The sequence below is a fragment of the Anas platyrhynchos genome, chromosome 15, assembly GCF_047663525.1.
Source record: "Anas platyrhynchos isolate ZD024472 breed Pekin duck chromosome 15, IASCAAS_PekinDuck_T2T, whole genome shotgun sequence".
Taxonomy (NCBI): Eukaryota; Metazoa; Chordata; class Aves; order Anseriformes; family Anatidae; genus Anas; species Anas platyrhynchos.
In genome coordinates this window covers 7,231,344-7,368,320 of record NC_092601.1, presented here as the reverse complement: position 1 = coordinate 7,368,320, position 136,977 = coordinate 7,231,344, and the positions used below count along the sequence as shown (strand labels likewise).

Below are 136,977 nucleotides of genomic sequence, written 5' to 3'. Positions count from 1 at the left end.
GAAAGCTGGTTCTGAATGCCATCAAAATGAACATTTGTACCAGAAACCCAAGAGCTGAGCTCATCCCACCTGAGGTATGTGTAACCCAAACTACCGCAGCTCATATTTCAAACACACTCCACAGCCTTATGGCCAAGGACTGACCACAGCATTTATTGGATGTTATGCATGACTGTAACCAACCTAATCACATCGTGGTCACAGACAGCTTAAAAAAAAAAAAAGACCAAAGAAACCTTCCCCTGCTCCAATTAAAAAACACACCACCACTATAACCAGTAAAAGTTGAGTAACTATTTCTGCTTATTTCATCAACTCTACACAAAACAGTATGCTGTAAGTGAGAACAAACTGGAGGAGGACAGAAACTGCTGCTGTATGAGGGAGATGCTCGGTGTACCTGCCCCTGGCTATTAGCAATGTGGGCTGGAAGGTTTGGACATGTTTATCCTTGAAAATCATCTCTAGGCAGTGATGATGCTGAGTGGTAACACTTGCCTACTGAGAAGTAACAGGAAATTTAAGCCCAGTGCAACAGGTATTTCTGTCTCTCCTATGATAAATGGAAACAACCAAAACAAAAGCAAATGGTTATTAGTGAAGTGGCAATATGAGGTCCTTTTATGCAATTATTGCAGTTCAAATTTATATTATATCCTTATATTAATTTATATTATATCCTGATATAATGTGCTCCCCTTGTTTCATAATTCTTCCCTTTTCCTTTCCTCTTTTGCTTAACCCTTTTCAAAGCAACGGCTGTGAAAGATGACATTTCTGGCAGCAGATATACAGATGAATTAAACACGTCGTGTCTTCTCGCTGGGCTATCAGTCAGCTGAGCCACGCTGCCAGAAATATTTCTTCTTGTGTACCAAAATGAGTGATTTTAAACACTAAAGAAAATACTGAACTACGTAAGAACTCCTGGAGAAATTAAGTAGCATTTGGGATGGAAATGTCATCCCCTACCCTCTGCCTGCCTGTGCCTGGACTTTGCATTCCAGCCACACTACCTTAAAAGTCAAAATAATCCCCTGGCTGAACCACAAGCTGAACGTGAATGCTCAAAACCAGCATTATTGATTTCTAATCCATTACCAGTGCCCCAGAGGGCAGCTGTGAATGTATCAGTCACCTATAGCTTAAATCATTTGGGGCACAGTTACATGCATAAGACCCTACTGCCATCACGCATGCTTCTACAGGGCCACCATACGGGGAGGGGACAAAGCCACGGTGCAATGTATAGAAAGGAGCATCAGCATGTACCATACATAAGAATCCTAGCATGTCACTTAAAAATAGGCTTTTTAGATTTTTCTCTCAAAAGACCTATCATAAAGTGGTATATTCAGCAGAATTTCTGACATAAGCTCATTTTTCATTTCCACCAGCACAAAGAGAACAAAAAAAGTGCCTTTACTGATGCTGTGCTCATTATTATTTGAACAGAAGGCCAAAAGAGACATCCACTAAAGCACTTCCACATCTTGAAATGATGACTTGTGCTATATTCTAGATAGCAAAAGGATCTTTCTGCAGTGGTCCAAGGAAAATTCATCATATTCATATGACTCACTGCCTCTGCTCTCTATCTAAGGCCTGATATTTTTCCTCTGGAGAAGCCATCTACCTTGGCTCACAAACACACTGGTGCCAAACTGTCTGCTCAGCTGCTCCTATGCCTCACCACTGGTGTCCACAGTTTCCTTTTTACGGACTCCTCTGGGCATGGAGAATGATAGATTCTGGTTCGTACACCACTGTCCTACTGGAACTAAGGAAGTGGGAAGACAGAATGCTTTGAAAATGCTGCTTTCACCCCAGAAGACATCTGCTGAAGGGATTCCCTTTTGAATCACTGCTAGATGATGTGCCAGTTCTGTGCAGATCTGACCTATGCTGAAACAGGGCGAGGACTGGACCGCTGATGGAAAAAGCAAAAGAACTGGGAAGCCATGGTTAATTCGGTTAATTCCTTCCCACACATTCTACCAGTGTGCAAATGGTTTTTATAAATTCTATACGCTGCCTCTCAGACTTTCCTCCTAGGATGCAAAGAGCAAGAAAAGTCATGTTGTGATACAGCAGTAGTCCTGCAAAGTCAAGAAATAGGAGTTTCACAATCACTCATGAAAGTATAATGACAACTCCAATGCTACCATCACATCATTTCTTTTCAGAAAAAATTTGCTTTATTATATCTGGCGACAGAGCGTGGAAATGCAGTGTTACAAAAGTGCAGGTAACCTTTTCCTACACACCTTGCCAGAGTCAACTCAGGAGAATAACAGGAGGCCCTTCCCTCTCTTCTCTCACCCATGCACTCATCCTGACTGCATCACAGAACAGCTATGACTTTTCAACACATCTGGAAAGGAAAATCTTTTCCCTGCCCTTCACTGTCTTTCAATCTGAATGGTTTTACTCACCTGCATCAGGAGTCGAAGAGGTTTTCCATCCTGCTGTTCCAGGACTCTGAACTTCACACCAGCTGAAAAGAAGCAGAACAAAGAAACCAAGCTAGAGAAAAGCCCATGCTATTTGCTGTTCAGCTCTGTTGGCTGAGCACTGATTTCCCAGAAACAGAGTTTTGCACCTTTCTTGATTTGTGAACCCTTACCCATTTTCAACAGGAAACACAGATTCTCTCTAAAATGGTTTTACGTGTAATGACAAAGGATGTTTCTCTTAGCTCCACTAAAATCAGCCCTCTGATTTCCAGGTTTAAAATGCAGTCCTGAAGAAAGCACAAAGCCCAGAATCAGCCAGCCAGCACTGATGATGACAGGGTCTGCAGTAATCAGCCTCTGTTCCCAAACTTCCATCAGGATGGGAACTTCATGGGAACAGGAGGCAGAGATCACCATTAATTTTCACTCATGGGGGATACGGCGTGTCTGCAAATCTTTCAGACTAAGGGAGGAAAGTGGCTGGCCTACAGGCATTATAAACATTTCAAAGCTCCCAGTACCTATTAAAACCAGAATTCGTATGTTTTTAACACACTACTAAGCCCATCAAACCTGCCACTTTTATATTCCCTTTTGGACTTGCTAGAGTCCCAATACTTTAAAGATAAATAAACATTTCAGATTCCAGTGGTGACATACTGCACATGAACACTGAATGAAATCCTTCAAAGAAAGGTAACCATTACGTCTGAAGAGGCGTTTTTCTTTGAAAGATGACAAATCACAGAAATAAAACCAATCCATCTTCAGCATAGCTGCACCAGCCAAGTGTGCCCCTGTCATTCCTTTCTACAGGTGGGAAGATGAGGCAGAGCAATGCAGCGAACTGCCACAGATCAAACAGTGACTCGGGAGCACAAACAGAAATAAAGCTCTTCATCTGCGTAGGCACTGTCACTACAGTATCTGTATGACCCTTGCACATTAAAAAAAATAAATTCTTTCTTCCTTTCAGCTTTGAATTAACTGAAATTATATGGTTTTATTTGTCCTTTGGGGAGCGAATGCTCTTGTCTAGCAGAGAGCTCTTCCCAAATCACAATGTACAGGGCAGAGAGGAATAATCTCTGTTTTGCTGGGTTATACTGAAACACGGGCTTCAAAAAGATGTTGGAGTACCCTGGGTCTCAACAAGTAAATGTGCTGGAAGAGAAAAAGTGTTCAAAGTGATTCATTGAGTTCTGGCTAAGAGGAGGTGTCTGAGGCATTCCAGGAACTTGTCTTCAGGCAGGCAATTTGTGAGAAAGGGAAACAAGCGGGCACTGAAGTTTCAGGTGGGTGGCCTAGCACTCTGCAGGCCTGTTCCAAGACCAGGCCATTAAACCAGCAAATGCCATTTCTGTAAGTCATGGCCACACACACCCCTTCTACAGATCTTAGTCTGGAGAAGAGAAGGCTCAGGGGAGACCTCATTGCTCTCTGCGACTCCCTGAAAGGGAGGTGTGGGGAGCTGGGGGTCGGCCTCTGCTCACAGGTAACCAGTGACAGGACCAGAGGGAATGGGCTCAAGTTGCACCAGGGGAGGTTCGGGTTGGAAACGAGGAGACATTTCTGCTCAGAAAGAGCAGTCAGGCACTGGGACGGGTTGCCCAGGGAGGTGGGGGAGTCACTGTCCCTGGGGGTGTTCAAGGAAAGGCTGGATGTGGTGCTTGGGGACATATGGGTGATATTGATGGTTGGGGGATGGTTGGACCAGATGATCTTGGAGGGCTTCTCCAACCTTAATGATTCTGTGCAAACTAACAGTCTCTTGATTTAAGCACAAGAAGGTATGTCTGAATATGAGGGGGCACTTCCTTACTGGGCAGGTGACAGAGCACTGGGACAGGCTGCCCAGAGAGGCTGTGCAGTCTTCTTTTCTTGAGATATTCAAAACCTGCCTGGATGCCGTCCTGCGCAAGGTGCTCTAGGGGATCCTGCTCTGCAGGGGGCTTCGACTGGGTGATCTTCAGAGGTCCCTTCCAACCTCAGCCATTCTGTGATTCTGTGATTATTTAATCGATCAAAGAGTCCTAAACTTTATATAAGAAAATACAAATTTATTTTAGAATAACCTATAAGCTATAATGCTCAGAAGCCACTGAGCAATTAATTTCACAGACAGAGCAGGAAGATCTTACTCCAGATCTTCTCCAGCAGAGAAGAACCCTCAGCTATCCTCTGAAATTGCTAGCTAGTTCCAGAGCTCACAGTTCAGCATTTTTTGCACACAGGCATCACTAATAGCACAAGAGAGGTAAGGACATGACCCCATTTGTTTTGTTTCACATGACAGTGCAGTAGAGCAAGCTCAGTGCTTGTTTGTGTTCCTGTTATTATGGAGGCAGCACTAAGACAGGACCTACAGAACCATCCTGAGAGTGCCCCAAAGTTTGTGATGTGAATCGACACTGGGCGAGAGTGAATGAGAAGTACTGAAATGACCTGTTCACAGTCAAACAGTGCATTGCTAACTTGGGTGTGGGGCAGCCTGGGAAGCCTGGACCTCATTGCTAAGCCTCACTTCACACTCTAAATCGGCATCACACTGTATCCATCCCAACCATGGTGTCATCCCTCGAGCTGACACTGGCAGTCAGAACTCCTGCACAGAGGACATCAGCTTTGATGTAGCTACAATAATTTTTTCAAATCCAAAGAATTTCACATCATGAGGGGAAAGAAAATATGGATTTAATTTCTGGTGCGTGGATTTAGATTGTACATCTACCTTGGCCCAGGCTTCATCAATATCAGATTTTGTTAATTCAGAGGCTGAGTCAAGGAACTTAAGAGTCCAGATGCCAGCACTGAACTGAGATGAACTTAAACAATGTGCCAAACCCTTGCTGGTAGGAAAAGCTATTCATTTGTTTTGGTAGAACCATGTTGATGGTGCTTGTAAAATCAGCAGCCGTAACATACACCAGAAGACTTCTAATCTGAGTCTGAAAAGGGAGGCAAAATCTAAGCAGTGGGGACATCAAGTGATGTATACTCTCTAAAGTCCTTTGAATTTGATTCAACTGCTCCATCTGTCACCATTCCAGTTCTGTTTTATATTCTGGTACAGGCTGCAGAAATTCTCAGAGATGCCTCTTCATCTAGCAGACAGCATGGTATTGCAGTGTTCTCTTTCTTAAAGTGTTTAAGAGAAACAAACAAATAGCCAGCGGCAAAAGTTTGGTAACAAAAAACTGAGCAGACAATCCTCTACCTGGGCGGAGGCTTATCACCCTGCAAAGGGTGGCTGGCTTACCAAAACTGAGAAGTAACCCCAGACTGATGAGAATATAGGGGCTTACAACTCTCAGAGGCATCAAGATCTCCTTCTAACCTAGGACCTGCTGTCTACCGGATCAGTTTTCTTCAGCAGCATTTCCTGTTCTCCAAAGGCAGCTCTGAAAGGCTAAGAAGCTTCTAGCAGGAAATTCATAGGAACATGCAGAAAGCACGCATGGAAAAACAACAGCCTTGGTAACATCACTCAGCTCTACCTTCCCAAAATCAAACCTGGCACCACTACAACATACAGAGCTGTTACCAGTTCCCTTAGGCTTCCTTTACTTTTGATGACTAGCTTTCTTTTGATGATGATAAAGCTTTTACTTGTTTTAAAAATTCCCACTGCATGCTCTTTAAATGGATGGAAGATAATGATTTAGACTGGCCTGGTTTTAACCGGATCAACTCTATCTACTGACAGTGAAATCCATTTCAAAATGATCCCTTACTCTGATATTAATCATGGCTTGTTGTCAAAAGGTGAGAAATGATAAATAGTTTAAAAATGGTGATAGGTTAATCTCAAAAAGGGAATGATTGTCTGAAACCTCCCCAGACCTCTGAAGTTGAACCAAACATCTCAATTCAGTACTTCAACTTGTAAAGTCAGCTGAGAACTGGAGCTCCAGTGATTCACGTTCTCTGTCAATCCAGCCCACTGAAAGAGCAGACTTCCCAAGTATTTTTGCCATTTGTTTCATAACCAAAACACACCGGGTTAACAGCTTGTTTACCTCTCAGATGTTTTACCTGGCCTAATACACTAGAACTGAAATTAAAAAAAAAAAAAAGAACTGATTTGAATGGTGTTTGCTTGGGTGTCACTTTTTGTTATCACAGGCTTTGTAAAAGTGCTCGTGACTCTGATTCAGCATCAAATGTTTTTCCACTGACATTCTCATCTTGCTCTTGCAGGAGCTATTTAACAGTATGGACAACAGAATGACTTATGCCTTGGGTTCTTTCCCAGCCCTCTGCATCTTTCTATTTAGAAGCTATCCATTCCATCAAAATGAAATGCATAATGCAAAATCCATGACCTTTTGCATATCTAGTGCTGAAGGACTTACCTGCAAGTCTGTAGGATCTGCAGAGCCGAAGGATGATCGAATAAAGAGGCAGAGAGTCAACCAGATCAACTAGTAAGTGTATCAGGCCTTGCACGATCACCACCAGCAAACGGAGCTACAGAAAAACAGTTTAATAAGCAAATCTCAGAGAAACAGGAGATGTAACCCTTGAAAACCCATGAGTTAATCTGCAGTCTGACATTGTGTGTAAGCTAAAGCATCCCAAGGTGGGTCTGATGTCTAGACAGGCCCTGCATGATGTTCTTTGACCATCTCAACTTTCAACTGTCAGAGCCTAAGAGGGAGAATTCAGGCTTCCATTTCTAGTGAACTCCATCAGTGAATGCAAATTTCCCACTCTCCAGCAATGAGCTGAAGTAGCTAATTTCTGCTTGAAGAAACCCCGTGTAGAGCGTTTAAGCAAAAGCAAAGCAGTCAAAAATGAGCTTTCTGCTTAGTGCTTTATGTCCCCTGACTAAAGCACCTCCTTTTGTCAGACAGCATTTATTTTTGCTGTCAAGCTCATCTGAGAAGAGAGAGCTCATAAAAGATGTTGAAATCATGTGAAGGCCTCTGTGGAAAATTTTGCTTCAGGCAGGCTGCAGATAGGACTGGTTGTATTGGGGGAAGAGAGGAAAAATAAGGAAGTCCAATCCTCCAAGCAAAGCCTGGCTGACAGCATTTAACACAGAAGGCTAACTTCTTGAAGAAGTTATTCTGGATCAAACTAGAGGAGTCGTCACCCCAGACATGGCACGGAAAGATTAAAAATAACTTCTGGGTGAAAGAAGGCGGGGGAACAGCATGTCCTGCTGACCTGGATTTGCTGGGAATTCCCTTTGGAGAAACACAGACACGTATCCTGAATTCCACTTGCGTGGCCTACATGGGTTGTGTGAGAACCCTTCCTGAACACTCAGATAAATCTTGGATTCTCTTTGTGGATGACAGTAAATGACAAGGAAGCATTAAAAAAAAAAAAAAAGACCTCAGAAGACATAATACCATTAGCTTCAGGGATGAAATCTTACCAGGGTAAACACCAAATAATACAGTGCAGTTGTAGGCAGGAGGAACAGCAGGATTGTAAATAGCAATGTGCCAATAAATAACTGGGGGAAAAAGAAACACAAACAACCATTAGTAAAGCAATGGCAAAATAAAATAAAAATAGGAAATGGTGAAACAATGACAGATTGCAGGATTCTTAACTTATTTGTATTCCCTATTTGAATAACTCTGTTACTTTGAATATTTTCAGTATTACTTCTCTTTTGGGGCCTTTTTTGAGGCTGTCTTCTCTGTGACTACGTTTGGAAAGACAAACAAGCTGGATCCTGACAGCACTTTTCCTTTATAGACAATGCCCAATATTTCCTATTTTAGTCTGGCTTCCTTAGGAAACAGGGCTTATGTGACCATGCTGTTTGTCCGTCCTCTACCCCTTTAAGTTTTAAAGCCACCAGTCAGTTTTTACCAGAAAAAGGTGGAAGGGTAGGGAATGTTATAGACGTTTGAGAAGTATTTTTGTTCCTCCTTGTTTTAGGGGAGCTGGGTAGATAACCATTCCCACAGGCAGCAGCTGGCTGCCCAGTCTGCGTGTTTGCAGCTCCACAGCAGCCACAGGACTTCAGTATCCTGCTCAGTGGGAAATAAGTTAGAGTTACTGAGTGGGGGGTGCAATATTTAGATTATACAAAGGAGAAAAATCCATAGGAAAGCAGGTGTCATTAGCTTTGCTGCCCACAGAACAAGTTATTTCCATTTTGGGCTGGCCCAGCTGGCTGAAGTGTAATTAATTCCAGCTAGAATCAGTGGAGAAATACGGATTTATGACAAATAAAGATCTGACTCTTCAGTTCTTAGTCACAGCTTCCAGAACAGAGAGGCCACAGGAACACAGGGCACTGCCATTTCTGCAGGAAGAGAACATGGCCACAGCATGTTATGAAAGCAAATAACCCAGACACTCCTGTCACAGAGGTGGATCAACATCCCAGCTTTATGCATGTAACCAGAAATAGATCGCAGTCCAACCCATCCTCTTCACAGCAGTTGCTTCTCGCCTCCTCTGTCACTGCACTGCAGTTGCTTAGCATCTCCAGAAGTCTTTTAAGGTCAGCTTTGAGTGCCTCGTCCCACTCAGGCCAATGACAGAATTCCCACTGGCCTCCGGAGCAGCAGGATGAAGCCTGCAGTGCCAAACCAATTCTCCTCAAAGCACACAGGGCAGAACCCTGGCATAAACAGGCAGCCTGACACAGAGGCTCTTGCTTTTCTTGCACCAAAGAAAAGAAAATTAGCTCCCCCACTGCAGTGCCAGAAGCTCAAGCCTATCTGTTGCAACAGAGAGGCACTGGCCCTGGAAGTTACCAAATATTATTTTATTATTTTAGCGATGTTTGCAACAGCAGGTGTGGTGCAGACAGGCTCTGCTGAACTTTCATATGGCATTTCAGAATTTCAATAGAGATTACAGTGTTTGACAAAAAAAAAACTGCCTCTGCTGTTTGAGCGAGAACGTGTGGGCCAGGATCCAGCACAGTGTGAATGAAACGGGGCCTTTTAATAGAAACGCTGGCGAGTCTGTTCCTACGGCAACACTGCTGGGCACCACTTCTTAACTTGCCTCCTTCCCCGTACCCAATCCTGGGCTCCAAGAGCCACGAGAATCCGCAGCACCCAGCGAAGCTCAGCAGGGCAAACCTGAGCGTGCAGAGTGCAGGGGTGCTGCAGTGCCCAGGGTATGTTTGAAGAGGATGCAGCGCTGCACAATGTGCTCGTTTTTGGGCACCACGGAGCCTCCTGTGGCCTCCCTCTCAATATTACCCAAAGCAGAGCAGAACCGTGCTGCCTGCAGGCAGTGCCCTGCAGTGAGCCCCCGGTGCTGTAGCACTACCTGGTCCAAGTCATAGGAGCAGGAATCCACCCGCTGCCGGAGGACGTTCCACTTCTTCCCACGGAACAAGCGCCAGAGAGATGACAGGCCGTAAATCTTCAGGCAGTAGAGCCTGGGCGAAGAGAAGACGTCGCAGGTTAGAGCCTCAGAAAACAGCCATCATCACTGCACCCCTGCGCCCACTCACTCACTGCACCACGCAGCTCAGGGTGGCAGGAGAAATCCACCTGGGGAGGACTCAGATAAAATGCTAACTGCTCGCTCGGCTGTCCTGGGGCCAGCTGCACCACTGGAGGGCAACCCCCTCGCCATGCCCGCTGCCTATGGCAAATCTCTTGATTTCTGCTCCTGGGGAAGAGGTTGCATACGTGCAGTGGTGAGTGCTGCAGGGTTCAGACCTCCCCTTGCCACGGCTGGAGTGGCCAAGGCCCTGTCCTTCACACTTGCATCAGTACAATTCAATTTTGCCTCTGCAGCAGAGAGGCAAGGGAGGGGACTGGAGCCCTTGCACCTTCATCCACAAGAGTGGGAAGAAATCTACTGAACAACTGGTGGCACCCCTACCGCGTCCTTTCAGGCTGTTTCACTCGGTGCTGTGACACTCAGAGCTCTCCAAGGAGAGCGGCAATGGTGAGAGATGCTTGGGGTGGTAAGAGGTGGGAAACAGAGTCATCTACAGAACAACACAGAGAAAGAAAGAGCCCCTGGAAGGGAGAAGAGTCACCAAGAACCCTGGGCAGCAGGGTCTGACATTCAGGGCTGTGAGGAACGGGGACAGAACCAACCCGTGGGGCAGAGCAGAGCCTGAGCTCCAGCAGCCAGACCGGTCACCCAGCCTACTTCAAGTGCGGAGGCTGCTGAGCCTTCAAGACAGTGTTGTGAAAGCAGCGGCGAGGAGTCTTCCCCCAGCGAGGAATCTGGTTTGAGGAACACCAACTGCTTCAAGGAACTGGCAGGGTGCCTGGGCTGGCAGGCACAGCTCAGCGCTCTCATCTCGGGGCCAGAGGGTGCCGGGAGCACTCCTCCAGCTTGCTGGCGCACACCTGACAGGGCTGGGATGCAGGCTGCCCATCACCTGCATGCCCCAGCACGACACCAGGCGTGTGGACCTGATGGACCTGCTCTACCTTCACCGCTGCCTGCACACACATGCCCGCTCTCGTCTCACTGCATGGGTTGTTTCAGAGGTGGAGCTCAGACCTCAGCAGCACCTGAGCCAGCATTTGTTCCGCCAGCTGCACGAAGGTGCTGCGGTGGCTGTGCTGGTGTGGGCGACTGGTACCCGCTCCTGACTCTCTGTGGGGACACCAAGCACAGCAGGGACAGTTTGGTGCCAGCAGCAAGGTAACATACAGCTGCTCTACGCTTCTAACACACAGCCCAGGCTGGTAGACGGGCTCCCTGCAGCTCACAACGGGAAAACAATCAGCAGAGAAAATGCTTTTCCTGTTTCCACTCACAATTGGAAAGGACCAAGGGCATTTTTCACAGCCCAAAACAGAAATTCTAGTGAACTAGAGGTGTTGGGAAGAAATTCTGCTTTACTGACATGACTGATTTCGGGTGTAAGCCCTACGCTCACAACAGAACCAATTCATATCCCTAAGCTGCCTGTAACTGAAGTGCTTCTATTTCTGCTGTTTGCAATGCGGAGCCCTCTGCTCAGAGCCTGGGGAGGAACAACAGCAGTTCTGTACTTTATAAGCCAAAGGTTCCATTATTCATTACCTTCTATCTCGTCTCCTTGGCAAGAGCAGCTATTCTCCAGCGGTCTGTGTGATGCCTTGCTGCAGCACTTGTTAACGGAGGGCAGGAACAGAGCTCGTCAGCAGGCACTGCTTGCACAGTAACCCCAGCGTGCCCAGCACAGGAGGTGCCCCAAAGCCACACGCTCCCCCAGAGCCTTGGCCTAGCTCCCTAGTGAGGCCCTCCAGTAGGCCCAGACAATGCCACCAGGATGGTGGCACAGTCCTGCCATAACCCCAAAGCTGCCACCTGGGCTCCACAGTCCAGACAAGAATCCCTGAAGCCAGGCAGAGACAGGGACTTATGGGTTTCTCTGGAAGAAAAAGAGCTTCCCTTTCTTCCTCATCTCCTCTAGTTCTCTGAAAAACCACTGAGTAGGGTGCCACGGAAGAGTATTAGGAGAGGTTGAATCAAAGGGATAGGGTGAACTTGCCCTCTACCTGTCACGTAGTTTTATTTTTCCAGGTCACTACCACAATTAGTAAATATTTAAGAATAAAACGAGAACTGAAAGATAGATTGTTTGCACTGCTGTGACTATCATTTCTACATGCATAAAAGAAAGCAATAGATTAATTTCTGGCTTAAGCTGTGAATTCAAGAGAACTACAACAGGACTGAATGTACCTAGTATCAGAGCTGGGCCTGGGATCAGATGATTCATTATCTCATAGATTTGATATATCAAGGTTTAGGTTTTGTGGATTCTTTAGTGAGGAATCAAGCCACAGTGGCCCCAGGTATCCCCAGTCCCTGTTTTTTGCTAATGCTTTCTGTACGTTGAGTGTCCATCTGGTTTTAGCAAGAGGCTTTGACTCCATCGGTAATCAATAGCTGCCGCAGCAGACAGCTGTTAGGTGCAGCGCTCCACAAAATAACGATAGGCCCTGAATGTCCATCAGATTTTCTCCACAAACATACCCAACACACAGCCAAGTGAGATAACTCACCTTGCTCCGTAGACATAGAAGCAGTAGATGTGGAAGGTCAGAAGGGCAACGATGTCAGAGAGGATGCAGAGAGCCACGGTCAGGCCCAGACAAGCCGACAGACCGACATACCAGAGGATCATCTCAATGAATGGGGACATCAGGTGAATGTAGCCTAGTGGACATTGCAGGGTCAGTGTTTGACCAATACATTTTATGATGACAGTCTCAAAGGACTGATTTTCTCCCCGTCTGGTTTCTCCCCTCTGTTCAAACATTGCTCCAGAAATCATAGCCACAAAAATATAGAAGTGAAAGTGGAAAGTTCCTTTAGATGGCCATCTTCTGCTTAGGAGGACAAAAAACAGCTCTCTTTTCCCCTGGGTTTGTGTTCAGGTGTGGCAGCTCTGTGAGGAAGGCAAGGATGTGCTCAACTTGAGCAGAGCAGTCACCTTGCTCCACACAGAGCCTATTTTTTTAGATTTGTGTCCAGGTTCCTGATTACATTTTTAACCGCACATGTCAAGCTTTACTGAAGTGATCTCTCTTTTCTTCTTATTCCCACAGAAACCATCCCAAATGACATTTTGTAAAATAAAACAGTCTAGAGACACACAGCAGCTTTCATCACTGAAGTGGAGTAAAGTCTCTTACTTGAATGTCAAGTAGACTACGTCAGTGTAATAACTAAGGAGCTTGTTCCCATCGTGACTATTTTCCTTTATCAAGACACTTACTCAGGATAACAGCGGTGTGGTGTTTCAAGGAGGGAATACACATAGAAAAGCTCTAAAAAACTAAATTGAAGTCAGTGGCAGGGCAGGGTTTGTGTTTGCATCCCAAAAACACATTTCTATTCCCTGTCCTATCACCTGCCTCTTACAGGGCAATGTCTACGTAAGACCTAAAACCTTCCCTTGGACACTCACCACCTATGGCACCAAGAAAACAAGATCCATAGTGACTTGCACTTCTTGCAAAGCACCACGACAAGCACTTTGTTTAATATGCATGACTTCCTTGTGTGGGAATCCAGCTTTGGCTTGAGTTCCCACAGCAGGAAGACTCACAGACGAGTCTGTACTTGCAGGAGTGCATTTTGATTCATTCACCTCTAGGCAAACATTAAGCACTTGGGAGGGAAGAGATGAAAAGGGAGGCTGAAAAGTTAAACAACTGCACTTACTAATCCAAAGATGGATGTGGTAGAGGAAGAAACGGCCCAACACCTGATCCAAAGCTCGGTTCATTTTCAGTCCAGCTGGTGCTCCCATTAGCCACTGGAGCAGGTCCTGGAGCTCTTCAGCTACATGCTACAAACACATGGAAGCAAACACGTAAGCAGCCCGAGATAAATTCCTACCACATCAAACAAGCCCAGTGTACTGAACATGTTACCCCACAAAAAACTATTTCACCACACCCTTCAAAGCAATGGAGAAAAAAAATCAAACAACTATAGAAAACTAGTTAACTCAGAAACACAACTTCATCGGAAAATGACTCTTTACTGAACCTAAATGTAACAGCAGAGAGAGCTGAACTGCTTAAATGGTTTCTGCTGGGAACATGAGCCTAGGGTTTGTTCATGGATGTGTTTGGTAGACTTGTAGTCTGATTTCTTGGTGTAATAAGTATTCTTGAAATAGATGGCAAATGCTGGAGTACAAATGAATTTAATTGGACGGAAAACTGAAAAGTCAGAACTGAAAGAGCAATCTCAGTATGGGGAAAGCAGCCAGGATCTGTAAGGGGGCAGGATGGCTGTGTGCTCATGGACAAAACAGGAAAATTTTACAATGAAATAACCTGTAGGAGTTTACAGCAGGCAAGAAAACACAATTATGTAAACGTGCTTCATATACAAACTAGTTTGCTTTCTACTCTGTGGTAAACCACTGTCTTGTCTCACTTGCAGGCTTCAGAGAGATACCCATGGCATCCCAGTAAAAAAGAAGCCTTCTGAATCACTGAGAACAACTCTGATGGAGTTTGTTCCCAAATCACAGAGGGCTTTGACTCTCGATTTCTGGTGATTTAATCCCAAATTATTTACTGATTTTCTCTCTGCATCACACTGCTTTGACTGCAGTAGGCAGGGCAGAAGATGGTGGGGCTCTGCTCCTCAGGGAGTGCTGCAGGCAGCAAAGAGGTGGGGAACATACCTGGAAGAAGTGGCCTCACCCACTGTCCCACATGAGCAGAGACTGTGAGTAAATAAGTGTGCATAAGAGTCAAGACTTGCTATCTGGAGCTGATGTGCTATAGCCTCATTTCCCCATCATTTGTAGGGAAAGTTTCCCTAAGACGAAATGTTTTCCAATAAATGATTACATTTCATTGACCATCTGGATCATCGCAAAGTGGATTTGTAAGCATTTACTTTTAGTGTAGTGGCAAAACTCAGAGCTCCATCTTCACTTTATCCCAAAATCCCCTGAACAAGATTGCCTCTTTATTTCCTTAATTTACCCTCTGCCTCAACGTCCCTTAAAATATCTTGCAGTAAGTCAGAACTGATTTGAACCCACAGATCTTACCTCCATCACTGAGAACTTTTAGCTACTGTATAAATAGACTGGTTTTAATATTTAAACTGTTGGATTTGTAACTTGGAAAAAGCATTTGGGGATTTTAATGAAATATTTAAATGCTTGAAAGCAGTCCTTCAGCAAGGCTGTTTTCCAGCTCTGACTACTTCTGAAGGCTTCCAGTTCCAGCGGTACCACTAAATTTTGACAGGGGCACGTAACCCTGGGAAGGTGCCCTAGCTTGCTGCTATTTAGCTGGGCAAAGCATTTCAAAACACAGGCCTCAAGCATAACCTTGCAAGCTATTTTGCAGCCAGATATTTTAGGACTGATCAATAGCAAGCAGAATCATAAAAGGTGACTGGGAGTCTAATCCTCTTGTTGCAGTCATGCATACGGAATGTGATCAGTGTTACTAAATCAGACACAGGGAATTACATGGAAGTGCTTTCATAAAGGGGTGTAAGGACATCACCAAACCGGAGACTAAAGCTAACATGGCTGGCAATATTTTAGACTGGAAATCTTCACAGCCATGTTCTTCTTGCTTGTCTCCATGTGTCTCGTGGTGCTGTGACAACCACGGCAAACTGAGTGAAGCATCTTGCACAAGGCACTGAAGGCAGAGCCAAAGCACTCCCTGCCAGGCACCTACCTGCGATTTTATAAAGTAACACCTAAGAATATTTTCCAGGCACCGTCCTCTCTACTAGCTTTGTTTATATATTAGAAAACGTAACTGAATAGGAACTTGCATGCAATTATCTCTAAGCTCCAGTCACATTTTTGGAGGCATGATCTATGATAAATATTTGTTTCAAAGAGATTACAGCCTAAGGAAAAGAGAACACAGCCAGGATGCAAGAGGTGAAAAAGGAAAAAATAAAAAAGAGGGTTTGTAAGCAGTTCTTCATCTCAAAACAGAAAAAAATGTAGCACTTTGAATTGGATATTTTTGTGGAAGGCAAAAACAAGGACTGCTGTTGGGAAGCCTGGTGGGAGCAGGAGGAAGGAGGAGGGTAGGAGCTGTAAGGGCACCTACAGAGAGCAGATTATTCACATTTTCCATTCTTGTTTTTTAAAACCTGCTCCAAAATCAGTCCTTCGTGTTGCATACAGCTACTCCCCAGTCACTCCCTAGGTGTCTGAATCACATCTGCTTCATTTACTGACAAAGGCAACTTGTTATTACAGTCAGCACAGCACAGCTCATCAAGCTGTGAAAGTGGGAGCTGCAGTCAATGATGTCTTGTGCATCATCAACAATTGCTAGCTAAGTGCTGATTTGAGAACCATTATATCAGGGGATGACGAATGACAGCTAGGGAACACGGCTTGATCCTCACGTCAGCAGGCTGAGCTTGTGACCCTGGCAATTGTTGAGAGTCAAAATAATCTACCTGCACCTGCTTTCTTCCAGAAGGATGTTTACTAGGAAAAAAAGAAAGAAAAAAAAAAAGCTTTGCTTCCAGCCCCCAGACAGCTAAAAAATTGCCAATGTTAAAATCAGTCAAATCCATAAGGTTACAATGAGGTTGTACATATATACATATTATGATAAGATTATTAAAATATATATAATGTTCTGTTTACTAGCAGGTACAGAGATGTAAGAAGGTCAATGCCATCATCAGATGTAGGGCACATCAAAAGCAGAGTAGCAAGGAGCTTTAGGGAAGGAGTAGTAACTCGTTCTGCACAGGGGAAAGTTTGCATTACTGAATTTGGCAGCACAAGCACTTGAGAAAGCCCAAGTGATGGGAATAATGTGTACCAGATGGACACTCAGCAGCAAAGTGGAAACCTACTGTTGAATGGCTAAGGGGAGATTTTGCTGTCATACCGGAAAAGAAGTGGTGCTGGCTTGCACACCACACGCTGAAGTCATTGGTATATTTTGGGATCACTCAAAACTGCATTTTTTAAGGCCTGCACATAATGTACATAAATCGATGCCTACCAAAGGCAGTAAAAGGACTCCAAACAATTATACGTCCACAATCTAATAAGCTTGAAAGAAGAAAGTACAGCTGGAAAGTCAGAGGAGTTTTAAGTGGCCTGAATTGATAAGCTTGGAGATACTGTGGAGAAGAAAGGCACAAACCATACAGGGCCACCCATACAAGGGGAAGTTCTCACTTGCAGAAAAGTAAGCAAACAGCTCCTGGTGACACCGAGGTAATGAAGTCAGCACACGTAGGAGACGTGATGAAAATAACCAGTGCTACGATATGAAAGTGGAGTGACAGATGAGCTAATTTTTTGAAAGAGGAATGAATGAGCAACTCTCACAAGCGAGGCTGTCCAGGACAGGTGCTGGGATCAGATACACCTTGAGCACAGAGAGCGTCCATCTGCCAAAGACACCGGGCAGATGGAACCCCTCCTGGAGCCACCTGCACAAACGGGAACACAGCCAAAAGCCACTTCTTTACAGACTTGTTAAGAAATCAGATTTTTGAGAGTTGGACACTTGGAATAATCCCACGGGGTGAGTTTTAGAGAACTTAAACTTTTCCAGCTGAAATATCTGCAAGGGTGAAGACTTAGGAATAAGACTTTCAAAATGATTCTTAGCTTTTAGCTCAAATACTACAGGAGTAAGTGTATTGCAGAAGAAATGTAGTCCTTCCTATCCCAACGTTGCTTCTGAATAACGTCTGCAGCACTCCTTAAAACATGCAGTCCTTAAGCTTGACTATGAAAAACAACAAAAATAGCAATAATAATGATTCACAGCTACGCTGGATCTCCATACACACTCCATACACATTTTCTGAAAGCACAGCGTGTACAAGAATGATCAGAGACATATGGCTTGTGACAATGAAAATGTTAGACATGGACCAAGCAGATCATTGTCAAGGAAATTATGATCTCTTCCCAAGAAAGACAGGATTAGTAAAAAACAAATTGCTGCTGGAATTCTCTAATCAGAATAAAATTCCTCCCAACCATGAAACCAAAAAAGAGCGATGAGAGGATGTCTTCCAGCTCCCAGAAAGAAACCAATGGAAAGATTCATTTTCTGTCCCAGAAATGAAAGAAAAGTGAGCAGAGAAAGGATTAGGTTGTGCAGCTGCATGACAATGCTCAACGTTGGCTGCACATGTATTCCCAAGACACAGAAGCTCTAAAACCAGAGCTAACCTTAGATTAATGGTCTGGCCTCCAGCCTCCGAAGTGCATTATATGTTCCTTTCTGCCACTACGCAGATATATTGGAGTGAAGCACTTAAAATGAGCCACCAGAAAAGCAGGGCAGTATGAGTCATACTTGTTCTTCATGAATTTATGCTGATGCTGAGGGATCTCAGTGGGCAAGAGGAGTTGTTTGAGAAAAGCACAGGACACAGCAAGTTCTCCTTGTTTACCATCTGCACACCAGAGTTCTTAGGATTTCAGGTGTTTGCATCCTGACTAGCGAATACCTTTGGATTTCCCCATGAACTTCCTCTTCACAAGCACAGCTGCATGCTTATCAGGTTTGACTTTTCAGCAGTTTATCAGATTCAACCCAAGTTACAGCTTTCTTTTCCCAAATGCCCCATAAAGCAACTTGACGATACTTCTGTGAACTTGATAACCACTCCAACCTGCAGCTGCACGGCTCTGCCCAAGCCATAATTGTTACTTTGGGAGCTGGAACAATCCTCGAGTAAGTATCTAATTACTATTTACTGCACACTCAAGCCAGAGCTGTGTTCCTTTTGAACAGCCCCAGGAGGCCTGATTTGAAGATTTCACTGTTCTTGCGGAGACCTAATTTGCATGACTTCAGACAGGACTCTCTCTGAAATCCTTGTGTTTAAGGCATTGCCTCCTTACAGGCACTTCAGGCATCAAGAGCTGGTCAGTACCCACAGAAGCTGAAAGAGGAATGGCTCTGAGCAGACTTACATCAGCCACAGGGATGAGGGTGTCAGCAAGGTGACCGATCCGGTTCTTTCTGTACAGCCAGGACATGAGCAGTATTCCCAGAGCCACATCAATCAGCAGGGAGACAAAGATGTTGGCTTTCCTGCATGCACGATAAAAAGAAACAACGTTAGAGCAAAAGAAAGGACTTCAAGTTTCAATGACAATCGTTGGCTTCACTTACATAGCATCTTTCATGTCCCAGGAACACCGGGACAATTTACTAAAGAAATGTGGTGCAGAGTGCTTTTGACTTTCACTGATGTGCTGCTACTTCTGGGGCCAAACACCAAGTGACTCCGAGCCTGCCACACCATGAAACCTTTTTTAAGTGGAGCGAAACGCGGGGTTAAAGCTACAAAGAAAAATAATGTTAATCAAAGTGTATGTGCACACCCAGCGGGAATTTAACAGTACTAAGGGCACCACCACTTGGAGCATCCACGCTGAGATTAGCTTTCTAAGAAGTACCACCTCTAGTGGTAGGTGAACCACTAGGCAATGTAATAAACTGTGTTTCTGGGTTCATAAACATCCAGAAGGGCTACCAAGCTGCCCCTCACTGCTAGAGTTTCTGAATGAAATGCCATGACATGAGTTATTCTGGAAACCAGATTGAACAATCACAGTTACTTTTGGCCTTCAAATCTATTAATCCATTTTAAGCATTCCCTGGGAGTCTATTCCTGCAGGATCAGGGAACTACACGGCACAAGGCTCGCTGTGTAATGGCCATAGGACATTCAGTATGACCTGTCTCAGATCCCTGCCTCTCCCAGTTCCACTCACTGTGCTGCACATTTGCTTGTTCTGTTACACTGACTTTGTTACTGCTGCTGGAGTCTCTGGTCTCCAGTAACTGTATGTAAGGAGTGGGTGAAAGAGGGCAGCATTTAAACCTTTCTGCTCTTTTGGAAAGTGCCGCTGAATACTGATTGCAGGATTTGGTTAACCTTGGCAACATATGTGAAAGCAGTGAGCTTGTGGGAGTATTGCTAGCAACACCCTGCATGTGGGTGTGGTACAAACTTTTTGGGGGCAATATCCCAGGCTAGGGAAGAAGGCATACATCTGGCAAAAGGTGTAAGTGGTATAAAACAGAGCACAAGGCAGAAATCTGCAAACTAGCAGAGAGTAGACCAAGCAAGGCAACGCAGTGTGGTGCAACGAGGACCCCACAGTGTTGTCGTGTCAGCCAGGCCAGCTGCAGATCCCTGCAGCAGGCAAAGGATCCATGGTTTGGGTTCCCCAGAGGAGACAGGGCTAGAGCAAAGACGTGCATGCCTTTATGGGTACTCCATACCTCATTAGCTGGGTCTGGTTTTGAGCCTTCTTGTTGCTGCTGATGACCTGGAGGTGCTGCAGGCGATGTGCCAGCTGCTCACAAGTTGAGAGTTTGCTCCACAGGAAAGACAAAGGCCAAAACTTCAGCATCCTGCAGAAACACAACAGGAACCTCCTCTTTTGCTTCTGCCGTATAGCAGGCTGCATGTTGTTTGTACAAACTCCATGCAAAACATTCAGTGTAAAGGTCAGGTTATGTAACCAGAAACAGCATCAACATATTACCATTAAAGAATATTACATATTCACCACTCTCTTAAAGGTTAACAGAATTAAAGCAACCTTTCCCAGACCAAGACATTTAAAGCAGACAACCCGACCTCTCATTTCCATTCTGCAGAACCAAGTGCCTTGCTCTTCCTTGGACGGCAGAAGGTGTTACTGATCCCACCCTGGGCTCTGGGATACAGCACTAGGGTTGCACGCTGCTCCAGGTTTTCAGGAGACTGGAATCGAGGCAGTTCTGTACATACTGCAACAACACAGCACAGCACAACTGCTTCACAGACCCCAACGTGATTAGTAAAATCACCAGTGAGCTTGGTATAAAGGACAGCTGCATTCTCCCTACACTTTGTTCCTTTTCCCCCCTCTTTTCTTTTTCTTTATTACTTTTAAACGCCCTTCTCAGGGTCTTCACTCCTATCTTCTCTCCACCCCCTTGGCAAGGTTGACCAGCACTATGCAGATAACAAACTTTGGAATCCTAATTAAATACTGAATGTCAGCACCCACTTTAAGCTTGTAGGGGAGGGAACAGTCACATGTTTCATTTTTTAATGACTCAGAAGGAAAGTATTAAATGATGCTCAATTATCTTTGGGAGTTACTTTTATTACCACACAACATACAAAAGAAGGAACAAGTGTGATTTGTGTAGTCCAAAATGACACCACTGGATGCAGGTTTGTCAGCGTGCTTAATAGCAGTGCAGTGACACAGAGTACCGGGGTTGTTGTGGGGAATAAATTCTGATGTTCACATAATTGGGATGGCTTCTTTCCTGTCCACAACGGTTGGTTCACTCATTAAAGGTCCAGAAATCAATATTCACTCTTAGTTATTTCTTTCACCTACTCGTTTTATTGCTTTGGCATGTTCCTTCAGTTTACATTCATTCCAAATGCTAAAATTATTCCCGGTAGCCTGCTTTGCTCTTGAAATTGTACAGCTGTTTGGATTGCTCGTGAGCACAGCCTGGAGACGTCCATGAAAGTGCACATGCCTGCCCCAGACCTCATCAGGAGGAATTTAGCCTGTAGTTTAGCAGCAGAGTGTCATCAGGACAGGCAGACCAAGGCTCTGGCTGCTGTTTATGCCTTCTACACAAACCACGGGAGTACGGCTGGTTCAAAACCCTGCTTGGTTCACTGGGGCTGCTATCCCCTTGCTCCCCCCACCCTTCTGAGCCCTTTCAACCAGACTTCAGGCACGGTTTCTCAGTTTAACACAGTCCTGAAGTCCCCTTCCCCCCAGATTTCAGATAGCTGGGTCCTGAAATACACACAGTGTGCCGTGAATCATTCTTCTCAACTCGAGGCCTCCGAGTTACTCAGCTCTGCCTCGCAGCCTCCCACCTTGGAGACGGCAGTGCGCTGCTTCTCAGCTGCCTTGCCAGGAGGTGACACCCGACGTGTGCCGGGGAGGTGGGCACTGCCCCCCCACCTCACAGACCTTTTTTGCAGATTTGCCAAGGCACAGGTGCAGGCGAGGCTTCTCCTCCCATTATATCCCAGCCCGGCAGCTCCAAGTTCTCTCCTGGAAAACCTTTGCAAAAGCAGAGGGTCGCACTTGAAATGCGAAGCAGGGGGAAGGGGGACGTGCTGTGCCCGTGCCGTTATGCCCAGGAGGCTGACGGTGAAAAACCACTGGTCAAAACAGCAGCTGCCAGAGCACCCTGAGCCAGGTGGCACGCGATGGCTCATGGCCCCGTGTTGCTCCACGGCTCCCCAGCTTGCAGCAGCTCCCAGCTGTGCCACCTCTGGTGTCCTCTGCCAAAGGGAAGGGCACGCTGCTGCTCTCCTACCTGGGGAACATGGGTGAGACAGATCCCCACGAGCACCCCATGGCTGTTCGAACAGGCCAGGCCAAGATGCTGCCATGTGTTGGAAGGGATGCACCAGGGCTCTCCGCTTCTCCGTACCATGGCTGACTCTCTGACTCCTTCCACTTGAGTGAGCCAACCTCTATTCCACTTAACATACTTTCTTTGGCAAGTATGTACACGTTTCTTTAAATCAAAATACAAACACACTGCAAAAAGCTTGATATAATAGCTGCAAGATGTGCTCTGGAAACTCCCATCTGTAAGGGGACTGATGAAGAAAGCCAAAAATATTTCTTGTGGCGTCTCCTACCCAGCACGTACCGACTCTGCATCGCCATAGATGCTGCCACCTGTTCATCACACAGTATACAGAATGATTTTTACAAGTGTGATGGAAAACCAATCAAACTCATAAAAAAAACAAGAATGACGTATCTCTGTGTTATTTAAACAGCAGGAGATCTTTGGGATACTTCCACATATAAGGAGTTTTAGCAATAAATTAACATAGCCTGCATGAGTAAAACTCAATTTTCCAATTCATTTTTTTTTTCTCCAAGGATTTTTTTTTCAGATATCAGATGAAAAACAATCTTTCTGGACCTGGATCACATGCAAATGCTACAGCTCCAGAACCTGCAGCTGCCTTTTGCTCTCTGCTAGAAGCTGCAGGAACAACGCCTCCCTTCTGGGTGAGGAACCAGAGGTCCCAGTGTCAGTGAGAGGCAAGTAAATGGACTTTTAAAAACAAACAAACAAGCCAGAGCACAGAGAATTTATTGCCCCGGTACTAAATCACCCTGACCTTCCGAACAGCCCACTGGGGACTGTCAGTGCCAATGGGAATTCTGCACCCTCTGAAGATGGAGTTGCAGTGGCCACCCCGGAGCACGAGGTGGTGCTGAAGAAGTGCCTTACCGTGAGATGAGAGAACATTTGGTGAGCGTGGATCAGGGCTGCTGCTCGCTTTCTGAGGCTTGGAACCCCATTGCCCCGCTTCCCCAGCACAAATATGCAACAGTGGCACAGCCAAACAAGCCCCAAGCCCCTGCAGCCTGCGTGGACATCACAGATCTTTTCCTGTAGCTCTTCCAAGCTGATCATCCTTTAACATCCCAAAGATCTGGGAAAGAAATCCTGTAGTAAGCCCCAGAAGGGAGAACACGTCGAGCAAAGGAAGAAGGGAACTTCTTAAGTGAGAATCTTTCACTGTTTGTCTGTGCAGGACCTTCTCCTTGCACCAGGGAACCGTTAGCCTTGCGCCTCTGTGACTTCTCCAAAAGGCACCATTATTATACATCGAATAACTAATTGCTATAAATTAGTTAAAGCCTAAGTCACACAAAACGTTTCGAGTGAAAGCAGGCACCCAGGAAATCTCCTCGGGCAATAGCTCCACTGTCACCTGCTCTGATTTCGGTAGACCCCATTTTACGCTGGGTATGGGCTGGCCCAGCACAGGAGAGGACGGGAAGGACACGTGCATTTGACATCCTTGAACCCTCTCTGCATCGCGGATGTTGGCACAACGAGGCTGTACCATACAGCACGTGGTAAACGGAACCAAATTGTGCTAAATGGCTTCAAAGGTCAAGCAGGAGGTTTGTCAGAAAGTCGGGTGCTAACCTATTTCCTCCAAAAATGACGTTTTAAAACATCAGTAAAATAAGCAAATATCAGGCTGATACTATGGGTGAATAAAACAAAGAAGAAAGAAACCTACACCTGTGTCCCAAGGTTAAGAACAAGCTCAACCTAGGTTTAGGCACAGCAAACCTTGCGTTCTGCCTGCTGCTATGCACAGCTGGCTGCTAGCCCGGCCGCTGCTCTGCCTCCAAATATCTGCCCTGGGCTTAGGAAAAGCTAAAAAATCAAAATAGCTGCTGATAAACTGGGCAGCAGTATCTGTGCCCAGCCTGTCAGACTGCAAGGAATGGGATAGAGCTCCCAAGTTATGCTTGGCCTATGGCCTTCTGGAGACCTGTGAGGCTTGGGCTGGACCTGGCTGATCAAGGTGAGCAAGGCTGGCTTGTGAGGGTGAGGGCCTGCGTTGGAAAGGATCATCCTGCTTGTTGGTTGTCAAACGTAATCCACGCAGGGCAAAGGACCTTCAGAGCTGACTCCCAATCTTCTACCCAGCCACAAAACTCTGCCTTCATTTCCACTAACAGCCAAATACATGCTCAGCATCCACAGAGCCATCCCTGGAGGTGGTCCCTGATCACATCACGTCTGAGATTGACCCGAAGTGTCTTCCAGCAGAGCAGTCTAACAATGGGCACTTCTTCCTTCATACCAAAGCACGGAACCCAGCTGCTCAGCAAACCCTTGCATATGAAGAGTTCCACTGTAATTTTTCACGACAGCATCATACAATTGGAAACCTGTTAAAAGACCGTTCCCCACACCCTTAGGCTGCACTTGAGAAGATTTATCCATGAATACAGTAGTAGCTGTTATCCAAATCTGATCAATCAAAGTGTCCCCTTGCAGCACGGGATCTGACCTGCAGTCCCTGCTTGGGCACAGCCTCACCGGGCTGGCTGACCAGACGTGTTATCTGACAGTCTGCTCAGAAGCCCTCTGTAGCACACACATTTGCCACGCATCCTATTCTGTTTCATCATTTCGACAAAGGGATTTCACCAAGGCTTCCCGTAGACCAGCACTGCCTGTAACCTGCTGTAAGGTCCCAGAGCCACACCAGTGTCTCCTAGAGGGATGACGGATTCAGACACCCCATTAACTGATGTTTCACAGCTATGGAGGTGTTCATAGCAAATAGGGAGCAGGAAGTCGTGGCTATTGAGCTGTAAAGAAAACCCTCACATCATCCTGCCAGCCATGCAATAGTTGGAAAACCAACATTTCAGCTGTGACAAAACTGAAGTAGGGCTGAGCTACCCCCAGGGGAATTGGGAAGAGCTCAGTGCCTCCCCAGAAAGCCCCCCCACCCATCCAAGAGCTCCACCATGATTGAGGGTACCTTGAACTCCTTGTTTTCAGTGGAGCTCCCCATGCTTTAATACCAGCTTTGCAGCAGCCTGTTTCCACCAGCAGGTTCATTCGGGAGCTTCACTGCATGCTGCTGCCCACAGAACCTGACACACCACTGGTTTATACTGGGTTGGTCTGTGGATGTGGTGTGACTGGCACAAGGAGCAGCCCTTCCCTTCACACTTCTCACACCTGAGACTCGGATCAGCGGGTTCCCCTCCTGGCAGCCAGCTCTGCACTTTGGCTGGTCCCTGCCAGCAGCGTGAGGTCCGTCAGCCCCATCCCCAGCCCCTGCACCGTGCCTGCCGGGGTGAAGGCACAGGAGAGGGGCTGTGATGCAGCTGGGACTGAGGAGCCCCACAGGAGGCACATCCACCTGTCAAATTAGAGCCAAGCTCTGCAGTCCATACCTATTATATCACCTGCTGTACCACCTAAGGGTAATTTTACAGGCTGCTGACCTCAGATCAGAAAAGGAGATGTCTTGGAGGCACACGAGGTCCGTAGAACGAAAAACAGTACCGGAGATACAACACAAATGGTGCTGATGAATAAACTGATTTTTATATAAAGTGCTCCTATTGGGGTTGAGCAGGAACCCTACACTGTGGTATCAATGTGGTATGAACCACATTTCCTCACAAACTCAAGCTAACCCATGCCACGCCACCTACCTGCTCTTGCAGGCTCCAGAGATCAGCAAAAGCAGGAATGTCAGCAGCATGCAGGCGGGCACAGAGGCCTGCTTCATCAGCTCCACGATGATACTGGCTTCAACGCCATCCGACTGCCAGTGGGTCAGCTTGATGGGCCCATCATCGTATTTGTCTGTCATGAAGAGCACCTTGCTCTTTGCCACGGTGTCGAAGATGGCAGAGAGCCTCGAAGCATCCTCCGCCTCCTGGGCGGTGGTGGCAGCCGTGTCCAAAGGGGGGTGCAGACAGGACAGCATAACTTTGCGCTGGTCATAATACACCAAGATGATTTCTTCCTCCCTGTGGTTATTTGATCGTTTCTGAAGGGTGGAACAGCTCCAGAATTTGCTGTCTCCCTCTTTGCTTATCTGAATCCAGGGCTCGTGGGAGAATATTGTCCCAAGGTCTTCCAAGAACTCGCTCAGGCTCTCTTCTTTCTCCTGCTTGCTGTTGTTCCATGAGCCAAGCACGGAAACATTGACCTTAGTCACCCGTTGGAGTTCACTGAGATACTGCTTCACCTGAACGGGAATGAAAGGGAAATGGACCACAGCAAGGATAACTGCAGAGTTCTGCTCCGAGATCCAGCGCCCGATCAAAATGCCGCTCTCTGCTGAGGAGCAGCACGAAGGGAAGAACACCTTCAGTACCATGTCAGCGATCCCTGAAGAACAGCACACCTGCCAAGAGACACAGAAACGAAACTTGGGGCTGGCAATTAAATGCAAGGCAAACCTCAGCTGGCTAAAGCCGCCAGTAAGGGGGCCCAGCCGAATTTTAAAACACTAAGTCCAACTACTTGTCTCTGCACTGGAACAAGTCAATGACATTAGTGACAGCCACCAGGCCTTTCGATCAGAGAAGCATCTAGGGGGTCCCTGATAATCTGCAGTCTTTGCAGTGAAGTTTTCAAAGCCCTCTCCCAGCCCCGGAGCAGCCTTCCACGATGGCACACTGGCCTCTTGGACCACCGAGACCAGGAATCCATCCAGCTTTGGAGCTCGGTTCTGACACTGTTCCTGAGCACTTCCCACACTTGCCTAGGCAGTAGCACACTGCAGTGCCTCTGGGGAATATTTCCTCCTATTACTGACAATGAAGTATTGCTTTATGCTATAAAGGAGGACGATTTCAGAGCCTCCTTCATCAGCTGGGAACCCAGAGCCGTGTTCTGTAACAAACCCACTGATCACTCACCTTCTGTAGTCTCACTCCCCTCATCTGGAAACCAAGACAATAATCTTGCTGTGGATGGACTACCTCAATTAACTCATTACAGTTTACATAGCAGTGTCGATGCATTAGATCCCAAACCAGCAGAGGCATATCTGTTTTATCAATGTCCCTTTTCTAAAGTATTTTTCTTCAGGTCATTAAGAAAACATCTCAATGGCTTTATAGGTCTTTTGTAAAAAGGAGCTTCGAGGCGGCTGACAACGTCTCTTTAAATAAGGTGGAGGTTTCGAACAGAAATATAATTGCTGTAAGGAGGGCGCTGGCACAGAACAATCAGCACCCGGCGCCCGCTGTCCTTTTCTGTCCTTCAGTGCTTTGTTAGAGATGTGAAAACTCCACAGGCCCCCAGGCTGGCTCCTCTGCGAGGGACCCAGTCAGTTGGAAAGAGAAACACAGAGCGTGTTTATAACATGGAGAGAGGGTGCACGACACAGCGGTCCCTGGTGTTTTTGTTTTTTCCTCTCTTTTTAATGCGGGACAATTGATCTCGTAAATCCCAGCATCTGGCAATCTGCTAGGGCACGGAGTAGGCAATGGGGAAGCGGCAAAGGGAAGTGATTAACCTGCTGCCAGACCCACAGCCCTGCCAAATACAGTGGTAGGAAATCTGCTCACGGATGAGCTGTCAGCCCCTTGAGGCAAAGGTGAAGTTTCCTCGGCGCACAGCTCACTCCTCCGAGCGGAGAAGCCCCGCAGTTGCTGTGCTTGCAAGGAGCAAGGTTTCTCTGGGACTGAATGCTCCCTTTTAGTGCAAAGCTCACCCCAGCGTTTCCCCTCAAACAGGTGTAAAGGTGCTCGTGGGGGATTTTGTTAGCAGCGTGCTGCTGAATTGTGTTTGCAGGCACTGAGGGCCCTCCTGCCCATGGCAAGAGCAGCATTTGGAGGCCACAGAGGACTGACATCTCCTCCTACTTGACCAGAGGGATAACTGCAGAGATGTGGAGCCTGCAAGGATGCAGGATCTCACGAGAACCTTAAATAATACATATTTTTTCCAAAGGGTTTCAAGCCTCCAGCAGAAGAGGAAGCGAAGTGGAAAAATGTACCAAAAGAAGGGGAGAGAAATGGCAGATGTGACATCCTGAGACCGTGAAGGTGCAGGACAGCAGGTGTGATAAAGACAAAAGACCTGCAGTCCAACTGAAAAATGCAGTCTTTCAACAATATTTAATGACTCTTAGACCCCAAACAGACTAAAACCAAGACATCCAAGCTTACCTTTCACTTCTATTGAAACAGCTAAGGTCAGGGTGGCTTTTTTTTTTTTTTTTTTTGGAGAAAATAAGCTAACATACACAAACAGACTGGCTCTAAAAAAGTGAAGTAAAACCTGTCCCCTGCATTTCATATTTCTTTCTTTTACAAACACTCTGACGTTAGATTTAGGTTTGAAAATGCATTTTCTTTTTGCTGTCTCATATGTACTCCCAGGTAAAATAAAATAAAAGATACAAATATAAATACAGGGGCTCAAAACCAACAAACCAACCAATAAATCAACAGACTGAACACGCTGGGAATGTGCCTACATAAATAAGCTCACAGATTATTTAAAATGATACAGGTTTAGCTAGAGTGAGTGCATCCTAACTGCACTGCAGTACCAAAAAAATTTACAACTAAAGTTTACCAATAACTGAGTATTTTAAAATCCTGAAATTGAGCTGGATAATTTAAAGAGCCCTGAGAAAACTGATGAAAATAAGACCTTGAGTGTTTTTTTTTTTTTTTTTTTTTTTTTTTCCCAGCATGTTTTAGTTACCACTGGACAGATATCTTTTTAAAAGTTACATTTTTATTCTTTTTCCTCAAGAGATGTCAGAGTTCAGCGTATCGCCACGAGCCTGCCCACGTTGCTGCACAACTCCCCGCCTTACAGGCTTGGCCATGCAGTGAGGAGAGTTATCAGCCGGCTCTTTTCATTCAAACACTTATTTTCCACTGTTTTGTTTTCTTTTGGTAAAAAGCGACGGCCACACTCACCCAGGAAAAACTCTCACGGAGGAGAAACACTTCTTATCCTTCCTATTTTGCTTTTCCCCTTACCTTCCCCAGCTTTTAAAGCCAGCCCACGGTCAGCCAGCCAAACACCTCGGCTGCAGCTCGGGTTAGGGAGCACTGCCCGGGGGCTGCTGCAGGGCCGGCAGGGAAGGTCCTGCCCAGGGGCCGTTTGGGATCTGTGCCCCCCCGGGGACTATTTGGGATCTGTGCCCCCCCCCAGGGGCCGTTTGGGATCCGTGCAGACAGCCCCGATGCACCCAGAGCCTCCCATTCCTGCTGCCCCCCCGGCACCGACCCCAAACCCCCCCCGGGGCGATGCAGGGACGGAGGCCCCCGTGCAGCACCGCGACCCTCCGCCCCTCAGCCCGGGCCTCCCGGGAGCCGTGAGCGGGCCGCTGGGGGCCGGCAGGCCCGGTCCAGGCCCGCTCCATCCCCTCCCGTCCCCTCCCGGCCCGGCCGCCCCGCACCCCGTGCCCGCCGCCTACCGCTCCGCCGCCCGCCCTCTTCCGGCAGCCCGGAGCCTCCTGCGCTCCGCAGCCGGCCCGGGTAGGGCCGAGGCCCGGCCCCGCCGCGTTCCGCTCCCCGGCGTCGTTCCCCCGGCTTCCCCCAGCCCCGCTCCCCGCTTTGTGTTTTAAGGCCCGGCCTCACGGAGCCGCCGCCGCAGCCCCTGGTGGCTCCGCTCCCCCTGCGGCGCTGCCCCCGAGGCTCTCCCCGGGCTGGGCGCGCTGCTGCCGGCTGAGCCCGCTGATAAGCAGCCCTGGGAGCCGATAGCGCTCCGGGGAGGGCAGGGCAGGGCCTAGGCGTTGCTGCTGGCACCCCCTTCCCCCTCCCTGCACCCTGCCCCCGTGAATGCCCTGGCCGGCAGCCAGCGGTGCTGAGCTCCCCTGCAGGCACGCTCCTGGGTTGTGGGGTCAGCAAGGGGAAGAGCCCTTCACTGGGGGTGCGGGATGAGGGTTTGGGTGCCCTGTGTGGGTTCGGAGCCCTGCAGCAGAGCCGCTGCCTTCAGCACATCCACAGAGGCCTCGGTGCTGGTGGTGCACCCTGCCCCAGCAATGCCTGGAGCAGGAGAGGAAAACGCCCTTCCCTCCGCCACCGCGCCCTGCCAGCTCTCTGCTGATAGCAGCAGGGCTGTGGCACCCCAAAACCCCCAGCCCGGGGGTCAGCACAGTCCCAGGGCTGTGTAAACATTGCACATGCACACAGGCGGCCTACGCCGTGCAGTAGTCGCTGCTTCCCTGTAGAGGTCAGGAATGCAGCATGGAGTGGTTGCCTTCCATTTCCCCTTCTGAAGGCCTGGCCTTACCCCTTCAGCCCAGCTCTGCCGCTGGCCTCAGGAAGGTGGAACTGTGGCCACAGAAAATGTGTGTGTGTGGAAGAGAAATTATTGTTTTATCTTTGAAGAGGCACGCAATGGGGGTGGTGATAACGAGTTTCCCAGACACCAGCACACAACCATTTTTAATAGAATCAAGTCCTGAGTTGGAAGGGACTCGTAAGGATCATTGAGTCCAACTCCTGGGTCCATAAAAAACTACCTAGAAATTAAAACATGTCTGAGAGCACTGTCCAAACACTTCTTGAACTCCAGCAGGCTCGGTGACATGACCGTAGCCATGGGGAGCCTGTCCCACTTCACGACCACCCTCTCGGTTTTGAGTAACTCAGTCCTTCTTTAGGTGCTCTGCTGGACCCAGGAGGCACAGAGATGATCCTTCGCTGCTCCAGTCCTTGCTTCTGCCACCTGGAGAAGCTGGAGAGCAACAAAGTTAAGTGTGGGGACGATGCCTGGCTGTGGGAGCAGCATCATTTGCAGACCCAAAGCTCCTCAGGGTTGCGGTGGCACCAGCCTCACTCCCTGCCCGGGCGCTAGGCTGGGGTTGTCACAAAGTCCCCAAGGGCTGACGGGGCCTCACGTGGTATTTAAAGACCTTGACACAATTCTCCCCTGTGTCTGCCACAAAGAGGTGCCCAAAGGAGGAGCAGGCCACGCCGGCAGGTCTCCTCAGCCCCGTGGACACCAAGCAGACAGGAGCCCCGCTCTCCGGGAACAAGTGGACCGTGCGGCGCTGCTCGTCTGCCACCACAATGCTGCCTTCCACGTCAACACACACCCCCGCCGGGTTGCCAAACTGGTGTCCGTATTTGCTGCCGAGGGAGCAGACGAGCTGATGGCTGCTCGTGAACACCTTGACGTCCCCGCACTCCTCGCTTATCACAAAGCCTCCTTTGGGCGCGGGGCTGACGTAGCGAGGTCCCTGCAGGTTGGGGACCGAGCGGACATTCGATGTCTTGAAGGCACGGTCCAGCGCGAAGCTGTGGACTTGGCCTTGGGCATAGTCTGCTACCAAGATCTTGCCCGTGGAGTCTACTCCAATGCCCCTGGGGGAACCGACCTTTCTGATCTTTATCCATTCCCCCTTGGAGGGGCTGGTGTGAGGGTTGAAGACCCAGACAGCTCCGTTGATCATATCGGCTACAGCCACCATTCCTGTCCGAGTCACAGTCACATCCTCTGGCAGGAAAGTGCCACTTTCCATCCCCGTTTGCCGGCAGGGCAGCGACTGCAGTGTTTTGCCTGTGCTGCTGAGGACGTGGACCCAGGGAGCAGCCTCGGCTGTCACGTAGATGGAGCCCTCCAGGGAGCAGTGGATTCCGCTTACTCCCCCATAGCGGCTGCTGGTGGGGTTGGGGATCTGCCGAACCAGGTTGTCCCGGCAGTAGTGGAGGAGGTTCTTGATGTTGTCCAGGTCTCTACACAAGCTTTTGGTCTTGTCTGCCAGCTGGTGGACGTGGTGGTGTGTCACCATGCCCATGCCCTGCTGGCTGCTCAGCAGAGGGCTGGCTGTCTGAAACGTGGCGATTGACTTCAGCTGGAGGGTGTAGATGGCCTTCAGAAGCTTCTCCTTCTGCTGGCTGGTCTCCAGAGTGTAGTCCATGACAAGTCTCGTGTCCCTGTTTGGAGGAAGTGATAGGAAAGTTACTGGCCCTGCCTGCTGCCGTCTCTGGGAACATGCTCTGAGCCCAGGTGTTTGCTGTCCGCCCAGGGCCAAGGTGTCAGTGCTGGGCTGCATTCACCCCCATGCAACAGAGACAAGATTTCAGCCCGTCCCATTAATTAGGTGCTCAGAATATACAGATAAACAGGGACAGTGGCACAAAAATTGAAGAGATGGAAAGCTGGATCTGCAACCAAAAAGGCCCATGGGCTTTGGTGGGAGTTTGGCTGCTGACAGATCTGCCCCGAGGAGTTATGCGTAAGGGAGAGCCCTGCATGTGAGTGTGCTGGATGTGATCTGCACCTCTCCAGCTCATGAGATTAGTGGCTTCTCTCAGCCCTTAACACTTCTTGACCCTGTTTTCTGTAAGCCACATCTCCCCAAAGCATTCTCAGTCCACTCTAGCACCTCAGAAACTGAGGCTAACTCTTCCTCCACTCCCATGTGGTACAATTTCACACTTGGCCAGTGCATGCCTTTGCTAAAGGCAGCCCCTCCCTGCCTAAATAAATTAAGTTGTTCCTGAAACAGCTAATGCCTTGACAGGAAGAAAAAGGGAGGTATTGATCTGGTAGCCAGTTTCAGCCTACGCAACCAATTCAGAAACAGGTTAAGCTTTCTGGCAGATGTAAGAGCCACCAGGAGAACCGCAATTTCTTTTTTTTGCCCACTCTCCCTCTGTTTTAAGAACACAAGTACCAAGGAATGAGCCATCCAAAAAAAACAGAGACCACAGCCCTGCTCTGCTATCTGCTCTCCAGGGGCAGGATATCGTATGGCTTCTAACACACAGCCAGGAGCTGGTAAGAAAAACGTGCCCTTATTAAAGTTCCTGAAGAGACAGAAGTTAATTTTGCTTTAAATGAGATCATCATTATTATTATAAATGGATGTGCTCAGCTGGTCTGAGTTGTTTGCAAGCCACTGCTTCACTTTGATTACCCTGGGTCCCGTGAGTGTCTGGTAGCATGTGGGCTTTGCTGCCTGCAAAAGTAAAGCTTCCCCAAACCACAGCTAAAGAGTTGTACTGGGCTAAGGCATCCTGGAGGCAAATTGCTCTTCCCAGGTGCAAATATTGCAATTGTCTGAAAATTCATTCCTCAAACACTTGCAGAGATACCAAATGCAACTATGCAACAGAGGGAATGAGTGTGAATATGGAGGGAATCCAATTTCTTCTGGATCTGGGGCTTGGGGACAGCTTTCCCACCTTGTTCCCTGAAGTGCAGGTACAGTGGTTGTGCTTCAGGCCCCCAGCAGCAGGGACCTGTTGGAGGAAGCAAGCCCTCCACCAGCCCTCCACCAGCCCTCAACCAGCCCTCCACCTCTGCTGCAGCCAGGACGTGTTGGGGTCTTCCTTTGGCACCGAGCAAGGTTCAAAATCCAAGAAATTGAATTTTACACTGGGGGAAACTGAGTCACCAGCTGGGCAGTCACGAGGTGGACTTGCCGCAGCACACCCAATGCCAGAAGTGTCCACCTCGCTCCCCTGACGCTGGGCACCCAAAGGTGCCATCACACCCCGGTGGCATGTCCTGAGCTGCTCGTTCATGGTCCTAAGCCTGTCCCTGGCACAGCTCAGTGACTGCACGCATGGCCAGCTCATACCTCCTGTCCCGACGTCCCAGGGCTGCCCGTCCTTGCCCGGTGGCACTGCCCTCCTGCTGGCTCTGTCCTGCTCCCTCGCCAGGCTTGGGGCAGCGGGGCTGAGGGTGCTGCGCTGCCTTGTGTTGTTAGTGACGGACGATTGCCCTTGAGTCTGGATAAACACGACAGCTCCTCGTGCTGACAACCAGAAGCAGCAAGACGAGGGCTGATACACACAGCTTTTATTCCCTGCTGGTCTCGTGCCCGGAAAGAAGGTGCCTTTCCTCCAGCATCCAGGGAGGAGTGACCCCAAGGTACCCAGGTGTTGTGGCAATTTGGGGCTTTTATGCAGAGGTCTCTGTGACGGGAGCGATATGCTGCACCTGAGTGAGACAGCTTCAGGAGGTGGTTCAGGGACAGTCCCACAGGATCAGGACTCCTGGCTTGTCTCACTGCTTCTCCATGCTCCTCTGTGTGCTCCCAGCCTGTGCCATGTGTGGTTGGGTGCCTCAGTGCCACTGTTCACAGAAGCAGACGGGGGAATTTTGCAGCGCCAGGGTTTGAGGTCCAGTGGAGGATCTCTCAGGAAAGAGCCCAGCTCCATGTGGCTCAGCCCTGGCTCCCCTCTGCTGGGGAGGGTCATGTTCAGGGTTGAAGGTGGCATTTATGGGTTCTGCCCAAGCAAAGGGAGTGGGGAGTAAAAGCAGAATCAGCTGGGCCCCACCTGCAAGGTGCTGGTCAGAGCCTGCCCTCCCTCCCCAGCAGCGCTGCCTTTGCACAGTGCTTGGTCCACTCTGGCTGGGGCTGAGCTCAAAGCATCTGCCTTAAATGTGGCCCTGGGCTTGAAGAAGTTTGTGTCTGTCCAGTACTCAGATGGGCCAAAGATAATGAAGTTTGGATCAGGCTCCCCCCACCTTTTGGGGTGCTTGGAGGTGGAGGTGGTTGGGTTTGGCTGGCTGTGGGAGCTGTGGGACGGGGAGCTGCCTCCAAAGCCCAGGGCTGGGAGCTCCTGGCTCGGTGCCTGGGGCCCTTCTGGTGCTATAGGTGTGCTCCCGAAGCTCACAGGGTCTGGGGGCTGCTTCAGACAAGCCAAAATTACAAAAATAACCTGACATGACAAGTACCGGGGCCACTCCATCTGAGGACAGCAGGCAAGCTTCAAAAACCATCTCCCAGGGCAACAGGGCCTGACCTTTTGTTTCGCCGTGGTGTGCTCCATCACCAGGATAAACAAACACAGCCTGGCCCTGGGGCTCCCGTTCACCTTTGCAGGACCGTGCCTCTGTCACAACCCGTCTCAAAGCCACCCCCGGACCTCAGGAGACGCCTGTGTCACGGCACAGCCCCTGCCCACGCCAGCACTGGGAGCTGCAGGGTTCAAAGCGAGGGGCATGGTCTGGCTGCCAGCTCTGGAGATGGAGCAGGGGGAAGAGAATTTAGGAGCGATTCAGGCTTTCCTGGAGCATGGCACTGGCAGGCATTAGCAGAGAACTTCTCCCCTTGGGGTTTTTCCTCCCCTGACTTGGGGCTATCGGCTTGCCTCAGTGTCCACAAGTGAAGCACAGAGACCGGGGAGCTCAAGCCCTGGATCTCTGCCAGTCCCCGTGCCCAGGGGACGGGCACAGCACCCACCGGGCACCGTGGACACGTGCCAGGAGGTTGGTGCTGTGGGATTGCTACCTAGATGTGGAGCTGTGGAAAAATAAAACAACCACAAACCCATCTAGAAGACATCTGCGAGGCTGGGGAGAGGGACAGGGGCACAGATGGGCACGGTGTCCATGGAGGGCTCGTTGTCCCTGTGGGGAGATTTTGGCTGAGACTGTTCACGGACAGACCCAAAGCAGGGCAGTGGGCAGGAGTCTGGCTGCCCGTGGTGCCAGAGCTGGCCACGAGCTTGTTGTGGCTTTGCACAGACACCAGGCGGCTCCGTCTGTCCGGACACCCAGGGTGCTGAGCCACATTAATTTATCAGAAGATCAAACGCACCGTGCCTGTGCCTCTCTGCAACAGCCAGCGGGGTCCCGGCACTGCTGTGAGAGCGTTGGGTGGGAAGTCCTAAAACTGCCGTGCCCCCAGCCCCGGGACAATGTGTCCACCTGTGAGACCCTCAGGTCCCTGCTGGCAGTCAGCGGGCCCACCGAGGAGATTCTCTCGTGTCTGATAGCGGCTGAGCTCCCTTGTCAGAGTGATAAGAAAGCCCTGTGCCTCCTGCACAGCCTCCTGCTCTCACGGGGCTCACCGGAGGATTAGGCAGTTAATCTTCAGGACACCGAGCTCCCTGCTGAGTCTGACCCCAAAAAAGCTGTGTGGAGCAGCTGGGTGCTGGCACAAACCCCTTTCTTCCCTGCGGGAGCTGCCCCATGGGTGAGCCTGGCTGCCTGGGACGCAGCCCCCCCATGGCACCCCTTCCTCATCTGTCCCCGGGCTGGGGGAGCCCGGTGCTGGGCCATGGGTGGCTTTGGGGTGGCACCTGGCCCTGGTGCCCAGCATCTCCTGCATCTCCTGTGTGCTCTTATTCCTCCCACCGAGGAGGTGGGCTGGCTCCCCCTGCCTGCTTGCCCACTCTGACAGCACGTGGAGGGGGATGGAGAGTCCAACTCTTATCCCAGCAGCTCGAGTTGTGGTCCCAGCAGAGCCCTGGGACAGTCACCAGGACACAGCAAGAGGGCTGGAGGCAACGGTGCCACCGAGGCAATTGTGATGCCAGGAGCTGCAGCAAAGGGCTGCGAGCAGCAGGGTCAGGGCGAGCGGGGAGCACTGTGCATGGTGCCTGCACGGCTTTGCAGATCAGCCACACATCTCAGCACATCTGTGCTGCTTGCAGGTCGCTCCCTGATGTGCCACCAGCCCTGGGGACGTTTCTGCCTGGGGTGGTGGAGGTGGGGAGGGCTGCGTCCTGCCCTGCTCGCTCCTGGCATGCAGGTCCTTCCAGGCAGGACAGGGACTGAGAAGACCTAAGAGGGGGCACAGAGGATTTTGGTCCCTCCTGGCCCTGCTGATACCTTCTAGGACACTTTCAAAACACCACTTCTCCTCACTTAAGGTCCTGGAGAAGCTCCACAGCATGCACTCCTCTGGCAGAAAGAAAACCTTGCGTGCTTTTCCCTGTCCCCTTTCCCCAGGTGGGAAGCACCGGGCAGGCAGGGGCAGGACCCTTTGGGGCGATTCGTGGTGTGTTGTCCCAGCTCCAAGCCCTGCCTGCCCTCAGCTCACAGTTCAAGGCCAGCTCGTTGCCCCCTCCTGCCCAAGACGGAGCAGCTCCGCTCCAAGTCGTCTCTGCAGCTTCACACGTCTGCTCAGAAATCTCCTTGCCGACCTTGGCCCTTCTTTAGTCCACGTTCGGTAACTTTCCACTGCTCCGAGCTCCGGCCTGCCCGCGCTGAGGTAGGAGAGAACTGGTTGTGCTGGGCAGGAACCACTTCTCGTGCCCAGCTGGTTCCACCTGGGAGCCCACCGCCACGAGTGAGCGCCCAGCACCCTGACCACGCCACGCATGGCTCCAACCTCACCGTCACATCCCCCCGGCTGCCCACTGCTGTGTGCCTCGATGTGCAACATGCTCCGGGCCCTGGGAGGCACAGCGAGCATGCTGCCAGCATGGCTTTCCGTGGCAGCACCCTCGTCCCCTGGGCGCAGGGCTGTGCCTCCATCTGCTTCTTGCTGCTGGCCCTGCTGGGCGCAGCCAAGCCACCATGGCTGGGAAAGGGGTTTTGGGGTGCAGCAAACCCACCCCCAGGGGCCCAGCTCTGCTCCCGGCTTCCCTGGGGCCACGTCCCTGTGCCAGTGGGATGGGGAGGGTGACAACTTCTTATTGCACAAGGAACCTTGACGTCTTGTTCCTCGTACTGCCTTGCCCAAGATAAGCCTTCCCTGGAGGGTTGTTTATTAGGAAACTTACCCCCCCCCCAATCCCCAAGCCGTCCTTTGCTCTTGAACCCGGAGGAGAAGGAATACCTGAGAAGGAGCAGCTGTACCCACCTGGGGTAAGAAACCCATAAAAGTCGTGCAGCTCCATTGACCAGGAGCTGCTGGGCTCCGCACAGTGCTGGGGACCTGCTGTGACCCCGTGGCCCCCCACCCCACAGAGGGGGGCTGCTGGCCTCGCTGGGCATGGGCGAGAATTCGGCCTCAGCGGGGTCCCCCAGTGGGTGACGGGGACCGGCCTTGGTGCTGCAGGAAACTGGGGGGGGGACGTGTGAGCTGGGGGACTTTGGTCAACCGTGACCGAGGAAGATGGCTATCAGGTGGGCTGGCCCTAAAGGGCGGGTGATGGTCAGCTATCAGATGCCTTTAGGGTGAGCAAATAGCCGTGTAATGGGCCCCGAGCTGGAGTGGGCTGAGAGCCCCCAGGGTGCAGATTGCAGCCTGGATAAGGCACCCCGGTAGTTCAACTCCCATCCATTATATAAATGCAAAGGGAAATGCTTCCACCTTTGGGGCTGGAAGGGTGCCACGGGCTGGCTGCCTCCTGGAGGCACCCGGGGCCATGCAGCAGGAGCATGGGGCAGAGACAGCCCCAAGTGGCCATGGAAGGGGAATCGTCCTCTCCAGTGGGTGCTGCACCACTGGGATGGGGGCGAGGTAGGGGGCCACTGGGGGTGCAGGATTCGACCCCGTGTTCTTGTCTCTGCTCCTTCCCGTGCTAGCACTGGGGAGGAAGAGATGTCGGTGCCATGCTGCCAGCTCTGAGGACGGGGACAGCCATGCTCACCGTCCCCACAGCCAGACACTGCGTGGCATTTCTGCTGACAGCTGGCTTCAGACAAGGCGGTGGGATAAGCAGGTGGGGGTCTTAGTGCTGATCCAGCAGAAGAAAGCTACACACACAGAAATACTGATTGCCTGCAGCCAGTGCCAGCAGCTGGCCCCACCCGGCGAGAGGCTGACCCTGAGCCCCCGAAATCTGGAGGTGGGATGGAGAGCTGCAGTGCCCAGCACCAACAAATAGGACGGCAGCAGCCCCCGCTTGGAGGTTTTTCCCTTTAATGGTTTGGTTTTTGTTTTGTACATTCGTAGAACTGTGAACAATAAATAGTGTGATTGCCCTCTGCTTCCCACCTGCCCTCCAGCTTTCTGCGGAGGCGGGAGAGGCCGTGAGCAATGCAGCCAGGGCTGCAGGCACCGGCTGCCACCCCGGCACCGCTGAGCAGGGTGGGTCCCAGCTTGGGGTGCTGGGATGGAGGGGAGGGGAGACGACCTGTGTTCAAGCGATACAGCAGCTGAAAAGGGGGAAAGGTGGCACTGTCTGGTGGTCTGGGCACTGACCTCCTGCTGAAGTCCATGGCTGATGGTCACAGAGCCCAGCTCCCCCACCCGTGTCTCTTGGGCACTGCCAGGTGCCCAAGATTTGCTGGGAGACACAGCACGATGCTCGGGGCTGGAAGGAGATGGGGCTCCAGGGCGGGCAGAGGGACCCAAAAGTCCTGATGTTTCTCAGGGGAGGTAAGGGCCAAGTGGGCAGGAATGGATATCACAGGAAAACAGAGCTCCAGCTTCTGTGCTTCTCCCTGGGCCAGGGACAAGGGGTCTGGCATGGAAAATGCACAGAGAAGCTGGTGTGGGGGAGAGAGCAGGGAGCCCTGAGATGGGATGGGGAGATGCTGGTGCAGGGGAAAACTGTGGGATGAAGGACATGGGAAGGGGTGGGGTGGCAGGATGGGCACGGGGTGACAGCGGCACAGGGTGGCAGAAGAGGCTGGAGAGAGATGGATAGGCTTTTGGGGAGTGGGTAGTGTGAGCAAGGGGCTTGGTATGGAGAGGGCTGCAGTGCTGGTGATGTTATGGCACCCAAAGATCACAGCACTGTTCAAACCCAGAAAGAAGGACCCAACTCCACCTCTCCTGGGCTCCAGGATCGAGCATCCTGCACTGAAGCCCTGGGATTTCTTATGGTCAGGTCTCCTGGTCTGCAATAGCCTTATGGAGCCAGGGCCATGCTGGGAAGCAGCAGGACATGACCCACCAGGAAGGTGTGGAGCTGGCCATGGTGAGTGAGAAATAAACCCCACAGACAAGTTACAAGCTTTGTTTAGAGAGCAATCTGGTGAGGAGAGTCAGCTTTTTCTGTTGCTTGGGTCCATCAAAGCACCTGGGAGCCCCAGGCTGCATGTGGGCCTTGCCTTCTTCAGCCACCCATGGTAGCATTGTCCTCGTTGTGCCCAGAGAAGAGACAGTGCCTACAGCTCCCATGCTGGGCTGTATGGGTCCCCTGTTTGTGGCATTGCTTTCTGTCCCCTTTGGCTCTCCTCCTGCCCCCATCTGGGTTCTTCTCATTGTGGTAAGGAGCAGCCAGGTCAAGTCAGTGGAGGCCCTGGCTGCTGGCAGGAGAACTCGCCATCTCTTGAACAGAGTGTGGAGGGAAAGAAAAAGGGCCAAGGAGAGCATGCTATACCCACCGTGCTAGTAAGAAGCCCAGGAAAGCCTGGCCCAGGCATGGGGACCTCCTGGCCAGAGCAGATGCTGCCCAGCGTGGTGGCAGGGGACAGGGCGCTTGGCTCCCCACCTGGCTGGGGAGCAGCTGCTCGGGGTCATTCCAGCATGAGACAGGCCAGGTAGCCCCCTATCCCAAAGTCCCCTTGCAGCTGTTTTTCAGGTGTTTGTCCCTTGAGCAGTGGGGTTCATGGCAGCATCGCCTCACCCATTTTGCTGTCCCATTTAACAACATTTTTGGGAATTAGGAGCAGTGGGCAGGAGCTTGTGGGAGTGGTACCCTGCAGGGGCATGGGTCGTTTTGAGGAACGTGCATCGTGTCTGCATGGGGAGAGGCCGAGGGGACAGAGGGAGGGAAGTTCATTTCTGTGGAAAAGGCAAGAGAAGGAGCCAGACACGGGAAGAGCTGTGGGCAGGAACGTGTCCCCACAGCCCAGCAGTCCCATGCATGGCAAGTCCTCGTGGAGCCTCTCGGCAGAGGGCTCAGCACCCAAGTGTGGAGCTGTGGTTTGAGGCGAGGTGTCTCTCACCTCTTCGTGTCATCGTGGCTGGGAGGATGTTCTTGTGTCTACAGCGTGGAAATAATTTGTCCTCTGGGTGGGTCCATCTGGGCAACCGATTGCCTGCTGTGACCCTGAAGCCACCAGGAGACGAAGCAGCCACGGCTTTGCTCTGTACAAGGGTGACAACCAGAACCTGTTTGAGCACAACCACATCTGGACTCAGGCTTGGCCTTGCAGACACCCGTTTGTGGTCCTGCCCCTGTCTGCAAGCCACGGGAGCTGGGCTGCACAAGTCCCTGAGTGTCTCTGATGAGAAGGGTGGACGAGCCTCCTGCTGAAAGCCCGGTGCTTTTAGCAGCTTTCTTTTCTTGCCTGCTAGTGACTTCCCGTTCAAAGCGAGCTCCAGGACGGGGGAGCTGAGGCTGTTGAGCATGCAGAGTCCACGAGGACGGTGGGGAGAGGGGCACAAGGCCTTGGGCCTTGTGGGGCACAAGGCTTTTCTTGGGCCTTGTGGGGTTGGGCAGTGGCGAAGCTTTCAGCTGTGGGGAAGAGGGGGAGCGGAGAGGCGGGACAGGAGGAAGGTCAAGCATGAGGTGGCTAGTGAGATCCAGGAGCTTTCAAGCAAGGTGGGCTTAGGGGTCGGCATGCAGAGGGCTGTGGACGCACACGGCGTCTGTCTCGCTGGGCAGGCCGCAGGACAGGGAGCGCTGCATGGCCCGGCAGCCCAGGGGCCCGTCCTCGGCGGCCACCGGGAGCTGCGGGCCCTGGGTGGCGCCGGACCTGCCGTCAGAGCAGAGCAGGACACTGGAGTCTGCCTCGCACTTGGTGGTGCGGCTGTAGTAGGGCTCCATGACGTGCCGGAGCTCCAGCGGCACGCTTAGCGGGAGCACCTCGGCCTTGATCACTGCGCCCAGGTGGTCCTCGGAAGAGGACGCCCGGAGGCTCTCGGAGCGGCTCATCTTGATCAGCAAGTCGATGGTTTTGTTCTCGGCCTCCAGGAGGCAGCTCGGCAGCCCCTCCTCATCTCCAGCGTCCCCCGTGGCCGTGCATTTGGTGAGGGTGCCCTGGTCTTTGCCGTGGAGCTTCTCGCTGGCCAGGCCCATGTTGCATGGCTCCTTCTTGGCCTGCTGGCCCTTCTCCGGACCCTCGGAGGATCTCTTCACCGAGAGGTCCAGAGGCCCCTCGTGGGGTTTGGTGGCTTTCTCCAGTGCCTGGTGGATGTGGTAGAGCTCCCTTCGGATTTTGACTAGCTGGTCCCTCAGCTCTTTTTGCCCGGGAGTGTCCTCCTTCGCCAGATCAGACAGTTTCTTCTCCACCTCTTGGTACTCCTCTAAGGTTTTGGACAGGTCCCCAATAAGCACGGTCGTAGCCTCAGAGTCTGTCACGGTGGCAGAAGTCTCTTGTGGTCTGCTCTGCTTGCAGGGGCTGGGGTCTGGGCCAGCACCCCCCAAGGGCAGGACTTCGGAGTCGTTGCCCCTCTCCGGTTCCTCAGGCCAGCCTGCAAGGACATCCGTGTGCCAGTGATCCAGGACCTTGGGGATGTGGCCGGTGTTGGCCCTTGAACCACTGCAGGGGAGAAATGGATACAGTCACTAGGGAGGGCACTTGGAGGGGGATCTCTGCAGCCAGCCTGAGAACAGGGAAGAGGCAGGTGGAGACAGAAAAGCATAGAGAGCTTCTCCAGGGAAGGTTCCTCTGGGTGCCAAAAGCTGTGGTTTTGACCGTGACATTTTTCTTGGAGCCACAGCTGGACGTGCACAATCAGGGGAGGAACTGAAATTTTGTTAAAAGGAGCTGTGCACATTTCTAGCCCCGGGTAAAAGGAAATGTTTGGAAGCGTGACCCTCCCTCTGGGCTTTGAAACCAGAAGGCAAATCAAAGGAATGCAAATGTGGATGTTTAAAAATAGTCAACAATTGTTCCAGCAACCGTGGGACACTCAGGGACCCCAGAGGAGATTCCCTGGTGCCTGGGGAGTGCAGGTCCATGCTGCACAGACCCCACATAGCTTCTGGCTCCGTATGAGATGGGGGAAAGCAAGGGGCAGCAAGAGGTGACACAGCCCAGGTGCCTGGACACACCTGAAGGCTGTTCAGGTCCTGGAGGGCAGAAAGCCCTGCCGTGGGTGGGAGCTGGCTGTCTGGTGGCTGGACCACCAGCATGGAGTGTGCTGAGCCCTTGGAGACTCACTGCATGGTCTAGAGGCAAGGGGTGGATTGGGGATACAGCAGGGTACGGAGATGGTGCTTAGAGCCAGCCAGATGTAAGGAAGAGGCAGAAATCAGACACCTTACCTGCTCTGGTAGCTGAGTTTTCCAGGCATCAGCATTTCAGGTCCTATCAAATCCAGATCACTGGAGGTAAGCTTCCTCTTCAGGTTGTTGCCCGCGGGGCTGCTGGTCTCCAGACAGGTCACTGCCGGCAGCTCTGCCTTCCGGACGGCGCTGGAGACAAAAGTGCCATCCTTCATCCCTGCCAGATTTTGGTAGATGTCAGTGGCCGGCTTTTTGCGTAGGTTGTTGAGGCCCAAGTCTGGGTTGCCTTCCTTCTCTTGGGACAGCCACTTCTCCTCTTCTTCCTGCCCCAGCATGGCTCCGTGGCTGAGCTCGGAGGCGGCCTCCTCCCTGCCGCTTTTGGGCCAAGGAAAAGTCGTTTTCAGAACCGGGACCTTCAGCAGCCCCGCTTTGGTCGGCTCACTGGGAGGTTTGGGCTGGGGAGGCGTGGGCAGGACGGAGCCCACCAGCTGCTGGGCCTCCGGCTTGCTGGAGGACATTTTGCCTTCGGTGGAGCTGAAGGTGTGCTCAAAGAGCAGGGGGTAGTAGAAGCGGGGCAGGAAGGCTGAGCGCTCGGGGCTCTGCAGGGGCTGGAAGTGGGAGGTGTGCGGGTGCATCAGCTGGGCCGTGGAGGCCAGGAAGGGCAGCTGAGCCAGGTGCGGGTGAGTGGTCGCGCTGTTGGACACCGTGGGGCTCAGGTAGGAGAAGAGACTGGGGTTCAGCGGGTAGTTAATACCCAGAAGCGAGAGGTTGAGGCCCTGAGGTTCGTGGTAGTCACTGTACGCTGGAGGGGGGTAGCAAGGGATGATGTTGCTGTCAGTACAAGGTGGGGAGACCTCAGGCGTGTTCCTTCTTTGCCCATTTGCCACCAGTTTCCACTGCTCCATGAGGATCCCACTGCTTGCCAGGCATTTCTTTGGCACTTTGCAATGCTTTGGCTTAGCTTCTAGGTCTGGGGAGGCCATTTCCCTGCTTTTCATGACATGGTTCTTGAGGGAGAAGACATCCGTGATGATGAAGTCGGGCTCCACCTCCTTGCAAGGTTTGTCTCGCTTGTTCTTGAAACCAAAGACCAAAGTGTTCACTTCTGGTTCAGCTGGGTCACCTTGGCAACCCGCCTCTTCGTTTTTCTCCTTCTTCTCCCCCGCATCCATCTGCCTCAAGAGGCCAGCCACATCCTCCTCCTCCTCCTGGAACGGGCCGCCTTCTTCACCAGCCCCTTCAGCAGGCAGGATCTCCACGCCTGGCATCTGCTTCTCCTCGTGGCCATCCCTGCCAGGGGGCTGCTTGCTCCTCCCCGACCCTCCCAATGTGGCCGAGGAGTCGCAGGTCTCCGGCTCGTCCCGGCGCCCACGCAGCCGGGTGGCCTCGGTGGCGTGCAGGAGCCGCAGCTCGGGGTGGAGCAGGTTGCCCTTCTTGTAGGGCCAGTCGGACTCGATGAGGAGGGAGAGGGAGTTCTTGCACAGGCTGTACTTCATGTGGTTGTAGAGGTGGGACTTCTCCATGCAGGTGAAGGGGCACTGGAAACACTTGTAGTTGTACGGCTTGCCCCATGGCCTCGGGATGTAGTGGGGCTTTTTTGGCTTCCTTTCCTTGTGCTTGTAGACAGAGGTCAGCTTGCAGCCCACGTCATCCTTGGACATGGTAGTGGGTACCTGGAGGCAGCTCCTGGTGAGAATGGAGGGGCTCGGCGCCTGAATCTCCCTGCACCTCCCTGGAGACTGCTGTGTGCCCTGGAAGGAGACAACGCAGGATCTGGTGAGCTGTGCAGCCTTGCCAAGCCCTTCTCGTGCACAGATGTTGTCAGAGAGGATGGTCAGACAGACAGACCTGCTGGGGAGAGGCAGACGGACTGACTTTAACCTGACATTGCTGCTGGATATGGGCAGCCCCATCTCCAGATTGCCGAAGGCACCCGGGGCCATGCAGAGAAACAAGCTGGGACACTGGGGACAGCGTGGTCTGAGCCCAAGGGAGGCCCAAGGCAGGGCAGCCAGGACCAGAGCGGCCAGGGCAGGTTCAGGCGGCCTCTCCAAGCTGCCATGGGCACTTGTCCCCACCGGACCGGTGTGCACCCAGCCCAGCCCAGCCATAGCCTGGCTGCAGCACCCGAGGGCTGATTCAAGGTTGCAGAGTCCCGGCTATCCTTAGCGTCCACAGGCACCCTCTGCTCATGGGCCCTCCTCATGCCCTGTGCCCCCAGGGACAGTGCCACCAGCCCCGCACTCAGGTGGTGGCTGTGCTGGGCTGGAGGATGCTCTCATGTGCTGGGGGCTCCTCCACGTTCTGCTCACCACCAGGACCAGGTGGCATCACCACCCACCTCTTCTGTGGAGCACAGCAAGAGCATTTGCAGGCCAGGACAGGGAGGACCCTTTCCACTCTCTTACTGAGATCTGTCATCAGGCATCCTGCCTGCAGTGGGGACAGGGGGCAGGGAATGGGACTTGGGGACAGAGCAGTGTGCCCACGTGCCAGTTGAACTGGAAGCTGACCCTGCCACTGAGAAAAAAAATCCCTGTGCCATGAACCCATGTCCCCTACTTTGATTGGAACCTGTTGAAGCTCCCAGGGGAGCAGCGGGTACAGAACTGGCCCATCTCAGCGGGATGTGCAGGCAGCGCTCAGGGCCTCCTGCCTGGGGGTGTCACCACCACGGGCAGTGGCCCCCCAGCATGCCCAGAGCCCGCGGCTTGTCCTTGAGACCTCGGCCACCTGCGTGCGTCACGGCTGGGAGCTGTGGTAGCCAGGCGAGCAGAAGGGATGTGGAGGTGGCTGTGCAGGATGGGTGCCCTCCGCACAGCCACAGCACCTGGCCACATCCTGCCCGTTCTCCCCAGCATCACTCCTGGTTCCAGCCACCAAGCTCCGTGCAGCCTCGCGGGCCCTGGACTGGGCTGTACCCTGTCCCCCCTCCTCATCTGAGGGTGAAAAACACGGAGCAGCCGAGTGGGAGCCGTGCCTCGTGCCGCACGTTTGCAGGTCAGTTGAACAAACACTTGCTGTTTATACACCAGAGGCAGATTAAATCTTTCCTGGGAGACTGGAACTGCTTGTTCCGTTCCTGTACACTTGGTCCTTCTCCTCCAACCCTGCTGCGGGAGCCGTTCCCCCTGTACCTGGTGCTGTGGGGACAGCACGGAGCATGGGGACAGGCAGACGTGGCCACCCCCACCTCCCAGCACAGTGGAGAGGAACGGAAAGGGGGGAGCAGAGGAAAAGACAGGGATGGGGTGGGAAAATGCCCCGCTTGAGAGCCAGGGGTCGGGGAGGAAGGCTTGGGTGCAGTGCAGGCATCTCCAGAGCTGGATCAGGCCCTGCGGAGCCGGGAGCCAGGCGTTGTGGCTCCTGGTTGCTGAGCAGTTCCCGCACCAGCAGATCTTCGTGGTCTGCTGAGTCTCGCTCTGCCACAACGCATTATTTCCAGTGGGCTGTCAGCTGCGGCCGTGCGGGGCCGTGCCTGGGGGCAGCGCGCGGCAGGGACTGTGCACCTGTGCCTGGGAATTGCAGCATCCCTGCTCTCCTCCCCAGGATGCGGGGAGGGGGGCACGGTCAGATGGAAGGAGTGGAGGGGCAAGGGGAAAAGAAAGAGATGGAGAAACAAAGGGAGCGAAGAAGGGAGAGATGCTCAGGAAAGAGCTACGCAGTCTCTGGTGCTCCACCGCTTTAAAAAATCCCAGACCCAGCCTGAGCTGCAGGGTTATAAGCGATCCATGCAACATTAAGGACAGCTGGACTGGATCGCATCAGCAGCCCACCCGGCTCATGCCTCTAAAAACAACCGAAACAGATGCCCAGGATGTAGGGCAAGCATCTACGGTACTGCTCCAATTTTCCCCAAACCTCAGCCACCGCAGCTCATCCCCAGGGCAGACACGGTGCTTCTGGGGCACCCACTCCACGAAACTACAGGGGCTTCTCTTGGAGCCTCGGGAATGTTGAGCCCCCAAAACATCCTGCAGCAGGGAGTTCCCTGCACACCGTGCTGCTTCCTGAGCCAGTTCCTCCCCCAAGTTCCCTTCGATGCCCCCCAATATTTCGGCTGCAGAAGGCAGCGACCACAGTCCCTGACCTCGTGGGGGGAGTCTGAGGCTCGCCATCACACCCCTGCTTCACCACCTTCTTTCCAGGCTGAAGCTGGACACGGGGCCAGCCGTTGCAGCCCTCTCCCCCCTTACATAGCCATATCCGAGCACCCTGCTCAGGGAAGGGAGAGAGAAAAGCACTGCTGAAGTGGAGGGGGCTGCTTCAAAGAGGTCTTCACAGCACGTCCATCGGAGAAGCCCTGCCACTGAGAACCTGCCCTGACGCCTGTCTTTGCAGACACCTCAGAGCTTTTCTGGCTGGAGCAAGGAGCCCATTCTCAAACTGCTGTCCTCCCTTTGCCCTCAAAGTCCTCCAACGCAGTTGGCTGCCAGGGAGCCACAGCACCATGGAAATCGGTAGCCATCAGCCTTTCCCACAGGACATGGCAAGGGAGAAGGGCCGTGGGGGAAGCGCTGAGGGTCCCGTGGTCTCGTGAGCTGGTTCCACCCTGCACAGCTGTCACCCTGTGTGTCAGGGACAACCACAGGGGCAAGAGACATCCCCACACGCTGGTGTCCAAACCGCTCGTGCTCCAGGGTCTGGGCATCGCCACCACCTCTGTGGTCCCTGCAGGGCAATTTGCCAGCAGCATTTCCTGCAGCAGGGGATGTGGGATGTGCCACTTACCCTGATCCAGCCCCACAAACCCTCCCTTTCCTGCCATTACCCAGAACCCCCCAATTTGGCGCTTCCTGGGGGGTTTTATCCCATTTTCAGCAGTGCCGAGCCTGCAGCTGGCAGAGAGGCTTTGCAGGGAGCGGGTGGCAGCGGGGAGCCGCCGATCAATGCAAACCACTTTCCCTACACTACATGCTTTTGCTGCAGGGGCTACTTGGCTATTAGTGGCTATCGGGTCCTTTTTTTGTTTTCATAGCCTGAGGTTGTGTGATTTGAGCTTTTAAGCGTTTATCAGAGGCTGGGGTGAGGGCAATTGGCCATGGCAAAGCAGCAGGCACTGGGACGAGGGGGGAAGCCTCGTGGGGCCCGGGAGCTCCCAACCACCCCGAACCTCAACCCGTGTGGGGGCTGAGAGCTGAACTGCTCTCATGTGCCATAAAACAACGGCGTGAGGCCATCCTTTGGGGTCCCTGTGTCAACAGATCTGGGACAATGTCCACCTGGATGTTTGCCTTACTCCTGCTTGGCCTCCGCTGACAGCACTCATCTCTACCTAGATTTTTCACCTTTAGGCAGCCCAAACGGCTTTACAGGCAAAATGTCCAAACCCAATTGCCTAAAAATCTGGTCGCATTTGGATTCCCAACCTTTGGATTTCCAGCATTTTGGAGGATCCGGAGTTTCTGCTTTGGAAAGCTCGTGTCTACGGAGAGCTTTTGGTGAGGGCCGCCTGCAGCCCCAAAGCCAGTCTGACCCCAAACACCAACCCATGACATGAGGAGTCTCGGTGAGCACTGCTACCTTCTGGAGCGAGTCCTGCAAGCTCCACGATGAACCCGCTCCCTGCTGCGTGCACGAGCCACAGCACCTTTGTGCACACAAGCCTTCCCTACTCCTGGGTCCGAATTTTCTCCTCCCTCTTGTGCCCTTGTTCAAGAAGCGTTTCCACATCTCTCACCTCTCCTGAGCTCTCTGCCTCCAGCCTGTCCCCAAAAAGCAGCCGTCTCTCCCTGAGCCTCGCTTAGCCTGAAGTCCCCCCGAGGCAACCCTGTGGTGGCGAGCGTTCAACCAAGCGCCGGTGGGTCGGAGCCTTGTCTGCTGCCCTCCACCCGTGCCACGCAGCTCACAGGCTCCAGGAGAAATGAGACGAGGCCGCGAGAGCCTCCAGGCTACTCCCCATAGAGGCGAGCATTCTCCACTGCAAAAGGCTTTCCTCCCGCAGCCCTCCGTGCCGCAGCCCCCCAGGGCAGGAGGCAGGTCCTGCTGAGGAGATGTGAGTCTGTCTCTCCACATCACGTCAGCCACCCGCACGAGCTCGTGTCTGGGCCCCACCGCAGGGTTTCCCTGCTTCTTACACCTGCTCGTGGAGCCCCAGGAGAGCACGGGCACCCCGCCGTGGATTTCGTGGCTCAGTTGCACACAGAGCTGGAGATGTGAAGACGACATCAGTCTCCAGATGAAAATGTGTGGCTGGGTAGAGGGGAAAGTGGCTGTGTGCAAGCCACTATGGTCAGCAGTGTGGCTGGCACCCAAAGGCGTGCAGAGAAGGTGGTGTCCCTGGCTGGCATGGTGGGCAGGGGACAAGGACAACCATCTGGAGAGGGCTGGGGGGGGGTTGAGAAGCTCATGCGTCTGGAGAGGAAGGCACTGGCCAGCTCTCCTGTGTCATGCCTGTGATGTGCAGGGCTCCTGGAGGTCAAAACGGCCCCACAGAGTCACCCTGCCTGTTCCCAAGGGGCTGGAAGGCTGCTTTGATGCAACCTTCGTGCTTGATGTGATCCGTGGAAGGTTTCCATAACTTCTTTCACTTTCTGTGACCTCTGAGGTTTCTTTCTCTGCTTACAGGTTTCTTCTTCTCTCGCTGGCCTGATGTGAGGTCTGACAGCCCCATGGTGGTGTCCCACAGCCTGGGACCACCTGCCCTGGGGATGTCCTCGCAGCCTTCCCCCTGGCCCACCTCTGGGGCTGGTGGTCCATCTCTATACCCTTTATGAGCCTGGGTCCCCACAAGGCTGGGGACACAATGCACCCCACCACCTCCCCTGCAGAGCAGTGAGCTCTGTCCTACAACGGGGTGCATTTCATCACCCCTGGACCCTCCAGAAGGCCCCACAACCTTCTGAAACTTCTGTGCTCAGGTCCCTGAGCACCAATACTAAAAAATTTTCTCCTCCTTTCCATTTTCCACGTACCCTTGCTCATTTCACGCTCTTTAAATGCACTGGGAATGGGAGGGTAGGAAATGGAGGAGATCTCCTCCTTCCTTCGTTTTTCCTGGGCTGGCAGAGGGCAGCTCTCGCAGTGTCACCTAAGGCACCCCAGAGGTGTCCCCTTGTCGATACAACCCTGCTCTCACCCCGTGCTTCAGCCAGCTCTCTCCCACGAAGAACCCGCTGTGCTTGTATGATCTGCTCATGCGTCCTGCTCCCCCGAATCAGTCTCCATTTAACAACCAGAAAATTCACCGTATTCCAGCTCAGATCCGTGCAATCTCCTTTGAGAACTGGGGCACGAAACCTTCACCCCTCCTCTCCCAGCCCACCTTCTGCCTCGCAGCCCAACTTCCTTCTGCTCCTGCACGCGTCCATTGCTGCAGCCTCACCTCCTTTCCCTCTGCTCCAGGAGAGGCTCTCCACGCATGGACATCGCAAGCACTGCCCTCAGCTTTCCCCATCCCTGCCTTTCTGTCCCCATTTGATGCTTCCTGCTCCCTTCAGGATCTTTCCCAATCTCGTGCCATGCACCTGGCTCCACGGCTGCCTCGTGCCCAGACGTGCTCCTTGCCTGCCTTATGGAGACCACAGCCAAAGACCCTGCTAAATCCCATAAGCATCGCATCTCTCCCCTATGCAGACAGCCCCTTTTCTCCTCGCAGCAGGTAAATCCACCCTGGCTGTGCCTGGGCTGGCAATATTCAAGGCAGAAGGTGAGGGGATGTGGGAGGTGCTGCTCCAGCTCTGCAGCACGCAGCAGGGACTGCAGCACCAGCCTCAGGGGCAGGGTCTGGTGCAATTTGGAGACCACATCCCAAAAAATCCAGCCCAATCTCCTCCAGCTGCTGAATAAATAACGGAATGGCAAGTGGTGCTCTGCTGTCTGAAGGGGCAGTGGGAGCAGCGAGGGAAGGTGTGGGCTGGGAGGGACCGACCCCGCTGGAGGTGCAGGAGATGAAGCAGCCAGGAGCATGGGATCACCCTGACTCTGAGTAAGCGAGGGGGTGCACCCCAAAGAACTTTCTACAGAATTAAAATGAGTCTTTTTCCCGGGTGAAAATGTGCTGGAAGTGCTGGCTGTCAGCAGAGAGCACCAGGGGACATGGTGCCAGCAGGGAATACCTGCGCAGGAGAGGTGGCACCGCTCCCCGCAGCCGCTTTGCGGGCGGCTCTCCCCCAAAACGCACATTTAGTGCCGGGCAGGAACATTTGCAGCGCTGCAGGCCACTCACTCCCCTGGAGGCAGCAGCAGCCGCTCTGCTCCTTGGTGAGGACGTTGGGTCTGTGTCAGCGTGGATGAAGGCAGCTCCCTGCTCCCTCAGGGCCACCCCGCTCCCAGCTCCCAGCTCTCAGCCCGGACCCTGTGCCCTCGGCATCGCTGGGGCCCAGAGGTGACCCTGCCTCCAACAGCGCCCCAGCCGGGTCTGTATGGCCAAGTAATGACCGGGAAGGCTAACGGCCTGAGGCAGAGCCACTGGGGCTGGATGCTGGGTGTTATTAACCGGTGTAAAGCTGGGAAGGCAGCTTTTTAACCTCTTCTGTGCTGTAGGACCACGGAAAACGGCCGTGGAGCCTCATTTTTGTGTGTCCGGCACCGCATGTCGGCTCCGGAGGGGCCATTTTGTGCCTCCCTCCTCCAAACCAGGGTTGCACCACAGCACTGCTGGGCTCTGAAACACCAGAAGGGGTGAGAAAACCCAGGGACAGTGCCCCAAGCCTGCCCTGTGTCGGTCCTGGGCTTTTCCACTGCTGATACACATTTGGGACCTACCCACCTCATTTCTTTACTCCCTTTTTTTTTTTTTTTTTAAGAGCCTGAGAACGCTGTGTGCTGTGAAATGCTCTTCATTACATGATCCATTGATTTAATTGTCAAAATTATTGCAAACATTCATTCTCTGGTATGAATTCTCTGGTATATCTCTATCCGGCACCATTAAACATCGCAGTAACTAACCTTCAAAATTCAGCACCTCAGCCTACATTTAGTTTTTGCTCCCGTTAGGAAGAATTTAGAGGGAAAAAGATGGGTAATATGGATAATATTGTCTTACTTCTAAGTCTCATACCTTCCCTCCGTTTGTGTTTGTCTTTCGCAATTACAAACATTTATCACATCTCCAAGCCTAAAAAAAAAAGTTGCTCTTCTTGATTTTTCTGTGATCACGGAGAGGAAAATGCAGTCCTTGGGAAAGAGCACGCCAAATGAATCCGTGCCCCGTGCGTGCCCAGCCTGATCACCGACACGTTGCTTCGCTTCCCAGTCAGGAGCAAAGTCAGCCCTCCGCAGCACGCCACACGGCAGCGGGGAAAGCGTCCAAAATCCGCCACAAACTTTCTATTGTCAAAGACTCGCGTGAGCAAATTCCCGGCAAAGGCAATTGGACATGTCATTAGGAGAGCAATCCAAGCAGAAAGGCCCCATATGACCTCCCGGTGCCGAGCGCCTTTGATAAGATGGAGCGGCGACACTTTGCAAAAATTTCGGTGGCTGGATCAAAGAGCAGCGCTGTGAAATGATTTAAGCCCCGTGCCGAGCGGTGTCTTTCCCCGCAGTGCCCCCGTTCCTACAGTTTGCTCAGCCCTTTCCCAGCGCCCACACATCCCTCTGGCACCTGAGCCCCGGCTCATGCTGCCGGACTCCCCGTTTTCACTGGGCTGATTTCTGGGGGCAATGCAAACCAGGGGGATACGGCAGCCTTCGCCTCGGGACAGCTTCCCCCTCCGGGTCCTCGGTGAGGTGCTGTCCTCGGGGTCACCCCTGCCCCTCGGTCCCCTTGTCCACCAACCCCTTCCCGCCCCGACGGGCCCCGAATTGGCAGGACTTACAGCTCAGCCCGCTCCCCGCCTGCGCTGAGCGTCCGGCCGGGCCCCTGCTCTGCTCTGGGACGGAGAGGAGCGGGGCAGGTGCCTGCGGATGCTGCTCCCGAGCATTTACAGGGCTGTTTGCAGACAACATCAAACTCGGGAACAGAAGCGCGAACCCAGGAGTCATTCCCCCCTCCCTCACCGTCCCTCCCCACCCTCTTGCTCGGTCTCATTTGTACCGATTTGCCCCGCAGGCTTCTTTCTGATTTGCCATGGCCCTGGCAGAGCTGCGGCCAGGGAGGGGGAGCGGCCGGGGGCTGGCGTGGGGCTGCGTGCCGGGGCTGGGGAGGGCGGTGGGGAGAGGGACAGGCCAAGAGGAGCCTGGCTTGCCAAAAGCAGTTCAGACCTAGAAACAGCTTTAATGCGCGCAGACGGAGCAGGCTGGGAGCAAAACCAGCTGGGCTGGAGGAGAACGTGCTCGGGAGGCAGCGCGGCACACGGGTTTGGGGCTGGGTGCGTGAGCAGCTCGGGGCCGGCTCCTCGCACCAGCCCTCGCCCCCGTGGGGTGGCGTGGGCAGCCCTGGGTGCAAAAATTCCCCTCCCGGCGTCACCTTCTCCCATCAGCACACGATGGGCAGGGTGCCAGGCTGGCTCTCTGCGGCATTAATCATTTACCTGCTGCAGCCCGTGCCCTGATGCCTCGTGCACCGTGCCTCCAGCGGTGCGGGATGACCCCTCTGCGCAGCCCCTCGTACTGGGACAGCCCTGCCATCATCCTAGAGCTTGTGCCCTGGGACCCCTGTGCATAGGTTAATGCAATTTCTGGAAATCCGACCCTCCCCAAATCGTCTACTGCTCTGGCCTGGCTTGTCTCTTTAGGGCCGAGCAAGGGGACCCTGCATCCCCTCTCGCTGCTGACCCACAGGCTCCCCATCACCGGGCTGTGTCCTCGGCTCAGTATTTTACAGCTCAGCAGGGCTCTGGTGCCAGTACCGGGTCTGGCACCGTGCACGGCGGGCACAGCAGCGCGGGGACCTGCAGCTGTCCCTGCTGCCCCCTCAGCTCCCCGCTCCCTGCCTTCGCTCTTGTCCCCGAGCCGTGGCGGGGACGCAGCCCTTCCCGGGCGCGTAGCAGGCAGCCGGCCCCAATCTGCCGCGGCACAGGGCCACCTGTGCTGGCTGCCCATGCCATCTGCGCGCGGGAAGGTCGGGGACAGCCGGCTGCCACCCCCTACCCCGGGCCAGTGAGCAGAGGGACAGCTTGGGGCGGCTCTGGGGCACGGCTGCCTCCCCGCACCCCAGGGTGCCGGCACCTGGTGAGGGGAACGGCGACAGCCCCCATGCGAGCTTCTCCGTGGGTCTGCAGCCATGGGAGCGGTTTGATGGGGTCTGAGCCCCCTGGGGGTGCTGGGTGCCAGCCAGCAGAGGGGACAGGGACGGCTGTGGTCTGTCCTCTTGCCTGTCCCAGCTCGGCATCCCAGGAGCTCCTGGCCAAGCCGGGCACCGGTGAGTTAATTCCCAGCCCCACGGCGCTGCGGCAGTGGCCGCCCGCTGCTGGCCGGCACACTGGCCTTTGATGAGATGATAACAGAGCCCGCCCGGTGCCTTGCTACAGGTCGCCGGAAACTTTTCTTCGTCACCAGCTGCTGGAAAGGTCAAGGTGTCCTCCTCCCCGTGCTAATCCTGGCCCCTGCCCTTTCGCTGCCGTACGCCGGACCTGGTCGAGATGTCTCAGTGCAGCCACATCCCCGGGGTGCGTTGGGAGGGCTGGGGAATGCCAGCTCAGGGCTGGGAGCAATGTGGGGTGATGTGGCTGGGGTTCCCTGCTCGTCCCAAGGGGTTTGAGCCCATGGGGTGCCCGGTGCTGGGGACACAAAGAGGAGCACAGGTCGGGGGGGTCCCTGGGAGCCCTGCACCAGATCCCACCCAGGGCCCTGTCCTTCAGCACAGCTGTGTGGCAGCCTCCCTGCAGCGGCCAGGCCAGCACCGGTACCAGCAGGGAGAGTCAGGGGGTGCTGGCAATGATGCACAAACCATCCCACATCTTCCTGCTGCCACCCAAAACCAGGGAGCAGAAAGGGACCCCTCCCCTCCCCATGGACAACAGGGCAGGAAAAGGGGATTCTCCCTGAACATTGCTCTTTGCCCAAACACAGCGTTGTTTTTTTTTTCCCCTAATTCTGGAAAATGCCCAAACCTTCATCTCCATTCTCTCCCAGGGGATGCTCATGCAGCTGCGGGGAGCAGTCGGTGTGTCGGAGATGCTGATGGCCGGGCAGGGACCCGCAGGTTTGCTGCTGCCCTGGGAGCTGTCGGAGCCCAGCTCAGCACACGCAGCTCCAACGGGGCCCCAGAGGCGCTCAGGGCCGCAGCTCGGGGTGGCTCTGCCCCATCCCAGCCAGCTCAGCCTGGCACGGGGCAGCAGGGCCGTGGGGCTGGCAGGAGGTGCCCAGGAGGAGCCCAGCCTCAGCCTCCCCTTCCCTGCCTTGCCTGAGAGGCCTGGGCTGGCTGTACAAAGCCCGGCCTTCCACAGCTCTGGGCCAACCTGAAGAGGCTGAAGAGAAGCCCTGGGGAGCTTTCTCATGCCTCTTTGTTCGTGGAGCAAAGATATTCCCAGCCCCGAACCTATATAGATTGGCCCTTAAACTAAAACAACCTCCGGGGACCAAAGAAACAAAAGTGGGTTTGGGTTGTGTTTTGTTTTGTTTCGCGGTGTTTTGTTTCCTGCGCAGACAGCCTTTGCCCAGGAGGGGTTAGCATGAAAAATGCATGTGGGGATTGGGGGAATGGGGGAGCGCGAGGAAGCAGCTATCGATCAAGCAGCTCTGAAAGCCACACAGCTGTGCCAGCCCCGCTGCCGCCGCTCGCTGCTGTGCCGGGGCTGGGGGCCGAGAGGTGCCGGCACCCAGGGGCAGCCGAGTGCCTCCGCAGCCCCTGCCCGCCCCCCTGGTGGGCTCCTTTGGGGTGGCTTCTCTCCTCCTGTCACTCGCTGCTGCCCCCGGGTCAGATCTGCAAGGCTGGGGGGGGGGCTTGGAGGGGGACATCCCCTGGGGGACCCCAGCTGTGCCTGCCTCTCCCCATGGAGAAATCTGCACACGTCAGAAGGGGGCTCGGGCCCTTTTCCCAGCTTGGCAGTGGGATTTGGGGGCTGTGTCCCCAAGCAGTGCCAGCACCATAAGGACCTAATACCCAGCGAGTGCTTTGCCTCCTGTGCCGACCAAGACCCGTCCGCCAGCCCCGCTGCAGCACATCAGCGGCTCCTCGCACGTAGCAGGCCCCCAGACCCAGGCTGGAGCTGGGTCTGTGCCACGGGTCCCCTCGGTCACAGCATCAGTCCTGTGGGATCGGTGGCAGGGAGCGGCGAGGGGCAGGGAGGGGAAAAAAATCCCCGCTGATGTCCGTGCTTCTCCCTCTTGGTGGACAGCGAAGAATCAGCACTGCGGGTTGGGGTTTTTAACCCCTCTGAGGGCAAGCAGAGCTTTTGCCAAAGCCTGAATTCTCCCACAGCAGGGCAGGCTGGATATGGGAATTGCAGATTGTCAAAGGGTGTAACAGGGTTCAGGGCCCCGAAATCTCTGCTGTGGCACCCTGTGCGGCATGTGCTTGTCACCCAAGCTTGGCTGACTTTGCAGAGGGGAAGGTGCTGCTGCTGGCAGGGCGCAGAGTGAAGCCAGAATGGCAGAAGAAAGGGAGGCTGAGCGGGGGGCAAGGGGCTCCCCAGGACTTCCCGGTGGTGCTGAGCTGTGGAAGGGAATTGGATTTCCACCTATGGCCAGGAAAAGTTCCCGGCAGCAGGGAGATGATAGAGAGTTTGGCCCAAATTGATGGCACCGCAGGACACCCCGCGTGGACTGCTGAGGTCCCACGAGCCCCCAGCACCCCGCAGGCGCCATCTCCTGCAGTGTCCGGCTGTCCCTGTCCAGCAGGGTCCTCCGAGTCCCCTCTCGACAGTGCAGTTTTAATTATGATCTAATTTCTGATTGCCCAACAAAGAACGAGAAATGCCATCCCTGCCCGGGCAGGCACAGGGCTGCGCAGCACAGGCTGGCATCGCGCGGTGAAGTGAGCAGGGGGGGAAACTGAGGCACAGGAGCATCCCCTTGGGTTCAACTTAGCCCCCTCTCCTTTTTTCCACTCACACAAATTTCAGCACGTATAAACAGAAATCCACAAATGTGTTCAATTTAACCTTTTTGCCCCTCTTTAACCAGTTCACAATGACAGCCGCCTGCCTGGGACCGCGGCAGCTTGCTCAAGTTCCTGGAAGTTCACCGAGGTTTCCCAGCCCCGAATGCAGCCCGGGCTCCTCAGCCCCCACCCCGCGGTCAGACACAGCCCAAACCCCAATGAATGGCAGAAAAAGAAAAAAAGAAAAGAAAAAAAAAGCAACAAGAACTCTGCACGAGCATCGAGAGCGTGGAGCTGTTGCTAGGAATATCTGCCATTCAGCAGGGCACAAACTATCCCAGGCACGAAGTCTGTGCCCCCCATGTGAGAACAGCCACACGGCACAAGGAAAGCCCCAGCAGGTGCTCTGCAGGGACCCCCCCCGCGCCCAGACAGACAGACGGACAGACACTGGGTGCTTTGTTTGCTTCGCCGTTTAACCGCGTTATCTCCAGCCCACATCCCCCATTCAGCCCCAGCTGGGAACAGTTTCCTTTGCAAAGGAAATTCCAGCGCAGGAAGGTGAAGGCATCCAGGCAGGCGCTGAAGGATTCAGGCTTAGGAAAAAAAAAAGGAAAAAAAAAAGGAAAAAAAAAAAAAAAGTGCTTTTTAAAGTTGTTTGCTCTTGTTCTGCTCTGTTGGAAAAGGCAGGGTGCAGGCAGCCCCGATGCCTGGAGATGTCCCAGAGCAGCGCGGGTGTCCCAGGCACAAGGAATGGGAGCGAGCGGAGCTGCTCGGGATGCTCGGGATGCTCCGCAGCTGACGGCATCTGCAGGGAGCGGGGCTGAGCTGGGCTCTGCCGCACACCCGCTCCTCACCTCCTCGGCTGACTCGCACGGGCACGGAAAAGGATTAAACATTAACCCCCCCCAGAATCACCCCCCGACCCCAGAAGTGCTGCTGCTGGCTCGAGTCCCTCGCACCTTCCCCTTCCCGAGCCGGGCTGCAGGCGAGGAGCCGCGGGGACTCACCTGCACGAGGGCTGCTCTCCCGGCCGCCGCTCTGCTCCGCCTGATGTTCGCTCTGTGGAAGTGGGAAGCGTTTTAGATCGTGCAGTAGGTTATATATTGTCTGCAAGTCTGGCCCTAGGGCGTCCATCCGTTGGTCCTGCTCTGCTCCTGCCCCTAGATGGGAGGCAGCATCACATGCTGCACGGCTCCCAGCTATCTGCCTGGCCGAAGGGGAGACGGCGAGGAGAAAGGGGGAAGGAAATTAAAAGGATCTTCATCAGCACGAAAGAGACAGAGAGAATTTCTCAGTGCAAAACCCACCAGCCAGAAATCCCTGCCTGACCCGAACTTTCCCCGCTCTCCGTTTGTGATCGTGGCTCCCAGCGGCCCCCTTTCATGTGCTCTTCAAGGCCTCCAGATGTGAAGGCGAGCTCGCCTTGATCCCGCGCCTGCCTCGCCGCCGGAGCAGGTGAGGGGCCGCAGACTCACTTTCAGGCGCTCCGACTGCAAAATATTTGCGTTGCCCCTGCCTGCTGCACAGCTGGGGCCGCCGGGCTGCACCCGGAGCTTTCCAACCATCCTTCCCCAGCCCCGGGTCCTGTGGCTTCAGGGCCACCAAGTTCCTGGGTGGACCTCCTGGGACCGAGGCAGCCGCCTCCACCCACCCAAGGTGGGGGGCACCTCGGGGAGGACTGAGGACAGCAGGAGGCAGCTGCACCCAGTGGGTGCCAGGGGGTCCTGGAGGGTCGAGGACGTTTCTCCTCGAGGGCAAAGTGCCCTCTTCCATCCCCTGCAGCCAGGGGCCACACCAGGTGGTGCTGAGGATGGTTTCTCACAGGCACAAAACCCTGTTTTACATTATTCTCCACCAAGTTTCACCTGGTGGCTTCTCTGCCCTTGAATCATTTCTCTGTCCATAATTACCAAATCCTGTTTTTCTTATGAATGTGGTATTTCTTTTTTTTTTCTTCTTTTTTTTTTTTTTTTCTTTTACCTTGTTAAGGCTCAAAACCTAAGCATTTTTCATGAAATATAAAGTTTGATTTGCTTCCTTCTCTTTCACTGTCTCCCCTTTCCCCAGTAGCCCAGCCGGGACGGGCTGCTCTGCCATTCCTCTGCACACAGGGGCCGGTGAGCTGATGGTGTGCTCACCAGGTCTGAGATCCTGCCCACAAACCTGTACCTTCTTCTCACCTGCAATTCCACTTCCTTGAAAAATACCCGGGGAAAAAAAAACAGCTTTGTGCTGCTGTGAGAGGAGCACAGACCTTTCTCGAGCCACCTTCTTGTGGCTGCTGCTGGTAGCATTTGACTGGGAAGGTCCCATCTCAGGTCAGACAGCACCGTTAGGGACAGCTTGATGAAATGGTTCAGGTGAATTTTTCTGTATGCGATGTGGGGAGTTCTCCTCATGAGGGAAATGCTTTTTTCTCCTTAGTTTCAATGACATTTGGGTCCATTTCAACCTCTTCATGCTTCCGATGACTCTTCCAGCAATCCTGAACGTGCAGTTCTTGTGCTGCAGTTCCTTGCTGCCTCCTTACTTCTCCTGATACTTTGCCGTGGTGGGAGCTGTTGTGCCAGCTCTCTCACTAGGTGAATGCTCCAACCTTCCTCCAGGAGGACCAGCAGGAGCCTCCATCCTGTGCGGATGCTGGCTTGGCACGAGCTCCCACTGAGCCCAAAGTGTCCTTGCCCAGACAACAGAGCTGCATTCGGCCTTAAAACTCAAAGCCAACGTACCTGGGATGCACCAGGTCCTTCTGGCTGTCTTCCTGGGCGTGCTCCTACACAACCGTGTCCCTGCAGCTGTGTCCACCCTCACTGCTGTTTGCTTATAGAGACTTGGGAACGGGATGCTTGTGCAGACCTAGCCAGGCACTGCTGGGATGAGAACTTCACCAAGAGTCACTGAATACAGAGAAATCATGTCTGGTTCAGAGAGTCTCAGGGTATGCCTAGTTGGATGCTTGAAAGGTGAAGTCTAGTACACGTTTACTCTGCTTTTCTGCTCTTCTCTGTGTTTCTGTTGCTGAACACCACCCAGGAATCACATCAGAAGGGCTTTTGGCATGACCCTGTGCAGTTACTGGCTTCAATAAGGCTCAGATGCTGAACACGAGGGAGACGTCTCAGGTCAGTTTCAGTTCCAGAAGACCCTAGACAATACTCTCCAGCTGTACTTCAAGCTTTCTGTTTCCGTTTGGGAAAACCAATTCCCTTGACCACAACCTCCCTCAAGTTGGCTGGGCAGTGGTCAGCTGTTTGTATCCATTCTTCAGGAGGAAGGTTTTTCTCTGTTTGAGGACTAAAGGCAGGACCAGTTCCCACTCCCATTGAGTCAAGCATCTGGAAGATTTTGTCCTTCTGCCTGGAGCTGAAGACTGTTTCCACTGCTTCTCTTTGTCCAACTGAATGTCCCTCTAAAAGGGCTTTGCTGCAGGCTCTGCAACGTGTTGCAAAATCTGGCTTCTATGTTTCAGTGCTTAGGACAGGTATGGGTGGCCTAAACCTAGAGCCATGAACCTCAGCCTGGCTAAGGGCAGGGGGCTGAGTTCCCAAAGGAACCAGCCTTGCCTAAACCTTGCGTTTCAGCTGGCTTCAAGCTGGTGAGATGAACCTGCAAAGGAGAGCTGGGAGGAAACCCTCTGCTTTGGGAGGGATTTTCCATGTCTCTGAGACCCCATCCTGGGGGGGTCATACGTGATGGAGCCCATCATCGGTGGTGGAGACCATCTTCAGAGATGGAAATCACCATGAGTGATGGAGAAGACAGAGGCCTGGAGGGGCTGGTGCTGTGAAATCCGTCAGCTTTTGCTGCGAGAGGGGAGCTCCGGAGGCTGGAGGCAGCTGCTCCGGCAGAATGAAACCCCACGTCCCTCCCTCCTGCCATTAAAAAGGAGGCAAAAGGGAACAGAGCAGCTCTGCTGGTGACCTTTCCCTCTTGCAAATCTCAGCCCGCCTGACTTCATACGCCGGCACCAGGAGCAAACAGCCGGGCTGGGACCTGGCAGGCCAGTGGTGGCACACAACCACCCGAGGAGCCTGGCCATGTGTGTGTGTGTGTGTGCGCACACCGGCGTGCGTCTTTCTTCCAGCCTGCAGGCTGCTTCGGGGAGGGGGGGAGCGGGACGGGTGAGCTTGCCAGCTTCTCCCGAGGTCCACTGAGAGGTGTCTGTAGGGCTCATCTCGAAGAATGTCAGAGTGCATGTGCTCCGCGAGACGGCCTTTCAGAAGGCATCAGTCCCGCTGTCACGCAGCAGACCACAAATCGGGAGTGACAGCTGTCTCCGTGTGCACCATCCATCTGTGGCAAATGTGTCAGCTAGCTGAACACTCCCGAGGAAACTGCTACGGAGCCGGGGAGAGGAGGAGGAGAGAGAGAAAGGGGGAGTGAGAGCGAGGGAGAGGGGAAGAAAGCGGCAGCAACAGGGGTGAAGACCGGCAACCTGCAGCTCAGCAAGGCCGAGGGTCCCAAGCGGTCTTGGAAGACAGAGGCAAGGGGCTGCTGTGCAGTAAATACCAGCCCTTTGCCCTCCCAATCCAAGAACCTCAAAGCTCTCCACAGACATGAACGAGGCCATGAAGCTGTCTCAGCAGGTGGTAGCAGCGATGACGGTGTCACAGTGACAATGGACTTGCTGAGACCGTGCTGAAGGTGCAGGTTTGGGAGGAGGAGGCAGGCATCCCCAGCCAAGGGACGGGGCAGGCACTGAGAACACGGTGAGACAGCAACTCTGTGCCCTCTTCTCCTTCCACACATAGCAGCTTCCCCTTTTCTCTTCTCTTCCCTTCTTGTCCATTCTGTCCAGCCAAATTTTTCATCCTGGGTGAACTTGGCAAATCACAGGCAAGGGAAGTGCTGCAGTTTCAGAGTCCCTCTGGAGCAGGAGCAGTACGGTTGGCAGAAAGAAGTCACAGCTTCTCTTTACTTTCTCCACTCATCCAGTTCAGTCTTTCTTGGAGAGGTAATTTCTTGAAATGGAAGAAACTTGGTACCTACGGACCCTTCACTCTTTAGGTAAAACCCATTGAGATCCCCTAACGCTAATTTACCATGGGCACAAACCAACCTTGGGATTGTTGTACCAACTCTGGAGAGCTACCAACTAAATCCTGTCTTCCTTCCAGCAAGCTCCTTGGGACATGATGCGTGTGATCCCAGAAACCAAGGAACTGGAAATCCCGGTCTACTGGTCACAGCCCCCCCAGCAGAAACCTGTCTTGTCACCATCCTGCCTTGCAAATTAGCAACAAAATGAGCTGCCCTGTAGCTTAAAGGCCAGTCTTCATTTCTGGACAAAAACTAGGTGTAGGGGGGCAGAAGACACCTCTTTCTGGTGGAGGTAGGAGGACAGAATTAGAAGGGTGTGTAGGAGATCGAGCTCTGTGTCTGCTGCTGTAGTGGTACCAGTTTCTCATCCCAGGTCCCAGACTTGGCACAGACTCCTTCTGGAAATCCAGGGAGACGTCCTGTGCTCCGAGTGTTGTCCCGGTGACCACAAGGCACTTCCTATGCTCTCCAGCACTTTCAAACATTCAACATCAGGAACCAGGAACTGCAGCAAGCAGAAGCTCATTTTTCCTTTAAATTCACTGGAGTTTCAAGGAATACTTTCCATCTAAAGAGGCGTGAAATCTCTGGCACCAGTTAGAAGGAGCTGGACATCTCCCTTACATCTCGGCACTGGAGAGAAAGTCCCAAGGTGCAGGCAGTGACACCTCCCACTCGGCAGGTGCCGCTGGGTGAGCTCAGAGGGCTGCACAAAGTCACACGAGATGCTGAAAACTGCAGCTCACAGCAGCTCGTTAGGTGTTGATTGAAATAGTGGGATAAGCGAAGTAACATTCCTGATGGATCTGAGCAGTAACCCCTGTGGTCTTGTTATTTAAAACATCGCTCAACACCAAAGCAAGCAATCGGCGTAGCTGTAATCACCTGTCGAGGACTCAAGAGCTTGTCAGCCAACAAAGGCAGAGGAACGTGTTTCTGTAGGGGAAGCACAGCAAAGGTGCTTGGATAATTCCCAGCTGGTTTCCCACACGTGGGCTGGTGGGAAGGAGAAGTGCACTAAGAGGTGCCGGGGTCAGGTCAGTGACTGAATGACAGAACAGGGAGGGGGTTCCCAGCAGTGCTGAACGGAGGGGACACATGAATTGAAAAGGCAAAACAAGCTACAGGAAGGCTAATGCTGTATTTCTTATTTAGCAGTCAGCTAGGGACAGTTGGAAATCGGGGCAGATGAGTTAAAGAAAGCTGTGAATTAAAAATTATCCAAGGAAATGTGGGAAGGTGAGAGCAGGACCAAATATAGTCCTAGAGTAAGATGTCACAAGTAAACACAGCACCGCGAATCAACCCTTAAACAAACGGCTTCCTCCTGAGGTGGTAAAATTAATAATATTCAAGAACTGAGAGGTCTGGTGAGAAGTTTATCCTGACTAAAAGACTGTTGCTTTCAACTAAAAGCACTCTGTGACTGTTTCCAGCTGCTCACTTCTGAGCTCAGATAACAGCGGGTGCCCCACTGCTCCCGGCTCCACCATGGCCATCTCCGTGTCATCACCTGGCCTCGATAACATGTACAGGGTAGTTGGGAAGTTTGGAGTCCATCCCTCCTGGGGATGGATGCCTAGCTTCATTAACGTTGGATTTTTTTATTATTTTTATGTATTTTGCTGTTGTTGCTGTTCTGAAGCAGCACGGGCTGGGTCTCTGCAATCCCTGAGCAGAGAACAGGGCAGCAGAGGGGAGATGCTGCCTGAAAGCTCTTGCAATTAATAAAGCTCCTGTCTGACATGTGCTGAATTTACTTGGGGTGCCCAGCTCTCCTACAAGCCATCCCGCTCAGACTGCAGCTTCTCTGACTGCTGGGCCCACGTTCAGTGGCAGGAGTGCCTCATCCTCACCCCGCATTCATTTTGAACAAGTACAAATGATCGCGTTAGGGGCAAGACACGGGAGAGTTGGGCTGGACCGAATCAGCGGGATGCTGCTCCCAAAGGTGGCTCCCAAAGGTGTTTCACAGAATACTCATGCAGATTTTCAAGGGGCTCCCAAACCAGCAGTGGACGGCACCGTAACCTGAAGAACAGAGCGGAAGGATGAGGCCAGGGCAGCAGCGCTGAAGAGGAAGGGTGCCCCTCAAATCAATGAAGTGAGAGCTGCTCTAATCAAAGATCTCTGGGACACCAAAATTGAGTAAAGGTGTTGCTCATGATCTGGGTAGTGTAAAACTGAAAGCTGAAATCTTCACTCTGATTGCCTGAAGCTGCTCTACCTTGTACCTACCTCCAATACAAGTGGCCAGAGTTATTTCCTTGCCAAATCTGGGCCACAAAGAACAGGCACCTGCCTGGCAGGCACATCAGCAGCGTGGCTGCAGGCGTGCCCAGTGACTCGGAGAGAGGAACGGCCGGGTTTGTGGTTTTGTTCAGGGGCTGGGGTCCGGGAGCCCACCAGGAGCGGGGGAGCTGTGAGAGGTGCTGCTTGCAGCCACCCTGCGCCTTCCCAGCCCGGCTCACCTGGCTGCCTGGCTGCTCGCACCACATCTTCCAAAAGATGGGGCTGGGTAGGGAGATCTGAAGCGTTTTTGCCTACATAATCTTCTGGTTCATCATTGTTAAACCCTTTCACAGATGTCCTGGTTGCCACAGGTCTTTCACTGGCAGAGTTTCACAGGGGCACGTGACTGGCATATAAATAACGCTCCTCTTGGCAGGTCTTTTAACTGTTTGTTCTGCCTTTCTCCCTAAAACTCTCCCAGGACTGAGCTTTGATCTATGCTGGGTGGCTTGGCTATTTCTTGGCAGCCAGGAGAGATGGAGCCTCAGCCTGCAGGACACCGCGGGGCTGACCCTGTGTGCAGGACAGGGACACCGCTGGCACCACAGTGCCTGGAAGGGGCAGGGGCTGGAGCTCAACACAAGAGCCAGGGTCAAGCAGGAGGCAGGGTGGGCCAGCCTCACTCTCCTGCCCCTTCCTTCCTTCCTTCCTTCCTTCCTTCCTTCCTTCCTTCCTTCCTTCCTTCCTTCCTTCCTTCCTTCCTTCCTTCCTTCCTTCCTTCCTTCCTTCCTTCCTTCCTTCCTTCCTTCCTTCCTTCCTTCCTTCCTTCCTTCCCTCCCTTCCTCCCTCCCTCCCTGTTTCCCTCTTTCTCTCTCTATTTTTTTTCCTATATCTTCAAAGATGGCAATTGCCCAATTTCATTTTTGGGGGGTGGGAGTCAGATTCCTTCCAGCCCGTGCAGACGCTGTCCCTGCACGCTGGCCATGCTGGTTGTCATGGCCAGGACCAGCCATGGGGACACCGCACTTGGTCACACTGCCTGGCTCTGAACCCATGGGTGCGAGCACCGTGCCCATGGATGCACTTTTGGGAAAGATGCTTTTCCTCAGTGCTGGGGGTGAACACCCAGGCTTCAACCAGAACTGAGCCTCCTTTTGCTCTCGTTCCCACACTGGGGGTGTTGATCTCACACAGCTCAGCTTCCTAAAGAGGTACTCAGCTGGGGTCTCGCCGCTCTTCTTTTCAAAGTGCCCTTCCTAGGGGACAAGCTGGCTGGATCCTAGAGCCACACACAAGTGCACTGCTCCAAGTGTTCATTTCCAACCCCTTCTTCCAGGGATCTCCTCTCCAGCCCCAAACCTGACGGAGCAGAAGGGGAACTTCCCCTTCCAGAGCTGGAGGGAGATGTCCCAGCCTGATCAGGATGCTCTGCCACATCTCCTTTCACCTTCCGCTTGCGTGTGCTCCTCTTGCTCCTAATTTTTTTCCCCCACACTCAGTTTCCTGGGGCTGACCAGCACACACCGGCTGGGCACCCCCAACCCAAGGAAAGGCACAGCAGGTGGGCAGCCAGGCGGGAGGAAAGCCCCAGCCCAGAGCCCTGCATGCCCTCAGCAGATCCCGTCCTCCCCAGCTCACCTGGCGGAGGGCTGACGCTGCCACCAGCAGCCTGTGTCACCGGGCCAGCCCCTTGCGCTGCCTCGCAGTGACAGCAGCAGCGCCGCCGCCGCACGCACGCGGGTGCTGCCCGGGGGCGAGAGTGTCCGCTCGATGCACAGGTTACTCTGCGCTGCCTTATGGGCTCGGGCTGCCTTCAAGAGCCATTAACACCGAGGCAGGGAGAAAGCCAGAAGAAAAAGGCGCAGGAGCAGACCCTTTCACTTCTGGGGAAGTCCTGGGGGGGTTGGGGGGGCCAAGCCAGCAGGGAAAAAACAAATGAGAAGCAGAGAAATGGGAAGAGCCCCTACAAACTGCATGGGAGGTTTTACCATGGGGGTAGGGAGAAGCAGCCAGGCTTGGAGGCTGGTGGAGGTGGCTGTAATGAAGGGAAAAAGCTACAGCACAAGCTCCTGGGTTGCTCCCTGGGTGCGTGTCCTACCCCACCTTGCTTTCCCTCTGTGCCCCCAGGATGTTCCATCCCATTTCCTCCAGCCCCATCCATCCCACTGGCCCCAGCTCTCAGTGGGACCTCCCTGTCCCTGTCACCAGCCCTTGCTGTGGGCTGGCAGTCCCTTGGCACACCGGTACAGCATTCCCTGGGGAACGCAGGGCAGCTCTTTGGGTCTGTCCCTCTGGTTAAGCCAAGAAGCTTCACAAAACCTGCTCCCGCTTTTGAGACGACTATTTTGTCCAAATTGGTTGAAATGTGACCAAGAACGTGGGAAGCTGGAGGACTTGGCTCTCGCCCCTTTACAGCAGCCAGCTGGTAACACGGAGCCGGGTTAGAGCTGGAAGAGGGGCCGGGAGGCAAGCAGGAGCCGGGAGCTGCTGGGTTGCTCCTCTGGCACCAAAACCTGGCGGAGTCGAGGGCTGCTGGAGCTGGGCAGCAAGGAACTGAAGATGAGTCCAGGCCTGTTGACACGATCTGGGGAGAACAGACTTCCTTCGGCTAACCTGACACATTTTTGGAGAGGACTGAAGGTTTGGCTGCTGATAGGAGTAGCGCTGTGGCAGGCTGCTTGGGAAGTGCCCGACCTGGTACCAGGCAACAAATTGGTTCAGAAAAGAGGGAAAGAGGAGAATAACCTGTTGCACATCGAACCAGCCAAATCCCAGCTTGGGAACATCTCCCAGGCAGGGAATCATCTTCCTGGCATGTCTTCTCCTGGTCCACCACTCACTTTCCTTTTAAACTGGTCACAGAAACCAACCCCAAGACATCTGGGAAGGGTGCAGGGAGCGGAGAGAAGCGCTCTCCTCCTTCTCTGTGACCCACCAGAGGGGACAATGCTCCTGTTCAGCCCTCCCACATCCTCTCAGGCCTTGGCAGGGTCTGGGGGCAGCTGGGGGGCACCGGAGCAGTGACCCACCCCTGGGGGCACCCAACCCTTTCACTGGACCACAGGAGGGGAGCTCTGGCTGTGTCCTGGGGCTGGGTCCCCGGCTCCAACTCTGCTCTTGGTGTTTTTTTCCCCATGACCATGCAGAGAGTTCAGCTTGAGCACTGGAGGCAGCGAGCCGGCCTTCAAAGTAGAGAGCTCGTGCAAGATAGCTGCGAGAGCTACAGCCCAGAAAGGTGCCGAGGAGTGAACATCCCTTCCAAGCAGCCGGGGAAGAACAAAAATAATCAAAAAACCCACACTGGCTAGAAGGTGCTTTACAAAGTATTTATGAGGCTCGCTCTTTAAAAATGGATAAGGAGAGCTGAGCACCGGCCTTCCCTCGCAGTGAGGGACTGGAAGCGCTGCTGCCGAAGGAAGGCACCGAGAACGAGGGGGCCAAGCGGCTTGAGCGGGCCCTGCACCGCTGGCCCCATCTCCTCCTGCTGAGGACCTGGCCGGGAAGGGAAGCCCTGGGAAGGGAAGCCCTGGGAAGGGAAACCTTCCTGCGGCTCCATCCTGCAGCAGCAGGGCAGCTCCGCCGCGCTGCACCCGCTGCCAGCTCCGCGAGGCGCGCCGCGATGTGATGGGGAACAGCTGCTCCGTGCGGTGCCGCTCCCGCGGGCGGCCGGCCGCCGGTGCGAAAACGAGCAGCGCTGTCAGGGCCCATCAGCACGGCCGGGGCTGACGGCGGCGGCGGCGCCCGTGCCAGCGGGGACGTGGGGACGGGGTGGCACGGGGAGCGGGCAGGATGCTCCTGGGGCAGGGATGCATGAGGACAAGGCTCAGGCACCTGATGGGTGCAAAGCGTGGGGCAGCAGTGGGGAAGGCAGCAGAGCACTGGGATGGGAGCTGCTGAAAAGGAATGGGAATGGTGCAGGGGGCACCTCGTTGGGTTGTCCTCTGCAATGGTCCGGGTGCAGCTTGGAGAGGCCAGCGGGACTTTCTGGAGGCGGCCATCAGACCGACCTTTTGTCCCAAGAGCCAGGGGCTGGGCTCTGATTGTGTTTGGCTGAGTTTTGCCCCGAGGGCTCTCCCTTGGCTGGGTGTTCCCATGCTGTTGCCAACCACAGGACCACGTATCCTGCCTGGGTCTCTGCTGGAAAGCTGGGCTCCTTGAAGCCTTTGAGGCAAAACCCTCCACTGTGAGGCACACGCACACCATTTCTCTTGCTTCTCACCCAAAACTGCTGTGCACAGGCCAAGTGCTCCAGAAGAGAAGACGCTTCCAGCTGTATCAAGACAATCATGCTGCCAAACTCATTAGTTAAAGGCAAGGCTCAGACTGCTGGCAATCCACACAAAGCAAAGACAAAGAAACCAAACACAGGGGGTTGAGACCTTGCCCTCAGCTCCGTAACAATGTGGAGTTTCTTTCAGTAGCTGCTGTAGCAAATGTGTGGAGAAAGCACCAGATGGGAGGCGCTGCAAGCTGGAGCTGGGTTTGGACAGGAGATGTCGGGGGGAACCCTTGCACTGGGCCCTGCCTTGCCCAGGGAGGAGGTGCCAGGGCTCAGTGGGGCAGATGGGGAGGCTGCAGGTCAGGGCTGTCCATGGCCAAGACACCCCAGTGTGGCACATTGCAGCTCTGGGTGGTGGCACCGGCACTGTGGGGCTGCCAGGGTCACCCCCAGCCTCCTTGCAGCGTGACCTTCCTACTGGCAAAAGCCACAGGAAAAATGCTTGGAGGATCCAGCAGAGCAAAACTGCAGCCACGAAGCACAAATGCTCTTGGATTTGGTTGCTGAGGTATTGGGCAGGGAGTGCCCTGTAGAGCCTTTTCTGATGGGATTTGGTGGAGAGGAACAAGAGCTGCTGCTCCAGGAGGGGTTGAGTCGATGGGAGGACAGTGCCCAAATCCCTCCTCCGCACAAGCCCCTGCTCCCCCCAGGAAGAAGTGCCTCTCCTGAGGTCTGCCCTCAGCCTCACACAGGGACAATTCCCTGGCAGCTTAGGCCGAAATCTCAGGTCACACACATATCAGACAGCCCCCAGGAAGACTTCCAAATGTTTTCTGAGGATCCTAGGGTCTTTGTTGTGTCTTCACTCAGGCAAATGTTCAACCCTCGCCAGCCCCAGAGCAGGGGACACCAGCCTGGCACAGAAACATCCTCATTATTTGGGTGAATCGCTTTGGTTGCTGGCTGGGCTGTGGTTTCTGGCTGTGCCTGGCCCAGCCTGGACGAAAATTGCTTGTAGCATCCCTGCAGCCCACGAACATCCTTTGTAATCTCACTTAGGACCGCGATGTCCATGGAAACTTTGGAGGCTTCTCCGTACCACTGTCCACCTGCCCCATCTTCATCACAAATCATTTTGCTGGCTTAAAGGGTGGAACCCCGTTGAGCTGGCCCATAGCAGCCCAACCCATAGAGATGGGTTTGGTGATCCATAGACCTGACGACACAGAGACCCTGGCCCTTTTCCTGTAGGCTACTGAAATGCCTTCAGGCGAGGAAGGATTTTCACCCATTAGAAAGGCTGGATTGAAACTAATTGCCCAAAATGAGAAAAGCTTGACGTCCCATTCCCAGACCCCCAGGCCTTCAGCATTTCTGTGGGCAGCATGAAATTAGTAAATTGCTATTTGTGTGATTTCCTAGATCCTTGCCCATAGGACATTTTTGTCCTGTCGTATAATGTAAACTCCAGGCTTTGGCTGCTCAGACAATCGTAAGTCACTGGAGGGAGAAAAGCAAAGTGTCACCTGGTCCCTCGGTGAGCTGCAGGCTCTGCGCTGCTCTCCCCAGAGCATCTCCAGGAGCACGGGGCTCACACAGAGCTGGGACAGCCCCGTGTGCCAGCGGTGACCCTCCATTATCTGCTGCTCCCGAGTGCACCATTTTTACCCCACTTGCTTACTGCCAGGAAAAAAAAAAAAAAAAAAAGGTTAAAAACCAAAATTGATTTTTATTTTTTATTAATTATAAACCAATGGACTGATCTATGGCAGATCAGGTCTCTGCAGCTTGTGGTGCCCTGCAGTGCATTGCCTACCGTGACTGCTCTGAGCATCCCAGCACTGCGCAACACCCCCATGGGATGACCCAGCTGCAGAGCCCATGAGCTGGGCATTTCGAGCACCTTGACCTGGCCAGCACTGAATCTAATGGCTCCTCCTCTCCACCCTGCCATGGGTTCAAACGACAATTCAGGCCAGAAAGCCATCGCTGGAAACAGTTCTTGGAAGCAGCGCTGAGTGCCAGGATGCTCCTCATGCTGGCTGAAAACAGGGGAAATGCTGGCACGCAGGCTCAGCCCCTGCTGAGGCAGGGCAAGGCTGACAGCAAAGCCCCTCCTTCCCACCTCTGGGCACCGAGCTGTCTTGTCACCCAAGGAGCTCACCAGGTACTTTTGTTCCAGGCAGACAGCACCCGTGATAACAACAGGCACCACCTCACCTACTGCCACATCCAGCCTCTGCCCAAATGAGACCCGAAGTGCTCAGTTTAGGTGATCAGAGCAGGGATGACCCACTCCTGCCCTCGTCACCCTGGATGTCTCTGCAGAACCATCCGGGGACAGATCCAGAAGCACCTCTTGACTGTGAGATGCCACTGGAGAAACCTTCTCAGAAGGTTTAAACCCATCACGTTGGAGGCAGTGCGTTAACGAGGGCCAGCAGGGTGGGCACACAGAGGCTGAATAATGGCAGGGGTGAGGTGTTCCAGGGAGGGGAAGAAGGTGGTGTCCTCTCCTGAACAGTTCTCCCAGCCCAGCCCTGTGTATGTGTGTACTAAGCACACACCTCCTGCCCTGGGCTGTGGCTTCTGAAGGCAGAGCAGCCTCCCAGGCCAGGCAGCTGGCAACGGGACAGGTCCCCAGCCAAACCAGAAAGGTGCTGCCGTGTTTTCCTAGCAGGCATGAAACGGGCTGGTAAGGGACTCATCTCCTGGCCTCCACGCTGCAGCCTCCATCCCCAGCGCCCTCCCGTTCCCACCCCCACCCTCCATCACTTTTAGCCTGGAGGTGCCTGGAAAAAGGTGAGGAGCAGGGATGAAGCTCTCTGGTTCATTGATTCCAACTCTCCAAGGCGCAGTAGGAGGCTCAGCACCGCTAGAGTGGCTGGTTGTTATTGTCGTTGCTGATTTCTGTATTCTTCTGCCTCTTTCTCCCTGACTGGTTTGGTGGCCCTGTCATTACCAGGTTTCCCCAGCTGCCTGTCAGGGTCCTGTTGGCCTCAGTGTTGCCTCAGGCTCTCAGATAACAAACAAGGCACAGAAGAGTTCTTGGGCTTCCACGGCCTTAATTAGCTGGTGTCATTTTAGGGACGTGTGTCCTGCTGGCCGCAAGGAGACAAAGACAGCTCGGGAGGCATCTTTAAATGCATCCAATTAGAGGGGGCTTTAGAGACGGACAGTCAGCTCCTGACCACGCGGGGCCCTGCCAAAAAACCTCATGTCCGAGCTGAAGACCGGTGGTGCCTTGTTGTTCCTCTGGTGAGCACGACCCTCCCTTCAGCGCGATGCTGGGCTGCTCTGCCTGGTGTCACCGCCTGGCACCGGCACAAGCGGTGGCAGAACCAAGAAACCAGCACCTGAGCGCTCAGGGGTAGCCTGAGACGTGGCTGGGGAGATGTGCTCACCCTGAGGGGCATCACAAGTGGGTGTCCTCTGCAGGCTGGGCGCTGTGGGGAGGCCACCACAAGCCCCCTCTCACCACTGCAACAAGCCCCTTCCCAATGGGACCGGTGACCAGAAGGGACACTGATGTCCCCCTGGCACTGGTGGCTGGCTGACTGCACATGGGCTGCTCCGTTGGTATTGTCAGAGATTCAGAGAATTGCAGAGTGGTTTGGGTTGAAAGGGACCTTAAAAGTCATTTAATTCCAACCCCATGCCATGGGCAAGGACACCTCCCCCAGCCCAGGTTGCCCAAACCACACCCAGCCTGGCCTTGGGCACTGCCAGGGATAGGACACCCCCAGCTCCCTCAGCCTGGCTGCACAACTGAGGAGCTCCAGCCCCCTGAGCATCTCCATGGCTTCTTCTGAACTTGCTCTAACAGGTCTGTGTCCATCTTGTGTTGGAGGGAGACAACACAGGCTCCAGGTGGGGTCTCATAAGAGCAGAAGGGGACAATCCCCTCCCTGCCCTGCTGCCCACACTGCTCTCAGTGCATCGAAGTGTCCCAAGCTATGTGACACAGATGAGATGGCATCAGTGGAGCCAAGGAAGGACAAAAATGGTTGTCACAGGAGGGACTCTGAGGTCCCAAAGCTGTCATGGGGATCCCTGCCTCCCAGCCAACCACAGACTCCATGAACATGCTCAGGCTTCCTGGCTGGTGTCTCTGGGGGGGTCCCTTCCTCCCCCATTGCCCCAGCCCTTGTCTCACTGCTGCAGCCTCCACTTGCCCTGCAGCCTCCAGCTCCCTGCTTGCTGGCCTCCTCAGCAGGAGGCAGCTGGGTCAGCAGCCTCCCTCCAGGTGGAAAATTGGCAATTAAACCTCCCGGAGACGCGGCCACCAGCCCTGCCCCTGGCGTGGTGCTGGGGACACCCAGCTCCATCACGGCTGAGTGGTGCAGCCCTGCTGTGGCCTCTGGCTGGACTTAAAGAGTTAACTCCGAGCGCCAGCCATTAATATTCTCAGTGATAACCCCAAATACCAGCCCTGCACGGCTGTCGCTTTCATTAGCGCCGAGGAAATGAGCCCTTCAAAATAGGACAGGCGGCCGGGGGGGAGGAAGAGGAGGGCTCTGGGGCCAAACACGCGATTTTCCGTGCGATCGGCGGCCATGAAACCGCCTTCCCCTGACGTCAGGGGTCACTCGGGTGCTCGTGGAGGATTCCCCAACCCCCCCGGCCCCACGGGTGGGTGCCCCCCACACACTCGCCGGCACCGGTGAGGCACTGGGCCCGGCCCCGAGCGGCCATGGCTGGGGAGGTGCGCGGGGCGGCCGTCACATCGCATCAGCGTCGGGCCCACACCGCGGCTGGGTGAAGGCCCCTGCGCTGCACAAGGCTTCGAGGAGCCGGTGATTCACCGGGGAGGCTGCACCGAGACGTGGCCCTGCGGTCACCGCCGGGTGCTGGCACCCCCAGGCACGGTGGAGGAGGAGGAGGAGGTGTGGGTGAGGGTTGTTGTCCCTTTGGAGGTGCTGAAGGGGAGGCGAGGACCTTGCTCGGCGTGTGGGATGTTCTCCTTCCTTGAGTTGTGGCTCCTGAGGGGCTGCAGATCTCCTACGTGTGGCTTTGCTGTGAAGGGTGGTCCACCTGCCCCTCCGCATCCCAGCTTCTGAGAACATCCCGGGAAATTTGCCCAAATCTGGCTAATTCCTCAGCTGCTGCTTCTTCCAGCAGCTCAGCTGCAGCTGTCCCCTCCGCATTGCACCTCCCCAGGCTGGTGGGATCACAGAGTCACTGAATCGCAGAATCAACTAGGTTGGAAGAGATCTCCAACACCACCGAGTCCAACCTCGGACCTAACACGACCAAGTCCTCCGCTAAACCATATCACGTGCCACTGAGGCCATGGGAGCAATTAGATGTGATGGGGAAACTGAGGCAGGGGCTGGATGCTCGGGCAGCACAGGCAGAGAGGTGCGTGCAGGGAGACCGCAGGTCCCTCAGTGCTCCTGCATCCACACGAGCTGCCTCCTGGCAGAGCTGAGGGTGCCCCAAACCTGGCAGTGCCCAAGGCTGGATGGGGATTTGGGCAGCCCAGGCTGGGGGCAGGGGTTGTGCCCACAGCAGGGATCCGAACCAGGTGGGCACCAAGGTTCCCTTTGACCCAAACCCTGCGATTCCCTGATTCCCGGGCTGTGGGGGCAGAGGTGTTGCCATCCAGCAGGAGACGAAGCAGCAGCACCCACACCAAAGTGAGCAGCAGGGTGGCAGCGGCCCTTGGGAGATGCCGCTGGGGGAAGCGGGGCCTGCAGCTTGCTGCCAGCCCTCCTGCCTCCAGGCTGATGCCCGCCACGTGCCGGGAATGACCAAAATTGGGTCCGAGCACCCAAATCCCACTCCCCAGCATGAGCGGGGCCAGGGCGGGCTCTGCAGGGGGCCGCGGAGGCAGGCTGAGCGCTGGCTGCGTGCGGAGCAGGCGGCAGGCTGTGTGACAAGGCAGACCAGCATGGTGGATGGCAGTAATTACCGTGCCGCCCACAGCTGAAGGGGAGCATATGGTAAGGAAAAGGAAACTAACTTGTATTTTTCCGCACCCCCGGGCTCAGCCTTTCTGGGGCTGTCACAGTCGATTTGTGCTGCCTGAGCTGCTTCGCCCCGGCCGCTTCTGACTGCGGTGGCTCCCTCCCAGGCAGCGGCGAGGCTGCTGCTCCGCGCTCGCTGCTCCTGCGGCCCCGAGCCGGGGTGGCCAGCGGGGACCCGGTGCCACCAGCCCCGGTCCTGCTCCTGGCACCCGGTGCCACCAGCTCTGTTCCTGCTCCTGTCCCTGCTGCGAGCCCCAGGAGCCCCAGGGCTGCATGCAGAGGTGGTGGGCACGGAGCTGGACTATGCCGGGGGATGAGGCCACCGGGCAGTGCTGGGCCCCGGGTGGTGTGAGGGGTGCATTCGCAGCCACAGCCTTGAAAGTGCACCTTGGGGTGCCCAGGACCTTGGGACTCCTCACAGCCATCCATATGGAAGGGTTGGGGTTGGGGAGATCTGCCTTTCAACCACATCAGGCCCTCCTGGAGGTGGGCTTGCTCCACATCTTCAGGGTGCTGAGCCCTGTCGGGCCCCTAAAAAACACTGCAAAACCTCCAGAGAGCCCCGCTGAGCCTTTGCACTGTGCTGGGGACAGCAAGTCGCCATGGGCTCTCCGTCACTCCCACCCTGCCATGGTGCAGCATCTCAGAGAGGCCTGGGTCCGGCCGAGAAGCAAAGCTGCTGCCTTAATCCTGAGCTTTCTCCCATTCATCTGTCCAGCCCAAATACTCCTGCTAACAGCAAGCTACGAAGTGGCAGATGGAGCAAGCAACTTTGCTTCTTTTAAGCAGGGTCCTTTTCCCATCAGCTGCCTCAGCGGGGACTTTGCAGGTGCTGGGTGATGCACGACACCGCTGTGGACCAGCCAACAAGGGTTAGGGTGGCTGCCCTTGCCATCGGGTGGCCGTGCTGGAGACCACGAGCTGGGCTGAGCTGCTGCTTCCACGCAGCATGAAGTAAAACTGGTGGCCTCAACTGTTGCATTGAGTTTTTGGGTTAAGGACACTATGTCTGAAACTGGAGTGGAATTTCAGGAGAGGCAAGGACCACACAGCTTGGCTGGTGTGAGGCCTTTGAAGGATGCAGCCATTCAAAACTCTCCAGGCTGCTGCCCTCATGCTGCAAAACAACAGCCAGGTACCCATCTGACCCCAAAGGGGAGGATTTCGCAGGGGTCTGGTACACGCAGGATGCAGACACACAGGGTGCAACTCCAGCACCCGGGGGATTTGGTGTTTTTAGGAGTAAACTGGGTGAGCTGGGAGAGCTCAGCTGCCGGGAAACATCAACAGAAAGAGGGGAAATGGGGAAGCCCTGGGCTGCAGCAGCGTGCCCTGGAGCTGCACGAACCGTGGTGGCAGTCACCTTCCTGGGCTCGTCTCCAGCCCCTGCCAGCCAGGACCCCTCGGTGCACGGCCCCACAGCTGGGGTTAGGGGCAGGGATGGAGCAGCCTTCAGCCATGGGCTGGGCAAGAAAGGTTCCCCAGCTCCCAGTTGGTGCTTGATCCTGCCCCCTCACAAACCCCAGAGATAAACCCCAGAGATAAAAGGGCCAGCACGACCCACCCGTAACTCTGTGCAGAGGGGATGTGTGCCCAGATGAACTCATTTCTCCCCAAAAAGCAGGAGGAGCAAGGGGGCTGCTCCTGTAAACGCAGAGCCGCGTCCCCAGGGGCAGCTTGGCCCAGGAGGGACGAGGGAGGAGGCCGTGCCCGTGTCCCCAGGACCCCAAAGGCATAGCCCCCACCCCAGGCTCCCTCCCCAGCCCCTCACCTAGCACAGGAGCCTTCTGTGGGGAATTTATTTTAATTTTATTCTTTTTCTGGGGACAAAACTCCTCCATCTGGGGCTGTGTAGCAGGGGGCGGTGGGCAGGAGGAGAGGCGCAGGGAGGCCGCTCGGTGCCTCCCCGACCTGCGGGTCCCTGCCCGGCAGCCGCCAGCCCTGACCTCCCATTTGCCTGTCAAGAGCGAGCTCCGGCACCGCAACACCCCCTGTCAAATTAGTGAGTCAGAAGACGTAAGAGAGACCACCGCTGCTAATTTGTACATTAACTGGTTCTGACAGAAATATTTCACAAGTGAAAAAACAGAAAATGTGCCTCAAGACAATGTTCAACTTCCGTACCAGCAAACTTCTGCTTAACTGTTCAGCACTGGGGGGGGGGGGGAACCCATCGCACCCCTGCGCTGGGGGTGCCAGGGAGCGGCTGGGGGGGCTCGGTGCCAGCCCTGCCCTTTGGGAGCCTCCCCCAGGCCCCCAGGGCTGCCCCCACCTCCCCTCCTGTCCCACCACCTGGGGGGTGTTCCCCAGCAGCTGGGGGTCCTGGGGAGAGACTGAAGGAAGCCGAGCCCCCTCCCAGCACCCCAGGAGCACCCACCCCGCTGCCACCCCCTCGGCACACCGAGCCCTGCAGCGAGAGCGTGGCTGAACCTGGCGGAGAGGCCCCCGTGCCTGTTGGTGGCAGGAGCTGGGTGGCGTTGGGAGGGCAGCGCAGTGCCACGTCCCCACTGGGTTGGGAGCTTGGTGGGGACCCGAGCAGCTCCGTCCCGGGGCCAGACACCCGCTGGGTGCTCACCGGGGTGGCCGATGCTGGTGCTTTGCAGGGTGCTGCCCCACGGCGCGGGCGCGGGTGGGAGCAGGCGCGGGCTGAGCCGGGTCCTCGGGCCAGCAGCATCAAGCGCATGATCTGTTGTGGCAGCTTCCCTGCAGCCTGGAGCCAGCCCCGAGCTAGCACTGATGATGGCTTTAATTGCTTTCAGATTCGATAGCCCAGCCCGTGACAGCCCCGGCGATGCGGCGGCCGCAGCCGCAGCTGTGCCAGCCGGCCCCGTCCCAGCGCGTCCCCACGCCGAGCGGGGCAGGAGGTGCTGAGGGGCTGCCCGGCCACCCCACCAGGCTGGGGCTTTTCCTTCCCAACCTGGCAAAGTTCCCCCAGCCTGGCCATGCTGCTGTGCTTGCCTGGGCATTGCTTGTGGTCCTGAAACCCAACTGGGATGCTGACAGGGAGAGCACAGCCGCCAGGATGCCACTGTGGCCATGCGGTGAAGCCACCCAGCCTTGTGGCACTGCCAGCACGCTCAGGGTGCTGTGGCAGGGGTCAGAGGGAGATGCTGGCGGGCTTCACGCTGCCATCGGTGATGGGGACAAGGCAGGGCTGGGCACAGGGCACAGGCTGTGCTGTGGGGCTGGGGACTACCCCCAAGGCAGTTGGGGGTGCCCAGGGCAGGCAAAGCCGGGCTCCAGAGCACTCAGGTCCCCCCATCTGAGGGTCCGGCTGCCCCCAGCATCGGGTCCTCACCGTGCTTGGGGAGCCAGGGGTCACAGGGGTGTTCAGCACCTGCAGGGCCTCACAGTCCTCAACCTCCCTGCTGCCATGCTCCGAGATGCCTCCTGCACACCGCTGAGACCGCCTTGGTGCGGGCAGCTGCCAGCGATGTCCCTAATGGCTCCTGCCTGCTGGACAGCCCGTGGGCTCCAGGGCAGCAGGGCTGGGTGCCCGGCACAGTGCTCAGCCCTACAAATATGTGGCTACAGGGTGGGAGCTCTGGCCTGAGTGGCTGGCCTGGAGCACGGAGCCCCTGCGGTGCTGGTGCCAGCAGGGCCACGCGTCCCCGTGCCCTCCTGCCAGCTCTGTGGGGGCTCAGCCCCCAAACCCACCACCCAGCTCCAGCGCTGGGGCTGAGCTGCCCTGCAGCGGGCTTCATATTTAATTTGAGAGGAGTTTGCTGCCCACCTGGGGACTCCAGGGGAAGCAGAGACGTGGGATTTCTCCTGGCACCCTGCTACCGGCACTCAGAAGCCCTGGTTCCCATGCCGCCCCCAGTCCATGACCCTATTAGCCCAGATGTGTGGTGTTTGCTGCTTGGACCAGACCCGAGCTGTGCTCCCGGCAGCACCCACTCCCTCCAAACCCCGCCGTGCGGCTCAGAGCCCGCAGCGATGCTCTGGGCAGAGCACCGGCCTCAGCCGAGGATGAGGAGGGGGCCGGGGGTGCTGGGCTGAGCCGGGGCGATGGCTCCCATCCCCGATCCATTATTGCGGGCAAGGCCTGCATTATTGACGAAGGGGAAGGCAGGCCGCGGTGCAGGCAGCGTGGGCAGCGGCCCCTCCTGCAGCACGCAGCCGCGGGCAAAGCACTTTGCCTGCGCCGCAGAGCCGCAGAGCAGCCCGGCCAGCCCGGGGCAGGCAGAGCCGCAGCGACCGCAGAGAGCAGCAGCAGCAAGGAGATCCTGCGGCGGCACAGCACCAGCCTGGCCCGGCACAGGGATGGGGACGGGGACGGGGACGGGCAGCTGCAGGCCCCGAGAGGATGCCCGGCGATGCCCTTGCAGCGGCACCAGCCCCGTTCCCACACAGCCGCTGCAGCTCTGCCCCCTCCATCCCAGCACAGCGCTGGCGATGTTCTTTTCAAGCCTCCCTCTTGTCTCTAGGCGGAGATTTGTGGCGTAAAATGCACAATATGTTCTATCTGCCCTGTGGGAGCCATAAAATATTCACCAGCAGCTCCCATTATAGTCAGAGTGAATCACGGAGAGCGCTCGAGCCCGCGCTCCCCGGTGAGCCCCCTCCCTGCACAGACCCCGCGAGCCCCAGCACGGCCGCAGGAGCCGCGGTGGTGGCGGTGCCAGGTCCTGACGAGCGGCCAGGACCTCGTGGTGCACGTGGGGATGCAGAAGGACCCTCGCTTCCACCTGGAAGACCCCCCCCGGGCTCGGCAGGTGGAGGGAGGATGGGCTCGGCCGCCCTTGCCGAGGGGGAGCGCAGCGATGGGATGGCAAATGCCAGAGCAGCGCGGGGCCTGGGGCTGCCGTGAGCCTGGAGAGGACGGGGCTGGCATCGGGGCGATGGGCAGGCAGCGTGGGGGGACAGTGTGCCCTTTGCAGCTTCCCTGGTGCTCTCTGTCCCACGAAGCACGATCTGGTGTCCCCAGCACTCAACATTTCGTAGCCCCAGCGCCCACCTCCCCCTCGGACCTCAGGCTGCAGACGTGGCTGATTTAAGGCCTGGCAGTGCTTGCTGATAAAGCAACCCCGCTGCTACACAAACAGCAATTCAGATACAATGATATCTTTTTCACATGCGGTTATGCACAATGATTGATATCTTGATATGTAATAATGATATCGTTTTGGCAGGCAATTATAAAACGGGTGATTCTGTCTCTTAACTACTCCAAGTGTTGCCTCCCCCCCTGCCATGGCTGCTGGCCTCCATCCCGCACCTCTCGGCCACTCCGCGTGCGTCCTGCTGCCTGGGGACCTCCGGCAGCATCACCGGTGTCACCTGCTCCTGGTGACACATCCACACCCGTACCCAGACCCACACCCACCCCATATCCAGCTGCAGCTGGATGCTGGAGGCTGTCACTGGGGCAGGGGGAGCCACCCACACCCCCCGGCAGGGACGAGGCTCCTGGGCCACCGTGTGCCACCGCCGAGGCCTGGGGCTGTCCCCGCTGTGTGGGTGCCCCCATCTCCCGGGGCAGGACCGTGGCAAAGGGCAGGACTCGTCCAGGATTTGCTCAGCGGGCTGGGGAAGGCCAGGAGGGCTGGGAGGGACGCGAGGGTTAAACCCTTTCCCCGTCACGTCTCCCTTCCCCGAACAGACCGAGGCAGTGCCCTCCCCACCAAAATTAACTCTCCATCTGTTTCTCCCCGGCTGAGGCTGATGGCTTGTGACAGGGCCTCCTGAATGCAAAGATGTTTCGCCCGGAAAAAAATAAAATAAAATAAAATAAAATCTATTACGAGGCGCTCGGAGAGAGGCAGCAACCCTCGCCTTCTGTCTCTCCCCGCTGCTCTCCCGAGGTGCCCACCCCAGGCCAGGGGGCGCAGCCGGGACCCCGAGGGGGGCCGGGGGTCGGGGCAGGACCCGGCGGCCTCGGGGGTGTCCGGGGGGCTCCGAGGGACCCGGGGGGCTCCGAGGCTGTGGGGCCGGGGCACGGGGACCGAGCGGAGCCTCCGCGGGCAGCGGCTGCCCCCTCCCGGCCGCCGCCGGCCCCGGCTTCGCCCTCCCCGATCCCCCCCCGGCATCACCCCGAAAGCGGCTCCGAAACTCGCTGGACCCCCAAAATCTCAACCCCGGCGGCCGCAGAGAACCAGGCAGCTTCAGTAAAAAACAAAACTTTATTTGGTCCGTCAGAACCTGAGTTTGAAAACCACCCATGGATAATTCGTTATCGTACAGGGAGTACTGATCCGCTTTACAATTGATAAAATAGCCTATGTTTCTGAGGAGCTGGACAGTATTTACAGGGTTAAAAATATTCACAGCTCACAAAGACGGAGAGAAAAAAGTGAAGGACAAATCATCCCGAGGAGGAAGGCGCGGGGAAGAGAGAAAACAGAGCGATGAACAAGAATAACCACGGCCGGGGCCTGGCGCAGCGTCCCCCGGCCCCTGCCCCAGCCCCTCAGGGCCAGGGGGGGACAGACGGAGCGGGCGGACAGACCCACAGCCCCTGCTGCCCCCAGAGCTGGGGGGCCTGGGGAAGGGCTGGGGGCCCCCAGCAGACGTACAGACAGACACACAGCCCTGCCAAGCCCCACGGACACCAGGCCAGCCTCGCCACGAAGCCCCCGCGGGGACGCAGCAGCGCCCAAGGTTCCTACAAACCTCGGCCTTGTGCTGCCCCTCTGAAGGATGGGGACACTGCTTCCTCCTCCCAAAAATCACTCCCTGGGGCAGGGCCACCCGCTGGGTGCTGCTCTCCGGCCCCCCGCTCTGTCCCTGCTGCCCGGTGGCACGGCCGCTGCCCCTGGCCCCGGGGGGCCGCATGGCTTCTCTGCAGGCGCTGCGTCCAGCGGCCGCCTTTGCATAGTAACACTGCGAGGGGGTGGGGGGCACGGGGCATCGCCCCCAGCCCCGCTCGCCACCCCGGAGCAGAGGTGGGGAAGCGCACGCCTTCGTTTCGCCCCGAGGTGGGGTGAACACCGACAGCAGCAGCTCCCTGCGACAGCCCCGTGCCCTTCCCAGCCCCGGCACGGGGTGGGGGGCACCACCCCCGGCCCAGCTGCGGCACCTCGGTGCCCACTCGGTCCTGGCAGCAGACAACGAGGGGGGACGGGGGACACAAGACGGTGGGGAGGGCCCAGGGACAGACGGAGGGTCACACAGACGGACAGACATCAGAGGTATATTCTTTTTTTTGTGTGTGTTTTGTTTTTTGTTTTTTTTTTTTTGCAGCGCCAGGGCCCTGGCACCGCAGGAGGGGGCAGAGTCCTGAGCGTGGTGCCTGGGAAGGGCATTGACAGCAACCTCCAGCCCCCCCCCCCCCCTCTCCTGCAGCCCCCCGCTGCCACGCTGCGTGCCCGGGGCTGGCCGAGGGCAGCGGCCCGGTGGGATCCTGAGATGGCCCCGTGCCCCCAGCTGCTCCTCGTAAAGTGCCGTGGGGGCGGCCGGCAGAGCTGGTCCCGGCCCTGAGAGCTCGCCCCAGCCCCGCGGCGCAGGGCAAAGTGCTCGGCGTGGTGCTCAGGCTCTGCCCCGCGGCTCAGCGCTGCCAGCTCGGGGGCAGCCCCAGGCCAAGAGGCTGGGTGAAAATCCCAGGGGAGAGGAGCAGGGAGGGGGCAGCGTTTCGTCATAGGGGCCGGGGCCCGTGGAGCCCGGCCACCTCGGGCGTGAGCAGCGGGTTGTGGGTGCCTTTCGTCGACATCCAGTCGTTGAGGAAGGCCTGGGTGGCTTTGCGGTGCGCCAGACGGTGGGTGATGGAGAAGCCGGCGTTACCCTCCAGCTGGGACAGGATCACCAGCACCTGCCTGCGGAGAGAGTCGGGCTCAGCCTTTGGCCACGCGCTGCAAACCCTCTGCCCCCATCTCCCACCCCTGCCCTGGGCCCTCCAGCAGCACCCCTGGGTGCCCCCACGCTGACCCTCTCCTCCCACCCCTGCCTACCCCGGACCTGTGCAGGGGAGGGACGCTGTCCTGCGTCTTGAGGCTGCCGCGCGTAGAGACGACGTTGAAGCTGTCGGTGCAGTCGCACTGGACGTGCAGGTAGGATTTGGGGTGCCGGTTCTCCACCACCACGATGAGCCCTGCCCAGCCGTGCGTTAAGTAGTAGCACGTCATCCCCTCGCGGCCCTGGGGCAAACGGCACGGTCAGGAGCACGAATCCTCTGGGAAGCCCTGCCTCTAAATCTTAACCCCTGGGCCAGCACCTTCCCCCTCCAGCTGAGCCCTGCCCACTGAGGACACGGCAGAGGCAGGGTCCAGGCTCCCTCTGGCACCGTTGTCCCCTTCCCTGCTGCAGGCACGGGCAGGCCAGCCCCTGCCCTGTGCCACTGCACCCACCTCGTGGCGCTCGCCCTTGTTCTCGGTCAGCAGGATGATGGCATCTGCCAGCGTGGTGGGCTGCGCCTCGATCTGCTCCACCATCACCTGGCGGGAGCTGTAGATGGCCAGGATGTAGCTGGAGTAATCGGTGGCCGGCCGGCTGCTGGTGGGACTGGAGGCTGTGGAGAGGACAAAGCGCAGAGGGGGAGATCACCGAGACCATCCCCAAGCACCCAGGAGCGGGGACTGGCTGGGCTGCTGCGCACGTGGGCAACCTCCACCCCCAGCAGGCTCTTCCCACGGCGAAGGTCGAGGTATTTTAGCACCTCCGCCTCCCCCAGCAGCCCCACGGGCAGGATACCCAGCCCCTTACCCTGGGCGGTGGCGGCGGGGCCGGCCAGCACCGTGCTCCAGTGGTTGAAGGCACAGCACACGACGGCGTACTCGCCGGGCTCCAGCATCACGTCGCAGTTGACGAATTTCTTGACGGCCCGCTTGCTGTGAGCCATCAGCCGGCCCAGGCTCAGCTTGTTGCCACTGGTGAAGGTGGCGCGGAAAACCATGATGCACAGATCCAGCAAGTGGCTGTCCACTGTGTCCGACCGCCTGCGCCACCAGGGGAGAAAGGCAGGCATCAGCCGGGTGCTGCCCCGCAGGGCAGAACGGCAGACCCACAGTCCTCTCCCCGCCCTGGGGGCCGCCCAGGAGCCGCTGCCTGGGTTTGGGTTTTGGGTTTTGGTAAGCCACGAGGATCAGAGAAATGCCGGCGGAGGCTCATCGCCGAGTTCTGCAACCCCGCGGGATGGTGTGGGGTGAACAGGTGGGATGGGGACAACTTGAGGCGTTTCTCCCAGGGCTGGGTTGCCGCCTGCAGCCCTCGCGTTGCCTTGCTCACCTGCTGCCCTCCTGGAAGAGGGCAAACTCCAGGGTGGCACGCTCCAGCACCGTCAGCGACGTCACCGTCACCGGCCCGTTGGCCTTGTTGGGGAACATGCCCTGCACGCGCACCTCGTGCCAGTCTGAATGGAGCTTGCAGATATCCACCGAGTCAAAATACCTGTGGGGAAGCTGGGCTCAGCACCAGGGGGGTCCTCTGCGGGTGCACTGCTCTGCACCGGAATGTCACCCACCTCCCCCTGGGGATGCCCGGCCCTGCAGAGGGACTGGGAGGGGAGTTACAGCTCCAGGGACCCACTGATGCCCACCACCCCGTGGCTTTTGGGGCTTTGCCTCTCCCCTGAGCAAAGGGGTCCCCATGACCCTACACGAAGCAGCGCACAGCCCCCCCGGTCACGCTGTCTGCTCCCACCCCCCAGCCTCCACCTCCCGGCTGTTACTGTACTTAATGAAATCGCTGTACTCCATCCAGAAGACCCCCTCGCTGTTGTCTTGGGGCATCAGGTCGTGACGGAGGGGAGCAGGCCAGTGGGGCCACTCGTCGGACCAGCTGCCGTTCCAGGAGAAGCGGCCCCAGGGGTTTCGGAGCCGCAGGAGTCTGGGGGACAGGGAACAACGGTGTCAGAGGTCCAGGAGTAAGGAGGTTTTCTCCTCGGGCTGCTGCACTGCCAGCCCCCACGCTGTGCCCACCTGAAGCCTTGGACATCCCGCAGGTCCAGGATGGAGTAGGCGTGCCGCGGACGCAGCCCCATGCTCTCATAGGCCACGTCGTCCACCTTCATGTTGCCCCCGCCGCAGGACGCGCCCATGAGGAACCTGCAGAGGGGACAGCAAAAGGCTCGGTGTCCTGCAAGGCGCGGGGAGAGCTCGTCCCCACTGCTCGAGGCACGGGGCAGGCTCCCCGCAGCGGGCTCCTGTGCATTCCCTCTGCAACCACACCGCAAATTGCTCCGGAGCAGGGCCCCAAACTTGCTGGCCATAGCTCAGCCTGGGCAGCAGCGAGTTTCCTCCATCCCCTCGGGTTTCTGCTGAGCCCAGGCTCCACGGTGAGCTGCTCTGAGCAGCGGGGTGCTTGGCTGGCTCCCAAATAACACCAGATGGACAGGGCAGGGCTGCCCTCCCCACGCTGAATCCCCCGACCCTTCCCACCCGCAGGGCTGGGAGCCCCGTCCGTGCACAGCGGATTTTTGCCCAAACCTTCCCCATTTTGTGCCAGGCCCTGGGGTCCTGCCAAGGGCGTTGCTGCTGCACACTGACAGGAGCAACCCTGCCTTCAGCCATCCCCCCAAAAATCACAGTGACTTCCCTGGTGCAAAGCTAACCTAACCACCTTCCTGCTCCTCCTGCTGGGGCGATGAGCGGGAGGATTTTGCTTTTGCTTTGTGTCCAACAGCCCGAACAAATGCCCAGGTAGGGGCAGCAAAGATGCCGGGTACGGGTGGGAGACGTGCAGGGCGCAGGACTCCACAGGACAAAAGACTCGAAGCGCAGCAAGCGGGCTCGATGCCAGCCACTTCCAAACTTGCGTGAGGTAGCGGTAAGCGAGCAGAGGGAAGTTCACCAGGGGTTTCATTACGGATCAGAATTAAAAAAAGGAGACCCCGCTTCACAGAGCTCGGAGGGGGGGCTCTTTCAAGGCTTCAGACAAACCCCAGGTGCGATGCCCCCCCCATTAACGCACTAGGACCTCTCCTCTGAGCCCCTGCGGATGTGTGCAGCCCCCTTGCCCCCCTCTCCGGGCGTCCCTGCTCCTGCCACAGCGCCCTCCTGCCTCGTCTTACCCAGCCTCCTTAGAGCTCAGCATTTTGGCCCAGATGAGGTCAGTGTCAATGGGCTCCTCGCGGGGGTTAGTGGAGCTGACCTGCAGCATCAGGCTCTCGCAGGGGGCACCCGTTAGTGTAGCCAGGCCTTCGATAGCGCGCCCCGCCTGGAGGGCAAAGTACGAACCATGAAGCTTGGCCAGCGCCTTCTCAATGAGGGCGACCCACAGCTGCTTCCTCTGCGCCTGGGGAGAGAGACAGAAACACGTCAGGAACCCGGGCAGGAGACGGGAAGGCAAGGGGACCCTCTGCACATTCAGCAGCTCGTCCAAGTGGTTTAATTCCCACTTGGGAAGACGTCCTGGAGCTGATGTGTAAAGGGTGCCTGGGTGACAGCAGCAAGATGTGTTTTTGCAGGGGGAAACTCCCCCTGCAGTCCCTTTGCTCCAGGCATCGATCTTGGCATTGCCGAACCGAGGACGGACGAGGTGCAGGAGCTGCATTACGGCACCCAGAGCTCTGCGGAGCCTCCACCAGCCCCGTGGCGTGGGCTCAGCTCCGCACGCAGCCCTCAGAGCTCTGCCCGAGCCACCACTGTGGGTCCTCAGCGTGCTTCGCCGCTTGTCCTGGGAGGAGGAGACGCCTCCTGAGGACGAGGGAGCCAAGAGGGGATGTGCAAGCTGCAAACGTAGGAGCGTAGGAGGTGAGGGGACATTTGGTGGCCTCCGTGTCTCCAACAAACCCAGCTCAGCTGGCGCTATCACGCACAGCTCGGAGGGCAGCAGGGTGAAGCAGCGGTGCGTGTGTGACCGTGTGCGGCTCACAGGTGGCAGCCAAGAGTTGGGAGAGGGAAGGAAGGCAGCGAGGCAGCTTCCTGACGGGTAAAGAAAGCTTGCAAGTGCCTTTCTTGGGTTTGGTTTTGAATCCCCCACTCAACAAAAATTCACGTTGCTTACTCCTGCCCGAGAGGCAGTCACCGAGCTCTGCTAAGAGCCTGATTTCAGTTTTATAACCCTGGGTTTCCTCTTTTAGCCCCACGTTCAGCTCGCACACCTCAAAGCTCCACAGAAAAATCTCATGATGATTCCGATGCATCTGGAAACAAAGGCGAGGCAAGCCCAGCCCACGTGAAAACCTCCAAGTTCCAAAAAAAAAAAAAAAAAAAAGCTTTAAATTGGTAAGAGAGGGAAAAATAAGGCTCTGCTGCCCCACGCCCCTGCCCCAGGGCTGGGCCACCTGCACACTGCGGGGAGGAGAGCTCAGAGCAGGGCTCTGCAGCAGCATTAAAGCTCCCCAAGTACTCGCTGCCAGGCCCTGTCCTCTGATTTCTGCCTGTCCTCTGCTTCTATCTCTGATTTCTGCCTCTGCAGCTCGGCTCGGGGCCCCATGTGTTTTAAAGCAGGGTCTGGATTTCAGAACCAAGCCAAAGCCCATCGTCCCCGTCCCTCCCGCTGACGGCAGCCCTGCGGTCCGCGTGGCAGATCCGTGCAGCCTGAGTTGCAATGAAGACGTTCTCAGTCTCCTTCATGGAAATGATCCCAGCAAGCGCCCCCGGGCCTGGCAGGCAGGGCAGAATGCGCAGTGACGTCCCGGAGCGGCTCAGGGAGCTTCTTTAATCCTAGCAGATGCCACCCGAGTGTGCTCAGAGCCACCGGGCACTGGCTCAGAACAGGCTGCTCTGTTGTGTCCCCTCCCTCCCCGCCGCCCCTCCCCGGCACAGCCAAGCTGCCAGCCCTTCCTGCCGAGCAGAGGAACAGCTTTCGCTCAGCCCCTCTCAGCGCAAAGCCACGGAGGGAGCAGAGTTCCCTTTTGTGTGCGGAATAAAGATGTCTTCCCCTGCTAGCGAGCTGGCCTGCAATGCAGAGAGAAGTGATGGGAAAAAAAAAACGCAGAAGAAACTTCGCTGCAGCCTGGAAAACGCCAAAAGGGGCCTGAAATGGGTGGATGGGATGGCCTCAAAGACACACCGCAGCTGTGTCTCCTCCATCCCCACTGCCTTCTCCTGGGCTTGGGGACGAGCCCCCCTTCCCCCTGAGCAGTGCCCACTCCTTCCCAAACCCCCTGTGCCCCCCCCGGGGCTGCTGACCTGTGAGAAGAGGAGGTACCCGCACTCGTCGCAGGGCAGCATGTCGTCCACCAGCACCGTGGTCCACGTGCCGTCCTTGCACAGCCGCACCTGGTAGGCGCCCTCGGGGCACAGTGTCCTGGTGATCATCACCCTCTCCACCAGCTCCGGCCGCTCGGCCAGCACGGCCAGGGCGCTCAGGAACCTGCCCGGGGGACGGGGATGGGCTCAGCAGGGTGAGGGTGGGCAGCAAAGCCCCTGCCTGGCCGCCCAGCGCAGGGGGAAGGGGATGGGCAGAGGGTGGGCACGTGCCCGGGGTGTAGAAATGGGGTTGGGGAGGGCTGGGGGGCACGATCTGGGTCTGGATGGTGGGGAGAGGGGCAGGAGGGTGATGCCCCAGCTCTTGCCTCCTTACCAGCAGTTCCCCAGCAGACCCTGGAGGATATCCGAGGACCTGGGCGTCCGGAACACCGACCACTTCAGCAATCGGTCTTTGAAGATGCTACAGTTGATTTCGTGGGGTCGCAGCCACTGCTTCACCCGCTGCTGCACGCTGTCACCTTCCGGGAATCCCACAGACTTGGGCCCAGGGTGGAAACTGTCATCTACAAAATTGACTTTGTTCTGCGAGAGCAAAAGGCAAGGCACAGCATCAGTGCGCAGCTGTGTGGCACGCAGCTCCCCGGGGCCTCCGGGAACGGGGCTGGCTTGGAAAGCCACGAGTTGGTTCGACCCCTCGGGGCTCCCGACTGCATCTCCAATCTGCCTTTGTGTTTTAGGGGAACCTCCCTGGGCAGGGAACATCTCACACCTCACGCTGGTGCTAAGTCCGATTCCACCCGCCACCGAGCACTGAATAAAGTCGGGTGGGCTAAACAGCAAATAACCCCACAAACACCCCCAAATATTAGCCAGGGACGTAGGATGGGAGCGCAGAACTTCCCCGAGGGCAGAAGGATGGCTTTTTCGGACAGTTTAACACGGGGTGAAGGAAGAACTGGGATTTCTTTGTTACCGTTAATTACATGAATTAACTTCTTTCAGCAGCAGCTCTCTGATTTAACCGAGCTGTGCTCACTGTGCCAGCGCTCGCTCTGCCTCTTCTCTTGCAATCCCGGCTCAGTGATGCGAACATTTCCTACCCGGTGCCTCAATTAGTGCTCCCAGCTCCTGCTCCGCAGAAGGGTGTTTTTCAGCTAATGGCTGTCACCACTCCCAGCCGAGGCCACAAAGAGTCCCGAGGCTTTGCTGCCTTTCCCCAGGGGTGCAGCGGGCGCTGGGGCTGGCAGGGTGCACGCTGCCAAATGCCACCTGCCCGAGCTGGGGGCAGCGGCTGGGCAGGACGCTCAGCAGACACTGCCAGGCACCTGCACGGTCCCCTTGGGGCAGCGAGGCTGCTGCTTGTGTCCCCTGCGAGGGGATAAACCCGCAGACAGGATGGCTCTGCGGGCAGAAGTGGCAGAGAAGCCCCGGGCTGTGCTCCTGGCACCGTGCCCGCTGCCGTGTGCTGCTGTGCAGAAAGGGGAAGGACGTTGGGTCGGGCGAGAGAAAAATCACGAGATGGGGATGAGCAAGAAGGGGAACAGCACGAGACAGGATGCGGCAGCCCGGCGCCAAGGGGAAGAGGTCAGCCCTGCCTCCTCCCAGCAGGGCGAGAAAGGATAAAGCTGAAAACTGGGGGCCAGGCACCGGGAAGCACGGGGACGGGTGCTGCCAGGGCAGCAGAGGAGGCAGCGATCCCTGCAGGGAGCTCGGCTGCGAGTCGAGCTGCTTCCCCCGACGCACAGAGACAAAAAGGCAGAAGATTTGGCCAGCCCGACGCTCTCCTCCAGGGGAAGGCTGAGCAGCGCTGCTCCCACCAAACGCAGCCGCCAGATATAAAGAGCCTGTTAGCCACAGACACGCAGCAATGAGAACACCACAAACAGCCCCAAACCAGCATCACTCAGCAGCTTCCTTCCCCAGTCCAACGCCTCCACGGGCACTGGTGTGAGCAGCACAGCCCCGGCCGTGGGAGCGCTGCTCGGTCTGCGCAGGGAGAGCCTCGACGCTGCGTCAGAGCGGGACTGCAGCTCCCTTCCCAGCTGGTCCTGAAGAGCTGCAGGCTCGCTCCAGAAGGAGGGCAGGGAAAGAGCAGCGTTCACAGGAGCATCGGGTGCCACTCGGGGCAAAAACGGGGCCAGCAGAGCGCTGCTGGAGGCTGAAGCCCAGCCAGAAACTTCATGCTGGGAGGGACGGGCACTAGGGCATGCTCCTGAGACCCCCACCTGAAGGCAGGATAGAGCCAAACCTCAGCTGTCCTTCCCCAGACGGGGCTGAGCCATTTGCAGGCGCAGCTGCGCATTCGCAAGCACCAAAACCAGCAGGCTGAGCAGCCCCAGGACAGCTGAACGAAGGCGGGACTTTGGGAGCCTTGAAAATCCCCGGCACAGACGCAGCGGCAGCAGTGTCCTTTGCCTGCACACGCAGTGCTCTGCAGCACCCCCTGATTCCTGCACCCCCTACACCCTCCTCCCCAGCCCTCCTCGCCCTCGGACAGGCAGGGGCTGTGCTGATCACCCCATAACATTCCCTTTTCTCTCTGCTTTACCACACTGCCAGGAGTCAGATAACGCTCCGACCTCCTCACCCTCCGGCAGTCGGTGAATGGGATGGGTCGCCTTGGAGGGCCCCTTCACCCTATAGACCCCCCCCCGGGGATTTCAAATGCCCCATTTCAGGGTTTCCAGCTGGCACAGGCGAGCACCTCCCCTGCAACCTCTGTCCCCAAGCCCCACCGGGGGCCTGCCCGCGCTGAGCACCCTCCCGGGGCATTGAGATGGGGCCTCCCCGGAGCGAAACCAGCAGCAAGCCCCGCTCAGCCCACACTCACCTCCCTGCAGAAGGTCACGATGTTTTCCCACAGCGCCTTGGCCTCGCCCTCGTCCGTCTGCCTCCTCTTCTCCACGTGCATGCTCTCCCTCCTCTTGAGGGCCTTGAGGCCCTTGCGCTGGGCCACGTAGTGCTGCGGCGTGTGGCAGGCGGCGCAGTGCTTGGCCTTCAGCTCGTTGAGCAGGGTGCAGGCGGGACAGGCCCACTGAGCCGGCCTGTCCTGGGCTCCGGGCAGCGGGGACGGGAAGAGGCGAGCGACTTTGCGGGCGGAGGGGGCCTTGCTGCCGCAGGAGGGGCAGGAGCCCTTGTCACCAGCCCCGCAGTCGGGGCAGCGGGGGGACGGCTCGCCCTGCGCGGCGCCGTGCTCCTGGAAGCCGTGCAGCTTGGAGGAGCCGCAGGCTTTGCACTTCTGGGCCACGGTGGGGTTCTTGAGGGTGCACTTGGAACACGACCAGGTGGTGAAGTCGGGGCTGGAGGGGCTGCAGGGGGTGAATCTCACCAGGTCCCCCGCCAGGTTGATGGTGTCGCTGCCTTTCTGCGTGCCGCACGCCTCGCATTTGCTGGCGCCGGAGGAGTTGAGCAGGGAGCAGGCGCTGCACTTCCAGTGGGACGGGCTGACCTCCATCTCCTCCTCCAGCACGCTCAGCCGCTTGGTGGACAGCAGCTCCTGGAAGCGGGCAGCGGGGGCTCCCCGTGCCTGGCCCTGCGGGGACCCCTTCTGCCCCGCCGCGCTCTGAGCCCCGGGCTGCGGCGCTTCAGGCCCCGGCATCTGCAGCTGCGGGGGCACCTCGCGGCGGCTGCGGGGCACGGGGTTGTTCTGGAGCCCCGGGGAGAAGGGACTGAAGGCCGGCATCTTCTGGGCCTCTTGTTCCATAGCCACCGGGCCCTGCGCGGCCACGGCGTCGCCCTCAGAGACCTCTGCAGGGACCAAAGGCTGCGGGGTGGAGGGGGCCATGTGGAAGCCCGCGGGGGTGATGACTTCAGGGACGACCAGCGCCTCTGGTGGGATTTTGGGCAGGGAGAGCTTGCGCGGCCCACCGCAGGCCGAGCAGGAGTTGGCCACGGGCGTGTTGTGCAGCGTGCAGCGCTGGCAAGCCCAGCCGCTCTCCGGCTCCCCTTCGTCGGGGCTCTTCCCCTCCGACTCCTCGCTGCTGCTTTCCACCTTGGCGGCCTCCTCCCGGGACGTGCCCTTGGGCTCCACGAGCACGGCGGGCTTGGGCAGGACGCCGTTGATGACGGGCAAGGGGGAGCCGCTGGGCCCCGGCTCCGGGGTGAAGCCGCACACCTCGCAGGTTTCTTTGCCCAGAAAGTTCCTGAAGGTGCAGCGGGCGCAGGCCCATTTCTGCTCCTCCACGCTCAGGCGCAGGATGTGGTTGAGGTCCGGCTTCTGGCGAGGGGCCTCGCAGATGGAGCACTGCCGCTGGCCGACGGGGTTGAGGAAGGTGCAGCGGGTGCAGGACCACTCGCGCACCGCAGCCATGGAGCCGGGAGAGTGGGAGTTGCTGGAAGAGAGCAGAGGACAGCGTGAGGGTGAGGGTTTTTCCCAGGTACGCGTTTTTCCCAGGCTGGCCCAGGCAGGGTTTTGCTTCCAGGAAGGGAACAAAAAGCAACGCAGTCGCTGCTCTCCAGGCACTCGCTTCTCTGGCACTGACAGCGCGTTTCCACAAGTGCATGGCCACGGGCCAGCTTCCACCCCCAGCGCTTCGGGAAGGGCACAGAGCAGCCCCGCAGCCCCGCTGAGCCCTCTGGTGTCCATGGGGATGAACCCAGCCCCACACGGCTGCACCCAGCCGCTACCCACAGCTGCTTTGCCCCCCTCTGGCTTGTCTGTAATGCCGAGGCAGCTCCTGTGTGAGACAGGCGACTGCCGGGAGAAAAGGCAGCCGTGGGCAGAGGCAGAGCCGAGCTCAGGGAGCTGTGGGATCGTGGCTGCAGGAAGGGGACACGGGGAGGGCAGGGCGCCCGGCTGGCACGGGCATGCAGAGCTGGGAGCCACCCGTGCCTCTGCTTGGGAACGCCCAACCTGCTTTGCCTTCTTTCTGCTCCCGGTGTCGCTTCTCTCCCTCTTTCAGTGCCTCTCCAGCCCCCCTCCCCTGCACTTTCTGCTCTTGCAGACACAGTTATCTGCACCGGGGGGAACAAAACCCTCCGCCGCTGACACAGGACAGCTCAGCAGCTCCTGCCCCGCAGCCTCCAGCAGAGGCAGGTTTCAGCGCTGCCTCCCCGCTCCAGCCCCACTTCTCCTAGAAGCGGAGCGGCCGCGGGGCACCAGCCCTCGATTCCACTCGCATGCAGGCCAAGGAGTGGCCGAAGGAACCTCAGCCCTGCTGCTTGTCCTCTGCTCTGGGTAATTTCCTGCGACTTCCAGTGAAGGTGGGGCTGAAACAGAGTTTCCTGCTTCCTCCTCCTTTGCACAGGGACCGGAGAGCTCTCCCCCCTGTAAATGCACCGCACAAGAGCCAAGCCTAAAGCCCCGGACACGCAGGGAGCTGCGCCTCGCCCTGCTCCCCTCCCAGCCCAAAGCCCCTGCCCCGTGTGCCACGGACCCCCCGGCAGGGCCGACCCTGCAGGAGGAGCCTCCGAGCCCTCAGCTCCTGCCGGGAACAGCAGCCTCAGGCTGGCCCGGAGCAAGGAACCCGCAGCTTAAATCACAGGGGGTCACCACCTTCCTAGCACCCCTCCGAGGATCAGGTTCGACCCAATGCAAACGGGAATAAAGGAGGGAAAGAAACCGTTCTGTGCCGCAGAGGACGGGTGCAGAAAGCTGTGAGATGCCCACGGAGGGAACGTGCTCCTGGCTGGCCTCCAGCATCCCGGGCAGCAGCACCTGCACGGCCGGCTCCCCGAGGCAGCGAGCTGACTGCATTGCAGCAGCGGGGCCTTGCGGGGACAGCGGCTGCAGCAGGAGCCACCCGGGGGGGAGGAAGGTCCCCTCTGGGGCTGGGGACGTGGGACACCCCCAGGGGTACCCCAGCAGCAACCTGAGCACGTCCCCAACCCGGGCTCCCGGAGACCAGCCCTCCCTCACGAGGAGATCAGATGCAACCTTCAAATCCCTCCTTAAATCAAATGTTTCTCTAAATAAAGCCCGAACCCAAGAAATCCATTTTATTTCAAGAGAGAGCTTGAAAACTCACGCACCGTGCCTTCCCAGTTTGAACTTTACAAGGTATTTATTTACCGGAGTCCTTTCAAGAATCTCTCCCAGCTAAAAGAAACACAAACATTGATTTTTCTGCCTCAAGTCCTGCAGCTGTGAGCCCTGCGCAGCGCTCTCCCCGTGGCAGCGCCGTGCCCAGAAACGTCTGAAAGGAAAATCAACCTTCAGGCAGGGAAGGGAAGGGAAGGAGCCGTGTGCCCAGCTCCGGCAGGGGCGGGGAAACCAACGGGGCCGTGTAGGGCACCGCGATCCTGTCACATCCACTCACCTCACCCGCTGAGCCGCACCAAACCAGGGGCATCAACAGAAAGCAAGCAAGGGCTGGCAGCAACCTGCACCACCCCGTGTCGTGCTGGGGGAGCCCCGGCCCCAAAACCAACCCCTCGGAGCGCGTCGGCGCCGCTTACCACAGCTCGGCACCCTGCAGCCACCGCTCCTCCTGCCGCACGAACCACGCTGGCCAAGGCTTCTGGCCACGCAGCCACGGCACCGTGGCAAAGCACCGTGCCCCTTCCCGTAGCAGCAGAGAGGAGGAGAAGCCCGGGATGGCCGAGGCAAGATGGGTCCCACCGGCGGGCACAGCGGGGCGGGCGGCATCGCCGGGTGAGCTTGACGTGCACCCAGCGGGGAGCTGCGGGCTCGGGGAGGCTGCACAGCTTCACTCAGCCAGGCAGGAGCTCCAGGCAGCAGAAGGGAGGTGGCAGCAGGACGCTGCAGTGCTCTGCCCTGCTGCTGAGCTGCCTGCGCTCTGCCCCGAGCTCTGCTCCTGGCCGTGGGGAGCTGCTGCCTCTCCCCGGCTGGGTCCCCCCACCCCGCCGTGCCATCCGCCCGCTGCCGGGACCTAAAGCTGCTTGGTTTTCTCCTCTGGCAGCTCTGAGACAAACCAAAGCCTCCCATCTACCCCCCGAGCCCAGCTGCTGTACAACACACGCTCTGCAGCCCCAGAAAACACAACGGGGATGCACATCGCCTGCCGTCTCCCCGTGCAGGAGATGGGTTTCTCCCCAAACAGCCACCTGCAGAGCCCCCCGCCCACAGAAGGGTTTTTTCCTGGGGACGAGGCACTTGGCAGGGGCAGAGGCAGAGGGCACAGCCTGCAGGGAGGCACAGCCCGGCTCAGCTGAGCTCGTCCTGGTGCCGCAGGGCCCTGGCTCCCACGCAGCCAGCAGGCAAGCCGCAGGTCTCTGCCACCTGCGGGTGTCAGCAGGGACCAAAGGCATTTCTGGAGCCTCACCGGAGCAGGGCAGGACAGGACAGGAAGGAACAGGGAAGAATCCCTTGTTCTGATGAATTTTGTTTATTTATTTGTTGCTGGAGAGCAGCAACAATTAATTTTTTTTTGGCCTACGGAGCCGAGTCCCTCTCGCAGAGCCAGGCGAGGGCCATCAGGCTGGGCCAGGGGAGGTTTCAGCAGACGGACTGGCAGAGCAACACAGAGGAGCTCAGCAGGGACTTCCCAATTTTTACTGACTTCTGGAGGAGCATCAGTGGAGAAAAGCAGCCTCTGATTCATGCCTCGAAACCTCCGAGGCTACAGAAGTGCTTGCACCATGCAGTCAGGGCAGGTTGCTTCGGTATTTCCAAATCCTGCCTCTCCAGCTCCTCCAAAACGAACCAAGAAAATAAAGGGGGCTGAAACACCAGCGACCGTCACCCAACACAGAGGTGCAGCCGCAATTACAGCGCCAGGAAGCAGGGCACCGAGGCTGCTGCAACATCACCCACATGCCCACAGAGCAGGGCCCTGGCCGGCACCCCAAACCCGTGAGCAAAAGCAGCAGCACACTGCAGGAGCAAGCACCGAGCTGCTTTTGGAGGCCAGACTTATCCCAGGGAAACTCGGCTCCAGAAGGGACTTCTGGAGGTTTCCAGGCCAACCTCCTGGCTCCGAGCTGGGTCTCGGAGAAACCCGTGCCGGGCAGATCCTCCAGGGTAGGCCGGGGCTGGGTCTGAGCTCCAGCGGCACCGTTCTTGTTCCTGAGGTCTGCTGGAAGGGAACCACAGTGGCTACAGCTGCAGAAATTCATCCTTTTGCTGAAGCAGTTGATGAAATAAAGACTTTTTGAACCTTCTGTGCTAATCTTTGAGGACTCCGGAGTTTCATTATAGGTTTATACCTGCCCTCACTACAGAGTTACTGCAGGACAAACCCAACTAGCTTGCAGGAAGCCAGCTTGGATGGGGGGGACAAAAGCCAGCTGAGGGACCAGCGTGTCCCACTTGTCACACCCTGCCCCAGGCAGGGCTCCCCGGCCTCCGGGAGGTCCCAGTGCAGTGCTGGGGCTCCTGACAACTGCTGGGACAGGGCAATCACCTCTGGGCAGAACCCAGCATCTTCCCCTGCTCACAGCCGGCACTGATGCAAGACAACTGGACTGGTTCTGGGCAATAAAGCAGCAGCGGCACAGCTCATCAAAGTAGAAGGGAGAAAAAAAATCTAATTTTACAGCAGAAAACCATGCAAGGGTGAGCACCTGAAGGTGAACGGGGCCATCAGAGCCCCGTAACAGCACGTAACCCTTCCCTGAAAGCGCCAAGGGGCTCGGACAGACACCACGGGTTTTCCAAGCTGCTGAAACACCCCGTTTTGTGGGAATTTCTCAGTCCCATTGCACCAGATCTCCTGTGGGTTCTTGCAGTTTCCACGCTTTTCCCACGCTGGACACAGCTGGCAAAGCGCTCAGACAGCTCCGCTCTGCTTCACTGGCCAGGGAGAGAAGAGGCTACAAGTTTTAATAAGAAGGTTCCCAGGGGAAAACAGAACTGCACTAATGAGAAGCCTGACAGGGAAGGAAAAAAAAAAAAAGAAAACAGGCCCCAGCTAACTGGAATTGATTCAGCTGGGTATTTTTGTAGCAGCCAACAAAACCACAGAAACTGCTCTCCAACTGCGGCTCTCCCTGCTGCTTGCTTTGCAGGCACCTCCCATAACCAGGGCTCGCCTGCCCTAAAACAGACAGATGTTAGGGGTGAGGGGGGCAGTTTGCCACAGGACGGGGGAGAAACGATTTCCAAGGCAACGTCAGCGAGTACAACTGCTCGCAAAGGATGCGAGTGGAGCAGAGAGGGTGCTCCCCGACCCTTCGCTGGCTGTGCCAGAGGAAAGCCCCAGGAAAGCTGCTGAGAGCCGGCTGGGAAATGGGCAGAGGCAGAAGCCCAGCAGGGACAGGAGCACCTTAAAAGCTCCTGTCAGGTGCACCAAAACCTGGCTTGGATGAAGGATGGAAGGTGAGACCTTCATCGCTCGGAGAGTCCTTTTCAGGGCTGAAATCCCTGGCTGGGTTTGGCCTGGGAAAAGGAGGAGAGGAGCAGAGTCTTTGAAGGCTTCAGCCCATCTGAATCCGTGGGCACTGCAGCTCCTGGCTTGCTGCTGCTGCTGCAGGAACGCGGAGCAGCCCAAAGCAGCCCGGCTGGCAGGAGCACGCCGCACACTCCCTTTGCCCCGAGGGCGCAGACACACAGGCAGCAGCACCCCGACCCGCTGTGCTGGAGACGTTTATCAATCTCCCTGCGAAATCTTCAAAGCAGAATGCGAATCTGGAAGGCTTGCCTCGTGAGAAAAACAGGAGGGGCATCATTAGCCTTCAGTATCCCTTAATTGCTGGGGTGTCAGAAGATGCTATCGGGGAAGGAAACCAGCTCGGCCAGCACAGCGCCCTGCAGAGACAGGGCCATGCGCAGAGGCGCCTTTGTAGAGAAAAGGTTACCCAAATTTCTGCCCGAACAACACGAAGAATCCCTGGGGATATGAAAGAAAGAGGCAGAAAGTGTTTCAAGGAGACTGGCAAAGTCCGTGAGCTTTAGCAAGCCCTGGGCTCCCTCCCTTCAGAAGAGGGAGCGGGTACGTACCCTCACCACGCCTGCTGGTGCTGCTGTTGGTCCCCAGCTCAGCTACTTCATTTAGTTTTTCCTATTTATTTTTTCCTAAATTTTCCTGTTTTTGGGGTATCTGAGGAGATTAAGAGCAAACAGTATTAAGATCCAATCGCATCCAAGTCCTGCACCCCGAGGAAGATTTATGTGCCATTAACTCGGCCCAGCATCTCACCCTGGCTTAAACAGGTTTGACAACGGCTTAATAGATTGATTTTGCTTGAGGTGGTGCTGAATTAACGACCTCAATCCATGCCTTGCCTTATACAAGTGCATTTCCTCACCGACTTTGACTGAAATCCACATACAGCGGATATTTGAATCCACTTAAGGGCAAATACACAGGAGGAGGTACACTGGTTTTACAGTTTTATTCCCAGTTTCATGAAATTGGAGAAATTTGGGTGTAGAAGGGATCCCTACTGACACCCTGGGAGTGCCTCAGCGTGCGTGCAGCCCCACGAAAGCTGCACTTTCAGAGCAAAAAGGACCCAAATCCTCCAGCAAACAGCACAACAATCCAAGAACTTACTTTCTTATTGCTAAAAAAAAATAAAATCTTTTCCAACAGATCAATAAGGCTCACCACAGCCATGCACAAGAGCCCTTGTGCTGCACCATCCTCGGCGTCCTTACAAATGCTGGAGCCAGCAGAGAGCTCTGGCCTCCAGCACACCAACAGCACCAAGTGGTGCTGGGTGCCGCGGCTTCAGCGTCCTCAAGGCGCAGAGCGAGGATGCACGTGGGGAACGCAAGTTTTGGCCTGATAAAATTTGGTTAGCTACCTTGCATTTATTTTTTTTGCTTTTTTAATCCTTACACTCCATCTTTGGTCTGCAGAGTCATCCAGAAAGTTTCCCACTTAAAATCAAGTTGCCCAGCAAAATTTACGAGCAACTGAAATGGGGGAATCTTAAGACTCCGAAGTAAATCCCACAAATGAAGACGATGCATCTTACAGGCAGGCTACTAAATGAACTAATTACCTGCTCGCGAGTTGGCTTTTATAAAAAGCCTCGACAAAACGTTCTGAGAGGCGCCGTGCGTTGGCCGCTGGCCCTTCAGACCCCCCGAATGCGGCACGAGCGAGACGCTGGCTGCACACACGTGCCGGCGGCTGCCCCCGAGCCCTGCCTGCTCCCTGATGTTGAGAACAAATCCGGTACAAACGCGTGCTGCCGCTTCCACATGCTCACCTCAACGGCCCCAGCAGGAGGGAATCTGCAATTACTCACACGTGGAGGAGGCTGAGTGCTGCTGCGGAAAGGAAGGTAAATGAAAGACTTCAAAAAGATCCCCTTGGTTAGGAAGGAACAGTTCAGAGGACGGGCGGGGGCTCTGAAGCCTGGGCACCCCGGGGCTCCTTAACACAGCAGGAGAGGAGATCCCTGCAGAGCAGCCCTGGCACCAGCGGCTCACTGAGGACTGACCGAATGGCACCAAGTCGGGCACGCACCCAGCGGGGAGCAGCAAGGACACCGCAGCCCCCGGGACAAGCTCTGGCACCACCCTTCCGTGGAGCAAGGTCCCTCACACCTCAGCGTGTGCCAGGAAGGGGCTGGGTGAGACCAGGAGCGCAGGAACCCCAGGACAAACGCACCCAGAGCATCCTGCAAGGAGAAGCCCTGTCGCACGCTGGGGACAGGCTCTGCTCTTGAAATCCCGAGGGCTCCCTGCTGGTCTGGCCCCAGCTGTGACCAGTTTGATGCTGAACATCACGCAGGTGCCTGAGAAACTTGGTGGTCCCACCAGGAGCAAAAACCTGCAAGCCCCCACTGAAGTTTCGTGCAAGATGCGGAGAAATCAGGGGAGGGGAAGACCAGGGAGAGGATTTACAACCACCACGCCAGAGCCGGGAGGACACGTTGGGGAAGATCAGCCAGAAAGATCACGTTTGTTCCTGCTGCTCTTACACCAACTCATTTCACTAACAAAGGGCACAGAAGTTGGTAACAGCAGTGAACCAGGAGATCCCAAGAAGTGCTATGTGGGTTCACACCTCGGAGCATCAGCACAGTCACCAAACGGCACCCGGGGAAGCTGCAGAACATCCTCTTCACCAGCTTCCTTTTGCCCATACAAAAAGTTTGCCAAACAAACCAAAGCAGCAGGACTCAGCAGCTCGGTGCCCTTTGGACAAGAGGGGGGCAGAGAAAGGCTGGGGGTTCCCCGAGCCCTGGACCTAACGAGCGAGGCGCTGGCAGAGGGAGGAAGCAGAGCCCCGAGCCTCCAGCTCCCGACCCGTGGCTGTAACCTGGCCGTCATCCTGCCCCCCTCACACAACTGCTGCCAAAGGGGGAAACTCCCCGGGACCCCGAGACCACCGAGCTCGGCGGTGGCAGCGTCCCATGCAGCTCCCAGCCGTGCTCAGGGCACTGCAGGCAGGACCTCGAGCGCCCTGGCAGAAGGCGCTGCGAGGCAGCGTGGTCAGCTGCCAGTGGCTGTCAGAGTCCCTTTAGGGTGATTAACGGGCCTTAATGAGACGCTAAGCCAGCCCTGTGCCTCGGGAAAGCAGCTCCGACTTAATAACCCGGCCAACGAGCTTCGCGCTGATCTGCGGGAGGAAAGAAAGATCGCCAAGGGACAGGGGAAAAGAGGTGAGCTCTGGCAAGGGCTGCCAAGCCCTGGAGTTCAGCCCACGGTCAGATCAGGGCACGGTGATCCAGCCACCACGGCTACAAGTGGCTGTGGAGGGCGGATTGTCCCGAGCCCTTTGCCACCAATGCCCCCATGGGTTCACGTGGTGACCAAGGCTGCCCGGCCCTGCGGGGACAGCAGAAGCTTCAAAGAGCAGTAAATCCCACCGACCTCGCAGCTGGCTCCAGCCTTTCTCCCTCCTGGATCCACCTCCTCCAGCTCTTCCTCTTCCCGGGTTATTTCAGGGCAGAGAGATGAACGCAGCGCGGCACCGAATTTGTTGCTGCATCAGGCTCCTTCGGGCAGGCTCCGCGCCCCTCGCAGGCTCGGGGGAAGGAAGAACGAGGGGGGAGGCAGAAGCTGCCTGAGGTGCTGCTCGGGCTCGGGGCAAACAGCCTGGCATCTCCTCCACGCACGAGGCTGGAGAAGCGATTTCTTCTGACAAACGGCGAGAGCCTGCAGCAGGGTGGGCCCCTGCTGTCACAGCCGGTGTTCCACACAGAGGCTTACGTGCTGGAGCAGCGAGGCGAGGGTCCGGGCAGCCGAATGCTCCACGCATCGCTCACCCGGGGAGATCTCAGCGACTCGGAAGAAGCGGGCTGCTAAAGAGCCGCCTGCCTACCCGGGGTGCCGGGGGCAGCAGGCACAGCACGCGCTGGACACGGCGCTGGGACGCACAGCGGGACAGCTCAGCACCTACCTCTGTCCTGGGGGGTCACAGCTCGAGCCCTGGGGTCACTTCTGGAGCCCTGGGGTCACTTCTCGAGCCTTGGGGTCATTTCTTGAGCCTTCAGCCTTGCAAGGGATCAAACCTTGGGCATGGGGGCCTCTGGGGTGAGAGCCAGAGCTAAGGGGCACCCCGCAACGCGGCACCGGGGGATGCTCACCCAGGCACCAAGAGCTTATCAGACACAGCCCAGCTGGCTGTGCAGTGTGCACGGTCCGGGAGGTCAGGAACTAAAAGCTCCTTGTTTGTAGGGGCTCTGTAATGAGAAGTCTACAAAGTCTACACCAAGCCCAGAAACCAAACGTGCATTTCTCAAGCCCTGGCAGTGACTATCCGCCATCCTCTAACCCCTTCCTACTCGCCAGCTTCATGATTTCCAGCCCTCCTGCTGCCTGCAAACAGCACTGATCACAGGAATGGAGCAGGTTGAGGACACCGAACTGTTCCCGGCCCAGAAGTCGCGGGGTTTGGCGAGCTGTGAGAGCAGCTTGCCCACTGCCATGCCCCGGGCAGCCCGCCGCCGGCAGCACAGCCCTCACATGTCCTCCCCAGCCCCCGGGGGAGCGCACATCCCGGCATCCCGGAATAGAAAGCAGCTGGAGCCACATCGAGCAGTGCCAGCAGGAAGATGAGAGGCTTCCAGACACTGCTCTGTTTCCGCTGACGCCGTCTTTGTGGGCTCTGCTCCCCGCTGCCCCGCACACAGCTCCCCCGTCTGCCGATTTTCCACTGGTGGGGAAGTCCTGGGTGCTCTGGGAGGTTTCAACAACCTCATTTATTGGAGTAAATCGCAGCTATTAAGGGGGTTATGCATGCAGGCAGGGAGAATCTTAAGAGAACAAAGCACGCCTCTGAGCCCAGGACTCAGGGAGCTACCGGGGCCTGTGTGCACCCCAAAACCCACACCTGGCACAGGGCTGGAAGGAAAGGCAACGATGGGCCAATTCCCAAGGCTGCATTGCACAGTAAAGGTTTCCCTTTCCCCAGCAGGGAGGGGAGGAGGCAAGGAAAGGAGCAAGCCTCTGAAGTCATTAAGCTGCTCCCTCTGAGGAGCTGGAACAGCATCAGCCAGGAGGGCGGACTCCTGGGACCCAAGGACGCGATTCCCCTTACGCAGCCACCTGCACTCGAGGGGCATTTGAGCAACCACTCCCAAAGCAACCCCTACAGGGAAAACAAGACCGGGTGAAGAAGAAGCTCTCTTCGCTGTTTCCATTTCTCTGTCTTTAAGCCAGTTAAGCAATTTCTTTCTGCGTGTGGGTCTGCAGTCTGTCTCCACGGAGCCTGCCCTCCCCGGAGCGCACAGCACGGCGAGGACAAGACACCCGTCTGGAGTCAGAGCCCTGCTGCCCCACACACTGCAGGGACTGCTGGCCCCGTGCTTCCCCTCTGCAAATATCGCAGCTATCCCAGGCCCGCAGGATCTCAGGGTTTTCCAGCACCGTTCTGCTTTTGCCTTTCCCCTTTGCACCTCGGTTTCCTTTGGGTACCGAGGCAGAAGCCTTGCTGACCTCCAGCATGCCCATCCTCACAGCTTCCAACACGTGTCCAGCGTTTTAAGAACACAGCAAAGAAAACACCTTTGAAGCTTCAAAGACTGCAAAGAAGAGGCTAAGATGAAGGCACGGGCTGTACTTTTGTTCTGCTCCCCTAACACCCGGCCTCAGTGCAGCGCAGTCTGTGGAGAACGTGAATTCTGCACCAGAAATCACCAGCCCCTGCGTGTGCTGGGTAGGCTGGGAGGAACAGGTCTGCTTGCCAGGATGAAGATGAAGACCACCTTCAGTAAGTTTTCAGAACAAGGAACAACCTCAGACACCACACACGTGAAGAACAGCGACTGCAGCTCCCTCCTGTCCCGTGTTGGAGGCTGTCACACACTCCACTTCCCAACGGACCAGGTCTCAGCACCCAGTCGAGGCTGGGAGAAGAATTTTCCCACTGCCGTAGCCCAGACAGCCTGAGGGACACAGCTGGGAAGAGCCAGGCACGGCCAGGATTCCTCCACAGCCCTCACTTCCCACGTCAGGTCCCTGCTGCGTGGGGAGATGGAGGAGGAGATTTACGGGTGGCCAGCAGCCTGCAGCGCTGCTCCGTCGAGATTGATGCTGCACCTTACAGTGCTGGGAAAACAAAACGCAAAGAGGAGTGGCAGAACAGAAAGAGAGAATGAAGGGAAGGAAGGGGGAGAAATGGATCAGGAGACACAGCGCGGCTCCGAAGCTGTCTGCTCCCATCACTCACAGCTCCACCGAATAAATCAGCTGCCACTTCCAGCTCTGCGCCCCAGCCCCCAGTGCTGAGCCGTGGACTGAGTGCGAGGAGGGGTGGGGAGCGCAGGCAAAGCCCAGGAAGCAGAATCCCACCCGTACCCACAGCAGCTGAAAAGTCCGGCTGGATACGAGTGGCACAGGAGGCCTGGGGCAGCTCAGGCTGCTCCCAGGGCAGGAGGAGGGACGCCCCGACCACCACCCCCTGCCTTCCACCTTCTTCCAGCGCTGCTTGGACACAGATGCCGTTCCTACACCACGGTCAGAGATGAGCTAAATTACATCCTGCAGCTCCAGGAGATGCAGCTTTGCACACTAGGCCTGCAGGGAAAAGGTTCGAGCAACTTTTGAGAGAGATACCTGAGCTTCTAAAAGCCACCCTGGGTCTTGTCAGAAGGAAAAGAACCAAAGAAAGCAGCATCAGCCCGCACTTCTCAGCGGCACACCGCACAGGGCTCATCCCCTGCCCCTACAAAAGGGCCAGAAGGCAGAAGTGGTGCTGGATCGAGGTCCTTCAGGTGCAAGGAGCTTCCCTGCCGCTTGGCCTCAGCTGAGGCAGCCCCTCCGACACGTGCCCTGCTCCAGCAGGCAGCAGAAGCCCCTCCGACTCACACAGCACCCTGGGGGCCTCTGGCCTTGGTCACTCAACACTGACAGCTGGAATCTGGAATCTAGGGGATGCTCCCGGCTCCTGCACGTGCACTTTTTCGAGGTATGCAGGTTAAAAACGAGGCTTCCAGGGCGATGAAAGACCCTGCTGGTGCCCACCTGCACCTCCTTCTCCCCACCCTGCAGCTGCAGGGCGAGGAGCACGGGAGGGATCCCAGGCCAAATAAAAGCCCGGGGCAGTTTGTTGGGATCCTGCTAAAACCCAGCTCCGAGGGCAGGCTGCCGATCCGGGGGCAGGAGCAGCCAGATGTGCTGCTTGTCATGCGGCCCCAGCCCCGAACAACCGCCCCTCTGTCCCTGGCAGCCCTGCAGCGCCGGGACGGCTCCGCGCGAGGGAACAAAAGCCCACAGAGGGTTTGCCCAGCACGCGCTGCCCCATCCCCTCCACGCACCAGCACCGATCTCCAGCCCCGATGGGACCAGCACGGCCTCTCGGGGGCCTCTGGGTGCCCAGCGAGCTCGGGGCCAGGCGCCTGCAGGGCTGGAGGTAGGCGAGGGGGGCGGCAGCTCCATGAGTGTTCCAACAGACGCTGCACAAGGTGGAAGGGTCTGGGGCTCTCACCCTGGGTCTTTCACGCAACCCAAGGAGAACAGCAAGTACCTCCCCTTGGAGCACACACACACGCACAGTTTCCTACGTTGGTTCCTTCCTCGCAGCCGCTCGGGCAGGCTCCTGAGCTCGCTGCTGTCACCGCACCCATCCGTCAGCTCCTTTTAGAGGACCGGGACTGCTGCACGGCTCCGGGCTACACGCGTGACACCTCCCCAGGGGCCCAGGGACTCGCCGTGAACCACAGGGCCAGGCTCCTGCCTCTGCAGCAAAAAGAGAGTCAGGAGAGCCATGCAGAAGGGGTGTTCTGGAAAATACAGGTGGGGAATGGGCCTGGGGGCACGAGGGAGCAAGGGAGAGGAAGGGGAGTTTGCCCTCTTACTGCTGGGGCCATTCGGGTTCAGACGAAGACCTTCAGTTTCCAGTCCTCCACGCCATCCTCTGCCTTCTCTACAGCTCCACAGCTCTAAATAGCCCCAATTTAAACAATTTCGGGGCTCTGAGAGGGAGCGGGCAGCTGGAACAGCCAGCGGGGACAGTGGATGGGGAGGACCGGGAGCAGCCCGGGGTGCTGCCAGCCCCACGGCACCGTGCGCCCTCCTGGCCAAACCCCACTCATGCTGCGGCGTGCCTGGGGAGAACCGGCAAGCAAACAGCCCCGGGGGCAGCGCTCCCACCAAGCAGGTACCCGGGACCCCTGAGGCATCGTAACCCCACCAAATCCCAGCTGAACCCTGTGCCACGGCTCCCCGGGGAGCGCAAGCTCTGCTCAGTGCCCTCCCCAGCCACGTCCTGGGCACCGCAGCAGATGGCAGCCCCCTCACAGCTCCAAAGAGAGGGCTCTTTTTCTCTCCTCGCCCCTTTGTGGGTACAGTCAGGGCAGATTTTGGTTATCCCCAGCTCTCCCCCAACCACACAAGCCTCTGGTCCCTGCCCGGGGGCTCAGGAGGAGCTGGCGGGTCCCTGCAGGGACCTGCAGTGTCCTTGTGCAGGTGGGGAGGGATTTGGTTAGCTGTGTGGCAGCGATTCCACGAGCTCGGAGAATATCCCTAAAATCCCCAAGCGAGCTCCTCCATGCGTGACCTTGCCTGAGGTTTTGAGCTGCTCCTGAGGCTCGGAGAACAAGAGAAGGGCTGGGAGGGGGGCGGCGGAGAGGAAATAAGAGCTGAAACCTCTAATGGGTCGAAACGCTGCTATCTTGGGATGAGGAAAAGCTCTTCCTGAGCAAACCGCAGGCAGCTTTCACTCCTGCAGGGTGCAAAATCAACTCTGAGCACACCCGAAGCCGAGCAGGCTGCTGATAAAAAGCAGGGAACTGCCTGCCACGACCCACAGCCCCAGCCCCAGCCTCAGACGGGCTCAAAGCCCCTGCAACAGGATCGTGTGAAGCTACCCAGCCACACCAACCTCCTCCTCCTCCTCTCCCACGCATTTAAGCCGTGTGGTTCCCAAATGCCAAGGCCTCGGCTGGCTCGTGCTGGGAGGGATGCAGCAAGCACCCCCCCACCCACTGCCAGCAACAGAAGCGGGTCTCCTCGAACGGCTTCCCTCAAACAGCAGGGAGATTTATTTCTCCACAGCGTTTCAAATAAATAAATAAATCTGTCCCTCCCTCCACGGTCGTTGAGGCCCAGAGGTATTTCATCCTGAAGGGCCCCGTCCCTGCGTGGTGACACAGAGCAGCCACCAGGAACTCAACCAGGACAAGGCCCCGTGCCCCAATTCACGAGCAATGGGGGATGGAGGTGTGGTGAGCAGAAATATTCTCTTAAACCTCCCCTGGACGTCAGCTCGGTGCCGTGATCCCCTCCCGACACCAGCCACGTGGCACCGCACCTCGCCACTGCATGAGGGGCTGGGCACACGGGGAGCCCTGACCCTGCTGGGTTTCCTCCCCCTCCTGCCACCCCTCTGCGGGGGAAGCCTCCCCCAGCTGCCCACCAAGCACGTGAGCCCCCGTGTGCCCCCGTTTTCCTGCCGAGGAAAGGCCGCATCCGTCCCCGAGGCGCGAGACGGAGCCGAGCGGGCTTGGCTCCGTGCTGGCCCGCGGCAGCCAAAGCATTATCGGCTCTGAAGGTGGCCGCAGGCACAGCCAGGAAAGCAGCAGGAAAAGCAGAGTCTATCCCCGGGCTGCAGCCCAGCCTCCGATTGACTCCCCAGCACTCCGCTTCCTTCCTGGCTGCGGGACTCTGGGGACGAGGCCATTGAGAGGCAGCCCCACCTCCTCGGGCTCGTTCTAGTTAGTTACCTTTTTTATATATATATAAAAAAAAGGGCAATATATTTATCTGTTCCCCTCTGGAAGGCAGCCAGCTGCTGCTTGTTGTCCCTGCGGGCTCGCCGTGGGAGCCACGGGCGCTTTGGCCTGAGCTCAGCACCGATTCTGCACCCGCTGCTGAAGCAGGCTGGCTGTGCGCAGGCAGAGCGGGGCGGTCGGCAGAAATTTCAACGCCTTCCCCAGCTCTCCTCGGGGAAAAGCAGCAGCCTGGAAGGAAGGATCCTGCGGGCAGGATCCCTCTAAGCTGGAGGGGACAAACCTACAGCACGCAGACCGCCCGCCAGCCCCGGAGCTGCACAAAGCAGCCCTGGTAAAGGCCTCTCGGGCATCACCAGGGACTCGGGCCCACAGCTGAGAGCAAAGACAAGACCCGGTTGCTTTCACACCGCTAACAGCTCAACGAGGGACCCCAAGACAGGGCTACAAAGGAGCAAAGCGCGGCGCCGCTTGCCTTGGGGTCTCCCCGAGTCGTGCACCAGGCGCCGTGAAGCAGACTCGGGACTGGCAGCAGCGATGAGGCAGGAAAACGAGGGCTGCAGCATGGATAGGACGTGACCGTCACAGCAAGTGCTCCCTGTGGAAAGCCACAACAGCTCGGGGACGCTGAGAAGCAAGCAGTTATGCCTAAAAAACCTAGTGGCTCCAAACGGGCTCAAGCAAGTACAAGCAGCTGAGCGGGCTGGAATCCACACAGAGCAGGCATTAGGCAACGGCTCCAACACTGTTAGCACAAAACGCGGCAGCTTCTACAGCCAAGCCCCCAGGCAGAGGATTTTTAGCTGCTGTCGACATACCTCACAACCTGTCAGAGGCTGAACCAGGACACCCGCCCTCCAGCGTGAAGAAAAACTCCTCACTCCCAAGCGGCTGGCGGGGAAGGGGCAGAGGCAGCGACTCGGGGACACGTCCCAAGGTGCTGATTTCACTGAGGGATAGAAACTGGGGGGTCCAAAACCCCGAGCTCTTTCCTTTTCATTCTGTTTTGGTGTTTTGTTCCCCGGGATCTGGTATTCAAAGCGTTTCACTTCTTTCTCATTAAAACAGCATCTCTTGCTCTTTTGAGTTCAGAAGCTCTTGCTGCTCATCCCCACCCAGCCAGGGGTCACAGTCCTCCCCCCGTGACACTCGTTGTTAGTTGGGAGGGGGGAGAGAAGCCACAAGCACACGGCCAGCTTGTTCAAGGAACTGAGATCCCATTCCCAGGCAGCCACCTCTGCGAGTGAGGAGGGGCTGCGCTGAGCCCTGCAGCCTGTCCTGCAGGAGACATCGGCAGCCCTGTAACAGGACGCAGACTGGCGTCACCCAAATCGGGGAGAATTCAGCTCAAAGTTCCACCAGGGCTAGAGCTGAGCCCTGATGGAAGAACCCGACCCTCAGCAGGATCCAAGGCAATTTCTCCCCGAATGCAGCAGCCTGGGCTGAAGCCGAGAGGTAAGCAGGTGAGCAGGCTCCTTCCCCTCCTCCTTACCTTCGCACCCGGTGGTGTAAGTGCTGATGCTGCCGCGTTATAAGGGCACTTTCCCAAACAGGACCACTGGGACTACTCCTATACCAGCCCACGGCTGGGTGCCCCGGGTAGGGCGGGCTAGTGAAGCCATGGTCCGACTCGGTCTCTGCGGCCAGCGACGAGGCAGAGCTCCCCATGGCTGCCCCCTCCCCAGGCCACGCGGGGATTTAGCCTAGGTTAGGTCCAAGCCAGCGGCGCAGGCAGCTCGGGTGGAACGGGCGAGGCGCTGCGGCATGAGCTGCTGGAAAGATCCCAACGCGCTGGAGAAAGGAAGGTCGGTTCTGATCAAGAGGTGGAAAAAAAAAAAAACACAACAAACAAACAGAGAGAAAGGGAGGAAAAAAAAAGGAAAGAGAAGAGAGAAAGATAAGGTACGGTTCAAGCAACACCCCTCCAGCTTTAGAAGCCTATAAATGCATGCTGCCAGCGGGGCCACGTCACTGAAGCCACCTTTTGCTGCCTGCAGGATAGGATCCCGCCAGTTAAGCACCAGGAGAGCTTGGGGGCCAGGAGGAAAGCACACCAAAGCCCAGCACAGTGAAGTAGCAGAGGAGGGGGACAAGCGAGCCTCAGGCAGAGCCCCCACCAGCAGCTCTTGGGAACCTCACACCCAAAAAGGGTTTTCTGAAAGCTCCAGGCTCTAGCTGGCTCACCGGCTCGTTAGTTACCCCAGCGACCAGGAGCGTGATTTGTCTGCAGTGAGATTTCATTTTTCTTGCGTGTGAAAGAAAATCTCCTTCTCTTCCTGTTCCCCAGGAACACCGCAGTAAGACTGGGAGCAGCCTGAGTGGCTACCTGCACGAGTATGCTCCTGTGACGACTTCACACAGGGCAATGAAATAAAGTATTTCAGCTCAAGACAATTTTAGCAGACCCTGAGCATCCCCCTACCCGCAGAAGCAGGCTTGGGGCTTTGAACGTTCTGCCTTTTCACCCTCTTTCCTACTTTTTAGGATTTGTTCTTTGAGCATCCTCACAATTAAACCCCAGAAACATTTCTTGTCCTCTCGTATTCAAAGAAGTTTGAACATATATCTCTCTCTCCTTAAAGGAAAAAGGCATGGCAATCTGGATGCGTGTCAGGAGGAATAGATCAAGGGAACATTTAACAGGAAAAAAAAAAGAAGAAATGAGGAAGAAAAAAAATTAGCACAGCTGAGCTTATTCAATTACGCACCAGGGTTTATAGAGATGAATGAGCTGTAGAAAGACCTTTGCGAAGAATCTACTTTGTGCAGCGAAAAGGCTGAAACAAAGACTCCTAAAATACAGCTTTTCAATCCCAGGGTTGTTCTGAGGGATCAAGAAAGGCCTTGATAGATAACAGGCTCGCAAATGCAGCAGCTCAAGGAGCAGGTGCAGTTCTGCTACAAGCCTAACACTGGAATGTGCCTGCATTAGGCCATTAACTGGGGAACATTAACTACTTTGTCACGGTGGCTTCTCTATAACCTGCAAAGCCTGGACTAAAAAAATGAAACTGGAAAAAAAAAGTGCCCAAAAACTGTTTTCCCTACCTTGATTACCTTGCCGTAATTGGTCTGCGTAATTGCTGTGCTTCAGCCAGACTGGAGACAACATCTCCACGCTGTGCTCCCAGCTGCCTGCCCAGCGCCAGGGTTTCGCTGACTTCTGCATGTCCAGCCAAAACGGATCCCTGGCGCTTTCCCTCTCATCTCCTGCTGTGTGAGCAGTCAGTTTACAGCCACCCCAATTTTTTGGCTAGATGAAAGCCGGAACACGAGTGGCAGTGCATTTCCAAGCGTCTCCAGTCACACCGGAGCCAATGATACCTGTTGCCCCCACCTAGGGTGGCTCTGTTCCCCCTGCAGCAGCCCTCGCTGCCCCCACCAGGGCTGTGTGCGCTCCCCCAGCCGCGCTGCATCGCGGCAGCAAAGCCGTGGGGGATGCAACCGAGAGGCCTGCTCGGAGACCAAACTGTCTCTCACCTCCAGACTTGGGTTCTACCACGATAAAATAAATACCTGTGTATGAAATAACAGCAAGTTGGGGAGAAACACAGCCCCGTGCAGCTCCTCACAGGCAGCGCTCAGCAGAAGGCAGGATGCTCAGCTAGCTCGCAGCCTTCTTCCCCCCGTGCGGAGCTGAACTGCCAAGTGCAGCAGCTCCACGGGCTGCTTCGAGAGCACTTCCTCGGCTGACTCCCAAGCTGGAAAAGCAGAGCCCTTTGCTTCCTCCTCCCACACGCGGAAACGCCACTTTTAGCTCACCACGAGAGGCGAGAGACATGCCTGCTGCCTGCATCGCTGCTGCCTTCCAACGCGCTGCCGGGGGCCTGGCCCTTCCTCCTCCGCCAGGGCTGCGGCGGGGAGCCCGAGGGGCTGGGGGCTTGCTTTAAAGCGGGGCGGTAAAGCCCCCAGCGGGGTGGAGCTGGGCAGAGGCAGGCGTCTATAAATAGGTGCAGGATAACCCAGCTAAGTCGCGGTGATCTCCAAGGCTGCCTGGTCTAAGTGGGCTGCCGGGCTGCGAGCGCGGCGCGAAATCGGATTTCTCCGGGCAAAGCGGTAAATCCTCCTCCCAGGGTCACCCCTCGCAGCAGGTGAGAGCGGCCGGTGGGCAGCGTTCAGAGGGGAGCACGGGCAAGAGGGGAGAAGGCAAGGCCGTGGGAAAACAGGAGCGGCATCGCCGCAGCTCGATGCAAAGCATGAACCTGCTTGCCACGCTGAGCCACAAAACGCCTGTGGCCAACCACAAGCAAATGAAGAGCTGGCGAGATGTGAAGGTGAGAACGAGAACTGCACCCTTGCAAGGGAAGAGGACAATTAAAAAAGCCTCTCTGGAAGCACTGAGCCTTGTTTTTAGGGACCGTCTCCCACCAGGCGGGGAGATGCCCCAGGAGGTGCCCTGCAGGCGCACAGCCCGTGCTGAACACGGGAGGCTTCAGCCCAGGAGGGGAGCGAGCTGCCAAGAGCTCCTCTGCCTTGGCACGAAGGAACAGGATTTTCCTCCTAATAAATAAAGCACTGCTTCCACCTATCTAATTAGAGCAGGAAACAACAAAGCAAACAGATTGGAGTGCCTTGGGAAGGGTGGATCTCACTCATGGAAATTAGCAGTTAAGCACCTTAGCAAGATGCTGAGCTCGGATTTTGCGTTTTTTTGCCCCTTGCAGCTGCAATAATTATCAGGTTTCAACTGACACTGCTGAACTGCTCCCAAAATATTGCTTCCAAAACAAAAATAGATTTGGTCCTTCCGCCTCCGAGTCGCTCCCGCACCCCTGCCCTGATCGGGGGGCTGTGAGGCAGACCCCTGGTCACAGTGCCACACCACTGCCACCGCGAGCAGCGGGTGCTACAGCGAGGCCAGGGCAGCAGAACCTTCCTGGGGAGCTTCCTCCCATTCCTGGGCGAGCAGAGCAGTCTCCTGGCTGCCAGGTAAGCCCTGCTGCACCTCAACACCAGCCAGCAGGACTGAGCCTTTGGGGCCCAAACCTGAGCTCTTCCCTCTGGCACGCAACAGGACGAGCAGGTAGGGGCCTGGGGCTGCCCCAGCCCAGGAAGAAAGCCAAGGGTGGGACTCCCCTCAGCCAGTCCCACACGAAGAAGCCCCCTCTTTGTGATGGATACCCTCACACACTCTCCTTTTGTGATTTATTTGTTCACGTAGCACAAACCAGCCGCTCAGCTCCTGCCTGAGCTTTCCAACATCACGGTTCTCGGCCTCCCAGACCCATGGCCAAGACTTCACCCCTCTGTTAATAACTCCACCCTATAAAGTCACCTCTGAGCTTCTGCCTTGCTCTGGTAGGAGCTGGGGATGAAAACACAGGCACCTCGCACATCTGACACCCCCTGTCCACAGGGTCGGGCCAGCAGCCAGCCCAGCAGAGGCTGGAAATCCATCGTGCCTAATTCTAATCTACGTGTACCTGGGGGAAAAGCATCCCCGAAGCTGTGCCCAGAGGAAGATGAAAGCCTCCTGCTCTGTGGCTAAGATTGAGTCTGCAAGAACCAGCCCTTCTCTTCCTGCAGCTGGGTAAGCATCCTTGCCTGCGGGCTGCCTCGGAGGGGCCGGACCTGGTATCACCCTCAGCAGGGTTCCTTCAGGGTTCCTGAAGGCTTTGAACTTCCCTTCCCCACACAGCCCTGGTGGGAGCAGCCTCCTCTCTGGGCACTGCAGAACGTGATTTGCATTTCTCTAAAAACAAAAAGAGTTCAGGGGGAGATGCAGCTGCAGGGGCAGGAGGCTGCAGGAGACCTCCTCGTACGCCACAAGGACAGGGCGGGCCCTCGGCCCCACGCCAGTTTAAACACCGTGCAGAGGAAGAGATCTCCCCGGGTAAGGTCACGGAGGAGGCGAGGCACAGATAGCAGAGGAAGCCTCGGCACTGCCCCGCAGGTCTGTCCCAGCAGCCGAGCACGCAGAAGCAGCTCAGGGCTTTGTGCACGCAGCAGGTGATGCACAGCCAGGCAGGGCAGGCTGGCAAACCCCGAGGATTTGCAAAGGCAGGTACACGACCTGCAGAGCACGATTTGCATTCGCTGTGCTGAGAGGACCCTGATAAGAGACACCAGGGGAGGAAGGGAGAACAAGCTCTTTTTTTTTTTTTTCTTTCCACAAGGCAGGAAAAGAGCTGACAAGCAACAAGACATCCCCATCAGCCAGGAGCAAGCCAGACGGCAATCCAAGAGGCGAAGCCCCAACCCAACAAGAGCTCCAGAGCTCAAACACAGCACGAGCTCCCGTGACTGCCAGCAGGACCCACGTGGCAAAGCAGCTGAGCAACCCAGAAGGCCCCGTGCTGAGCAGGGAAGCATCTCGCACAAAGCTGGCGCCTTGGTGACAAGGAACAAAGTTCTGCTGCTCTTTCTTCCTGCCCTCACCTGGCAAGCCAGCCCGAGTGCTGCAGTCTCGGCAGGAAATTAATGTGTCAGCAAGTTCCAGTTCCTTGCAAAGTCGCTGGCAGGGAGAGGTGGAAGGTAGCAGGGACAGACTGAGGTGTAACAGGAAGGATGGCCCAGTGGTTGGTGAGCTCGACTGGGACGTGGGGGGCTGTTCCAGCCTCCAAGCTCTGCCACACAGCTTCCCCTGTGATTCGGGGCGCTGCCAGACCTCCCAGGGACAAGAAGCATCCCCATCGCACGGCACGAGGATGCCGGGCACCACACGAGCACCACAAATGGGCAGGGAAGGCGGGGAGGTAGAGAGGAAGGTGAAACAGACCCAGCCAAACCTTCGTGCTGGGGGAGAAGAGAAGCCAGGCGGGTTTCTGGCCCGAGATGAAATCTGAGGGCCTGGGAGCTGTGAATGAGCTGTTTTCCAAATCACAGCGAGAAACAAGATCGGTGTGCTACTTGCAGAGATATCATTAGATGCAATTAGCTGCCTGGAAATAGATTTCCAGATGGGCTATTAACGAGGTAACAACATAATTTTACCCAGAGTCCTAGCGCAGGGCAGAGCAGGGCCTCGTACTTCATGCCACACTTTAGCAAAGCCCGGAACAGCAGCACATCTTTCTGGCCACAGACATCGACATGCAAAGGCGAGCTTCAGGATCTTTACCTTCGTTCAGCTGCCTTGAAACTGGTTCTGGCTCAACTTTAACACAGAAGAAATTCATACACATCAGCCGGGTTGGGCTGAGCTGCACTTAGTGCCCAGCACTGACTCTTCATAAGTATGCAGGCAGAGGAAGAGGTGTCCAACGCCTGAAGCAAAAGATTGATAGGAAAAGTAGATTTATTGCAGAGCCAGCTTAGCCACAAAGCAATTAGCGTCAAAGGCTGGAAAAAGTTTCTTCTTCTCCCTTGCACAGCACACTGTAAGCAGTGACAGATCACCCAGCGAGCTTCTGGAAATCTATCACAGGCACTTACGGAGATTTGGAAGTGGAAATCGACGTCTTAATTACAAACTCTGGGGAGAAGAAGAGGGTCAGGAAAGTTTCTTCAAAATAAGGGTTAACTCCAAAACCTCTCTCTGTTTTCAACCCAAGAACAGGAAGGTCCTTATCTGAATCAGCATGAAAATGGCAACAAAGGCACTGCTGAAGCATGGTCTGAATACACACATTAAAAAAACAAAACAACGAACACACATCTCTAAAAACCTGCTGCTCTAATAAGTCAATTAACATGACTTCAATGAAGTTCAAGAGGACCTCTTGTACCTTCCAGTTTACTGGCTAATTGTGGCTGGTTTCTGAGCGGGGTTAACAAAAGCACGCAGGCCAGCACGGTTTGTCTCATTAGCAACATCTCAGGAACACCACAGAGAGCAAGACAAGAGGAAGAAACGAACCCAGACAAGCCACAGCATCCAGTCTTGGGGAGCCTTACCAGCGGAGCTAATTCCCAGATCCTTTCCTCTGTGCATTTCTAATCCTTGCAGCACAGCTCTGCCATCCCCCTCGGCCCACAGACTGCCCCGGCTACAAAACATGTCAGGCTGAAAAATCACCTCGCCAGCCCGCCTGCTGAGGCTAGCTGCATTATAAAAACCAGGAAGCTTTTACTTGCCTGCCAGCAGCGTGCTATAGATTTACCAGGAAGTCGCAGAAGCAGGGATGCTTTGCAGGAAGAACACACACACAGGCCTCTTGCCAGGAAAACGCATCTTGAGCAACACATGTGCTCTTCGTTTCCTCTGTTTCTTTCCTCCAGATAGGTTTAACCAGTCTCTGGGTTACCCAGCAGCAAGAAAACAATTTTTCCCCCCTTCTCACTCAGAGCAGAGTGTTGATTGGTAAACAGCAGATCTTCCTGTCTGAGGCTGTGCCAGCCTGTGCAGAACAGAACTGTTGTTATTGCACATTCACAGCTCGAGATAAACATGAGTAAGAGCCATGAGTAAGCGCCAGGCACTGGCTCTCCAATCCATTTGCTTTATCAGTTTCACCTTGGTTCGGCTGTTTCTGACATCGCTCCCTCCTGAAGGGGCAACACTGCAGAAGTAGCAAGGACAAAGAAAAAACCCAGACAGAAGTAACGGGGACGCAGAGAGCGATCCTCTGTATGCACCAACACTCACAGCGGCGCGGCTCAGAACTCCACCTGCACTTAAAACACTCAAAAGCACGATGTGGAAACACGCAAGCCCAACAAAGCCAACCTCCCCAAAAGAAACAATAGGAAAACAAAACAGCTTGCACAGCTCTCAGGACAAGTCTGTACCGAGAGCCGTGGTTAGCGCAGGCCATAAAGGTTACGGGGAAACAGGGAAGGAAAAAAATTTGCAAGTCATCTCTCATCTGCAAGATGACACACTGCAATGGCACAAGAACAAGAAACTACCCTGGGAAAACCAGATGCTGTAAGTCACGGAGAGCTTCTAACCTTTCAGAGAGGAGAGCCCTGGCCCAACCGCTCCAGCAGCACTGGGACAAAGCACGGAGTTAGCTCCAGCAGTTAGTTCCTGGTAGGGTTCACGACCCGCACGAGATGGCTGTTGTCAGCAGTGTTAAACTAGACTTGGCCCTTCCTGGGCACTGAGAAAGGCAGATCTCAGCTGCCTGCTATCAGCTGGGTTCAGAGGGCCGGAGGTGCCCAAGCACAGCACAAACACAAGGTCAGACCCAGAAGGACATCGGGGATTGTATCTTCAGATCATGCTAAGCTGACAGATAAGCAGATGAAGAGCTGGCCACTGAAGAAGAGAGCTGCAGCGAGAAGAGGAGCCCACAGCCAGCAAAAACCCAGGGCACAGACTCCAAAAGCAGTCTCAGGAGAAGAGGGAGGAGGAGATGTCCCCCGAGCACGCGGTCCCAAGATACTCCAGCCACAGCTTGAATTCAACAGAGATTAGAGAGAAGACAAGTACACGATTCATCCAAGCCACATCCAGTTGCATTCCTTACTAGAAACAAAGCCCAGTCTTCACTGTGCTGCCCTGTCCAGAACCAAAAACACCTCCTTTCACGAGGACAGCAGTACCTGCGTGTCTCCTCCCACCATTTTTACATAATTTGGACTTTCTTGGCTTTAATCGGGCATCATGTCCCACCTTCCAACCAACTTAAACACTTAAACAACCACATCTGGCAGCCACCAGTGGCATTTGGCACTTCCATCACAACCAACCAGGAGCTGAAAGCACGAGACTCACTGGGAGGCGGGCAGGAGGCTGCCAGCCTCCCTGCGAGCACAGGGAATGAGAACACGGGCAGGGAGTGAGACAGAGAGGCCACAGAGGTGATTTCTCTCCCGGCACAGCTCGGTCCTGTGACCTAACGGGGAGCATCACGTTCCTGCTCGCCCCTCTCTCCACATCCAGGTTTCACTTGTCATCCTGAAAGACACACGAATCCTGCGCGCTGCCAGCCGAGCCACGCCAGCATTTCTGCTGACACTGCCCCTGAGGTTATGACCGAATACCCCCGGTGTAAGGGAAGCGACAGAGGCACACACCAGTGCCTGACACCACGGCGACGTTCCCGTTCCTCGCTGGCGCAGCCGTACTGGATCCCTGGCTGCACGGCAGGAGGCTCCTCGTCAGCTCCATCCGTACAGCTGGAACTGGGGGATGCGCTCAGTTACACACGGCCTGAAGCAACAGCTGCCCATGAGAGCAATTATTTGAGCAAATATAACGATCACACGAGGAAAACACCGCGCTGTAGATGAGAGGGCTGTAAACTCCTGCAGATGCTTGCAGTGAGCAACTGCCTCCGCTCCCGCAAAGCCCCTGCTGGGCCACCCAACAACACCTCCGACGGAGCTCACCTCTCCCCCAGCACCAGCCAGCTGCTGCCTGGAGCTCAACCCAAACAGGCAGAGAGGAGGCTGTGCTACAGGAGTCACCCACATGCCTCTCGAGATGCGTCTCAGCCTCCTGGGGTGCCGCAGACCCCCAGCCTTCCCTCTGCCAAGCTCTGCTTGCTAAAGCAGCAGGCACAGAGAGGTCAGGGAACGGGAACTAGGGCTTTGCACGCCCACAGCACCACTCACGAGAAACCCCAAGGCTGCAGGCACCCAGGCAGACCCGAGCGATGCCAGCACCCATCCAATTAACCCAAAGCCCCGGCCTGGGCTAAGGCCACGTCAGCTCGGCTCATTCCGACGCAAGGCCAGCCCCACCAGACTCTGCCCTGCAGCAGACACCACGAGCGTGCCCTGAAGGCAGCAGCTCCGAGCCGCTGCCCTGCTCACCGCCTTGCCCTGTCTCTGCAGAGTGGCCACGAGCCACCAGGCTAAAAGCAGCCTGGCTGTGTAAGGCACCGTGTGGCCACGCTGCTGTCCCAGTGCCGTGGCAGCTCCCAGCCTGGCGCTGTGGTTACTGCAGGCAATGCAATGCACAATTCCTTCAATTAATTCATTTTCCTGCCCATGCATTGCCTCAAACACGTGCTCAGACAGCCATGCAGGCTCCACAGTTTAAGGTTGCAAGGTCCTGGATGAGCCCTCGTTTTCTTTTCCATTCCTACGCTTTCTTCCTCATCAGAAGAAAACCAGGGGACAGCAGCATCCCCGCCCGCGAGAGCGTGCGGCCCTCACACAGACGGAGCAGGGAACACTCAGAAGGAACCAAAACGAGAGAAGAGACGAGACGAGAGCACAGCAGAGAGGAAGCGGGGTAACCACACTCACAACACACAGCTCTTCGCCCTTCCAGCCCCTCCCGGCCCAGCCCAGAGCCAGCTGCAGACGGAAAAGCCTCTCACCCGACCCGGCTGCTGCTCTGCGGAGGCGATGCCCGCCTGGTGCGAGGTCAGCCCGGCGTCCCCGGGATCGAACGGCTGCTGCTGGCGCCAGCTGGACGGCCCGGCTGGGGCATGCTCCGCGCTCTCTGCACCGACCCGCCGGCACCGCTGCGCCTGCCAGGAGGAGCGGCAGCCGCGCCGAGCTGCCCAACGGAGAGGAAAGGCAGGTGAGGACAAAGGGCTGCCGAGACCCCAAGCCCGTCGGCGCCGCAGCGGCACGCGCAACCAACCTCACATTTTGGGTGGCTCACTCGGCGTCTGCTCGAACCGCAGCTCCCAGAGGGCTCGGGGCTTCCTGCAGCATCGGGCCGGCGCTCGATCCCACCTGGAGGCAGCAGTCGTGTGCTTTGGGCTCGACTTGGGCTCTTCGCTCTGCTGCACGGTGCTGCTCCCTCCGCTGGCCTTGGTGCCGGGCTGTGTTGGGTAACGGAGCGCCTCACGAGCGCCGTGGGGTCTCAGCGATAAGGATTCTGGAGAGCTCTCGACAATTAGCAACAGGGCAGGATCCCCCAGGAGATCCACATGCGAACGGAGGGATGTCTGGAGGGGCACGCTGCCTGGCTGTTCAGATACAAGAAGAGATGTTAATTACCGCGCACGGCCAGGACATCGTTAGCAGGTACAGCTCTGGAAATTCAAAAGCAGAAATCCCTCGGATTATGTCCAATGTGCCCATCCCCATTCCTTCAGATGACGTCTGAACACCTGCCTCAGCAAAACCAACAAACCTCCCTCCCCCAGGACATTTCCCCTTGCCCCTTCAGACCCTCTGCTCTCAGAACAACCTGTTTTAATTAAATTAACACTCTGTGAACGTGCTGTCTCCTTCAGGACTGGCTTCTACAGGACAGCAACAGAAATCCTTATCCACAACATTTTGACTCAATGGCACGTTTTTCCTTTCTCTATTTCAGACTGGGGAGGAGGCAAAAACAAACAAGGAAGGTTTCAGCCAGAACACACCAGCACCCCGAGCCCCTCTGGGAGGGGTGCAGAAGCACACAGCACCAACAGAGCCCATCCTGTGCCCACCACCTCACCTCCTCCCCGCAGCCTGGGCAGGGCACGGGGCTCTCACGAGGAGCTTTTCTCTCCACGTGCGCTGCTGAGACCCCCGGGCAGCGGGAAGCAGACAACCTGCAGCGAGCACCTGGGCCTGCAGCACGTGCTGCTAAGGACAGCAAAACAGCTCACGAAAAGCACCGCAAGCAAGAGGTGCCGCTCAGGAACCAGCAAAAAAAGTAACCAAGGGACAGATTGAGGTTGGAAAGGCCCAACCCGAGCCTTTCAGCCAAAGGGTCTGCACGGCACAGGCTGCACAGGGCTCTCCCAGCCCAAAGCAGCTTACGTCCTCCAGCGCTGAGGAGGCAGCGAGCTAAGCACCAGAGGACGGAGCACCCCGTGAATACGTACGTCGGTCTACGTGCCACCGCGTCACTTTTCCTGCAGGAAACGTGCTCGCAGACGCATTGTCTGGGAGGAGAAACCGCTTAACTGCCAGGGCTTACAGTAAAACCTTCTGGCCGTGCTGCAGCCCCACGGGCTGCCCGAGCCCCCCGCCGGCAGGCGATGGGTGCGGACAGGCAGCGCAGAGGGACCTTGCCCGCAGCGGTGCCACAGCACCCCCGGAGAGCAAAGTCCCCCCGGCACAGCGCCGTGCCCGCTTCCACCGCCTCGTGCAGTCGCTGGGGAGGTGCCGCCTCGCCTGGCAAAGCTGCCCGAGGTGCAGCCCCTATGCAAACAGCTTGGTTTCGGGAGCAGGGCGATCTGCGGGCAGAGGAACGCAAGCTGGGGCAGGTTGGGAAGCTGCCGGCCACTTCCTGGGTGCCCCAGACCCACCCAGGCTGGCGCTGGGTACGAGGTGGCCCAGGGGAAGCACAGCAGAGATGTGTTGGGGCGATGCCACCGGAGGGGACAATGCCACCACCGACCCCAACGCCAGCCCTGGGCTGCTACCAGAGGGGCTGCGCTGCAGGCAAGAAGCTGTTTCCTCCTGACGGACACTTCTTGGCGTCTGCCCTGCTGGCGTGCGTTTGTAGGGGAGCAGAAATGTGGTTCCAATCCTGCCTTTAATGCACAAGCCTAAAGACTCGGCTTCAGTTTTTAGAAATCAAACTTGATCATCTCAAGCTGGCAAAAATAGCCCTGTGTTCCCTCAAGTTATTTTCTTTTCAACTAGGCAGGCTACGGCACAATAGGAACTATCAGCAGTTATGTACTCAACCTCCAGAAACCCGAAGGGCCGATTCTAGCAACCCACGGCAGCCTTCCAGTCCTCGCTGATCTGTTTGCTGGAGTTAGCCTGAAAAGAGTGCTGCCCCCGAGCCGTTCAGCAAAGTCCCCGTCCTGCTAATTGCATCAATATAAACGCATTATCTCGCCTGTCAAACGTCGGCTGGATGAACAGGACTTTGCTCCGCGATGTAAATGCCGAAAACCAATTGTTCTTTCTGCTTGCGACACGTTGCTTCAGATCTTATTTCCTTCTAGGACTTCCTCCTCTGCACAGGCACCTGGGCAGCGGCATTTTTTCCAGAGCAAGAGGAAATGGCACACAAAACCCCTCCTTATCTTTTAAGCAACCGAGTGTGAGCGAGGAGTTTCGGGAACACCCTCGCTTCCCCCCAGCCCAGCCGAGACGCACAGAGAGGGCTCGCAGGAGCCGTGAAGGCCAGAGTTAAACTCGTCTCCAGCACAGACAGCCGCCCTTCTGCCTTCCTCAGCTGCCACTGCTGAACACCAGGCGAGCAACGCCACCCCAAATAGCAACCAGAGTGCACCAGCAGTTCAGGGGTGGCCTGCTCCTTCCTGGATCCAGCAGCACTGAGCCAAACGCGGGCAGAAACAGGAGGCTCCTGGAGGGCAGCACCAGCACAGCTCGCTCTGAAGAGCAGGATTACGGCAGAGAAGCAGGAGGAAGCCCCCAAATCCCCCATACAGCATGCTTGCCCAGGGCTGCACTACACGTGATGGTTCGGGGAGCCCCAGTTTCCAGCAGACCCGCTGGCCGTGCTGGTTTCCTCCCCGAGCTGCTCACTGGGAGCGTGGTGCCGCAGGCAGCCCTCCTGCAGGACACCAGGCTCTGGTGTGCGCCTCCCAAAGCGGCCACAGACCCCAGAAAGGCCCGACATCAACTCAGAAATGAACAAAAAGCAGGGCTCCAGACGAAGCAGGGCAGAACCCAGCATCTCTCCGGGCAGCGAGTGACCCCGTCCACACCACCCAGGTCCTGTGCCACCACTGCAAACCCCACAAACCCCCCCAGAACCCCGCACAGGCTCACCCCATCCTCCAGCCAACGCCAGCAGCTCCACGCCTGGGCAGGACGCCCAACCTTTTTTCCTCCTGTGTGTGTGCAAGTTTAGCACTTTTGGTTTTCGATATTTATCCCGATGCCAAAGCCCTTCTGCCTGGCACGCACCCCGGGCTCCCCTGCACAGGACGCCACCGGGCTGGCGTGGGCTGCCCCTCGCTTGGGGCACACCGAGCCTCACCCCGAGCCTCCCGAGGCCTCTCCAGCCCCAAAACCCAGCCGGGGAAGGGAGCGGGGCCGGGTCCTGCTCCTGCCCACGAGCAGAGGCTGCCGCAGCGCTGAGCCGGTGCCCGACCCCGAGCAGACCCAGCCGGGATAACCCGAACCGAGCCCCCCCGGTGGGTGTCGCGGTGACCCTGCCACAGCCGGGGGGGGCTCGGGGCCGGCCAAGGCCGTGGCGGGGCTGAGGCACGAGGCGAGGCCACGCCGCGAGCCCCGGGGGGCTCCGGGGAGAGGCGAGGCCGCCCCGACCCCACCGGCCCCCGGGGCTGGCGGCGGGGCCCGGGGGCGCCTCAGGGAGCCGGGCACTGCCCCCGGGGCTGCCCCGAGCCCTGCGCCCGCCTCAAGGACGCCGGCGGGGGGCGAGGCGGCCCCCACGGTCCCCCCCCGGTCCCCCCCGGTCCCTCCCGGTCCCCCCCGGTCCCCCCCGGTTCCCCCCGGTCCCCGCTCACCTGTGCAGCCCAGCGGCCTCGCTGCTCCGCCGCCCCCCGGCCCCCTCCCTCCCCTCCCCCCCCAGCGGCTCCCGGCCCGCTCCGCCGCCGCCGCCGCCGCCTTTCTCCCGCTCCGCCGCCGGCCCGGCGTGCCCCGGAGTCCCCACGCCCGCCCTTACGCCGCCGCCGTGGCGTAGCGCCCCATTCCGGCCCCCGGCCGCTACGGCGCGGAAACGGCGCAGAGGCCGTCGTGAATAGCGCGGGGAGACTACAAGCCCCAGGGGGCGCCGCGCGGAAGGAGCGAGCGGAAGAAGCGCGGGGGGGAGCGGGGCACGCTGGGAGTTGTAGTCCGCAGGGCGCCGCGGCGGGGCAGCGGCCGCGAGACCCCCGCGGCGGGCAGCGAGGAGGCGGCGGGAGCGGGGACTACAACTCCCAGAGTGCCTTGCGGCCCGCCCCGGCCCGCAGCTGCCGCGGGCCTGCGGGCACGTGGAGCTGCCCAACGGGACCGGGACCGGCACCGGGACCGGAGGCTCCGGCAGCCCCCGGGTCCCAGCAGCCGGTGCCGGCGCTCCGGGGAAGGCGCCGCCCGCGCGGAGCCGGAGCAGCGGGGCCGGGCCGGGCCGTGCCGGGCGTGCCCCGCACGGAGCCGGAGCCCCGGGGCTCGGCGTTCCCGGCTCCGCTCCTGCCCGGCTCGCTAATTGCAGCCCGTAATGAGCTGGCGGCGCGTGAAGCAAACCCCAGATCGGCTCCGAGCTGCCTCGTGCTGCAGCTCCCCGCGGGGACCCGAAGACAAAATGTGTGTGGCTGGAAGGAAAAGGGCGATTTTTATTCAGGGCACAGCGGCTTCGGGCTGCTGCACCCGTCCTGGCTCAGGCAGTTGTGAGGGGATTGTGATAGCAGCACACACGGTGGGCCTGGCGGTCTCCTCTAAAAACAACACGGGCCAAACACTAAATAAATGAAGTTTTTGCTTCTGTTCAGCTCCCCATAAGAAGGAACTGCTGGTCATTGCAGTGCAGTTATCTGTAGATGTTTCTTATCTTGAGGCTGCAGGAACAGCCCTCCCTGTGTTCTTTGGGCACAAAGTGGGAGTACAGACCCCGCTGCCCCACTTCCCAGCAGGTTTCCTGGGCTGGGGAAATGGCAGAAAGCAGCGCTCCTGTGTCTGAGCCCAAGGGCAGCACAGGGCAGGATCCAGGCGTGTGGGTCCACAGGGGCAGCACCCTAAAACAGCCACTGGGCTGCCCTGACTGCTGCAGGGCAAAACCTGGCAGGAGCCCCAGGGGAAGCTGGGCATAGAAAGGCACCGCTGACTACAGGGTGGTGGCTATTGCAGGTAGGAGACGACACTGAGATGCCCACACGTCCGATAGGTCTTGTGTTGCAGATGTCTTCATCCATATCTTCAACCTTACTGAGTGCATCTGGAGATGAGGAAGGAGCCTCACTGTACCTAAAATCCCTCTCTTAGGTGTGACCAATTCAGTCAAGTCCCTTTTCACAGAATCACAGAATATCTCAAGTTGGAAGGGACCCACAGGATCATCAAGTCCAACTGCTGGCTCCACACAGGACCACCCAAAAACCAGACCTGATGCCTGACAGCAGTGTCCAAACACTTCTTGAACTCCAGCAGCTCGGTGCTGTGACCATGTCCCTGTGCAGCCTGTCCCAGTGCCTGACCACCTCTGGGTGCAGAACCTTTCCCTAACCCCCAGGCTGACCCTCCCCTGTCCCAGCTCCATGCCGTTCCCTTGGGTCCTGTCGCTGTCCCCAGAGAGCAGAGCTCAGCGCCTGCCCCTCCGTTCCCCTGTGAGGGAGCTGCAGGCCGCCATGAGGCCTCCCCTCGGCCTGCTCTGCTCGGGGCTGAGCAAACCCAGGGACCTCAGCCTCCCCTCACAGGTCTTGCTCTGTAGGCCCTTCACCATCTTTGCAGCCCTCCTTTGGACTCTCCAGTATTTTAGGCCCTTCTCATACCATGGTGCCCAAAGCTGCACGCAGTGCTCGAGGTGAGGCCGCAGCAGGCAGAGCAGAGCAGGACGAGCACTCCCTGAGCGGTGCAGTGCTGGCCTCGGAGCACCCCAGGACATGGTCGGCCCTCCTGGCTGCCAGGGCACGCTGCTGGCTCAGGCTCAACCTGCTATCAACCAAAACCCCAGATCCTTCTTTGCAGAGCTGCTCTCCAGCCTCTCATCCCCCAGTCTGTACGTACAGCCAGGGTTGCCCCTTCCCAGGTGCAGAATTTGGCACTTAATCTTGTTGAATCTCATGAAGTGGGTGGGTGGTTGCCCAGCCCTCTAGTCTCTCAATATCTCTCCACAAGGCTCCTCTACCCACGAGAGAGTCAACGGATCCTCCCAATTTAGCATCACTTGTGTTGTTATGCATTTGATTATTAATTGAGATGCAAGAGGAAGCATAGCTGCATAGTATGAAGCGAAGGAGGGGAAAAGGAAGAGTCACTACACACTGAGCAGGTTCTAACACCACATCCACCTGGAATCATAATGGTTGGAAAAGCCCTCCAAGATCATCTGGTCCAACCATCCCCTACCACCAATGTCACCACTAAACCCTGTCCCCAAGCACCACGTCCAGCCTCTCCTTGAACACCCCAGGGACGGTGACTCCGCCACCTCCCTGGGCAACCCGTTCCAGTGCCTGACTGCTCTTTGTGAGCAGAAATGTCTCCTCGTTTCCAACCTCCCCTGGCACAACTTGAGGCCATTCCCTCTGGTCCTTTCACTGGTTACCTGTGAGAAGAGGCCGACCCCCAGCTCCCCACCCCTTCCTTTTGTGCTGACGACCCAGCTTCTGACATCCAGCTCCGCTGATGTGATGAGCCTGAAATTATGCTTGGCCCTCAGAGGCACACAGAACAGACTTAGTTACGAAGCAATTTCAAGTACTGAATGAATGCCAGGGTGTTCTGTTACAAAGCCAGATGAACGGGGATGCACATCACCTAATTTTAGGTATCTAAACTGAGGCATTTCAATTGTACTGACCATCAAGTTTTTATCTATGAGCATTGGAGACAGACAATTCCAGAGGGGGATTCCAGTTATTGCAGCACCTGAGATAAGTTCCTATTTCTGTCTTTGATTTAAAGAGAAACAAGTGTTCAGCCAACGCACCAGAGGCATCAATATTTCAGTGAACTCCTGGAAACAGATGCCTTAGCAGCACTGAAAGCCTTGCTGAAGTCAAGGTAAATGGCATCCACTGCTCTGCCCTGATGAAACCTGACCATCTTACCACAGAAAGCAACCACACTTTTCAGGCACAAAATCATAGTAAATCCATGCCAACTGCTCCCCATCCCTATCTACATCTGCCAGAAATGTCTTGTACAAGGAGCCATTCCATGTTTTTTCCTTGGGACTGAAGTGAAGCTGGCTGGCATGGGCCCTCTGTTGGACCTTTTTTGATGAAGGCAGAAAACGTGATCTGGTCACGAAGACTTTCCCCTTGTCCACGTGTCTTTTCAAAGACGGTAGCAAGCAGCTTTGCAAGAACATCAGCCACTTCTCGCAATACTCTGGGCTTCGGCCTCTCATGGATTTGCACAGTCAAGATCCAATGAGCAAATGCCACACAAAGCCTCATGGCTTCCACTGTACGTCAGTGTAGACAGAAGTGCTGAGAAGGCTTCAAATCTTCAGTGTCCCCTCATGTAAATTATCTTGCTAGGCACTGATCATGAGCTAATACTCCAAGGGATACTCTGTGGGATGGCAGAAGCTGGGGGCTGAGCTGGAGCCCACCCAGCTCGCCACGCATCAAGGATAGTACGCCCGGCGATGAAGAACACAGGAGGATGCATACAGGCTTCTTGGCTATGAGTTCTTGCTGGTGCTGGAACCAGCAGCTCCTGCTTGAGGTGTATCAGGTGAGAGAGGAAGGCTGGGGTGGCCAACCAGCTGAAGATCTTCCAGTCCTTGTCTCCCAAAACATCAACCTTTTAATGACTCCGTCCTTACCTCCTGTTTTACCCTAGTTTGAGACTGGCAAGCAGCTATTTTCCACGCTGTCCTGGTACCTGGCCTCACCCTGAGGAACAAGCAGGTCCTGATGGATCTCCAAAGGGTTGATTGGGAAGTCATGGCCCAGAGCACACGATCTATCACCTATATGGGATATCTCCTCTATGTGTCCTTGAACTGTTGTAGTGGAAGGCTTTGTGCAACAAAAAGGGTGCAAAGAATACGTAACAACTAAAAATACATTTTATATACATATGCCTATCACTGACCAGAGATGATCTAATACTTTTTTACCACGTAGGCATCTCAAAAAACTGGCATGGAGTAGATGTACTCATGCGCATACACGTGTATATGGGGTTTTGTGTGTAACACAGGATGTTTAAGGTATTGTGCAAACCCAGAATCACTTTGATTTCATTGTCAAGGTAACACATCACCCACATTGAGGGATACAAGACTCAGAAGGATTTTTCTGAGAGGTCCAAACAAACCCCAAGGTCCCCAAGGGAAGAGCCACACTGTGTTTGTAGAGAGGAACCTTCATTGCACGGACACAACACGCTGTTAGCACTACGGTGTCTTGCAGTGGGTGGTTAGTCCCGCTCACCACGTCCCACGTTCTGCCTTCTTCAGCAGGACAGGCGAGGTGCTGACGATCAGTTCTCCTGCCATGACCATGCCAGAACATGCTCCGTGTCACGCAAAGTCTTTGTTGGTAGGGTGGTGACAGTCACATCCCTCCCTGGTCTATGGAGAGGTGTCTGCTCCCTCCCTGTGGTCATCCCGGAGCCCATGTACCAGCCCTACATGTGCCCGTTGGGCCAACGCACCCGTTCCTGAGACTTGGGACAGAGTCTGTGACCTAGAACCGCCACCTGGGCCCCTCCTATGTACACAGGGGATCACGGGTGCCTGTGATGTCCCCTAGGGGTGCTGGAGCTCTGACATCCATGGGACTTGGGGTGCTGTGAATTCCCTGTGGGATCTCTCACTAGAGGGGAGAGGTGTCAGGGTTTCCCTGGGGGAGATCTGGGAGCCCTGGGGGTTCCAGGCATCCTCACAGGTATGGGGATGTCCCCAGGAGACGTCAGGGTCCCCAGTCCCCCATAAGCACCGCAGAAGCATGCAGAGAGACCTCGGAGATGTGGGGCACGCCAACTGGTCCCTCACTCATGTGGCAGGGGCACCAGGGAGCTCCCAGGGGTGTTTTGGGCGTTCCCAGAGGGCACTCACCACGGGGGCGGTGGGCTCAGATTTATCCTGGGAGCACGATGTGTGCAGGTGGGGGCCGAGGGAAGCCTCTTTATCTGTGGGGCTGTCAGGGCTGGCCAGGCTGAGCAGCAGCAGGTTGGTGCAGGCAAAGGTTCTCTTCAGGTTGTAGCAGTTTTGGGGAGTGCTGTTCCTGCGGAACTCTGCGATGGGGGGACTGACACGTGGGGCAGCGACCCCCCTGAGCATGGTCAGGAACCCCCCGAGACCCTCCCAACCCCTCCATGACCCCCACTGGCCCCTATTGCCCCCGATAACCCTTCATCACCCCGTTACCTCCCAAATCTCCCCCTTAACCCTCTATTTTCCCAGTGCCCCCAGCAGCCCCCGCTGACCCCACAGCCATGCTGGTGACCCTCTAGCTCCCCGGCATTCCTCCCCCAAGCCTCCCCACAGTGACCTGAGGGGGTCCTGCCACCCCTCGCCACCTTCCCTCACCCCAGTGCCCCCCCAGCCACTCCCCAGTCCCCGTCCCCACGCTGTCCCACCCTGAGCTGCCTTTTACCCCGGGGAGGAGATGGCCGCGTGCCTGGCGAGGGCCTGGGGGGCCCCCGGGCCCAGCAGAGGACAGGAGACGGGGGGCTGTGCCTGGCTGCCCAGCGGGGGCTCCATGGCCTCCAGGAGCTCCTTCGACTGCAGGAGGGTTTTCACCCCCGCGTTGGCCATGGCTCTGCCGGTGCGAGGAGCAGCGTGCTCGTGCAGGTGCCGTCCCTACCGGGGGGTTACGGGGCTCTGGCAGCCCCCCGGGGGCTCCTGCCCACAGCCGTGACATCACAAGCATCGGTGGTTCCATCAGGTCATGGTGCTCCTGTCCCAGCCCCTCGCCTTCGGGGCCTCCAGTTGCACTTCAAATTGCTGTTTTAGTCATTTCTAGCCCCAAATGAGCCACCAAAATACTTGTGGGTTCGGCACTAGAGTAGAGGGCAGTATTCCCCAGTGCAAAGTGCCACGGGGGTGAGGGGACAGTGAGAGCAAGACGACTCTGAGTCAGGAAAGGCTGAAGTCAGAGATAAGTGCTAAAGGATAAAGAATTTTGAATAAAGAATTTAGTAAGAATGAAGAATTTTGACTCAGCGCTTCCAAACCTCACCTCCCTACTTCCCTTAAAACAAACAGGCGGACCTTTTGGGAGGGCTCACGAATCTCTGCTCTGCTCCCCAGCTGGATTCTTTGCTCAGGAGGAGGCAGTTTGGGGCAGACCACATTCTCATCGTGCTGATTCACAGGCTGGGATAGAGGAGACCAGTGGGGCACCAGGTGCCACTTCTGCTACCCTCTGCTGGCTGGGATGGGGGAAGCCACGCAGGTGGAAGCTTAACTTTTAGTCTCTGTTGGTAGCCAAGGGATTGCTAGGCTGCCTGGAAGAGGACAGCTGTCGTGTGAGGGTGCGCAGGAGCTTGCCAAGGCACCCTGCCTTTGAGCAGACCATTACACAGAAACCTACAGCACCTCTGCTGTTACTGCGAGGCCCCGTTGTCCTACCATCAGAGCGCATCAGTAAAAAAAGGAGGTTGGGAGGAAATCACAAGGGCTTAGCAATAAAACTCACGGAAAGCAAAATAAACTCCCACACAAGTAGCAACTGGAATTGGTTGGACTACGGAGGAAGTTAACAACAGAAAAGACGAGGCAACGCAGGATAAAGACTTTTTTATAAGTGAATGAGCAGCTGGCTGCAGTTCTCGCCTTGTTTGCTCACAGAGGAAATCGGTTTTCAGCCATCAGTGGTGCCCAGCAGATTCGTCTTTCAGGGGTGGAATAACTTCTCCCGTCTCTAAAATTCTGTCCCCCTGATGGGATGAGAGAGCATGGTGAGCATTTTCTCTTACAACCAATCTATTCCTTTACACAGTTCAGTCTTTCACTTAAGCTGTGACTGTCCCCACTTCCAGACAAAAAAATCTTACTTCAGCTTACCCAGAACACTCTCATTCACTCAGCATGTCCCAGGGTGCTGGTAAAACATCATAGCCAAGTTATCTGAAATCTGTACTTGCTTTACCCCTTTCTCTTCATGCCACGGAAATATGGACAAGCATTTAAAGAGAACGTTGTTTTTAAAATTTGCACCAGATTTATAGCACTGCATAACCACCTTCAACATAGCACCACCCTTAGTGAGTCTCCCAAGCAGTCTCTGTGGCACACGAAGAACTGCGTAATCCCTCAAATAAACCAATCCAATGCCTGACTTTTGTTTCTCAAAGCTTCGGGCACTGCTGTGGCCTTCTGAACTGACCTTACTCGAGTGGTTGGGCTGATGTCAGAGACCCACAGCTTGACCGCACGTTGCTATGTGATTGATAGGGGCGGAACTTTCAAAATTATTTTTTTTAGATGAAGCAGAAATGGCAGAGCCAAACTGGTATGAGAATATTTGCCCACCAACTTGCTGCGCTGGTCAACGAGCAGCAGCTCAGAGCAGTCCAAGAACCACTAAAGACCAAACCACCCGACAGACACTGGGCAAACCAAGAACTGAAGAGGAAAGCTTCGGGCTGCGGTGAGCCCTGCGGGGTCTGCGTGCTCTGGGTGCAGACAACATCAGGGGACGTTTGTGTTTCCTGCCCAGGATGGGCAGTGCTGCCAGCCAGCTACTTGAAAGTCTGCAGTTACAGAAGGGAAATGCCGATGAAACAGGAGCTGTCTGCTCTGAGAATGAGACAAAAACTGTACGAAAATACCATGAATGTAGTGCAGTGCTGCTTCAGGACAAGCTGCCTCGTGTGCATCCTTCTAGAAATCCTCTTTGCAGCTGCTGCACAAACCTGTGCTTCTCCTCACGCCTTCCTTCCCCTGCCTCTACTCACAGAGCCGGAGGCTGACCCAAGCACTCCGCGGGCTTACCGGGAATATTGCCGGGTTGGACGAGACGATTCCGTACGGCGCCCTCTGAAAGCACGAAAGCGGAGAGAGAAAAAGGAACATCACCCAGCAGAAACATCAAAGCCCTGAAAAGCACCCAGCCCTCCTGAAACACAAACCACGCTGGGCGCAAGGCCCGGTACCCCGGTTGGGGAACCACGCGAAGCTGAGGGGAGCCGGGCACGCACCATGACATGGTACTTCACGTAGTAGTGGACGAGCCAGGCGGGGATCAGCACCTGCGCCACGAGGAAGCCGCCGGCCTGGTAGGCCCGGAACACCTGCGGGGCACGGAGCGGGTCAGAGCCGGGGCCCAGGGCCCAGCTCGGGGCCTGGCTCAGGGCTCAGGGCTCAGGGCTCAGGGCCCGGGGCCGCCCCCCCCCCCCTCACCCGCTGCCTCCAGAGGCCGCCGGGCTGCAGGAAGCGCTCCCAGAAGGCGGCCACGGGCCCCGGCTGCCGCCGCGGCAGGACGGGCTCCCGCTCGCTCAGCTCCTGGTCCCGCAGCCAGCGCCGCCGCAGGACGCGGAGCTGCTGCAGCCGCAGCCGCTCGTCCGCGCTGAAGCCGCCCATGGCGAGGCCCCGGCCCCGCTCCCGGTCCCGGCGGGCGCCGTGTCCTTGGCGACGGCGCTCGGCGATGACGGCCCCGGGGCCGCGCGGCGCTGCCGTCACCGGGCGGGGCGGGGGGGGCCTCGGGTGGCGCAGCGGGGGCAGCGCCGGGCTGGGAACGGCAGGGCCGCGGGTTCGAGCCCCGCTCTGGCGGCGCCGCGGCTCCTCCTCGCTGCTTCCCCTGCGCGCGGCTGCTTCACGGACAGCGCTCCCCGGGCCATGGCGGAGCAGGAGCAGGAGCTGGGGCAGGAGCTGGGGCTCTGCTTCCAGCGGCGCTTCTTGGCGGCCCGGCAGCTGCGAGGCTTCCCCTGGCCGGTGAGGTGAGGGCGCGGGGGGCTGTGAGGAGCGGGGAGGGCCCGGCCCGGCTGAGGTTCGGTTTCCCTGTGCTGCAGGAGCTCGAGCAGAGGCTGAGGAGCGCCCCGGGTTCCTCCCTGCTGGCCGATATCCTGCACCAGGTGAGGGCCGGCCTGTCGCGACTATCGTGGTTATCGCTGGACAGGGAGCCTGCTGTGGGGCTGAGGTGCCTTAGCAGCACAGGGCAATCCTCACCGCGTGCAGTTATGTAGAATAAGCTCAGATATAACAAGCTCTCGTTATCCAGCCAGCCTCATCTGTGAGAAAGCACCGCCTCGTGTCTCCAAGCCAGGCGAGAGGGCCCAGGGGGTGCGCCAGGAGGTGGGTGAGGAGCTCGCCTCAGCCTGCCCCTGGGTGCGTGCGGGCCTGGGCTGAGGCAGGAAGGTGAAGAAGGAGATAAAGGCCCCACAAACTGGGTCCAACACAGTAAGGAAGACTTTCAAGGACCACCAGAGACTCCCGAAAGACCCCGAGTGAAAACAAATGTGCACGTGTCAGAAACACTCATGTGTTCTAATGAGTTCCAGGAAATGGCATGAGTGCATTAACTATGACTACAGATATATGATATCTATACTCATATATATATGAAATATACATATGTATACATTTACATGTATATTTTAATTGTATATAACCCCCACAGCTTGAACAATTTGGCATGCACACTAAGTGGATTGATCCCCTGCCCATCCATCTCTGCAATTAAGGAATGCCTCCTTGCTAAAGCTCCAAGCTGAGTCTTAGAGAGTTTCTTTGGCTGACTCTTCAGTAACACTTTTGCCAGCCTTACTTCAGACCCAGCAGGACAGATCTCTTCCTTTCCTTCCTGTTACTTAGCTGTTCTTTATTAGCATCAAAATCAAAGCTCAGTGCACCTGGGTGGAGATGCCCCTAATGCCAGGAGCAAACCTGCCAAGCTGATTTCACATCCCTGTGCCCTGGATGTTAAGAAAGCAGCAGGTGAGCCAAGCCACCCGGGGAATCCCAAAAGCCTTACCATGTTCTGTCTGCATGCTGACAGGAAATCACAAATGAGGCAGCAAGGCAAAAGGAGGAGAGCTAGTCAGACTCTTTTCACTCAGTTTTGCTATTTATTTCTTGAAAAGTGAAAAATACATTTGTTGCCACAGATCTGAAACCTAACAAACTGACTAGAAATCACTAAATTTATTTTTCTGGCTCAGCATCAATTCTTTTAGCTTCAGACTCAAATCACTGTGCATTTTGTGCCCTCCCTAAGATCTTCACTTGGTAATGGGTTTCAACTGCAATTGTTTTTTTATCATTTTAGACCGTTCTCCACCCTCTGTGTGTAAAGTATCCCCCTTCCATCAAGTACAGAAGATGCTTCCTAACTGAACTCATCAAAAAGGTAACGCTTACTTTCCATGTTGCTTGTAACTCTTTGGTTCATCTTGGGATGGGTCTTCTTGAAAATACACCATTGTGGGCCAAGCTGAATTATTCTTAATAATAGAAAACAGCATTTAGTGTAAAACGTTACAGCCAACAGTGTATTAAAGTGGTATTTAACATATGTGTTCTCTGTTCCATGACTAACAATTTGATAACTGAAGCTGTCCTTTTCTCTTCCACACAGCACGAATCCACAACAGCTGAACCCCTGGATGAGTTGTACAACACACTAGCAGATATTTTAAATGAAAAAGAATCTACTCGCTGTTACAGAAACTACTTACTGGTAAAAACTAATGTACTGCTTTGTTATAAATCACTTTTAATCATCTAAACTAAACAACAAGTGGCTTTAAATGTCACATCCAGAAACCCAGAGTGCTTCTGACTTTTTTTTTTTCTAGGCAGTAATATTGACTGTTAACTGCAAAATCAGTTGTCTGTGCTGATCCATCTTTCTCCTCCTCTGCATGTCCTCCAGCCTACTGGAGAATCCGTTACTCTTTCTGAGAGCGAGGCCATTATCTCTCAAGGAACCACAGGGCTCGTCACGTGGGATGCTGCTCTTCATCTTGCTGAATGGGCAATGGAGAACTCCACAGTTTTCAGTAACAGGTAAAAACAGCACCACAGACAGAAAGATGGGGAAAGAAGCCAAGGTATTTTCATTCATAGCATAAGTGAGTTATATGCACAACTATAATTTTATAATGCACAATATTTACCCCCAAAATAGATAAACTATTTGAGTTGGGCTACCGGCTGTTGCTTTTTTCTGTTCTGCAAGTTGAACTTTAATTCATGAGATGACTTCATAGTTTAAGATGGGCTTCAAGATGAAAACCATTACACCAGATAGTCTGGCCTGCTCTGTATGTTTGCTGTTGAATTTTACTGGCTAGGCAGCAAGGTAGCTAACTTTAATTAGTGCACTTCCCTCTTGGATGGGATTCATCCCATCTAACTTCAAGTTTTTGTAGTGCAGATGTGCACAGCTAATCTCATCACCTTGACTTTATTCATAATCAGTGGAGATGAACAAGCACTTTTGGGGAAAGGTTCAGCTAAGCTAGTTTAAAGTATCCACCTCACAAGAAAGGAACTGTGCTCCAGAATCATTTGTCTCTCTCCACTAAGAGAAGAACTGTAAAATCAGTTTAAGTGGAGACAACTATGCTGTAAAAGTCAAGGAACAACACATGAAATGTGTCTTGCTCCAGTGATGGAAGTACTTTGTACCACATGGAAAAGCAGGAGAAGTACTTGAAGTGATGCATTTTTACGCTTATAACTGCATCTTGTTTACCATCTTTATTTAAAATATCTGGTCAAGATTATAGATGTCTTACTCAAAAAATACTGAAATAATTTGTAGTTGATTTTTACCATTAGATATAATTTGAACGTTTTGATGTCATAACTCATAGTGTCCTAATCAATACTTACTTTACTCCATTAACCTTCAGGACAGTCTTGGAATTAGGAAGTGGGATTGGCTTCACTGGACTGGCAATCTGCAAAACTTGCAACCCCAAGGCATATATATTTAGTGACTACCACCATTGTGTTCTCAAACAGCTGGTGGAAAACATCCGTTTGAATGGCTTTGCCGTGCAGCCTGGAACTACTGATCTTATCCAACCAAAATCTGAAGGGCAGGAGGCAGAAGGGAAGAACTACCAACAGCCAAAACTAATTGTTGCAGAGCTTGACTGGGGCTCAGTTACAGAAAAACAACTGTTGGATCTGCAGCCAGATGTCATCATTGCAGCAGGTACTTCTCACTTCTGATTATGCCCGATTGTATGGCATCGTGCAGGAATAAGTAGGTAACAGAAACAAAGGTATTTGTTTGCAGGGTGCAGTCAACCCTACTTTGGTTACTGTGTCTGGAGAAACAGTTCACTTCACCACTTTGTATTCTTCAGCTATTTAACAGTTGTTTACCCAATACTGAAGAGCAAATTATTTGTCTTTTTTTGTATTTTTTAAATCCAGAAACAGATGATAGATCTGCCACCCTTGAGACCCTCATCAATTTTATCTGGAAGCATTATCCTTCTCAAAAAAAAAAAAAAAAAAAAAACACACACCAAAAACACACTACCTTTTTGGAATTTGCTTGTATTTAAATCTTGAGGGAGTCCATAAAAATCTATTAATGGAAAATATAGCAATAGTGAATTCTGGAGCTGTAACTACATGATTTTACTCTCCAGCTTAGGGGTTTTGCAAAGAAAAAACACCTAAAAATTCAGGTAAAGAAATGGTAATGTAATTGTCATCATGATTACAATTCTTTGTAAGGTATCACATGTGATACATCATATACGTGAGTTCTATAAAATGAAGTCACTGCATGTACGTTAACTTAAACCCAGCCATACTGTTGACAGAATGCACAAAACAGCCTGATTTAGACTCATGAAGGCGAGGCAATTCAAAACAGGGTAAATTACATGTATCTACTATTTGCTGGTACTACAGGACATGCTTCTGCTATGCTGCATCATGCATTAGCTGGTACACATGTCTCAATGTTACTGTGTAGTAAACAGCCACCTACTAAATATCAGTTCTGAACACAACTGACAACTTTCAAACTTAAGGTGCTAAGAAGTGAGGCTGATCTTTTGCAGCCCTTAATGGTCAGGTTTTCCACCTTTCAGCAGTTTTCCTACTTGAGGTAAATTACTGAGAATAAAAAGCGTTGCAGCTGAAATCAAGACTTTTCCACTCAGCCTCTGAAATAGATTTCTAACACCATGGTTTTGTCCTGCTAAGGACAGTCGTAACAGTACCAATGCTCAACTTTTGTGCAGTCTCCCTGAACACAGGCTTAAACACAGGGTCTGACAATCCATTACAAAAAGGAACAATGATCTTTAGTGATTTTGGACCAATAATGGAGATGAGGGCAATTTGACATAGTACATAAAATACTGTGTTTTCTAAAATCTCTTCTTGGAAACTTGTAATCCCTCGATAGAGCCATTCTTCCTTAAGTAAATACTTTATAGCTTTATTTCTGCTTCTTGCTCAATTCTTAATAAATATTGAACATTGCCCTTTTTTTTGGCAGATGTGGTATATGATCCAGAGATAACTGCAAGCCTTATTGGTATGCTACAAAAGCTCTCTACTTTCAGAGCAGATGGAAAACCTCCTGAGGTCTATATTGCTTTCACAATTCGTAATCCAGACACGTATCATCTGTTCCAGGCTGAACTAGGTAGGTACCTTTTTCATCAACTGTATCAATAATTGTGGCTTTTTCCCCCAATTACCTATCTGTAGCAGAGATAAACTTTTTTTTTCCTTGTAAAGGGTACTGACCAATAACAGGATTCTTGTATTCAAGAGCAATAACCCTTCCAAATGGATTTGGTCAGGAAATGAAGCTTTAGTTTCTTGTTACATCCTATCACAACTCTCAGTTGTTAAGAATGTCAACTTAAGATGGATTGCAAGTGTGGAGGCAATAGGAAAAATTGTAAAGGTTAAGCTTGAAGGAGGAAAAACATCTGTGCTGCACTGCCACTGTGATAATGTTTCAGATGCAGCCTAAAACTCTTTTACCTTAACTGTTCTTTGAGGGTTAAAAAAGCTAGAACTTTAAATGAAAGGGGAAAGGATGTTTTTTTTTCTTCATATGCTTCAGAAGTTCATCTTTTGCAGCCTACTAGCTGTACAGCTGTCCTACAGCCATTGGCTGATTAGAATAAATTAGAATCAATGAAATGCTGAATGCACAGCACAAGCATACCTGTTAACTTTAAAAAAAATACATGCTCAAGCATTTGCCTGTAGCATGCTTTACCAGCATGCTAAGATCTCCTTGCAGAACTTCACATGCAACTTTTGCTCTTCATTTTACTAAGCATAAATATGATTCCCCATGTTTCTCTTTGCAGATAAAGTTGGAATTGGATGGCAGATTATTCCAGCCCACAGCACCAGTATTTTTCTCTATGATACTCAGTCAAATGTAACTATTCTGCAACTATTTATATAATTTGGTACATGCAAGTAGTTTTCAGACCAGCAAGTGCTATCTCATCCTTGCAACAAGATTACCTTGAATTCCAGAAACCTACAAGAGAGGCATGCACTGAGGATACACTTCTATGCACAGACTGCTGTCTAAGTAAGCTACTTTTCTTTCTGCAGTTGCCAGCATTCATGAAAGAAAGGAGATGCTTCTTATCTGTGTATCTCAAGCTGTAGAAATAAAAAAAAGCCCTAATCATAATGCACTCCGATTCTGTAAATCGGAGTTCAACAATTTGTTCAAACATATTTGATTTGTAAATAGCAGACATATCTGTGTTACACAGAACCATGATCTGTGATCACAGGATGAGTATCTCATACTGACAAGGGAGCAGAACAATGTTTTATAGTAATAAATGGTTTTTAATACTAAAGCCAGTTGTAATTACTTCTTTATGCATTTGCATGCTTGCTACGTGGGTCATCTTAAAACAGTGTGAGTGATACCTACAGTAATTGTAAGTAGTGGAGATTACATGATGCTGCAGGAGAAGGTAATCAATTCTACTGTAGGTCAGGTACATCTTTACTCTGCAGGGGTGACAAAAGTCAGTACTTGATTTATATTTCTCTCACACAGGGCCTATCACTTTTATAGTTAGTTATGAAGAAGACACAAAAAGAATCACTGTCTGTAGTGGTACTCTTCTAAGTACACTGCAAGGAAGAAGAATTTAGCTCACCTTCTTTGAAACTTCCTAAATCCATTAAGCATTTTGCCACTGGGCAGTATTAATCCTGAAGCAGAACCAAAGGTGTTGCTTTCTCTCGATTTCCATTTCTACATGTTGTTTTAAAGTCTACTTAGAGAAAATGAAGAAGTGCTTTCACCTCCTCCCTCTATAGTAACAAAGTAGAATAGATGACTGGAACTTAAAGAATCGTCTTATTGTTCAAGCTGAAAGAGACCGTGACTGTTAGTATTAAGTCGGACATACAGAAGTAACCCTGGACATACTTTTTTTGTTTTAGCTACCTCTCCCTGAGGAGGAGGAGGGTAGGAG

The 136,977-nt window shown here is 55.7% G+C and overlaps 6 protein-coding genes and 1 long non-coding RNA gene across 22 annotated transcripts in view; 1 reads left to right on the top strand and 6 right to left on the bottom strand.

The window, feature by feature from the left end:
• PIGQ (phosphatidylinositol glycan anchor biosynthesis class Q) overlaps positions 1-29,785 on the bottom strand; it is a 33,342-nt gene extending 3,557 nt beyond the window's left edge. Inside the window, exons 1-10 of one of the 4 annotated variants that reach the window (XM_038187089.2) lie at positions 29,640-29,785; positions 25,897-26,597; positions 20,138-20,269; positions 18,817-18,937; positions 13,572-13,698; positions 12,407-12,560; positions 9,711-9,822; positions 7,843-7,923; positions 6,812-6,926; positions 2,436-2,497 (exon numbers count right to left, since the gene is read on the bottom strand). In XM_038187089.2, coding sequence (XP_038043017.1) covers positions 2,436-2,497; positions 6,812-6,926; positions 7,843-7,923; positions 9,711-9,822; positions 12,407-12,560; positions 13,572-13,698; positions 18,817-18,937; positions 20,138-20,269; positions 25,897-26,570 — 1,578 coding nt within the window. In that variant the 5' untranslated portion in view covers positions 26,571-26,597; positions 29,640-29,785. The other 3 variants (XM_038187090.2, XM_072023716.1, XM_038187087.2) reach the window with 3 other exon arrangements.
• Positions 29,786-30,303: 518 nt separating this feature from the next.
• On the bottom strand, positions 30,304-34,749 carry NHLRC4 (NHL repeat containing 4). Its single transcript, XM_021277991.4, has 2 exons — positions 33,759-34,749; positions 30,304-32,106 (listed from the first exon to the last, which is right to left on the bottom strand). The coding sequence occupies exon 2, from the start codon at positions 32,088-32,090 to the stop codon at positions 31,035-31,037; it is 1,056 nt and encodes a 351-aa protein (XP_021133666.3). The 5' UTR covers positions 32,091-32,106; positions 33,759-34,749; the 3' UTR covers positions 30,304-31,034.
• Positions 34,750-38,706: 3,957 nt separating this feature from the next.
• PRR35 (proline rich 35) lies at positions 38,707-52,922 on the bottom strand. Of its 3 annotated transcripts, none has more exons than XM_027468997.3 (3): positions 52,692-52,922; positions 42,967-44,778; positions 38,707-42,238 (listed from the first exon to the last, which is right to left on the bottom strand). In XM_027468997.3, exons 1-3 carry the CDS (start codon positions 52,901-52,903, stop codon positions 41,305-41,307), a joined length of 2,958 nt encoding a protein of 985 aa, XP_027324798.2. In that variant the 5' UTR covers positions 52,904-52,922; the 3' UTR covers positions 38,707-41,304. The 3 variants fall into 3 exon arrangements, with proteins under 3 accessions (XP_027324798.2, XP_038043011.1, XP_038043012.1); XM_038187083.2 differs by having other exon boundaries at positions 42,967-44,775; XM_038187084.2 differs by having other exon boundaries at positions 42,967-44,678; positions 52,692-52,921.
• Positions 52,923-80,366: 27,444 nt separating this feature from the next.
• CAPN15 (calpain 15) lies at positions 80,367-121,591 on the bottom strand. Of its 9 annotated transcripts, none has more exons than XM_038186882.2 (16): positions 121,440-121,591; positions 117,686-118,016; positions 117,417-117,598; positions 113,321-113,466; positions 107,753-108,072; positions 90,122-91,622; positions 87,665-87,873; positions 87,271-87,454; positions 85,206-85,429; positions 84,115-84,240; positions 83,870-84,022; positions 83,423-83,584; positions 82,901-83,133; positions 82,546-82,706; positions 82,150-82,335; positions 80,367-82,014 (listed from the first exon to the last, which is right to left on the bottom strand). In XM_038186882.2, the coding sequence occupies exons 5-16, from the start codon at positions 107,926-107,928 to the stop codon at positions 81,979-81,981; spliced, it is 3,351 nt and encodes a 1,116-aa protein (XP_038042810.1). In that variant the 5' UTR covers positions 107,929-108,072; positions 113,321-113,466; positions 117,417-117,598; positions 117,686-118,016; positions 121,440-121,591; the 3' UTR covers positions 80,367-81,978. The 9 variants fall into 9 exon arrangements, with proteins under 9 accessions (XP_038042810.1, XP_027324722.2, XP_038042805.1 ...); XM_027468921.3 differs by having other exon boundaries at positions 82,157-82,335; XM_038186877.2 differs by having other exon boundaries at positions 82,157-82,335; positions 117,691-118,016.
• On the bottom strand, positions 95,010-104,087 carry LOC139998715 (uncharacterized). Its single transcript, XR_011803479.1, has 2 exons — positions 97,130-104,087; positions 95,010-97,019 (listed from the first exon to the last, which is right to left on the bottom strand). It is a non-coding gene; the product is annotated as an uncharacterized lncRNA (long non-coding RNA).
• A 6,719-nt stretch (positions 121,592-128,310) lies between the features above and the next one.
• Positions 128,311-130,186, bottom strand: NDUFB6 (NADH:ubiquinone oxidoreductase subunit B6). Its single transcript, XM_027469063.3, has 4 exons — positions 129,932-130,186; positions 129,730-129,822; positions 129,524-129,568; positions 128,311-128,466 (listed from the first exon to the last, which is right to left on the bottom strand). The coding sequence occupies exons 1-4, from the start codon at positions 130,109-130,111 to the stop codon at positions 128,398-128,400; spliced, it is 387 nt and encodes a 128-aa protein (XP_027324864.2). The 5' UTR covers positions 130,112-130,186; the 3' UTR covers positions 128,311-128,397.
• On the top strand, positions 130,137-136,347 carry EEF2KMT (eukaryotic elongation factor 2 lysine methyltransferase). 3 transcript variants are annotated; one of them, XM_072023679.1, is made up of 8 exons: positions 130,137-130,462; positions 130,518-130,602; positions 131,796-131,876; positions 132,105-132,206; positions 132,402-132,535; positions 133,387-133,694; positions 135,003-135,152; positions 135,835-136,347. In XM_072023679.1, the coding sequence occupies exons 1-8, from the start codon at positions 130,176-130,178 to the stop codon at positions 135,933-135,935; spliced, it is 1,248 nt and encodes a 415-aa protein (XP_071879780.1). In that variant the 5' UTR covers positions 130,137-130,175; the 3' UTR covers positions 135,936-136,347. The 3 variants fall into 3 exon arrangements, with proteins under 3 accessions (XP_071879780.1, XP_027324859.1, XP_027324860.1); XM_027469058.3 differs by having other exon boundaries at positions 130,226-130,462; positions 130,540-130,602; XM_027469059.3 differs by lacking the exons at positions 130,137-130,462; positions 130,518-130,602 and adding an exon at positions 130,632-131,464.
• The last annotated feature ends 630 nt before the right edge of the window (positions 136,348-136,977 follow it).

What these genes read in the sequence shown, in the direction of transcription:
- NHLRC4 (XM_021277991.4), bottom strand. Translation starts at nt 32,090, where the DNA reads ATGGACTACACTCTGGAGACCAGCCAGCAGAAGGAGAAGCTTCTGAAG.
- PRR35 (XM_027468997.3), bottom strand. Translation starts at nt 52,903, where the DNA reads ATGAGACCGAGCAAGAGGGTGGGGAGGGACGGTGAGGGAGGGGGGAAT. An exon ending in GGCGGGGAGCGGGCTGAGCT is followed by an intron (nt 44,779 to 52,691) that starts GTAAGTCCTGCC and finishes GCCTCTCCCCAG; the next exon opens with CAGGTCTGTCTGTCTGACCA. An exon ending in AAACTCAGCTACCAGAGCAG is followed by an intron (nt 42,239 to 42,966) that starts GTAAGGTGTCTG and finishes TCTCCCCTGCAG; the next exon opens with TGGTTCAAGGGCCAACACCG.
- CAPN15 (XM_027468921.3), bottom strand. Translation starts at nt 107,928, where the DNA reads ATGGGGAGCTCTGCCTCGTCGCTGGCCGCAGAGACCGAGTCGGACCAT. An exon ending in TTACACCACCGGGTGCGAAG is followed by an intron (nt 91,623 to 107,752) that starts GTAAGGAGGAGG and finishes GCTCTCTTCCAG; the next exon opens with CAACTCCCACTCTCCCGGCT. An exon ending in GAGTACAGCGATTTCATTAA is followed by an intron (nt 83,585 to 83,869) that starts GTACAGTAACAG and finishes GCTTCCCCACAG; the next exon opens with GTATTTTGACTCGGTGGATA.
- NDUFB6 (XM_027469063.3), bottom strand. Translation starts at nt 130,111, where the DNA reads ATGGGCGGCTTCAGCGCGGACGAGCGGCTGCGGCTGCAGCAGCTCCGC. An exon ending in GCGGCCTCTGGAGGCAGCGG is followed by an intron (nt 129,823 to 129,931) that starts GTGAGGGGGGGG and finishes CGTGCCCCGCAG; the next exon opens with GTGTTCCGGGCCTACCAGGC. An exon ending in ACGTGAAGTACCATGTCATG is followed by an intron (nt 129,569 to 129,729) that starts GTGCGTGCCCGG and finishes TCGTGCTTTCAG; the next exon opens with AGGGCGCCGTACGGAATCGT.
- EEF2KMT (XM_072023679.1), top strand. Translation starts at nt 130,176, where the DNA reads ATGACGGCCCCGGGGCCGCGCGGCGCTGCCGTCACCGGGCGGGGCGGG. An exon ending in TAACTGAACTCATCAAAAAG is followed by an intron (nt 131,877 to 132,104) that starts GTAACGCTTACT and finishes TCTTCCACACAG; the next exon opens with CACGAATCCACAACAGCTGA. An exon ending in TCTGTTCCAGGCTGAACTAG is followed by an intron (nt 135,153 to 135,834) that starts GTAGGTACCTTT and finishes TTCTCTTTGCAG; the next exon opens with ATAAAGTTGGAATTGGATGG.